We start from the raw sequence: 104,159 nt of genomic DNA on the forward strand, positions 1-104,159 counted from the left end.
TTTGTTTAGTTGTGTCCAGTTCTTCATGACCCTATTTGAGGTTTTCTTGGCACATATCTTGGAGCAGTTTGCCATTTCCTTCTCCAGTTCATTTTACAGATGAAGAAACTGAGGCAAACAGGGTTAAGTGACTTGTCCAAGGTCACACAGCTTCTATCTTAAGCCAACATTTGAACTTGGGAAGAAGAATCTTCCTACCTCTAGGTTTGACATTCTATCCCCTATGCCATCTAAGCTGCCATGAATTCATTATTAACCATATTAAAACACCTCTGATTCCAGTGAAGCTCAATAGATAAGCATGGTGTTGTTGCACAAAAAGTTTTTCTGTAACTCTTGGAAGAGAGCAATGGCCCACTAATAAACCAACTGATTATAGATTGTTTTCTTTTCTACTCTTATATCACCTCTCCTTATCTTCCCCCCAGTCATACAGAGGCCCATGATTTTTGGCTTGCTTCTTCTCAAACCATTTCTACTGAAGTATAAAGTATCTCTCTCTTTACCAGGGAGAGAGTTCCACAGTGACAGATGATATATTTTCTGCAAATTCAATTTGAGGAAACTACATAGAACACCCTAAAATAAGAGGATTAATTTGAATACTTGATGACAAAGTCATTGTAGACCAGTAATACAATCATTTGTATTTTATCCAGGACAGTGAAGGGAACTGGTGATGTAGATAAACCACAAAACAACATGTTTAATACGAAAAATTAATTTTCATTTGGAATTAGGTACTATAAAAATAGAACTACTACTAATACAGACTACTACTAATACATTAATATAGTATAATATATAAAATATATAATAATAATATTAATGAAATATATGAAGAAACATGAAAAAATTAAATATATTTATAAATATACTTATAATTTATCAATTTATTTCCATATTATATTTGTTCATAATTATATATTGTATATTTCTAGTATATAAATATCTATTTTAATATAAAATATATAAATACATAAAATAGCTAATTAAAATTTTAAAATGAGTTCAAGGTTTAAGGTTTGCAAAGCATTTTTTATGTGTATCTCCTTTGGTTCTTGCACAGCCTGGGAAGGTTGGTGCTATTAATATTCTAATTTTAAAGATGGAAAAATTTACACTGGGAGCAGTGAAGATAGCTGCCTGGGCCCACACAGCTAATAAAGGTCACCTCAGATCTTCCTGAATCCAGTTCATCCCTTTGTCCACAGGATCTAGCTGAATAATAACAAGGCAGATCCTACTATCTTCCATTCTAATAGGGAAAGGAAAAGTATAGGAGAACCGAAAAGGGGGGTGGAAGTGAAAAAAGATACCCGAGCTGGAGGAGAAGAAATATTTGTTGGGATACTTCTTAAAATGGTGGTTGCTGGAAAAGAAGTCACCAGTCAGAAGAAGAGGGTTTCATGATAGAAGTTTCTCAAGGATGATTGGGGGGGGGGGAGATGGAGGAGGAAGAGTTTGAAGAGTGATGCAGAGACTCATTGCCTCACTCCGACATTATTGAAAGAACCTGCTGGTCAAATTTCCCTGCCACATATCTATGCCCATCCACCATCCTCGCCACCCAGGTCCGACCCTGGCAACCCCTACTCAGTAAACTCCAGTGGCTCCTTGTCACCTCCAAGATCAAATATAAAATCTTATGTTTGGCATTCAAAGTGCCTCTCTTCCCTCCTTTTCTGTTATTCTCAGAGGCCCTTGTTCCTCACAAGTACTTAGTCTTTGATCCCATGGCAGTGCCCTCCTTCCCGTTCCTCAAACAAGATATTCTGACTTGTGGTCATTTTGAGTAGTTGTTCCCCATGCCTTGAATGCTGTCTCTTCCCCTCTCTACCTCCTGGCTTCCTTATTTTTCTTCAAGTGCTAGTTAAACTCCCGACTTCTATAGGAAGCCTTTCCTTATCCCTGCTAATTCTCATGCCTTCCCTCTTGCTGATTTCCATTTGGACATCGTGTGTTCGCCTGCTGTCATTGTCCTTAGATTAGGGTTCCTTGAGTAGTAACTTTGCAGATTTGGATCTTCTAGCACAGTGATGGTAGATGGGGTCACTTAATAAATATTTATTGTCCAACTGAGTCCAAACGGGTGGTTGGTGAATTTCCAGTGGTTATTTTGGGGGGGGGGGGGCTATAATTAGAGCAATTGTGTCTTTAGAATCTTTTAGTTATATAGAAGGTAGCTGTTACACATTCTCATGGAATGTTTTAGAAGAAAATTTAATTAGTGCCTACATAGCACACATGGAGAAGGAATTTGTTGTTCCAATATTTTGGAGAACATTACTTTAGGCACTTCCAGTGAGGAGGTAACAGGAACCACTTCCCACTCCCAACACACACACACACACAGACACACACACACACACACACACACACACACACACACACACACACACACTTTTCATGCCTGTGTTTAGTTAAGGAGTTATGTAATTACGATTTTATTCTTCCAGGAGAATTTCTCCACGGCCTATAATATATATCCTACTTAACAGATATGGTACCTGAACTTTCACTTATAAAAGAGTATTCTTCTGAATTAAACACTGCCCATTATGGTTGTTGCTTTGAAACATACTACCCATGGATGCAGAACATGTTAAATCACTAATGTCTTTGATAGCTAAAATGGGTTCTGAGCTTCAGGTCCACTTGTTTTTTAAGTAGCTTGATTGCACAAAATGAGAATTGCCCAGGAAATTCAGCATAAAAGAAGTCATCAGAGAGATATATGATCTGAAAAGCAATCAAATAATGCCTTTATATGCAAGGACCCAAATTATCCTTCTAAGTTTCCTGAAGTCTTATGAGAATAAACAGCATATTCTCTAACAAAATAAATGAATGTTTTTACATTATATTTTAATAATTTTTATTTTTATGAATTCAAAAATATTATTCTGAGAAGTCTATAGAATTCACCAGACTACTAGAGGGTCATGACATACAAAATGATTAAGAACCTCTGCTCTAGTGTGAAAGGATTTTTTCAGTTTCCCATAATAGTAAGAAATAAAACTATATAAAAGCACTGGTTAACTTGTAAGAAATGGGGGTGTTGAAAGAATGGAGTGAAGGGTGGAAAAAGGAAGGGAAAACCACATAATAATTTCATCCAGGGCTTGCCTTATTCAACACACAGTTAATCAAGACCTGACTATATGTGCACCAATTAAACTGTCTTTAAAAAAAACCTTCTATGAGAATGTGTAACTGTTACCTTTCATATAACGAGCACCTTCTAAATTGGCATAGAATTGCTGTAATTATAGCCTTTGCTCATACCCCAAAACATTTTCAATTACTACATAAATCACCCATCCAGATATAACACCCAGGCTCTAAAAATTTTGGTTTTTTCCCCCTTCTGTCATGTGTATCTTATAGGCACAAAATTATGATAATTAGATATTAACTAACATGAACTTCCTAGCATTTCTAGAGCCTCATAGGGGGTAAGGGAGGGGAGAGTTAGAGACCCACCCAGTGGGACATTTCATCTAAAAATCTCTTTTATCACAATGTATTGTAAATTTCTCACCATGATATTATGTAACTGGGAATTAAGGGAAATAAAATGTTAAAGAACAGGAAAAATAATTCACACATCATATTTATTCTCTGATAGGTCTCCAATAATAAGATCAAGTAGAATCAATTATTTAGCTCTGCATATATCTGTAATATGATTTTAAACAGCAGGAAAGATTCCTGGAGGCCATCCCCTATGACTTTTCTTTCTGATTGGATGGCCCTCTTCTTATTCTTTCTTTTTATTGCCATTAGTAAGGGAAACCATCAAATGAACTAGGTATAAAAAGGAATGATTCCCTTCCAGGAGAACTATAATTCTTCTTGAAATTGTTTACCCCAAGAGTTGTCTTTTCTTATTAAGTTATTTGTTAAAGTTGGAAAGTGTTTTTGCTTAACAATAAGACATATTAACAAATATGTTAAGAATGCTATTTGGTTTCTTAACTGCTATTGATAAAAAGCCCATTTGGTTGCATTCTCATTCCAGATTCACCAGGCATCAATCCAAATGAAGGAAATTTTTACCTTGAAGCTTTTTTAGGATAAATTTTGACATTCAGAGGGTAAAAATATATGCATTTTACAAGTAAAATCTGGGAAGATAATGAAAACTCTAGCACCATTATCAATCTATTTCCAATGGGTTTTTTTTCCCTAATCAGTAACCCAAATAGTCTGGCCATTATTAGTGCTGGACTTCCTGTGTGCCCATTAATATGACCTGTCTAATTAGTCAAAATGAATTTTCTATCTGTAATCTCTATTTTCATACTTAAATAGATTAATCAGTAAGGAGAAATCTGCTTGAACACAGATGCTAAGATTGGATTCCAAAATATAACCAGATGCTGAATTTCCATTTTTTAATTTACTGCAAGACCTTGATTATCCTATGGTCTTCTCTGCTGTGTACTTACTAACAATTAACTTAAGCTATAGCTTCACAAAATAGATTCATATATTTAAAACTTAAAGGATGCATTTTAAGGTAGATAATCAATATGAACAATTTAGAACAGAAAAGTTTTTCTCTCCAAGATAAGAGAATCTCGGGGTTGCAAAAGACCATAGAACATATTTACTCCAATCTGTGCTTATTCTAGTACCTTCGTATTTATCTGGCACATGGTTTCATTGGTATATAGTCATAGAGACTGCAGCTTCTCTGTGACTTAGGTAGAAAGTCTTCTGGAGCAGTTTGGGTCACTCATGTGATAGCTGTGTAGACAACAGATTGGAAATTAGAAAGACATGAGGCAGAAAGATGTATTAAAAGTCTATTATAATAGTCTCAGAAAGAAATGTTGGATATCTGGACTTGCATAGGAAGTACCTGGAGTGGAATGGAGACATGCCAAAGATGCTGTGAAAGGTAGACTTGGTATCACTTGGTGAGTGTGTATTCTACAAGTTTGATAAGTATGCCATCTGTGCTTCTATTCATTCAGGTCATGCTAAATGGCCCCCTTTCCAAACATAGAATCCTTGAGGACTCCAATAAAGACTTCCTTCCAAATTAATATTAATGATTACTCTTTGAGTCTGTTAATTCAGCCAGTTCAAGTAACCTAATCTCTCATCTTGTTGAAAATCATCAGTGGGAGAGAATTTGTTAAATCATTGACTGACCTGTCAATCCAGTAACTGTAAAAACATGAATCTTTTCCTAATTAAGCCATGCAGGCAGTTAGTTATTATTTTAAAATGTCCGCATACCATCCCTTTAATAATTTAATAATAGTAGTAATCCTTTTCAATAATTTTTCTCATATTCAGAGTCAAATCCATAAACTTAAAGACCACTGTTTATTCTCTTTTTTGATTTGTTTTGTTTTGTTTTTATAAGTCAGTGGGGTTAAGTGACTTGCCCAAGGACACACAGTGGTTGAGGTCGAATTTGAATTCAAGTCCTCCTGACTTCAGGACTTGTACTCTATCCACTATGCCACCTAATTGTCCCCTATTTATTCTTTTTTAAAAAGTGATGTAATATTTGCCAGGGCAATCAATCAGTTAATCCTTAAACATTTACGTGCTTCTTATATACTAAGCAATGGACTAGGTAGTAGGGATTAAAAAAAATAAATTCCCTCACTATTAATAAACTCATATTCTTTTGGAGGAGAAAATATGCATATCAGTCCTATCCCTTCTTTAATATTCTTCTTGCTTCAAACATAGTTTTAAAAAACAAACAAACCCCAAACAACATATTGTATTACCCTCAGCATTTGTCAACAACCTCTGTGCACTCTGAACTTCATGGCTTCTAACGTTCATCTTCCATCATCATATACGCTTCTGAACTTCCTGATATATCTTCTAAAAATCTTTTTGGTCATTGAGCTCACTATGTTTTGACATCAAAATCTTGAATAATTCTTGTTTTTATTCCTCTTTGTAATATTATGGTTTTTTAACTTCAGCATTTGATTCTTGAAGGCTTTCCATCCCTCTTGGGTCAACTTCCTCTAGTGGAATTTTAAGATGTGAAAAAACTACCTATCCTTTCTCTAAACTCTTGAAAATCTATTCTTCCAAAATCTAAAGTAGGGATCAAACTGTCCACTTTAACTGTCTCAAACTGAAAGATAGATGGTCATTTCTGACCCAAGTTTCCCATCATTTCTACTGTCATGTCTTAAATTATCATTTTATCTATTTTTTAAAATTAAATCTTTTTTTTAAATAATAAAATTGATTTTATTCCCCCCCACTTCAAAGAAAGAAGAGAAAGTTGTATTTTTGCATATTCAAATAAAACAAATTACAACATTGGCCCATTTTTTTTAACACAGCCTCATTCTGAACCCCAGGTTCATCAACTGTTAGAAAGTGGGTCTCATGATTCATCTTCAGTCCTGAAATCATGTTTCATCATTATGTTGATGAGGGTCCTTATGGCTTTCAGGACCGTCTTCCAGTGTTATTATTGTATTCTCATTCATCTTACGTCACTCACTATCAATTCATGTCAGCCTTTCCAGGTTTCTCAGAAACTGTCCACTTCATTATTTTCAATAGCACAGCAGTAGTAAATTACAGTGGTTATTAAAGCACAGTAATATTAAATGTATATACCTCAGTTTGTCCAGCTGTTCCCCAGGTGAGCACCTCTTTGGTTTTCAGTTCCTTGCTACTACAAAAAGAGTTACTGTAAATATTTTATACATATGGATCTTTGTCTTCCTTCTTGGATGTACTTGAGAAAGAGACCCAGTAGTGGTATTGCTGGGTCACAGATATGTACAATTTAGTAACTTAGGGGCCATAGTTCCAATTTTTTTTCCCACATTGACTAGACTAGTTCACAGCTTCTCCGGCAGTGCAATACTGTTTTTCCCACAGCTCCTCCAACATTTGTCACTTTCCATTTTTTGTCAACTGTGCCAATATGATGGATTAAGGGAGAACCTTCAGGGTGTCTTTAATTTGCATTTTTCTAATTATTAGTGATTTGCAGCATTTTTCATATGGATGTTGATAGCTTGAATTTTTCCCTCTGAATATGACCATTGATCAGCTGAACTAATGGCTCTTATTCTAGTACTAAGCTTTATTAGAGGAACTTATTTCAAAAATTGTCACCCTCTACTCCCATTTACTGGTTTCACTTCTAATCTTAGATGATTGGTTTCATTTGTGCGGAACCTTTTAAATTTTGTGTAATCAAATTTGACCATTTTAGTTTCTATGATCCTCTCCATCTTCTGCTGGCTCTTGAATTCTTTCCTTTACATAGATCTGAAATGTAATTTCTCCCATTATCTTCTAATTTATTTATGTCATTCTTAATATCTTAAGTTCTTTTCCAGTTTGGAGTTTATCTTCATATATATGGTGTGAGATGTTTTTCTTTATCTAATTACTGCCAGATGACTTTCCAGTTTTCCTAGCAGTTTTATTGAATTGTGAATTCTTGCCCCACTAACTGGGTTTTTTTTTTTCAATCTTAGGCTACTAAATTAATTTGCTTCTTTATGTTTATAATCTCTTCCACTGATTGACCTTTCTGTTTCTTTTTGTTAGTGTTCAGTCATATCTGACTCTTTCTGATCCCATCTGAGGCACTTTCCTGGCAGAGATACTAGAAAGGTTTGCCATTTCCTTCTCCCAGGTAATTGAGGCAAATAAGGTAGAGTGACTTTGCCAGGGTTACAGAGTTACTAAGAGTCTGAGATAAGATTTGAAATCAGGAAGATGAGGTTTCCTGACTCTAGATCTGATACTCTATCCATTGTACCACCTAGCTGCCCTTTTTTATTTCTTCATTATCAAATAGTTTTGATGATTACTGTTTAGTAGTTTGAGGTGTGATACTGTTAAGCCTTCTTTCCTACCTTTTTTCTCATTATTTCCTAATTTCTTCTTAATAGTCAGAATCAGGTAGGAAATAATGTCTTTCTGATTCATCTATGAATAAATGAATGAAATTACCATTAAAGCAAATCAAGAATTTATTTTTGGAAAAACTGAGCTCTGTCAGATATCCACATAACTGATGTCTCCCATCACACTATTTTATACATCTTTACCAGGTTTGTGATTTGTTTTTTACCTACTTATCACCTTTTAGACAAATGGATCTGTGTTTGCCCTGTGTTTTTTCTGTCATTTCCTTCTATTACTCTAGACTCAAATATTCTTTCCTATGACTTTATTCATCCTGTTCTTGGATATCCTTAAGTGAATAATGCTAATCTAATAATTACCACACATTTTTGGATAGTCCACTCTATAGAGTAAAGTATATCCTTCTATAAATATTATTTAATAACAACTCACATCTAAACAGAATTTGAACTTTGCTAAGGTCCTCCTTCACAATCTTCTTTTTTTTTAGCTAAACTGCAAATGGGAAAGAGGGAATTGGCAAGAGGCATTGCAACCAGAGGCCACCTCTTTGTCCACCTCAGCTGGGCTTCCTTCCTTTAATCCTCCCTATTTACAGGTCACTATCATCCTGAACAAAACTATGGCTTTAGCCCTGAGGGCTCTATGGAATCTGATGGAAAGGATGGATCTCTGCAACCTTTAGAAATGGGCGCCACAAGTCTTTAGGTTTCAGATTTTCATCTGAAAAGAGTAAGCTAGAGAATTAAGCCAGTAAGTATTTGAGATGAGATTCAAATGTAGGTCTCTTGGTATCAAATCCTGTATTCTAGCCACTGACATACTGCCTCCCTTGAGTTCTCTTCCACAAAGTCTCATTTATACCTGTGAGGTCATTTTTGCCTATGTATTATTATATCTAATTCACTTTATTACCCATACCTCATTCAATTATTGTCTCCCAGGAATCACTAATCCTCTTCACTGATGTTTATGGTTTCTAGTTTGAAAGCTCTCTAGCACCAGCTTTCTCCCTCCTCTTTCAATTCTATTTAACTCTGGGTTTAATTATCTGAATTATTTGCTGTATTTTTTTTAACTTCATCATTGTAAAATCATCATCTTTGAAATATGTTCAAGAAAAATTGAGAATTTCTTGGTAATGTGAATAGTAGAGACATTTTTTTCATGCATTAATTGTACTTAAAAATTTGACAGGACTGAGCAGCAGACCAATCCACAGTATTCTGAAAAATTATCTAAATAATTATTTCATAAAGACCATAATCTATTGGAATTACTGAATGAGTGTGTGAAAGAGGTATTATGTGTTCTCTTTAAAAGCATTTTTCTATTTAATGGTTCACAATTCAGTAAAATTCAATAAACTGTATAATTACATGCCTACTATGTACAAACAAACCAAAGTAAGTAGGGGGAAATATAAAGATAAATAAATTATGATACCTGTGCTTTAGTAGCTGTGTTAGAATGTAGAGAAGACCCATCTTCTTTATACCGATGAATTCAATTTTTAGTAGACCAGTCATTTCATGGGTTTAAGAGGGAAGTTCTGGTTCAGTCCCAGAGAGTTGCATAGGGGCACAAAAGAGTAAACAATTTACCTGGAGCCACACAGCCTTTAAGTGCCAGTCAGAATTGGAACCTTGACTCCGAAGCTAGCTCTAACTTCTCTACCAGGTCACAGAATTACAGCTAGCTGAACAAATTGATCACTAGTCACTCTCCCATTTCAGTTGTACAAAACAATAGGGAAGCTCACCATAGGGGAACATCTCACTTCCTGATGTTATAGGATAAATGAATATTAACTGACTTGGTCTTCAGTCTATAGGAAGTATATAAGGTTATACTTGCCTGAATAGGGCACAATTAACATTAATAGGTGAGAATAATGTTGGCAAAAAGAAATATTGTAGGCTTACAAATATATGTGCCATGTTAGTTTTTCAAAAACTGTGCAAGAATAATTTACAAAAGAGTAATCATGGGAGTCTTATGCTAAAGCTGTGGGGACTGCGTGTAAAAATCATCCTAAATTCGAACTTCTCAAAAATGTGCTGAGCAGACATCAAGTCCACCCAAATAGACAACATTGTGCTCTGTTCTGGGATACCGCCCCCCACCCACAAAGGCAGCATGGGGTGGAAATTCCAGAAAGGCTGTTCCTTTTAATGTCCAAAATGATCCTCTAAGAATAAGGTTAGGGAAAGATGGTCAGTCCTGAGAGTGCTCTGTTTAAGTGTGGAAGAGTTATAGCTTCTGAGTTCCTTAATGATTATCCAGGACTATTTTACAACTGGAGCCACTAGGTAACACAGTGGACAGAGGGCCAGGTCTGGAGTCAGGAAGACTCATCTTTCTGAGTTCAAATCTAGTCTCAGACACTTGCTTGCTTTGCGACTTTGGGCAAGTCTCTTAACCCTGTTGTTTTCCTCAGTTTCCTCATCTGTAAAATAACCTAGAGAAGGAAATGACAAACCCTCTACCATCTCTGTCAAGAAAATCTCAAATGGGGTCACAGAGAGTCAGACAAATCTGAATTTTACAATTCCATAAGTAAAGACAAGTATAGAAATATTTCTATAAAAATGAGGAGGAAGAATAAAGAATAGAACTGATATAGACAATAATAGCTAGCAATTATATGGTACTTTAAGGTTTTCAAAGCACTTTATAAATAATACCTCATTTTATCCTCATAGCAATCCTGGGAGGTAGGTGTTAGTTACTATCCCTATTTTTACAGATGAGGAAATTAAAGTAGTCAGAGATTAAGTGACTTGTCTAGGGTCATGTAGCTAGAAAGTATTCCAGAAAGGTTAGATCTGTACTCAGATCCAGGTCCTCCTAACTCAAAGTTAGTATTCTGTTCATTGTGTCATTTAGCTGTAAGATATTTCTAGACAAAATTACACATAATTTTAAGTGAAATATTTTCATTGCACTTAAGCAGTTATTGTACCATTTGTTTTCCATTATATAACACACGCTACTTTGTCGTTTAGTAAAAGGTGACCTGACCCTTTGGTTAGTTAGTAAAATTGATGAGCTTAGGGAACCACATCTTTGCATCTTTAATACACTTTCCCCTCTTTGCTTGGGACATATGACAGTCTGCTAATTTTTATAATTTGATTTTTTGTTTTCCATGGAGTCTTAAGGACATTAATTTTTATTGGTGTCTGACTAAATGAAATTGATTCTATGGATTTTTTTTTGTGATGGAGTCAGGACTTTTCCTGTTTGTCCTGTAAACAAATGAAAAAACCAAAAAGGGGGGAATATTTCCTCATGCTACTCTCAAACGACAGCCAAGAAAATGATCACCTTAAAAATAGCCACCTAAGCCTTATTTGAAACTACATATTATGATTATTGAGATTTACAGTAATAACAACTAAGGAGTCTACTTATTAGAATCATGTCCCCGATAGGTTTCTATTTTTCTTGGACTATTATAGAACCTTAGCCATGCTTTATTTACTCTCTCTCTCTCTCTCTCTCTCTCTCTCTCTCTCTCTCTCTCTCTCTGTCTCTCTCTCTCTCTCTCTCTCTCTCTCTCTCTCTCTCTCTCTCTCTCTCCTCACTTGCTGCTTCCTCTCCCATTTGACCTCTCTGTTCTGGAACTATGAACCATGATCAAATCAATATTATTTCTGGATTGAATATTTAGTTCTACTCATTGACCAACCTATGGTGGTAATTTTCCTAGCTAAAGTTTCACTCTTTAGTTGCCACTCATCTTTGGGCATTTTCTTTCCCATCAGAATGTAAGCTCCTTGAGGGCACAACTGTTTGAGTTTTGTTAAGTCTCTCTCTCTGGCTTAGCACAGTGCTTTATTAGTTGAGACCACAATAAATGTTGCCCTCTGCCACCTTCCCCTACTCCCATTTAACTAAGCACAGTAAATTTAAATAGATGACGTGAATATATTAGAAAGCTTTGGGTATTTGAGCAGAACTAGCAGTATTTTAGAGATTCAGTAAAAGTTGAATATTTGTGACCAAATAGCCATCATTCTGGTATTGTAACATTCTTTATGTGAATTGTTTTCAATGTAGATCTCTTCAAATACTTCACAGTTGGGTAGTCCTGAGCCTGTGAAACGCTGTGGGAAGTCAGCACTCTTCCAGTTGGCAGAGGTGAGTTTCCAAGTAGCTTTTAATCTTAAAGATAATGAAAAGTTTAATCATAAAAACCCCCTTAAATATACTTATTAATTCTCAATAATATCAGCAATTAGTTTTTAATATACCATAGTGTTTGGAATTAAGGTTAAACTTTAGGGAAAACATTGCTGGTAGGAAGGTTTGTTAAACATTGGAAGAGGGAAGTTGCAAAATCTCTTTCTCTTGAAAAATACAAGATAGTTTTTCATTTTCTGGGCTGGTTTATGCATATCTAGCTTGAGGGCAGAGGAATGGAATAAATAGGTCATTTGCTCAGCTTCTGGTTGCAATATTAACATAAAAATCCTTGGTCGATTCCACATTTAAAGTAGTTTTTTTGAACAAATAATGATTTATCAACATTATCTAGGAAATCTTTAAACTACTCTCAGACATTAGAGAGTGAATGCATTAGTCAAGTGCTATATCTTTCTGTATGACTTTTGTGCACTTTGTGATCAGAAGAGATGGTAGCTGGGAAGGTTGTGGGCCAAGCAAGAGTCAACTTTTCTCTTATTCATGATATGACTATTCCCTCACAGGAATTATAGTTTTTTAAAAGCAGTAAATAATATGATTTTATCAATGAGGAACTGAGTCCCAGAGACATGAAGTGACTTTGTCAGGATCACATAGTTAGTTCTTAATAGAACTCAAATTCAAATCTAGGCTGTATTATTTTTCTGGGTTTCAATCCATCTTCAGACACTTCCTAGCTATGTGACCTTGAGTAAGTCACTTAACCTCTGTTTGCCTATATTTCATCAACTGTCAAAATGGGGATAAGAATATCATCCAAATCCCAGGGTTTTTGTGAGGATCAAATCAAATGAGATAATATTTGTAAGGTGCCAGTATTAATTTCTTCTATTTTTTCCAAGAGAATTGATGATTAACACTCATATAGCCCTTTAATGTTTGTGAAGTACTTTATACAGGCAATAGTATTTGAACTTCATAACAATCTTTTTCACCTGCCTCAGAAGGTGCTATAAGTCTCTTCCATTTTACAGATAAGGAAACTGAGACCTAAAGGAGTGGATGACTTATCTCAGTTGACATACTTTGGTTCTAGACTGACAGAGGAGAATATTTTCCTTTCTTATCAGAATAAGAAGATAACCAGAGAGGTGCAAAAATAGAAGGCAGGAGGGTAGGATTTCCAAAGAGTCATCAGAAGTCATCTAGCCCAGTCCCTTCATTTTACAGAGGAAGGAAGCAAGACTTTAAATTTTTTGTCCTAAGGAAGCTTAGATAGGTTAATGAGTCTCAAACTTGGAATTTGAGCCTCAACCTTCAAACTCCAAGCCTAGCTCATGTGCTGCCACACTTCTATGATGCCTCACTTCTGAACCCCCAACTCTGTGGCTTCTGGATATGCTGTTGTGTTAAGTAAAGAGGCCCTTTGGGAAAGACTAGCCTGGAACTTAGAACATAATGTTATTGGCTTCCTTCTCCTCATTTTGAATTATTATAGTTTTAGAAAACTAGAAGGCAAAGGATAATCTGCAATTCAAATACCTGAAAGTCAAAGAGATAAGTAAATAGTATTGTTTTACCATGAGGACAAGGCCTTTTACTTACCTTTTTAAAATACAAACTCCAAAGAAAAGACAATGAATGGCCTAAAAAAGCTCCAAGAAATTCTCTGATAAAGAAGGAGTGTTGCTCAAAAACATATGGTGATTTCAAGGCAAAGCATTGCCTCAAATGTAAATAAAAAATAAAGAACTGGTCAAAGAAAATTTAATTCTCAAACAAATATAAATTTGATTGAGTAAATGTACATGATTAGATCAGTGACTTTTCATTGAGATTTGCAGATGAAGAATAATAGATGGTGGGGCTTAGTGAAGATGCAGGGGGCAATTAAGAAATATGTACATAGTTGTTTGGAGTAACATCCAGAAAAATAACTTGTTATAAGTTTATAACTCTTCTTTACTCTTAGACAAGGCAGCTAACATCAATAAATCTCATCTATGAAATGGGGATAATCATTTGCACTGCCTACTTCTCAGAATTGTTATGATGAGAAAATATGATAATATATATATATATATATATATATATATATATATATATATATATATATATATATATATAATTTCTGGTATGTGTATATACATATCTAGAAGCCAATATATATAAATATAGATCTCTGAAACACATACACTCATACACATATATATGTATGTATAAACATACAAACTCACATACCTGATTATTTGTAAAAATACCATTCCCTGTACCTGAATAGCTTTTATCACCAAATATATCACCAAAGAATCCTCACAAGTCTTATTGCAGTTTTAAGCTTAAAAAGGATAAAGTCACACTAAACCTTTTGGGGTACTTCTTATATTTATACAACACAAATATATAATTGTATATGCATATAAATATACATATATATCTATGGATACATGATATATAATATTTAAAATTAATAATAAATATCAAGTAACCCAAAAGTACAAAAATAGCATTATCTCAACCTTCAGTATCAAATACTCTTGTATATTTTTTCATATTTGTATGAACCCAGAGATTTTCCTTCCATGGTATGATAAAAAGGCCAATTTGCTTTTGTAATACTTTGCATTGGAATAGCAACTGGGCAAAAAAAGTTATTTCATATGAAATTGTAATGCATGCTAAATCAATCAATCATTCTTTAACTTTGTAGGAAATGAATCTCAAATATGAAACAGATGCTATGTCTTGGCAGATTTTTGAATTCTATCATATTGGGGGAATTCTTCTATCAAATGGAAGAGTTCAGTAATTAAAATTACTGAAACAGTCATTAAAGTAAATAGAAATAGGGACTGGATATGTGATTTCATTGGCATAAATGAAGGTGAAGAAAATCCCTTTACTAAGGCTAGTCATGGTATTAGTGAGTTTCTTGGAGTTCTGAGTTGTTAAGTGATGTGCTCAAGTTCACATAGCCATATGTGGCAGTCAGAAGCAGGACCTTGGACTATGTGGGTATGTGTATATGTATGTGTATACACACATACACATACACACACAGGTGATGCATTTATTTTGAGTCTTTATGCTCTTTGTATTTGTTATTTCTACATATGCTTATAGAGAAACTAGACATACCAGAAAATAGGAATTTCCCAAGAAATGACACTTGAAATTTTATATAGAGAATGATCAAAAAATCTTAGTACTGGTTTTGGTGGCCAACAAACTAACATTTATCATTGTTCATAGATTTCAGTCATGTTTGGCTTTTTGTGACCCCATTTGAGGTTTTTTTTTCGGCAAAGATACCAAGTGGTTTGTCATTTCCTTCTCCAACTCACTTTATTAAGAAACTGAGGCAGACAGGGTTTAATGACTTGCTCAGGAACATTTAACTAGTTTCTGAGGCCAGAGGCACTCTATCCACTGTACCACCTAGATGCCCCAGCATTTATTAAGCTAGACCTAGAGTGGTCCAGATAATATTCTAAATTCAGAGAAAAGCAAAAAAAAAAAAAAAAAGCAAACAGCTTCTGCTCTCTTAGGAGCTCACAGACTAATAGAAGAAACAACATAAATAACTACAAACCATATCCAGGATGAATTGTTAAATTCAAATATCAAAAGTTTCAAACTGCACGAAATTTTTGGATGTCCTGTATAAGTTTAACATAACAATATTACAATATCAGTGGAATATGAATTTTGGTATACCATACTGTTAAATAGTGTTTTTTATGTTAACTCAAAATGCATTCACTATTCTTTGAGACAATTCTAAATAATCATCAATAGAAAAAGACCTCATTATTTCTTACTTAGGGAATACTTGATCCTTATACTATTCTCGATCAAAATACAGCATAGCTAGGTGGTGCCATAGTGCAGAATTCTGGGTCTTGAGTTAGGAAGACTCATTTTCCAAAGTTCAAATCTGGCCTCAGACACTTACTAACCAAGTGACCTTAGATAAGTCACTTAACCCAATTTGCCTCAGTTTCTTCATTTGTAAAATAAGCTGGAGAAGAAGATGGCAATCCACTCCAGTACCTTAACCAAGAAAACCTCAAATGGGGACATGAAGAGATGGACACTGAAACAACTGAGTAACATCACAATACAAGATTGAAATTCCATGAGTTTGGAATTTCCTATTACCTCATACAATTTCTGTTTCAGTTGTATTTTTGTAACTGAATGCATGTGTATCAGACACAGTTTAATGAGTCATGATAACCTTTAACATTTTAAGTTTTTGCAATAAAATAACTTTTTACCTCCAGTGTGATATATAAAACTACCATATTAATGGAATTGGAGGCGAAAACCATTAAAATTTTCAGTAACCATATTCCTAAAATGTTTTCTTTAACATCTCTTTCTATATATTTGAGAATGTTAATAACTACATTTCATCAACAAGTAGACTGTAGAAAATGATGTAAAGAAAATTATTACCTGGCCAAAGAAAAGATTCTATTTTGTAGGGTAAAAACACAGCATCTGCAATCTAGTATTTAAAGTTCTCCAAAATCTGGCTTCCTAGTTTTATTTCATATTACTTGCCTTTCTCATTATTCTAGTCAGATTGGTGTGCTAGCTGTTCTTCATCTTGAAACCCCACCTCCTACTTCTGTTCCATTCACAAGTAATTTTCTATTTGGAATTTACTTCCTTATCATCTCCACCTAGCAGAATCTTTATTTTCCTTCAAAACATGCTATTTGGTAGAGAAAGCAGAAGCCTAATTCATGATTCCCCTTAGCTATTACCAATCTCTACCTTTTACAACTTCATTTATTCAGACACTATACACACACTTATATCTATGTTTATATGAACATATACACATACATAAGAATATATGTATATGCACACACTCACCCACCCACGCACATATATATATATATATATATATATATATATATATATGTATATATGTATGTGTGTGTGTATATATAAAATCAGCCAACCAGCATCTAATAAACACCCATTATGTGCATGCAGAGGGGGCTATACCAATCACTTCTTGAGGGAAGGGGTCAATTCATTTTGTCTTTTTTATCCCAGCAACTGGTGTAGGACCTTTCAGATAATGGATGCTTAAGAAATATATTTTGAATTTCTTGAATTTGATTGGTGTGGTGTGTTAAAGGTAGAACATTTTTTACAAGTGTCTAAGACTGACAACCATATGACATAGCTGATAGATTGGGTTTGGAAATGACAGCTCTCTTGAAATTGGATAGTATGAAAATAGTGACAGGCAAGATACTGTTAAAAATCAACTGGTGTTCACTGGCATATCTACTATGTGAAAAGTACTCAGCTCAGAAGTCCCAATCCTTGCTGTTGTGTCTGTAAGCTAGTTGGGTAGAGAAGGGCTAAAGAAGATAAATAACAATATAGTTCTGTGGGGAAGAGGAAAGGAGAGCAGAAACATTTATTATGTATCTGCTGAATGCCAAACACTTTCCAAACATCACATTTGATCCTCACAGCTCTGGGAGGTAAGGTACTATTGTTATCTTTATTTTACAGTTTAAGAAACTAAGGGAAACAGGCTAAATGACTTATCCAAGGTAAGTAAGTGTCTGAGGCTAGATCTGAATGGGAATGGATTTCTCACTCAAATCCTAGTGCTCTATGCATCTTCCCTCCTAGCCACCTCAGCTGTAGCAATATAATCTTGTCACTGGCTGTCACTCCTTCCAATCAATCAATAAAGTATTTATCAAGCACCTAGGTTAGTTAGTGCTAGAAATACAAATGAAACCATCTTTACCATCAAAAAGCTAGTTTACTAGTTGAGGCAGCCAATACATGCTGTCTCATTCATTTGGGCTGGGGGAAGACAGTGGGGTTAAGTGACTTACCCAGGGTCACGCAGCTAGGTAATTATTAAAGGCAGGATTTGAACTCAGGTTCTCCTGATTCCAGGGCCAGTGCTCTAGCCACTGCACTACCTAGCTGCCCCTCTCATTCTTTCTGATACTCATCCATGTCCTGTCTTTAATATTCCATAAGGGATCTACTCAACATGCTAGGGAATTTCCAGTAGGTCCATTTTAACATGAGATATTTTAACATTTTAACATAATATGGTGCAGGATGTGGACTGTCCAACTGTTATTCCATTCTTGTTGATGAATCCCTTCCTTTTTAAGTCAGAGATTGTGACATCCTTAATTATAATTTTCCTGCTCAGTGATAATTTTCTCCATTAAAATTTTTCAACCTATTCATATTCCATATGCTTCTCCATTGCTGTTTGACCCCTCAACATTATTCCTTTGGAAGTCATGGTGTTTTAAGAATCAGAGATATATATACACAAGACAGAGATGTTCTTAAAAATGATCTTTATCTCAGAGAAACATGGGATCATTAAAAATAAGTGCACAATTTCACAAAGACAATATGCTGGCTCACTGTCAACTCTGCTGGCTCACTGAGGCAAGCCTGTTTTTCTCTTCCTGTTTATATCAGGTCCCCAGATAATAGCAATAATAATACCAACAACAGCAGTTATCATTTATGTACTGCTTAAAAGTTTTCAAACTGCTTTGCAAATATGCTTATTTTCTTGTCAAATAATTGCCAGCCTTGAAACACAAGAAGTATCCAGATTAGGACAAAACTCATAAACAATAAGTTAGTATGAGATGACAGTGAGCAGGATAAGAGATTGGATTGGATTACTAACCTTGGAAAAGAACAGATTTGAGAGAAATTAATTTTTAAAAAGATCGAAATAATGTGATTGCTAATTGTTTGTGAGAGATTTTAGAAGAAAGCGTAAAAAATGATTCCGCATATTTGGAGCCTAAGTGATGGAGAGAACTAATGATGCTTCAGTTTAATTGGAATAGGGAAGTCAGGAAGGAGAGTAAGTTTTGGTGGAGAAAGATCATGAGTTCTCTTGTAGAAGTTTGGAATTTAAAAATACAGACTCAACATCCAAGGATTATATTAGTTATAAAGCTTAGAGAAAAGTCAGGGCTACAAATGTAGATTTATTAATCATCATAATTGAAATCAGAGTTGTAGGTATGCCAGTGGAGAATTTGTGAGCATTTAGAAAGAAAGATAGAGTTCACTGTGAGCCAGCATGTGTTCATTAAGAATATGACAGAGAGACTAGCTGCATTTCTTTTTTTATGGTCTGTGTTTATTAGACTAAATCAGATGAATGTTGTAGTCATAATAAACTTGGGATTCCAGCATAACATTTGAACAAGTCTCTCACAATGTTCATTTGGACAAGAAGGAAAGAATTATATCAGATGAAAGTGCAGTTAGATTGATTTGGAACTGAATAAATAACTAGAACCCCAAAGTTTAATAGATCATGGTAAAACATAAAATATCCCTAAGTGAGTTTGATTATTGTAGATAACTGAAAATAGAATGATCAAAGCAACAAGATCCCAGAAGAGGTAGTAAACTAATGAATTTAGAACACCTGTGTAAGTATTGGCCTTGAAAAGAAAAAAAAATAGTTCTTCTGAAAAAAAGGAGGTTAAAAAACAAGATAGTAGTGCAATAGAATTATGATGTTCAGTGTCTAGTAACCTTTTTATTGTATTTTCATTGGTGGGAGTGCACTTTCCTCTAAGGTCTAGAGACTAAATTTTTATTGAAATGAATTAGAGGATAGCTGTGATGTTAAATTCCTCCAGAATAGCTCTTTTAAAAAAAATTACAGATTATTGATCCATTTGGTTTCATGTTAGTCAAGGAGAATACAAAAGTTATAGTTCATTTGGTATGTATAATAGGAGAACAAGAAGGAATTTTTCCCCAAAATGGCTTTTATTTTCAGAAATAGTTGAAAAACTACTTTAGTTTAAAAATCATATAAATAACTAGGTAAGAAGTAATGTATATTAATGATTCTATAAATAAAATCTTATGGAAAGCCATGACTCATTTCTGGAATAAATGTGGTTACAATGTAGTCAAAGTGCATGAAATATTTAAAAATTTCCTGAATAAATTCTACTTGATTGATCAGTCTGGTAACTTCAGCAGAACTCTACTATGTGAATATAGCAAGATCTCCCTGTCACTACCAAGATCTCAATTTATCTGTTTTCTCTTATATCAATCCATGGGTATTTTAAAATTTTTCATTGTCTTAATTTCTCCTTCAGATCATCATTTTGTTGTATAGAAATTCTCTGCCTCCAAATCTCTGCAAATCATCTATAATTCTGTTTAGATAATGCAAGAGACACAAATGTTACCATATATTATTAAAGATATATTCACACTCCCCACAGGATTACACCCCCAATTTGCACTTGTCCTTGCAATCTGAAGTTTCAACCTCAGTTTGTCTTCTCTGTTTCCCATTGTGCTTCCATTGATTATGAGCCATAATTAATTTTTAGAAAGAATACTAAGCAGCCAAAACAAGGACAGTTATAGGCACAATCCTTCCAGACCAAGACCATACTCCTAGCACACACAAGGGGATGGATCATAGAGGATGTGCTGGGTTCAGCTTGCAGAAGCTGAAAAGATTTTCAATATGGAAATTTATTTCTAGGAATTTGGCAAATGCTACAAATCAGTTCTTGGATTTATTGTTTTACTGCTTTTTTTCTAGACTTAAGAAAGTGTTAAGAAAGCATCAGTAATGTAGATTAAACTTTCAGAAGGGTGTCTGTGTCCTTTTTGCTCCTGGAGAGGCCAGTTGTTAAATATTTACTGGTGGTTTGTTGACATGGATCATAGATCAGATGATCAGAGATGGAAGTAGCCTTGGTGTCATCAAGGGCCTTCTCCCTCATTTTACTAATAAGAAAACCAATACCCATAGAGGTTCAGGTGACTTGATCAAGGTTGCAAAGGTGGGAAGTAAGCTTTTAGACACAGAATTTGAATTCAGGTCTCCTTAGTCCAGAGCATCTTACCACCATGTTCTTTTTTGGAGTAGGTGGAGGGGGGTTATGTGAATGGAGGAGATCTAGGTGACATTTACTTAAAAATGTTATCATCTAAGAAAGGTCTTATCTTTTCATGTATTTGGAATCTTTTCAACCCCCAGAAACTTTCACCAGCCTCATTCCCACATGACACAATTTAGCTCCTAAGATATCCTACATTTGACTACATACCAATTTCATGAGAATTAACATTATGACCTATTTTGAAATAAGTTATATAAACTCTAAAAAAGTGTCATTATGCAAGAAAGATGACAGCTGCTCTCTCTTAAGTCTTTTTTTTGGGGGGGGGGGGGGTTTGCAAGGCAAATGGGGTTAAGTGGCTTGCTCAAGGCCACACAGCAATGTAATTATTAAGTGTCCGAGATCAGATTTGAACCCAGGTCCTCCTGACTCCAGGGCAGTCTCTCTTAAGTCTTATGGAAATACTGTAATTATGTTTTCTTTCTTAGTTCTTATCTTTATTTCTTTCTTAGTTTTAGACTAAAAAGTAGACTACCCAATTATTTGAGCAGCCTGGATAAAAGACATTCTTATTCCTTCTGGGTGCTACATTTAAAAAAAAATACTAGAAATAATCTATTATAAGACATAAGGTTTTATAATCATTGACTACAATGTTAGCTTATGGGGTTTTTTTGGTTTTATTTGGATGTAAGAGAAATATGCATCATGAAAAATACTGCCAGGTATAACCTAAAGAGGCTAGGCTAGTTCTTAAATTGATAACTGTTTGAGTAGGAAGACAAACTCCTGAAAAAGATTGTGATCAGGGCGGCTAGGGGGCGGCTAGGTGGTTCAGTGGATAGACCACCAGCCCTGGAGTCAGGAGTACCTGAGCTCAAATCCGGCCTCAGGCACTTAACAATTACCTAGTTGCGTGGCCTTGGGCAAACCACTTAACCCCATTGCCTTGCAAAAAAAAAAAAAAGATTGTGATCAGGACCTTTGCTTCAAAACCTCATTGAATAAAATGGAGGGGGAATGTTCCAAATTACCCCCGCCCCATTCACAATCAGTCAGTTATTCTTGTTCAGAGACCAAAAAAAAAAAAAAAAGATTTGGGGCAAGTTACTTAAATCTCTGTTCACTCTCAGTTTTTAATCCTATTTTTAATCCAGTTAGCTTCATTGAAATATATAATAAAGGACTTTTCAGTCAAGACATCTTAGATTTGGGAAAATGTAGATTCAATTGGCAGAACCGGTGAAAGGATCAGAGTGCAAATGTCTCTGATATCCCAGAGAATTGGGGGAAGGGGAAAGGATATACTCCAGAAAATCATTAAAGAATTCTTTACAGAAGTTATAGAAATAAGCCATAATATATAAGAAAGAATTCATAGAACCCCAAAGAAGAATCTAAGAATTTATTCTTATACACATTAAAGTTAAACACCAACATTATAACCACCAGGAAAAAATACTTCAAATTGCCACACTTTGCTATGTGTGTAATTGTTTATGAGAGAACATGAATCAGGTTCTTGTGAGGTAGTTGGAAAAATTGGAATGCTTTATATACAAAAATATAAAAATGTGAACCCTTGACTCAGAATTACTTGCATAGCGTAACTCAGCATTATATTTTGAGACAAAAGGATGGGCTTTTTTTAGAAAAACAATTCTAGATTTAGAATCTTAATGATCCCTCCCTTAATCCTTCATTTTGAGGAAATTCCTCTTATGTAAAATGGGGAGATTGAAAGAGAAGGTCTCTAGGGTCTCTTCCATCTCCACTAAAGCCAACACCCATTTCACTGTAACATTGTCTCTTTGAAGATTTTGTAGAAAGATGTACATGTTTTCAATGAAGTTATCCAATAATAACTTGGCTTTCCAGCCAAGGAGAAAAGTGCTTAAAACAATTCACAGTTCTCAAATCAAGATAAACCAGGTGCTAATGATAATAACGACTTACACGTATTTGACACTTGAAAGTTTGCAAAGTGCTTTCTATATATCTCATTTAGTCTACTAAACAACCCTATATACATCCTGCTATTAGCTCTGTTTCACAAAGAAACTGAGAGTGAATAGAGATTTAAGTAACTTGCCCCAAATCATACAACTAGTAATTATCTGAAGCCACATCTGTATACCTCTGCAGCATTAAATGTTTCAGGTTTTTTTCAGAGAAAAGGAAGGTGGGAGGTGGAGGGAGGATCTGAATGGGGTCTCAAGATGAGGAAAGGAGGCAGTATAGAATCATGGATTTGAGGGCATCTCATGCAGTTTCTCATTTTGCAAATAAAGGAACAAAAGTCCCAGAGGTTCTGACTTCTCCAAGGTTACACAGGTAGTAATGGCAGAACTGGAATTCAAGTCCAGCCATTTTATTACCAAACTAGCTCTTTCTGTGAAAGAAATATGGTGCTCTCAGGGTAAAACTTCTTTCTTTGATAAAGGGAAAGTCAGTAAAGAAACCTCCATAATATATATAAGAGCAGAAAGTTATTGAAAGTGATTTTATATATTTAAAATTTTTTAAAATGTTTCCTTCCAATAAAATGATTGAAGAAAAAATGTGTGCGAATTAAATTCACTTATTACAAAGTTAAATGCCATTAGACTAAGTCCTTCAATGAAAAATAGAAGAAAAACCACCAAATTTGCTCCAATAATATAAAGAGTGAATAATTTATTTTTAAAAAATAAGAAAATGTGGGACAACTAGGTCGTGCAGTGGATCAAACACTTGCCCTGAAGTCAGGAGGACCTGAGTTCAAATTTGACCTCAGATACTTGATACTTACTAGCTGTTTGATCTTGGGCAAGTCAAATAAGTTGATCTCATTGCCCCACCAAAATAAAGAAACAAGAAAGACACAAGAAAGGAAGGAAGGAAGGAAGGAAGGAAGGAAGGAAGGAAGGAAGGAAGGAAGGAAGAAAGAAAGAAAGAAAGAAAGAAAGAAAGAAAGAAAGAAAGAAAGAAAGAAAGAAAGAAAGAAAGAAAGAAAGAATATAGTTGTTAGAGGAAAATCCATGTTTCAAAAACATAAGATTTAAAATGAAAATATTCATAGTAACTATATTAGATAAAGGCCTGATCCAGAATCTTACATATATATATATATATATATATATGCATATTTGCATTTGTACATTCACAAGGCAACTAAGTGGCATAATGGATAGAATGCTTGACGCAGGAGTCATGATAACCTGAGTTTAAATCGAGGCTTAGACTCTTAACTAACTGTGTGATCCTGGGCCAGTCTCTTAATCTTCTCCCTCCCCCACCCCCAGTTTTCCTATTTGTAAAATGAGCTGGAGAAGGAAATGACAAACCACTCCAGCGTCTTTGCCAAGAAAACTCTAAATTGTGTCACAAAGAATCTGACATTACTTATCAACAACCACTACCCTCAAAAATGTTTTTAATTAAAAATATATTTTTATATTTAACTGCATAAATATATATGGTTTTGCATCTAAAACAAAGACATACTCCCCCAGAGGAGTACTGGCTAAATCAAATTAATAGACAATTTTTGGAAAAAGGGGTAAAAGTACTGAATAATCAAACGAAGTGATGCTTGAATTTCCTAATGCAAATCAAGACAACCTGCAACTACCACTTTAGGAAGTAAGGGAGGTAGGAATTAATGGAAAAATCATCTGTTAGACTTATACTATGTGCCAAATTTTCCCAAGTACAGGTGATACAAATAGAGCAATTAAAACTAAAATATCAAAAAATGGAAAAAATGCAAAATTTAATATCTTGGACTTGTATAGAAATATTCTTGTGCATTACTAGTGGGAGTCTCAACTTAAACATTTTGAGAGTACCCTTGTAATATACAGGAAGATTATTGAGCCATTATCAATTCTTAATCCGAAAAATATTTTGAAAAGTTGAAAAATAACTTATTCCCATAAAAACATCAAAAGAATGGAAAGATACTCTATCCCCAAGTCTCCTACTTGCCTATAACTAATCAAAGTGCTAGAAAACAAAATCAAATGAACCAGAACTGTATGCATATTAACTATTGTTATTCATCAGATTCTTTAGGCTCAGATTGGGTTTTTCTAGGCAGAGAAATTGGAGGGGTTTGTCATTTCCTTCTCTAATTCAATTTACAAATAGGGAAACTGAGGCAAATAGCAGGCTTAAGTGACTTGCCCAAGGTCACATTGTGTATAAGACCAGATTTGAACTCATTCTTGCGGATTCTAAGCCCGGAATTCTATTCATTCTGCCATCTAGCTGCTCATATTGACTATTACAGTATATGAAAAAGAGTAAATGTACCTTCAGTGAACTTAGAATAAGACAAGGACCAAACACATCCTTTTATTTGTTGCCTTTCAATTCAGTTCTTTTCTATTAAATAATAAAGCATATGGGTAAGTTTTACTCCTTATTTGGCATGTTAATATTTGCTTATTTTTCTTGGTTGGTGGTTATTAAACTTCTAAAAAAATTTAATGTTGCTAAAGAAAGAACAAATGGGGGAATACTCTCTAAGAACAAATCACCCAGCACACACTTTGGGCATACTTGCCTGCATGTTACCACTAGCTAAACTATTTTGAATTCTTTGGTGCTGCCTCTATCTAATACACATGATTAATTATTTTCCCTTATCATTGCACTCAGTATTTTAAAGCTGCCCACATAAAAGGAATGAATTGGCCTTCTTAACATTTGTGGAAGGGAACTAAATTTGAAACTGTCTTTAATACTGAGATTAAAGGACGGTTCAGCACAAGTTTATTACAGTCACCTAAATGAGGTCCAAGTAAACATAAACTCTGAGTCTCAGGTATAGCTGTAATAACACTTGCCATGGAAATAGGAGCATAAACCATTTGTTATTTGGTACATGAACTCAAACCAAAGTACATTCTTTTCCCCCACTGATTTCATATCTCATTTGCTGAATCATTTTGGCGGGAATAGTTTCTTATACAACATATATTCTGGAATCCATATGCTGACTTTTGTTTTCCCTTTCAAAGAAGGGGGGGGTTTAGATTTCTCCCTATACATCACGTTCAGGCCCTTCCAGTTGAACAAAGCTTTTTGAAGCATCTATGTTGTTTCAGTTGGCAGAGGTAAAATTAAAATTCTGGTGATTAATTACCACTGCTGCATTTGGGAGGAGTAGCTCCACGTAGTGATTGCCAGCCTAAGAAGCAGAGTATAGCACAGTCCTAATTAGCATTGTTGTTTATAGAAGTGTTAAATTAACCCTTTCCTGGGATGGATCCATATATTAGGCACTCACCTTCCAAGCAAATTTTCCAGGTTTCTTCTAAAGTAGTGGGAGCATTTGATTCCAAATTGTAATGTTAGAATCCCTTTGGTGCAGATTGAGTACAACCCTAGGAAACTGGTCTGGCACAGGTCATGCTAATTAATTTGCATGTCAGGTTTTAAAGAAGGTTATCACTCACTTTGATAATAAAATAATCTGTAATTCACACAAGAATGCATTGCTTCAAAGCCTTAACTAACAGCCTAAGATAGTTCAACTGGAATGATGGCATATGTTCATCCATTATTTTGCACAGTATGATTTTATTCACTTGATTTTTTATCTGAAGTGGTAATTGTGTATCTTTCACATTGTATATGTACTTTATGTATTGTACATACTCATTCCCCCAATTCCCATCAAATTATTGGTGATTACATTTGAGGTACTTCATAATGAAACATATATAGGCAATGTGGTGTTGCCAAAAGAATGTTTTATTTAGCATCATTCTTAATAGTAAGAATGGACTATGGGGCAGCTAGGTGACATAGCAGATAAAGCACCGGCCCTGGAGTCAGTACCTGGGTTCAAATCCGTCTCAGACACTTAATAATTACCTAGCTGTGTGGCCTTGGGCAAGCCACTTAACTCCATTTGCCTTGCAAAAAACCTAAAAAAAAAAAAGAATGGACTAAAATTTCTGGCAGGATAGGGTAGTGAAAAGAGTGATGGATTTGGAGTCCCTTTTTTTTTTACTTTTTTTGTAAGGCAATGGGGTTAAGTGGCTTGCCCAAGGCCACCCAGCTAGGTAATTCCACCTAGCTGCCCCTGGAGTCACTCTTAATAGTATGAATGGGCAGGTCTAGGGGCAGCTAGGTGGCGCAGTGGATAGAGCACTGATGCCATAGTCACTAGTAACTGAGTTCAAATTCGGCCTCAGACACTTAGTAATTACTTAGCTGTGTGACCTTGGGCAAGTCACTGAATTCCAATGCCTTGCAAAACAAAACAAAGAATGAGCAAGTCTTTAACATCTCTTAACCTGTTTAACATCTCTGCATCAGTTGAAAAATGAGATCAATGACACTTATAGTATATACTTCACAGAATTGTTGTAAGGATCAAATTGACTGATGTATGTTAAGTACAGTGTAACTCTTAAATCATTAAATTAATTCCAACTAGCCAGGTGATTAGGGACACAAATATAATTTTTTTTTTATTTTTTTATTTTTAGGTTTTTGCAAGGCAAATGGGGTTAAGTGGCTTGCCCAAGGCCACACAGCTAGGTAATTATTAAGTGTCTGAGACCGGATTTGAACCCAGGTACTCCTGACTCCAAGGCCGGTGCTTTATCCACTGCGCCACCTAGCCGCCCCCGACACAAATATAATTAGACAGATAAATGAATAGGTGATAATGTTGAGTTGTTTCAGACATGTCTGACTCTTTGTGACTCCATCTGGGATTTTCTTAGCAAAGATACTGGAGTGATTTGCCATTTCCTTCTCCAGTTCATTTTACAGATAAGGACACTGAGGCAAACAGGGTTAAGTGACTTGCTCAGGGATACTCACCTAGTAAATATCCAAGGTTGAATTTGAATTTAGTTCTTACTAATTCAAGTTCCTACACTTTACCCACTGTGCCACAGATCATTTATTATTTACTATTTATGTTCCAGGCACTCTACTCAACTGTAAGGATACATATAAAAGCAAGACAATCCTTGCCCTCAGGGAAATGATACTCTAATATATATATAAAATATATATTAGTAAATTAATAAAAAAATAAATGATACTGTAAAATAAAAATCTGTATTATATATCTTAATACTTTGAAATTTGTAATAACAATAACAAAACCTGAAAAATTTGAGAGTTACAGGTAATGAATATTTTCCTTCCTTCAAGCTGAAGGTCACAAATTTGGAAGAGAGCAGAGGATATGAAGAGGAAGCAGCTGGCTGCATAGATGGTATTAAAGGATTTGGTTTTCTTGGCTGTGGCTTAGCCAAATGCCAGAATGATGGACTCTTGGCGAGGAATAGAGTGCATCTCCAAAAAACCCCAGGAGGAACATTTTGTCAAATGGGCTGAAAGCTGAAATGTGAGAGGGAGGAAGGTCTAGACTCTAAATAGAAATGTAAAACAAGGATCAGGCATAAACAGCATGCCAAAAGAAAAACCACCAGCAGAAAACCACAGGAGTTAGTATCAAGAATAATACTCGTGACCTCAGATATGAATGAATCAATTCATAGAGTATGGGTAATCAATAAAGTAAATTTAAAATCTAAGCAAGAGACGTATATTGTTTTCATAAGTACTTGTATTGAGACTTGGAAAGATGCTGCTACTGACTTTTAATTCTTGGTTTAATGAATAAAAACGTAGGTAGTTTGAGGCACTTAAGATGTCCCACGCACTTAGCTGAGAGCCATAGAAAAAGAAGACAGTCCCAGCTCTCTGTTCTTCTGACCAGCAGGTTGGAGAATATAGAAGGGATCAGCTCATCCATTGGAAGAGGGGGATAATGAGTCTAAGAATCCTAATGGAGTAGAAATTTTGATTTCCCTCTCATCAGGTGGGGATTGAGACATTGGTACATTCATTGGGTAAACTATGAAGTCTCTGATTGGTACCAATTTCAGTTGGACCCCTCCAGTCATGGCCAGATAGACTGTAGCATGTCTGTGGAAAAATAAATGCAAGCATAATTTGGAGATAGTAAAGGTTCAATTCCAGACCACTGCAATAAAACGGATATTGCAATAAAGTGAGTTACACAGTTTTTTTGATTTCTCAGTGCTTATAAAAATTGTTTACATTATGCTCTAGTCTATTAAATGTGCAATAGTATGTTTTTAAAAGAGTATATATATATATATATATATATATATACCTTAATTATATATATATACACATATATATGTATGTGTTTATATATATATATATATTTATATATATATATATATTCATATATATAACCTTAATTAAAACTACTTTATTGCCCGAAAAAAAGGCTATCATTAGAATCTTTACTGAGTTGGAATATTTCTGCTGGTGCAGAGTCTTGCCTCATTGTTTGATGACTGCTCATCAGGGTAGTAGTTACTGAAGATTTTTTTGGCAGTTTCTTAAAATAAGACAACAATGACATTTGCCACATTAATTGACTCCTCCTTTCACAAAAGATTTCACTGTTGTACATGATGCTATTTGATAGCATTTTAACCATGGTAGGACTTCTTTTAGAATTGGAGTCAATTCTCTCAAACTTTGCTGCTACTTTATCAACTATGTTTATGTGAAATTATTCAATATTGTTGTGTCTCAGTGAAGAGGGAGGATCAAGGAGAGGGAGAGACTGTAGCAGTCAGAACACATACAACATTTATTGATTAAATTCACCATCACATATGGGTACAGCTCAATTACAATAGTAACATCAAAAATCACTGAGCATACATCACCATAATAGATAAAATAATAATAATAATAATATAACAAAAAAGTTTGATATATTGTGAGCATGTGCTCTTCTATAAATGGTACTTGCTCAATGCAGAGTTGCTATAAATCTTCAGTTTGTTTGAACATGCATGCACACATACACCAATACAATATCTGCAAAACAAAATAAAGAGAAGTGAAATGAAACAAGGTATGTCTGTAGTTGTATTATAGGAGTAGGATAGAATATATCTTCAATATTCAATATATGTGTGTGTATATATATATATATATTATAATATATATGAATATTAACTCACTGGGGAAACTTAGTAAAACAGTTTTTGGTTAAGGCTAAAAAGAGAGATGGATAGAACTGATGATATTAAGAATATACTATAGACTACTTAGCCAAATAAAGAATATGGATGATTCTCTCCTGCTACAGAAATAATGTCATTGGTGACAGGGATTGCAGGAGAGGTTGGGGGTGGGCACTTCAGTTTTTTAAACTTCTGTTGAAAGCATAATTTTTCTAAAATCAGAGCATTTGATAAGTTCTCGATAATTTTTTTTTTTAGAAAAGAGAGGGCACCATGTGGAAGACTATTTGTCTTACTATAATTCTAGTCAACAAGAGGATCAGTTTGGGATGTGCTAGGAAAAGACAGTAACTTTGGAATAAAATGTGATAGTGAAGTTCATAATAGAAAAACAAGGCAGTATTGGGAATGTTTGTAACCTAGACTTTAGGAAAAAGGGATATGATAGACTTTAAAATTTATGATGTTGACTAAAACAATCATAAATAATTTCAATAAAAAATGAAAGGAATATGCGCCCAAAAAGAGTCAGGATTTCAAATAATCCCAACTTTGCCACCTATTATGTAACCTTGAGTTAAGTCACAACCTTTCTGATTCTGAAAGTGAAGGCATTGGATTAGTAGTTCTTTGTTCATATTTGGGTCTAAATCTGTACTCTTATGAATTCATAACTGGTTGTATAACCATACCCAAAGCTTGATAATTAATCAATGTCATTTTGTAGAGAATTCTACAGTTGCATACTACTGGACTCTGTCTTTATCCTGTGTCACTCAACATTAAAAAATAAATGGCATGGATAAAGACATTCAAATCATATATATATATCAAATGTACTGATACTATAAAGCTGTTAAAAGAAGATAATTCATTGAAAAATAGAGTCAGAAAGTATTCAAAACCCATCAAATTAACCTTACATTGTGACAGTAAACCAAATTGAATATTGAATAGCAAGAATAAATGGAAATTTTTACTGTATAAAGTACATTTAGGTTAGAAAACCATTTACATCAGTTAAGGATAGAAGAGACCAGGCTTACAGAGTAGGATTTTTATTATTATTGTTATTATTATTATTAATAGTGCTTATCATAATAAAGATAATTAAGTAATATTTATTATAATTGGCTATTTTATAGAACTTTCTAAGTGCTTTAAGAGTATTATTTCATTTTATCCTAAAAGCAACTCTTGAGTATAGGTGCAAAAGCTAAGAAAAAAGAGGTAGACACCTTAAGTAGCTTATCTGGGTTCATTCATACAGCTAATATGCATCTGAGGCTGGATTTGAACTCAGGTTTCCTATTTCTGGATCTAAAACTTTATCCCATTGCATCAATCATCTGTCTTAACTGACCACAAGAGAATTTTAATCAACTCAAAAGTATGACTTGGTTATTATAAAAGCCTGTGCAATTGCAGGCAGCCTTAATAGAAATATTGCTGTTTGTCCTTAATTCTCAAAGATGATCAATTACAGCAAGAGGGTGATGTCTTGAATTGCAGTAGAAATATAATATCCAGGTTATGATGGATATCCAAGAGTTGATTATACCCTATCTGGATGCTACCCTTTAAGAAGAGTACTAGCAAACTAGAAAACATTCATGAATGGGCCATCAGGTGGGGAGGAAAGAGATCTAGAAATCATAGCATAGGAAAAATTGCAGAGAGAACTGGGAATATTAGCTTGGGGAAAAGAAGACTTAGGGACAGCATGAGGTTGAGGTTTTGCTTTTTCCCCCCAAGTATTTGAAGTTCTTTATGGAAGTAATATATTGGGGTTTTTTTTGTTGCTCCAGTGAATAGAACCTAAAGACTAATGGTACATGAGGTAGATTTCAGTTTGATAAAAGAAAGTATTTTCTGCCAAATAGAACTATTCAGCAGTAGACTAATTATCTCAAAGAATATCAAGGTCCCTTTCAAGTAGAGTCAGGGAAACTGTCAGGGGCATTGTAGAAGATATTTCCACAGTAGGAGAGACAGGGCTGACTGATCTCTGAGACTTCTTAAAACTCTTAGCATTCCATGGTTCTTTGGACTTTATTAATAGTGATTTTTTTTTAACTTTTGATTCTTAGTTAATTTTTTTATTTGCTCCAAATATTTCATCAGATTTTTGAGTTTTGCTTACAGAAGCATCATTCTGTCATTCAATATTAAATGTTATCCAGTGGTGAGCTTTTAGAGCCCAAAATGATTATATTAAACCACATCTGGTATTTTGTCCAATTATCCACACTGGAAACATGATACCATTTCCCAGAATAAATCCCCAATGTGACTGTCTGCATTTATTTCACTTTATTCATAGTCTAGGCTACAATTCAGTAGTGATGAAAATAATCATTTTGAATTATTTCAACAGTCTAAAGTTTACAAAGTGCTATTGGACTTGCTTAGATGCACCTGAATGGATACAAGCTGTCATTGCTTTACTGTTAAAATCAACATTTCATAAATACTTCTTCTGAAGTGAATAGCTTTGTGAAACTGCACATTGAAAATCTGGAAATGATAGTTGAGAACCTGAAAATTTCCCTTAGGTTCTTTGTATATATATATATATATATATATATATATATATATATATATATACATATATAAATATACAAATATGTATATGTTTGAATGTGTTTATACACATAGGTATGCATATATATATGGATAGGTTTTATATATATGCATTCCTTTATTTATATAAAATATAAATTTAAAATTCTGAGGTTATAATAAGCATTTATCAAAATATTATATACAAGGCACTGTACTTAGTGTTAGGGAATATAAATTTGAAATATAAAATTGACCCTAGCCTCAAGGAGTTTCCTATCTAATGGGGGTAAAGAATATATATGAAATAACTGACATAAGTGTGAATTTATCATTAATTCTCTGCTTATTATAAGTTGCATGATAAACAAGGTCAGGTAGAAGGATTCCTAAAGAATGTGTAACTTTGTCCTTTCATATTATTTTTTAAAATTAGATTTTACTATTTTTATTTAACAAAGTTGTCTTTTTCTCTTTCACTTTTCTCCTTTTGGAAAACAAACAAATAAAACCTTCGTAACAATTATGCCTAGTCAAGCAAAAGAAATTACCATATTGGCCATATCAAAAAATTATCTCTTATTCAACATTCTCTATCAGGAGATGTGGCTAGCTGAATCATCAGTCCTTGGAATTATAGTTGGCCATTGCATTGATCAGAATTCTTAAGGTTTCTTTTTAAACCAACTCCTTTAATTCAAAAAATAAGAAATTAAGACCTTGAAAGTTTCAGTAGCTTAACAAAGTTCTTATGGCCATTAAGTAGGTAATAGTTTGATATCATATCCTCTTATTCCAAATCCAGTGCTATTTAAACTATACTACATTGCTAGCCATTGCCACTGGTATCACCCTAGAGCAGGACCTAGTTACCACTCATATGGTTTTCTTACAGCAGCCTAAGAACAAGTCTTCTTACCTGTTTGCCAAACCATCATGCATATCACTTCTGGATTCATCGTCCTAATTCATAGATTTAGTCATCATATAATTATTCAAATATCCTTTAATGGTTACCTATTGCTTGTTGAATAAAGTTCAAACTCCTTTGCCTGGTATTTAAGATTCATAACAATAGAACATTATTATGTTTCTCTGACCTTAATAACAATAATGGCTAGCAGTTATTTAATACTTTTAGGCTTTGCCATGTTATTTGATTTGATCCTCACAACCATCTTCAGAAGTGATTTTTAAACAACAGAGAAAACTGAGGTAGCAAGAGGCGAAGAGGCTTGTTGAGGGCTATATACCTAGAATATATCTGAGGAGTTGGATCTTTCTGACTCAAGTTCAACATTTTTTTCCCATCTATGCACGTATCACTCAACTACCAGCTCTTATATGTCTTTCCTTCTATTTTCTATGTTCAGTCAAACTGGACCACTTGCCATTGCCCATATAGCTTATAGGCTTTCCAGACTTTGCCTTTGATCATGCTAGTTCTTATGACTGGAAAGTCCTTGTCATTGTTTCTACTTGTTGAAATCCTGCATATTCTTTAAAACCCAACTTAATCCCACCTAATCCAGGAAATTCTTCCCTCTCCCTAAGAATCTCAGGGTAATGGAAGATGATAGGATATAAACATACGCAAACAGAAGAGGAAAAGATGGCAGTATGGCACAGTCTTAATTGGGACATCAAAGATATGAAAGGGAATGCCATGAGAGACACCTGGAGAGGGAGGGCAGAAGTTAAAGCAGGGGCTTTTGTTGCCAAGATGAAGGGTTTTTGTTTTCCTTGCTATGCAGTGGGAAACGGGTGAAAGTTTTACATTAAGAAGACTTCTTAACCATTGTAGAGTCATAGACTTTAGAAGGAAGGAAAGAAATAAGCATTTGTGAAGGGCCTCCTTTGTGTCAGCCTCAAAGCTGAGTTCTTTATTTTCTTATTTAATTCTCGTAGCAGTCTTAGGAAATGGGTGCTATTCATAGCCTCAGTTTCCAATTGAAAAAAAATAAGACAGATAAGAGGCTGATTGACTTGCCCAGCGTCTTACAGCTAGTAAGTGTCTGAATTTGGATTAGAATTCAGATCTTCCTGGTTTCAAGCCCTGTCACTAAGACAGTAGTTGCCTCTAAAAAACAGAATGACTGCTACAATTATTGCCTTATTGATCTCCCTGCCTCCATTCTTTTCTCAATCAGTCCTTCATATAATTTGTAAAATTGAGAAGAGAGTAAATAAATAGGATATAAAAACCAAAGAAAAAAATACCAAATTTGTATCCCTAGCATACAGTTCTGACACATAATAAAAATCTTCCTTCAAAACCTTCAATGACTAATTAATTTTTGTAGGAAAAAATAGAGGTCCCCTTAGTCTTCAGGCCTTATAAAATCTGGTCCCCAATTTGCTTTTTAGAGCATATTTTACACCACTCCACCTTTATTACACTACCATATACTGTTAAACTATTAACTGTACTTTAAAGTCAACATGCCATGCTCATTTCCATCTCTAGACTTTTTTGTATAGACTCTAGACTTTTTTGTATAGACATCTCTATATTTTAGACTGTTCCATATGTCTAGAATGTATAGTTTTTAATAATTACCTTTTGGAATACTCATCTTCCTTAAAAAATTTAGGACCATTAATGAATCCTGGTTTTTCTCCTTCCTATCTCTCTCTCTATTTTGCAATTTATTTTGAAATCAATAGGAAAGATAGTATTAGAACCTAATTTTTCCATTTTTTCCATACTACCTCTAAGTTTGAGAATAAATTGCAGAGGAAAGAAAAAGGAATCAGGAAAGTAAGTTAAGAAGTTATTGTTTTTGTTGTTCAGTCATTTTATATCATTTTATAGTTGTATCCAAGTCTTTGTGACCCCATTTGGGATTTTCTTGACATAGAAACTGGAGTGGTTTGCCATTTCATTCTCCAGCTCATTTTCCTGATGAGGAATTGTCCAACATCACAGAGCAAGTAACTGTCTGAGGCCAAATTTGAACTGAGGAAGATGAATCTTCCTGACTCCAAATCTGGCATTCTATCTACTGTACCACCAAGCTACCAAGAAGTTATTAAAATAATACAAAAAAGGGGCGAAAAGGTCTTGAAATGGGTTGTTTCAGAGTGAGAATAGAAGGGAGAATTGATGAGAGATGTCCAGTTACAAAATGGAGTTGGTTTGAAGTGGGAATCAAGAGAACCAATTAGAATCTCTGTCTCATGAACACTGACTCTGTCTCCTCCGTCTTTATGTTTTTCTGTAAATGATCCATGGGGAAACTAGATGGTGTAAACCATCTCTTAGTTAATGCAAGTAGATCAGCAATCTTCAATTCTGGGAAAAGAAAGGCCTCAAAACCAATTTGTCTTCCTCCCAATTGGGAAAGTACATTCATTTCTTCCAGTTAGGAATCAGATTATCTAATTTTGTATCCTAGTTTGTACCTTATTGTTTTCTTATAATTAATTGATTTTATTTGGTTGTTTTTAATGCATACTCTTCTGTCACATTCTGAATTCAAAATCTTTAGATTGAGTGAGGAGTCCTCTGACCCATTTGTTATACCTGATTTGCCAATAAATCATATTGCTTGGATTGTTTCTTTGATTATTTTTAATTAGCATCACAATTTTGGCAAGCCAGCCAGGATTAAGTATCCCTGCCAAGGGATTAAGCTAAAAGAAGATTCAAAAAATCTTCACAGTTTTCAGCTTATGTGATGGGGATGATGGCGATCCCATCAAAAGTATTTAGAGAAGCTGAGAGAAATGACTCTTATAGGGAGAAAATAATGAGTTCAGTTTTGGACCTGTGAATTTGAAATGGCAATAGGTATAGAAATCCCACATGTAATTGTAAATACATGACTGAAGTAATACTGTGGAATATGGGGAGAAGCTAAGGGTGAATACTAGATGTGGGAATCATCTACATGGAGATGACAATTAAAAGCATGAAAGTAGATAAGATGATAGAAAATATAAAGAGACAATTAAAGGGGCCCATGTTTGAGGAAGAGGAAAAAGATGAGGAAATATCAAATAAAGTTATTGAAATGCAGACTCTTAATAATGTGCTCTGTAGAGAACAAGGGAGACAAGAATTAGGGGGTAGGAGTGAGAAGCAATTGGATTTGACAATAAGCAGGACATTTGATGAGTAATGAGTTGACAGTGAGAAAAGGGAGGCAATAAATTTAGTTCAGAGTTAGTGAAAAAAATGAGAGTTGAGAACACAGAGGAATGAGATAATAGGGTCAAAATACAGGGTTTGTTTTTTAAATTTGGAGGGGGTGTTTGTTGGTAGGATAAGGAAGAACTGAGCATGTTTCTAGACAGAGGCTTTGAAGGCAATGAAAGGTGAGGAAACAGAGACAGAAAGATATGAAAAATCCTATAGGCATAGGGGAGAGAGATTTAGCCAAATAGTTCATTCTTAATCTATAGAGTGCCATTTTTTTAAAAGTGTGTTTTATACATTTTAAAAAATTTGAGAGGTGACCATGAGAGGATATTTCAAATGTATTGTAAATATTTACTGACATTTTATACCCTCATTGTGACTAGTCCACTTAGTGAGTTCCAGAGCCTAATTCCTCTATATTGCCACTATACAAACCAGACAATGTCAATAATGCCAAAAGTTTCCATAATAGAATTGTCCTTTGATTAGTATTTTCATCTTGCTAGTGAGAATGTATATAAAACACAAGTTACTCTCTCTTTTCTTCTGGAGATAATATCTAAAAGTTGGAATTCTAAGGTATTTGAATTCTGGAAAGAATAGAACATTTGTCCGTAAATTGCATTCATACACTGTGTCCCAGTAGAGATCACAGGGCAGCAGCTTCCCTAAGAACATTTAGTACATCTTTTGAACTACTTACATCAATAATAATAACTATTATAATGACTTTCTTCCTTGAACCAAAAATATTTTATAGATAATACTCCAGAGATCACAGGGTGATGGTAGATATTATCATTAGTTCCATTCTAAAAATAAAGAAGCAAAGGATAGCATGCAAATGAAATAACTGGTTGAAACCGGCTACTAAAACTTAAAGCACCTGGTGAATGTATACCTAATGGTGCCCATTATTATTGATGAAAATCACTAAAATATTTTGGGGAAAGGTAGGCTAACTTATCTAATCATGTTATCATTTTTATAAAGGGCTTATTATTATAACATACACAATTACTTTTAAGAAATTGATAATAAAAATTGTTAGTAATTTTTCCTGTGGGTTTATTTTTTTAGATGTGCCTAGCATCAGAAGGAGTAAAAGTAGAAGACTCAAAAGTGATGAAAACAGAAGAATCAGAGGGGAGAGGCATGGAAGAATCTGAGAAGGGAAAAGTAGAAAGGGAAATAAAAGTAGAGAAATCAGAGGAAGACAAGTTGCAGAAGAAGACAGAATTGGAAAAGCCAAGTGAAGAAATAGTCAAAGACTGCCCAAGTGTCAAAAACTTTGAGGAGATTAAAGCAGATCAAGTGAAAGAGGGAGAAAAGGAAGATGGTAAAGAGATAAAAAAAGAAGAGTTGAGGGAAGATACAAAGTGTAGCCACTTTATTGATCCTTCTTCTTCCATCAATAGTAAGCCAATCACAGGTGATGGTCCCAGCAGAAAAGATCCAACATGCCATTCCCATGACACTGTGATCATTGAGGACACCTTAGGATTAAGCAAACCAGAGAAGCTAAAAAAGAAAAAGAAAAAGAACAAAATGGACCGACATGGGAATGAAAAGTCCACTCCCAAGAAAACCTGCAAAAAGAGGCAGTCCTCAGAGTCTGATATTGAGAGTGTTATATATACTATTGAAGCAGTTGCAAAGGGAGATTGGGGCATTGAGAAACTTGGTGAAACCCCTCGCAAAAAAGTTCGCACATCCTCAAGTGTGAAGGGAAGCATTCTGGATGCTAAGTCACCAAAGAAAAAAATGAAGTCAAAAGATAAGAAGATGACAAAGGAAAAACTGTCAAACACCACCAAAGAGTCCAAACCTCTGGATTTCATTAGTATTACTGCCAATAAAGAGATTACCGGAGAGGTTCCAGAGTGTATAAGAACAGAACCATTGACTCCGACGGAGGAGGTTCTACCACAGAGCTTGCCAGGACAAGTCAAAACAGAGGAGAGTGACTGTAATAGAAAGATAGAAATCTGTGGCTCAAGGAAATCTGAGAGGTCTTGCAAAGGTGCTCTTTATAAAACTCTGGTGTCAGAAGGCATGCTCACATCCCTGAGAGCTAATGTGGACAGAGGTAGGTTTATGCTGCTGTGCTAAAATGGGGAGTGAACAAAAGAGCATCAGTCTTTTCTTTAGACCTAATGGAAGAAACAGCAGCCAGTTTTCACTTGGCCAGCAGTCGTACGGTCATTTTGATTACACATTTTCCCTGATTGGTGTCATTTTTTCCATTCATTTACTAGGCTGCCATAAGTTCTCAGAGTACAAATGCCCTTAGTAGCTTTAAATTATTAAACACTGGTAATTTAGAAAGATTGAGGCTCAGTTTAGTACTCTTTGGGGTCTAGGTGAAGGAAGAGATAATTGAGTTTAAAAAATGGCTCCCTCTCTGCCCTCAAGAAGCTTAGAAGGTAATGAGAAGAGAAAGGCAGGCAGTTAAGCTAGGTAGTAAATAACTGTAATAAAAGGTAGAACATATGAAAAGGAAGGAAGAATCCAGGTAAGTCTTGCTTTTTTTTTTTTTGAAATGAGTAGGAATTATTGAAACTGATCTAAAGAGTTTATTTTATTATGTTTAACTGTTTGACAGGATCAAAACCCATAACTACTAACTCTTTAAGGAAAAATATATGCCCTAAACCATTTTGTGGCATTATCAAAGCTACATACACAAAACTACATTTAATAGAATGTTCTTTTTTTGAGGAATGAATCTAGAGTCCATGAAATACTGTAAAAGCTAGATTCATATAATACTGCATCTTTATTTTTAGTCTGTGTTCTATCTTTTCTCTTGTATATTGTTATTCTAATTTCATTTTAATACTTCTATTTACATGGATAAAAAGGATATATGTCAGAAGACTTAAATGGAAAGAGAGAAACATGACTTCATTAGTAGGAAGGACCTTGAAATAGGGTGCCAAGGATGAGTATATGATCTCCTGGAACTATTAACAGAGAATTGTAAAAAACTTGAAACAGTAATGCTAAAAGTACAGTAGTTCCTACATGTTCAAAAATCCTGAATAAGAAAAATGCTATTGATCAAACCATTCTTTGGATTGTATAGTCCTTCCACTCTTTTACCACTCAATATACATGACAAAGAAACTCAGAAAACACTAGATAAGTTTAGTACTTATTCTTTAGCTATAGAATAGTATGAATCATTTACAAAAGAATCTGAAATGTTTATATCCAGGATAGTTTAAGTTAAACTGAAGTAACACATGAGCTATTTGTGAGGTTGGTTCAATGCTTTTCTGCTCCCAGGACAGCAACATGAAATCTATTCTATTTTATTTTCCTAGGGAAAAGAAGCTCAGGAAAAGGCAACTCCTCTGATCATGAAGGTTGTTGGCATGAAGAAAATTGGTCATTTACCCAGTGTGGGACAAGTGGGAGTAAGAAACTAAAAAGACCAAAGCCAAAGGAAGAATATGTCCTTGGGTAAGTGATTATGCATATAAAGTCAATTATAAATTATACTTAATCATACATACCCCATGTATAATAGAGTGGGAAGATTCATGATAAATTTCTATATATTCAAAAATACTCTTCTGGTTTTTTTAAATAATAGTATTTTATCATTTCCAATTACATGTAAAAATAGTTTTCAACATTCATTTTTGTGAGATTTTGAGTTCCACATTTTTCTCCTCCTTTCCTCCCTTTCTTCCCCACCCCAAGACAGCAAGTAATCTAATACAGGTTATATATGTATGGATTCAGTTAAACTTATTTCCTTATTAGTCATGTTTTGAAAGAAAAATCAGAACAAAAGGGGAAAAAACACAAAAAAAAGTTGTAAAAAATGAAAATAGAATGCATTGATCTACATTCAGATTGTATTGTTCTTTCTCTGGATGTGGATGGTAATTTCTATCATAAGTCTTAGAATTATCTTTGATCACTGCATTGCTGAGAAGAGTTAAGTCTTTCATAGTTGATCATCACACAGTGTTGCTGTTACTGTGTACAACGTACTCATTCTGTTCATTTCACTCAGCATCAGTTCATGTAAGTCTTTTCAGGCAAAATCCCTCTTTTTTACATTTCCTAATCCAAACTAAAATTTGTCAGATTTACATACCACCATCTTTTCTGTAGAGAAACTCATCCAAGTCACAACCATGAAATGATTAACTCCCTGAGTTCAAGCTTTTGGATCACCCTAGTCATTTGATTCTAGTTGCTAGAATTATTGAGCTCTTTCTGTGTTTCTTGTATTCTAGCACAAAAAAGGTAACACAAAAGAAGCATATGATATTCTCCATGACCTCAAGAAAGTAGTGGTTCAGCAGGAGATACTGAGTGAATATTGTTGAGGTGAACTGAATAGGAAACAATGAAAGGACAATGTTAAAAAGATAGCAAAAAGTGCTTTATAAGAAGACAACTGAGGAAGATGAATGGAGGAAGAGACAATGTGAGCCCAATTTGTTGGTCGAGTTGTTCAAGGAGTATGGTGCTTAGATTTAGAATTGAAATGGACATTTGAAGTCAGCTAGTTCAATGCCCTCATTTTACATTTGAGGAAACTGAGGTCCAAAAAAGTTAAATGACACTCAAAGTCACATAGTAAGATTTGATCTCAGGTTCTCTAGCTACTAATCCATCACTCTTTCTACTGCACTACCAATAATTATATAATATTATGTATAGGTATATAATTATCTTAAGCATACAAATATAATATATAGACATAAATATAGCTAATGTTTAGATATAAAAATGTATTTTATATATTGTATTCAGATATATAATCTCATAATATCATTAAAATATTTATATGGTCTAGTCCAGTTCTTCAAAATAGGAGCATTTTAAAGTTAATTCAGATCTTACCTGCTCTCCTGCCAAGGGACAGGCAAAAAAAATGACTATAAGTTGTGGGAATAATGATCATTTTGTGTGCTGAGAGCTATAATTTCTCTTGGTCAAGTGTAGAGGTTTTCCATCAATTCCTTTTTGACTACATTATATTCTAGTAATTTAATTCATTAATCAATTTTTTTTGGCTTGGACTTATTTATTTATTTATTTTGAGAATTCAATCATGAGATGACAGTAAGAAAAATAATAGACACTTCTAGAGTGTTTTAAAGTTTTTAATATATCTTCATTCCATTTTCTCATTTGAGCTTCAGGACAATTCCTTGAGCTTAATCATACCCTTTTTACAGTTGAGGAAACAGTCGAGAAGTTAAGTGATTTGTGATTAAATTCAGAATTGTCTTGTGCTTTCTTGAAATGTAATTGTTGATAAATCAGGTCACTTTAGATTTAGAGCTATAAGGGACCCTGGAGATCACCTCATCCAGCACCTTTCTTTTCTCCTACTCCCATATTACAGGTGAGAAAACTAGGGCCCTGAAAGGTAAATTAAATTGTCCAAAGACTATAGGTAGGAAGTAACAGGAAGATGATTTGGAACCCAGGTTCTCTGACTCCAAATATATCTTGGGTAGTCCCAATAAGAGATTTGAGAATTATTACTTTAGTCAGAGAAGGCACATGGTATGAATGATACTCAGTATCATTCGCTTTTTATGTCTTATTGATGATCTTTTTTTAATCACTGTTATTTCCCACCAGTAGAGTTTTCCCTTGTAATATAGTCAGACAAAACAAATCATTGTCCATGCCTCATTTCATACCTCCAGACAACCATATCTGTGCTGAAAGGAGGAGTGCTTTATCATTAGTCTTCTAAAATCATGCTGAATCACCATATTGATCAGAGTCCTGCAGTCTGCAATCTTTCAACAAAACATCATTATCATTAAATATTTAAAAGTATTATTTATTTTGGTGGTTGGAGACGGGACCAGTGTTTCAAGAACCCAAAAGCAACAGGCTAGTTTGACCAACAGGAGACAGAAAGATTCTAGTACTGATTTTCTCCTGTATGACCTTGAAGACTTTGTCATCTGTGAAGTCAGAGGATAGTCAATCAACAAACATTTTTTAAAATTCTCTGTACCAGACCCTGTACTAAGCTCTGTGGATACAAAACAAGGCAAAAACATGATATGAAGTTTCCTCATGCATAAACTGAATAATTTTGAACCAGGTTCTCTCTTATATTCACTTGGAGCTTTAAAATTCTAGGCTACTATGAAATATAGTGGAGGAAAAAAGCCATAGGAACTTTATCTAATAGATAAATCCATGCCATTCTGCTGTATGAGTAAACAACTACTGGAAAAAAGAAAAAGAAAATTAAAATAATTCCATCTGTCTTTATTTGATTTTAAGCATTTCTTTGCTCTAAAATGAACAAAGGAACAAAAGTTGGTTGATCTTTCTTCAGGGTTAAAGGGGAGCTTCCTATTACAAAATGCAATATGAGATAGTAATATTAAATCAAGGTAAAAATAATTAAGAATTGTTCAAATTATAATTCTAGAGCCATAGAGAAGCAATTCCTGGGGCCATGAGAAGAAATTGAGTTATTAAATTAGCAGTGTCACGGTACTTTGTCCACGGTGGTAAGAAAAGAAATCTGCCTATTCAGTTGTACTGCTGCCAAAAATCCTTAGGGATTTCTCAGAATTCCAATTGGAAAAGAACAAATTGAATAAAAACGGTGGGCCTTTTTTGAGTGTGTATGTGTACCACAAAGTAGTAGAATCCTTTATCAATGTTTGCATGCATGCTCATTTTATGCAGTCATTGCAATATATTGAGCATATTTAAAAGTAAGTACACATGTTGATGAAAGAACAGGAACAGAATGAGATACATTTAGTGCTTTAAAATTGCATAGTCTTAGGTTAGATTTAATCATAGAATCTCAGAGGCTTTGTACTCCATAACTGCACCAAAAAAAAAATCCCCTCTATAGGATACCTGACCAAGTCATCATCCCAGACTCTGCTTGAAGACATCCTCTGAGGGAGAATCCATTACCCTTTGTGGCTGTCCTTTCCACATTTGGATGGTTAGACAAGTTATTAGGAAGTTTTTTTTTTTCCTTACAACAAACCTGAAATTTCCTTTTGCATCTTCTATCCACTGTCCTGCCTTGTGGGATCTAGAATAAGTCTAATCCCACTCCCATATGACAACCTTTCAAATATTTCTCCAGGCTAAACAATTCAGTCTTTTCAGCTGATCCTTTGCTAGAATGTTTCTGAAACCCTTCACCAAAGGCTATATTTTATCATAAAGTGAAACAGAAAGATATTGTTTTTTAAATAATGGGTCCACATAATTTATTTCATTCCTCTTGGGTTTTTTTTTAATCCAAACTAAGTCTAATTAGATTTACCATCATGTATAAAGCAGTACCATTGACATTTTCACATTACTTCTAACTTAAAGGCATTGTTAAATGTAATGTTATGAAGAAAAGAGAAAAGGCTCTTAGTCAAAACCATGGGCCTTTTTAGATATCTACCATTTCTCTATGGCACTTTGTGCTAAAGAAAGACGTATAAAATTTTAGAAATTATTTAGGAATAGATTACTAGAATAGAGGAGTAGAAATTATGACTTCCTACCAGAAAGCTCCATTGTCCTCATTTCAGTACACGACATGCATTAAGCATTTTAGAGGTTCAGGAAAATTTAAATTTTCTCTTGCAAATTTGGTTTGTGGGTTCTCTGTAAGGAGTGCATACCCACATGTATATTATTGACAGATTTTTTCATCTCCATTCCTAAATCAAGAATAGGTTTCATCTGTTGTTGTTTTTTTCCCCTTTAAGGTAGAATTTGACAGACTGGATGGATTGTTTTGCACTTCCTGGTATAGAATTTGTCCACTTTGAGTAGTGAGAAATGGTAGCAGATGTGTTACCATACCCTGAGAATTATAGAATTAAGCTCAGGAAATTATTCATCCAAATACTTTTTCACCTCAATTCTAGTTTGACAAACTTATGCAAAGAAAACAGAAGCCCCTCTTTAACTTCCTCTCTCTTTTACACACACACACACACACACACACACATTACACTCACAAACACACACACACACACACACACACACTACACTCACTACTCGATTGTCTTCCTAATTACATTTCTTTTTTATACATTTAACTTCTGCAAACATTTTTTAATCCTTATTACCTGTAGCTTGCTTTTGTCTTAAGATACATCACTTAGTTGAAAAGCTGATTTCCATTAAGCTAAAATTCATTCTTGACCTAGGGAAAAAAATGACAGCCACACTATATAATGCCCTTTTCCTATACTGCTTCCCTTGAACTTTGTTAATAGTATCTCACTCTGAATTATGCTACCTTCTATTGTCAATGGATAGTGACTTCTTCTATGGTTCCATTCCTCCAAAATGGAGCTCATTTTTAAAATGAAAGAATTTATCATAATATACTGAAACAAGAAGAGGGCTTAGAGAGATAATCAATCCATGAATTCTTTTTTTGTAGTTTTTTGGGTTTTTTTTTGTTGTTTTTGGCAAGGCAGTGGGGTTAAGTGACTTGCACAAGGTCACACAGCTGAGACTGGATTTTTACTCAAGTCCTCCTGACTCCAAGACAAGTCTATCTACTGAGCCACCTAGCTGCCCCTCAATCCATGAATTCCTAACCGTTTTTATGTGTTATGGATCCCTTTTCATAATATTTCTTTAAATGCAAAAAAAAAATGCATAGAGGTTACAAAAGAAATAGTTAAGATTATCTCAAGTTCTCGTTTCATTTTAATATCTTATGATAAATTGTTTCAGTTATCAAAATACTTTTAAAAACACATGTTCGTAGAAATAAAGTTAAAAAAAAAACCTTATGCAGTCCACTTCTCTCATTCTTTAGATGAGCAAACTGAGAAAAATGAGAGGGGAAATGAATTGTCCAAGATCATACAATAGGTTAGTAAGAGAGATAACTCTTGATCCCTCACCTCATTTCACTTACCCAGGTTAATGGGAGGCTGAGAAGAGGATATTTTAGGCATAAGGTTGTAGCTCTCCTTTTTGATGATTAGGCCACCAATGAAGTAATAGAGTTGGGGATGGATCCCTGGCTAGAAGGAATTTCTCTTTAGCTTAGTCAGTCTCTGATACCATTATGATAGCCGCAGGCCCCTCCTACTCCAGGCTCTTTATATAAGGATTTTCCATTATAATTATTTTTCTATTAAATGAATACTACCAACAAAGTATCAAGGAGATCCTTGACTCAGTAACTCCAAAGGATACTCATATCCTCGCCATAGCCTTAACTCATATAGAGTCTTTCCTTCTAGTGAGGGAAAAAATAAAAGGAGGTATTGCAGTAGAATTTTATTTTCCCTTTATCAAGCAGTTTCTTGGGTTATTACAACATCAGAGTATCAAACAATGATTCTCCAGTAGCCTCTCTATCTCCCAGGCTGCTTTTCAGTTAAATTTTACCAGATTTAAAGCCAATAGCAAGCAATGAGAATGTGGGCACAGTAGAATTACCACCATTGAATGTGTCAGAATCAATAACTAGACCTCCCAACCACTGATGAAATATTTCTATGTATCGTCTTGGGTAAAGTTGCCTTGCTTCTCTTACTGTGCTTTTAAAACAAATTGGCCTTTTGAAACTCTAGTTCCTTTTTTGCCAGCTCTTTAGGGTTTTTTGTTCTTATCTCCAAAATTATTTTTGCCTTTTTTTCCTCACAAAATGAAAAGCTTCTGCTGTAAAATTATTTGCATGTATGTAACACAGAGCTATACACATATAAACACACTCTCACACATATACAACACACATAAACATGCACAAACACATACAGAAGCTTGCCAATAGCAAATGATTTGGGGCAACAAGGTGACAGTGGAAAGAGTGCCATGCCTGGAGTCAAGAAGATCTGAGTTTAAATGTGGCCTCAGACACTAAGTAGCTTTGTGACCCTATTTGCCTCAGTTTCCTCATCTGTAAAATGTGCTAGAGAAGGAAATGGCAAACCACTGTAGTGTCTTTGCCAAGAAAGTCCCAGATAGAGACACAAAGAGTTGGACACAACTGAGAAACAACTAAACAATCACATTGAATTAGTTAGAAAAGACAAGTACCTATAGAGAGCATGCCTTTTTGGTACTATAGGTCTACAGAGACAATGAACTCAAACCTTAGTTTTTGAAAAATATCCCTTCACGTTAAAGACAAAAGACATTAACAAAATATTTAAAAATGAAAATTTTCAACATCCCTATATATTTTCTAAGAAATTTAGTTAATCAATAAGTATCTGTCAAGTACTGATGATGATGAACTAAGGAATTAGGGAAACAAAGTCAAATGCAATAGTTATTCTTGAGGAGCTCATAGCCTAACATAAAGCCAATATGTAAATAACTATGAACAAACTAGATACATACATACATACATATATACATATATATATGTATGTATCTTAAATTAGAGTTAAGCAAGAGAAGGAAGGCAGAGCTTTTTTTTAATTTTCATCTCCAGATTCTCTCCCTCCCCAATCCTTTCAGAAGGCAAAAAATATAGTAACTCCTTAGTTATATCATAGAATGATGTCTTAGACTTCAAAGTGTTTCAGTACATATCTAAAGTATGTAATATAATCTGTCATGAATATTTCCCCCAAAAGTGTTATTGGTAAACATCCTGAGCAAAATCTGTTCTCTAGTTTTATTTTGGTTTTTTTCCTATCTAAAAATCCACTGATAATATTTTTATTCCCAGGGTCACAAAAAGGTTCTTTATTTCTTTCAGATGATATATTTGTTAACATATTTTCCCTCTATTTGTTTGAAACCATGTGCTTTACATGCTGTTTGATTTTTTTCTTCCCCTTCCATTAGCTTAGCAAAGCTGGAAGAAGAATTTGAAAAAAAATTCAATAGCCTCCCTCAATACAGTCCTGTCACATTTGACCGGAAAAGTGTATCTGTTCCAAGAAAAAAGAAGAAGACTGGAAATGTTTCATCAGAACAGACTAAAACCAGCAAAGGTTAGATGTGCTATAGTTTTCTACAGCACTGTCAGACTCTGTAATAAATTGTCTTCTGAAATTCTGCCTCCTTGACTCACATAATACTGGAGTTAGAAGTGAGGCAGAGAGATTGTTCATATTGTTGATTGTTTTCCAAGTTGTTTTCCATTTTATTGTTTTCTAAAATTTTCTTTTTCTCTCTCTGTTGATTTTTGCTTTTTTTTTCCCTTTTTTTGCTTTCCAATCTTTGCTTTAATCAAAGATGCATTCGAGTCTTTTTTTCAAACCATAGTTTATATAAATCTCAAGCAACCTGCTCCTTGGGATTAGTCTTACTTTGTAGTGCTGAGACTTTCTTGAGCCAAAACTGCTGCTTAAATAGAAATTTTTCTGCTGCATATAAGTCATTGCTATACGAATTAACACCTACATAAGACTAACTGAAACTATAAAGCAAGAGATTTATTACCCTGGTGATTATATCTGTCAAATGAATAGAAGCAATCTCATACTGGCAAGTGAATATTACATTGATGTTCCAAGTATGTTGACTCAGCTATGGTGTTAGCTTTTTAATTTGAGAAAATCTTTTTATTTTACCCTTCTGTATTTAATAAATTGCTTCTTTATCTTTATCAGAAAAAACTAAATTTAAAAAACTTATCAATTTTATATATAGTGAATCCTAATGCTTGTACCAGATTACTTTTGTGTATTAAGATCAGGAATGTATTTTAAGTTTTTTAAATTAAACAACTCTTATATTGGAGAATAATTTCCTTCCAATAACAATGTGAAGTAGAGTGAGTCTTATCACTCTCATTTTATGAATGCAGGAACTAAGGCTTAGGGAAATCTCACAACTTGTTCACTGAATCATACCTAATAAATGTCAGAGTTAAGAATTTGAATTCAGTTCCTCTCTCTGCTGAATCATTACTCTTTTCGCTACATCCCAGTGCACTTTACCAGGCCTGGGTGTGTTAGAACAATACATCTAGTTTTCTGCCAGAAACATTAGTTCAAAATTTGATAAACTCAAATTGAAAGAGGAAGGATACTAACTTCTGAAGATCAAAATATAAATAAATCAATAAAATATCATAAAACATAGCATGCCTTCCTTAGATAATTCATTAGATGGCTCTATATACCAATGTGCATACCATTTGTAGGAAAATTAACTATGGTATACTGCTTATTATTTTTCTAGAGTACCTCTGTTTAAATCATAGAAGATCAGTCTTTACTTTTTACATGATGTCATTTTCATCTTACTTAGATGTATTATTTTCTTTCTTTTTCCTGGAATATTACAAATATGGATTTGGAGAGTCTTGAGAGAGCAGATCGTGTTAAGTATTATGTGGAAACAGTTAAGATGTATGGAGTAGAGAAAAACTAGTTTCTTCCCCTAGAGGATAAAAGTTATCATATTAATCCCCCACCCCAGAGACCAGAAAAATCTTTTGGGGATGAGAACTGGACTAATTATTAAAAAAAAAAAAGTTCAAATGAGGGCCCAGGTTCAAACTTAAAAGCAAATTTAAAAAAGGCCTGGATGGTTTTAAATAACTGGATTGTGGACAGGACTGGGGAGGAGGAAGTGATAATTACTATTTGAGTACTGAAAGGTAAGAGATCATTAAGATTTCTCAACTAATTAAGAAAGATAAGTTTTCTTAATAAACAGCAGAAAGAATTGCTGATGGATATTCTACAACATTTGATTTGGGAAAATGAAGCAGAAATGGAACTTGGTAAACCAAGAAGTCTGTTAGTTATGAAAAGAATCTTTTGACAGCTAGTGATGTATGATAATGGGATTACCAATTGTGTTTCTTCTCCATAAATGTTGTAGAATAAGAGAGGATGGTCCAACAGACAAAGTTAGATGATTTTACAGGGGTTTTAGGTGCCCCAATTATTTTTAGACTTAGAATTACTATCTTTAACATAAATTAAAAAGTAGGTATTAAAATATTGTTATTTGGATTGTATTATCCTCATTTGAGACAATATAGTACTTTAAAGTTGGGGAATGGAGTGTGGCATGAGAGTTTTTTTGTTATTTATAGAGCATATGCCAACAAGCCCACCTGGGAGCTAGGATTTGTTTTCTAATGTTTTGTATAAAATTCTCTGTAGGGACTTGGTTGTCTATGTTCTACTGTTTTCATATGCCAGCTGAAGTTGTGATATGTTACCTTTTTCCTCTTATTAATAGATGCTATTTCGTAGTACACTATTATCTTATTCCTCCTTTGCCCCAAAACAGTATACTCCCAAACCACAAATCATCAGATGTTCTTATGTATAACACAGAAGTTTAGCTTTCTTTAAAATTTTCTTGACTGTTTGTCTCCTTTCTGTTTACTCTGACTTACTCAGATTGAGGGGAGTATAGTTTTTTTTTTAAGCAGGAATTAAATAATATAGGCTGTATTTAGCAAACTAATTATAGAAATATGCTTGTGACTGATTATAATTTGATATTAGGATGCCAACATAGCACTAGCATACTAGTCTACAAGTTATTAATGGAATTACTGTACCAGCTGCTACATAATCAACTGCTCTTTATTGGGGAAAAAAAGAGAGGGATGTGTTTTTCATGAAATCTGAACCCTTTGCTTTTTTTGTAAAATGGCATTCATAGAATTTTCTTTTTGTTCAGTGCTTTTCGTCATGTCCAACTCTTTGTGACCCCATTTGGGGTTTTTTTGGGCTAAGATACTGGAGTGGTTTGCTATTTCCCGCTCTAGCTCCTTTTATATATATAAGGAAATTGAGGCTAACAGGATTAAGTGACCAGGGTCACACAGCTAATGAGTAGGGGAGGTCATATTTGAATTCAGATCTTCCTGATTTCATCCCCAGTGCTCAAACCACTGTGCTACCAAGGATATTAGGTATCATAGCATTCTGTTATTTGCCCCCTTGCATTGCATAAATATGCATAAATTATACCAATATTGTAGATTATAGAGAATTTCTCAATAGGGATAAGGAATAGGAACTGCACTTGTGATTCATTGGTAAAGGGAGCACTACCAAGTTACAAACTCTTTTTATCAATTCATGTTGGCATCATCTCTACAATTTATGGTCTTTGAACCTTGAAGCAACAAATTTTGGAGGTTTGTTACTTGCCCAAGGTCACATAACTTGTATATATCAAAAACAGAACTTGAACTCAAGTGGTCCTAGGTCCTAGTCTAGCTAACGATATACTGTACCATGCTGCCTAGAGAAATTGTTCTATATTTTTTTATTTTTGATACACATTTTTGGAATTTTTATTGTTTAAACTTGGCAAATTTACTAGAATCTGCTGCTGAGTTCCCCCAGTGATCTCATTGGCATGAGACCCTCCATGTAATCCATCTCTCCCTCTGTAGATCATTTCTTGTAGCAGGATAAACTCTGTCAGAAACCCTTCTAAAATACTAAATTCTTTTAGCAAGTGATTAGAAATCCACAGCCTTCTCACTGAACTGTGTGGCAGCTGAAAGTGGAAGAGATAGACCACTTGAAAGATTGGGAGGATGTCTTAGCTCCTTCAAAACATTATCTCCTTTATAGGTGTCTGCTAGTCTCTTTAATGCTTTCTTATGATTAGGTCCAGTGTTCTTGGTCTGAACAAGTGAGTGAAAAGCCAAGTGATATGTTCCAACTCTCAAGAGGAATGTAGACACAAAATCAGAAATAAATTGTTTCCTTTTTCTCATTTCTTTTAAAACTTAAAAAATTTGTATAAATACAAAATATTCAGAATAAAATAATTATGATAAAATGCATAATAAAACATTCATTTTTATATTGTATTCCACTATTTTAATATAATAAAATTATAGTCAAACATAAAACTTAAAATTCTTTTTTCCCAATTTTATGTTGTATTTGGAGGAAAAAATGATTCTATATACAGATTTTTAAAAGAATGATTTCAAACAACTTGCAACAATTTAACTATTGCCTATATTCTCATACTTAGCACATAGTTCTATAGGAGGCAGTTAATTGATGTGTGTTGACTTATTGAATTGACTTGAAGGAACCTAGCCAACAAATATGCAACACAATAACTTTTCCCCTTAGTCTTTAAGTTTGTTTTCTAAGTGCTCCATGATCATGTATTTACCTTTCAAACATGGAGACCTTGCTTTTTACTCAATCTGCATTTAATTGTGACTATAAATTATGATGTATTAACAGTTGGTTTTCAAAAATATCAGAGTCAAGGTTCTTTACCAATTGTTTAGTAGTTTTCATTTAAAGTGGTTAGATAGGCCCTTCAGTGGATAGGCCTCCAGGGCCTATCAACATTGTTGATATTTTGGTTCTGTTATCTTCACCTCCACTTTGTCATTTCTTCTACCTCTTTTTGGTTTTTGCAAGGCAAAGGAGGTTAAGTGGCTTGCCCAAGGCCACACAGCTAGGTAATTATTAAGTGTCTGAGACCAGATTTGAACTCAGGTACTCCTAACTCCAGGGCCAGTGCTCTATCCACTGCGCCACCTAGCTGCCCCTTCTTCTACCTCTTCACATTGTTTTGACTTTAGTCCAACATACTTTTTAGGGTTTTGATTTATTTTTTTCCCTCTTTCTCTTTCTCACCATGTTAATTTAGACCCAGATTGAAACTGATTGAAAAAATCCAGGAGGAAAAAAAAAGAGAGGAATTGGAAAATGAAATGAGAGAAAAATAGAGGTAGTTGGGCTAACAGATTAGGCAGTAAGCATATCATTTCTTTTTTAGAATTATGATAAATTTAGATCATGCCATACTATAACTCAGGGAAACCCTGTCTTTCTCTAAAGAATTTCTTCTAATACTTGCAAAACCAACCTGGTTACTTATTAACCAGTTATGACCTCCTCTCTTGCCAAATACAACCCATTCCATGTACATACATACATACATACATACATACCCTCGGGGCATACAAATCCACCTTCATGTTGTTCCAATGTTAGAAGCATACTTCTGTGATTTGTTAACAACCCCAATCCAGAGTGGAATCCCTTGCAATTTATAGGAAAGATATTTTCAGACTCCTTCGGAAGCCAGAGAACTAAGTAAGAATGGAACCACCTCCTCACTCTGCCTTAATTGGACTCAGCGCAGTCTCATCTGTCAGGGGTCTGATACTGGAGCAGGATATCCACCATTACAGAAATCAAAAGCAACTGACAGTATACCTATCCCAGAGGTATTCATTATTTTACTGGACCCATATCATTATTTCCCTCTATATCTATCAAAAAAGTGGGAGAGTGAGCAAAGAACAAGACCTCTAATCTTTTTGTCACTTAAAATCATGGAATTATAATATTTCTGTGTTCAAAATCATTCTGTCATTACAACTTTGCCTTACATATTTATTTCCAACTAGAATAATGAAAATGCAAGACCCAATTAGTTCATCTACCTGGGAGTCTTCCAAATCACAATAGTATGCTAATTTGCCGATATTGTTCCTAATTTTTGCTACTGTCTCCAAATACCAAAAATGTCTGGTTTTAGCAATTCCTTAAAAAAGTTAATGCTTCTGAAAGGCCTTCTCAATTCATGGTGCCATCTTTTCTTTCCTCTCAGTTTATAGCATGTCTTTGGTTCCCTTCCCCTCCTTCAGTTTGCAGTCCCAGGGTGCAGCTATTGTATATAACTCCAATGTATTTATCTATATTCACCACATTCCCTGGAGAGCCACTTTTTTAAAACTGCCTTTGTAACATCCTCAGGAGAGGACCTATGTTTGTTATAATTTAAATGTGGTCCTTGGTGACATTTTATAACTATCAGAGCTATATGTAAATGTTAATTGGCCACTGAGTATTTAACTATACACTATATATAGGCAAGAATTTAAGATCAAAAGTTCATATTTAGTAAAGCTTTTTTTAAAACTTTCATTTATTTTATAGCATCAAATAACAGAAAACCTGAATTTATACATGATAATTTGGGTTAATATAATTTTTAATTCATAATAACCCACCTATTATTACCTTGCATCCCCAAAGGTCTACTCCCTTTTAGTACTTGGAAGCCCACCTGGCACCTTCTTCTGGCTCCATTAATTCTTCTCTGGTTGCCATTTCCCATCCCTATAGGAATAGGTTTGAGAATCAAATTAGTGAAATCACTTGTGATACTAATGTCTGGTGGGGGAAAGATGGAGAAGGAAGGATGTACCTGTATATAGAATTTTAGACCCAAGTTCTAGAAGTAAGTACTGTATCATTAATTGTTGTAAATGCTGTAATTGTCTTGCTTAAAAATGCTTTTCTGTGTGCTTCTAAGTAATGTACATACTTAAGGCTCATGTTTACAGCTTCTACGAAATCTTCATGGAAAAAAATAATGGTAAAAATTGCCCTTCAATGAATAGAATTCACTTAAATATGGCACTGCTTTTGCAAGAATAATTCAGGGTGGGGGCAGGGGAAGAGAGCCTATTTGCTTTTCCTACCTACTCTTCTTTTTGCATCTTATTAATGATTCAGAGGGTTTAGGACTCATGTACCTGCAGAGGGTAACTGGGAGGTGACTCCTATGGGGACCACTAAAGTATCAGTGCTCTGGCTCTTTTGTATTTTTTTTTTTTTTTTTTTTAGTTTTTGCAAGGCAATGGGGTTGACTTGCCCAAGGCCACACAGCTAGGTAATTATTAAGTGTCTGAGGTCAGATTTGAATTCAGGTACTCCTGACTCCAGGGCCAGTGCTCTATCCACTGCGCCACCTAGCCACCCTGCTCTTGTGTATTTTTGAGGGAATGACCCTTATAAACTATAAAATAGATCCTTTTACTATGATGTATTGGGTGGGGGGGAAGGAAAAGTAAACAGGTAGGTAAGTGTTCATATTTTTATCTTTTGGAGTAATGTAGCCAACTTTGCCATCATTCCACTAACTGCCAAGTGTCATTACTTTTTATTTGCTAATGATCTGTCTTTTCCCTAAAAGTGTAGAATATTCATGAAGCATTTGTTATACCTTAGAAAGATTATGTTCACTCTATTTTTTGAAGCCATTAACTGCTGCATTCTTGGCAGGAATTTTATGACTGTGTCCTTTTAGTAAATAGGGAAATTGGGATGTTGTGTTTCTATCTGACCTTTCCTGCCCTTACCTCATTTACTCTGAATGTATGATGGTTGGCAAGAGAGTTCAAGAGAATAGCAGGCATCTTCATAGATTGCAGAGGGCAGAACAGATACTTTTGCCAGAAAACTGACAAATGATGCATTCAGTGAACATTAGGAACTTACGGTGCGGAAGGACAGGGGAAAAGGAATCCAAGGATGAAAAAGACACTGTCTAAACCAAGTTTATAATTTAGATAATGATAATGGCTAATTTTCATATAGTACTTATCACATGCCAGACATTATGCAAGCACTTTACAATTTTTATCTCATTGGATCCTCACAACATTGCTGGGAGATGCTGTTGTTGTCATTATTGTCTTTGTTGTTGAGTCCTTTCAGTCCTTTGTAACTCTCTGTGACCCCCCCCCCCCCCCATTGGGGTTTTATTGGCAAAGATACCAGAGTGATTTAGCATTTCCTTTCTGTCTTATTTTACAGATGAGGAAACTGAGGCCGACAGGGTTAAGTGACTTGCCCAGGGTCATACCACTAGTGAGGGTCTGAGGCCAGATTTAAACTCAGTAAGATGAGTCTTTTTGACTGTCTGAGGTCCCAGAACTCTGGGCACCATGGCTCCACCTAGCTGCCCAGTGTATGATTACCCCAAATATCTGACAGGGAAGGCAGGAGTGGACAAGCATTACATGGATGTGGAACTGTTCATCACTTCATTTGAAGCAGCTTGGATCTAGGACCCAGTTCTGTTTGAGTAACAGAGTGAATATTGATAATAGAATTGATTCTAGGTAAATTGAGGCAACAGGGGATAAGAAACGTCCTTACAAAAAAACTTTGTTCCCATATTACCCCACTGTTCTCCTCTCCCTACACGCTTCTCCAGGTCAAGGCACATTTAGGATAGAGCATCAGGACTGTAATCAAGACAGATATAAGTTCAAATCTAACCTCAGATACTAACTGTGTGACCCTGAGCAGGTCACTTAACCCTGTTTGCCTCGGTTTCCCCTTCTATACATGAACTGGAGAAGAAAATGGCAAACCATTCTAGTATTTTTGTCATATTGGGTCATGAAGAGTAAGTCAACTGAAATGACTGAATAACTGTTTAAAAAAAACACAACATGGGGCAGCTAGGTGGCACAGTGGATAGAGCACTAGCCCTGGAGTCAGGAGTACCTGGGTTCAAATCTAACCTCAGACACTTAATAATTACCTAGCTGTGTGGCCTTGGGCAAGCCACTTAACCCCATTGCCTTGCAAAAACTAAATTAAAAAAAACAACACAAAATTAAAAAAGAGGGGAATGAAAGCTTTGATAAATTTCTTGATATGTAATGCTCATACCTGATTTCACATTCTTTGAGCTATGTATCTAATGGTGGTGCACAGGAACATAATCATTTCTTCTTTCTTTATCAAGAAAACCTCAATGGGGTCATGAAAGGTCGGACATGACTGAAACAAGCAAACAACAACAAAAATTCACTTCTTGGCTCTGAAGTTGTCTCATTACAGTTTGCATTCAACTGTGTATCTCATTTCAATTTTCATCGACAGGTTTTTGTCTATTTATTTTTCCAGGGTGGGGATTGGGCAGAAATGGAGTGGGTTTCAAAGGTAGTCACTTAGTGGAGAATATTGTAAAAGTCCTCTTCCACTTATAAAATCCCAAAGAGTGACTTTTTTTTTAATGTTAAAACTAACAAGATCCACTTTTTAGCATTGTCCTTGGTTGAACTATAACTGTTTAAGATTCTCACAACTTTTCTTAGGTCTTATACTTTCCATCTTTTCTTCTCCACTATCTAATCTATCATTCCACACATAACATCATTCTTGTGCCTATTTTTATATGCTGTAGTATCTATATAGATCAGGGATTCTTAACCTGAGATCCATGATATAGATCCAGGAAGAGATTTTATAATGTCACTAATCTTTGGTTATCTCTATAATCTAATACACTTTACATCTAGGTACCATTTATATAAAGTGAGAACCACAAGTAAGTGAGCCTTTCTTTCCATAGACCTCTAAGTAAGATGATTTTTACATAATGAAGATTTGCATACATAGGTGGGGAAGGGAGGTTGGAAGGAGAGGTTAGAGGAGGAACATGTGGGCCAGGAACTGGCATGAGGTACCTGAGAAGACAGGTAACCAGTTGGGGGTGGAGGAATCCAGATATGTGGGTTAGTGGACAGAGCAAGACAAAAGGTTTCCTCTGTCTGCTGGAAGTCTCAAACCCAGCCTCCAATCCAGAGTGGGTACCAGAGACCTTTTCATTGATTCTCATGTTTCACTTGGAGGATTTTTTTGGAGGATGGGGAGGGTTTAGGTTAATTTTAGGTGATGGTAAAAGGCCGTGAAGCACCCAAGGAGAGTCAGAATGCAAATTCCTTTCAGAATTCTTTACATAAAGTCAAATTTGTATAACACAGATTTACATAAAACTAGAACCATTTGTAGTACTGTAAAGTGGTTGTACATATTTGAACTTCAAACTTTCAAAGGTATAATTATTTAAAATACAGCTATTTGTTCCAGCCCAATAGAGATATGCAATGAATTCAAACAATGCAATCACTTCACAGGATTCATTAGTAACACTAATCTCAACCTCACTATAGTTTATAGAAGTTAAAAACGTTATATCGAGAAAGAGTCCATTGGTCACACCAGTTTGCTAAAGGAAATCCTTGACAAAGAAAAGGTCCCTATTCCAAATTATAATAAATATAAAGGTTCTTTTCTAATGGAGAACTTAGGTAGCACAGTGGATGAAGCATTGGACCTGGAGTCAGGAAGACCTGAACTCCAATCTAGCCTCAGATACTAGTTGTGTGACCCTGGGCAAGTCACTTAATTTTTGTCTGCCTCAGTTTTCTCAATTGGGAAATGGGGATGATAGTGTTTGTGAGGATCAAATGAGATAATAGCTATAAAGTACATAACAGTGACTAACACAGAGTTGACATTTAATGTTTGTAGTCTTTCATTCTCTCTGAACTATTACTATAGAATATTTTTAAAATAATTTTTATGGTTAAGTAATTAATATCCAAAAGATCTTTGGGAGATCTCAGATCTCTTTCTTGCCTGCCTTCTGCCTTCATTGACATAGAATCTGATTTTACATCAGTATCATATTAAACTGATTATCAGGCTAATTTCTTGTTCTAGAAAGTGTAAAATCTACTTGAGTGAATTCTTCCATGAGCAGTATAGTGACTGAGTCTGCGCGAATATGGCTATAATATATAGATTTGACATATATATTCCTCTTATAAATCTGTCAGACATACTACCTTTTTCTCTTGCTCACTTTTGTTTAAAGTAAGCATGGACACAATTTCTAATCTGTTAAACCCTAATCAGTTTATATCATCAGAAATGGAGAAAAATAGTCTCTTTGATGGTAAGTCAGGAATGTCAACTTCATCTGTAACATAAAGAAATACCCTGGAGTACTCCATAAGCTAGAAAAATGTGATTGATTTTGAGAAGCTAATACTATAGATTTTTTCTGATTCATATCTGAAATGCTGGCTTCTCTACTATCTGATGAAACAATGACTTCCTAAACATATTTTCACTGGAACTTCTTTCTTTTCCTCCTACCTCCCCCCTCCCAATAGAATAATCTGGCAAACATTTTGATTTTTAGAAAATCGTTCTTTTCTGTAATAGCCTTCCCTCTTCCCCCTTCCCCCAATATAATTTAAAAGGCAAGAAAAGTTGTCAGTTATTATGAGGTCAGTAGATGTCTTGAAAAGATAACTTGCTCTCTGTGAAAAGCCAAAAGTCATTTTAGTATAATTCCTCAGTAAGCTAGGAAAGATTATGCTCACACTGTTCTTTCCTTTGTGGTGTTTTATTTGTTCTTACAAGCAGAATCTTTGTTCAGACTACAGGATAAAGCTCGTGTGTTGCTAACAGCATTTCTTAAAAGCTATGGGATGTAATTCTACTTCTTACATCCTGTGTGGTTTCTGCTTGGGGAAGCCCAGTCTGTTTTAGCCCTAAAGTCTTTTTCCAATAAATTCCTACCAAAATCATTCACTCTTTCTGTGACCAAAGAGGGAAAGGTTTGTTATCTGTTCTTCCATTAGAGGGTGTTTCATTTGGGCTCATTGGGGTGGAGGGTTGGGGTAATCATTTGAGATCGCAAGATACTTCTGTTTTAACAAAGATTGCTCATTAAAAATGTATTTATATTAATATTGTCTGTAGGTTCATTCCAGTCTCAGAAAAAGAACCTATTCCACAAAATTGTCAGCAAATATAAGCACAAAAAGGAGAAGCCTAATGTTCCGGAAAAAGGTACTGGTGAATTCCACCCTCCATTAAGGTTTCTTGGACACCTTCTAACTGAATACATTCTTCTGTGCAGACAACCCTTCCCTTTTCTTTTTTTGCTTGCTTCATCTTCATCAGCTCCCAGCTCAGCCATAGTAAAAATATTCTCCAAGATAGGTTGACTGGTGAGAAGGAATTCTTTCATGAAAATCCCAGCCAGTCAAGGCTTGAATCCTACCTTGTCTTCTTTTGTTTTTGTTTTTGATATTTGGTGGGGGGGAGGTCTGTGGATTTTGAAATAGGTTTTCACTCCCAGGTTTTCACTTCATCTATTATCACATTGTCATTGTTTGTTTGTTTTTTTAATTAAAAAAGCTTCTCAAACTTTCATCCAATGTCTTTATCATTTCTTTTCCTTGACCTCCTTTTTCAAACTTTTGTCAACTGTCACAAGTGATATTCATGTAAAAGTTTCTTACAGAGTCCTTGTCAGGGTGGGGTGCAATTTTCTCACCATTTCTATTTTTTACTTCAGTTCTTTTCTTTCCTTATCTCCCTTGTTTGTCATTGATCAAATTTCCTTTTCCAGTTCCTCCTAATTTTGTTAAGACTCCTAGAATACCACTAGGCTGTTTCCTCTTCTTAATGCACTGGCCCCATTTCTATCAGCCTAGTGAGTTCCTGAATTGACTCTGGGCCCATCATAAGACTAATTTCTCTTTCTGGTTAGATTATGTTTCTCTTAATAGCAATAATTCTTTCTTTGAGAAAGAACCCAGTGAGGAAGGTTTATCCTTTATCCTAAATTAAAGCTGAAGAAACGGCTCAGAGATTTGATATAATTTGCCTGTTTTTACAAGACTAGCAAAATGGTGGTGGGAAGGATTCAAAACCAGGTTTTGTTTTGTTTTATAAACTCTTAAGCCAGTGCTCAACTTATTATATTTTGATGCTTTTCATAAATTCTAATTTGAATTTCTCGTCTGACCTATGTGTTGTCCCATATACTGAAAGTTGGACATTGTGTATCTTCCTTCACCTCATGCTTTGCTGTCTCCCTCCACATACTTTTGCCATGATTTATTATGAACATGCTCAACTCTACATTTGTTTTATACTTAAGTGACTTAATGTTCTGTGTTGGTTTACTCTGAAAGACCTTGATGTACATATATCTATATATAATTTATGCACATAGATATTTATATATACCTATAGTTAATATTGCTTCATTTTTATTTTGTCTACTGATGAGCTATTTTCTTCAAAGAGAAATGTGTGGTGTGCAAGTATTTCAGTAGATGTGGTTCCCCTCTGAACTGATCTTTCTGTTTCTTTGACCAAATTGTTAATGTGACCTTGACCTAACCACATAGTTTATAATTAAGGAAATTGATTTGGCATTAATCTGAATCCTTTTCCAATATTACTTTGTTAACTTAGTTGGTGTATGCTATTTTAATAATTCAGTCATTGAAATAAACCTACTATTTTATGAGCTTTCAATTACTGAACATATATATATGTATATATATATATATATATGTATGTATGTATTGCACTCACACATGTGCACTAAGGATAAAGCTTCATTTTATCTTCCTCTTTTTTTCATATTTTTAGAAAAGATCAATAAATGGCCAAATAACTTACTTTCCAACATCATTCAGTCCACTGTTTAAAAAAAGGAAATACATATTTCCACAGTCCTTACTCCAGTGATTATAAATATGTTTAGACTATGCTTAGACTATGTTTAGACTATAATTGATCTGTGTTGCATGTTCTTGTAGCCAGCATTTGTCCTGAGTTCATTTTCTAAAACTGTTTTTCATATACAATTTTGAAAGGAAAAACTTAAGTTCCCATGGGAAAAAAGGCTAGTTATGTTTGGCTTAATTATTTTAACAGGAATGTACTGTAATAATTTCTACCTTGGTGAGAAATGAGATGTTTTCAATGTTGCAGTAGTGTAGAGGTGAAATGTTTATATTGCATTTTGTGTGTGTGTGTGTGTGTGTGTGTGTGTGTGTGTGTGTGTAGATGATTAGCGATCAGAGTTGATAAACTTGGAGTATTCCCTAGTCCAACTCCCGGTCACTTCTTATATCATAAAGCTTATACTGTACTTTATGATATAAAGGAAATGGACCATATTTTTCACTTTGAATTTTCTTAAAGTTAATCACATTTGAATTCGCTCTAATGTCCAAGTCCCAAACCTTCTGACCAATATCATTTTGTAAAGTTGTTCAAGATCTTTCCTATAGCTGCTACATATAATTTTGAGTAAAATCAAACTGAAAGGAAATTTAAGAGTTCCTTTAGTCCCCCATTCTACAGATGAAGAAAATAAGGCTCAGAAACTCCCTTGCTGTTGTCAGACTGGTAGAGCCTGCGCAAAAATATGATTTTTTCAATCTACTTCTTTCTCACCATTTCATGCCATCCTGCTCTTTTATTACCAAGGCAAATAGTAATGTGTAAATTGTTCTAAAGTTTATCTCAAAAAGTATGTTTCAGTTAGCATTAAAAATATATGCCATTGGGGCAGCTAGGTGGCATAGTGGATAGAGCACTGACCCAGGAGTCAGGAAGACCTGAGTTCAAATCCAAGCTCAGTCACTTAATAATTACCTAGCTGTGTGACCTTGGGCAAGTCACTTAACTCCCTTGCCTTAAATAAATAAAAAATATTCTAAAAATAAAATATATGCCATTTGCTTTTGTCATATAAGAAAGAAGACTCATGCCTATTATAAATCTCATTTTTCATTATTTTTACCTGTAAAATAGCAATCTCATATAAATAAAATGTATATATGATATATTTTACATATTTTTATATATGTATATAAAAATCATTATAAGTATAGAAGGAGCACTAAACAGAGAGTGAGGAGATCTAGTTTCTGGACTTTTTCCTCTAATGCTGTGACCTTGGGCAGGTGTATCTCCATTGGCATCAATTACATGATCTGTCAAAGGAAGAAATTGAACCTGGTGCTCTGTTAAATCATGTTAGACTCTAGCATTCTTTAATTTGTTGACCCCTATGTCTCTCCTAATTAGGTTAAAAATCCAGTAGATATTCACCAACCAGAGAGAGCTTTTCTTCATCCCCCCCCAAAAAAATTGATTTTGTGAAAGTCTCATAATTGGTTAAAAAGCTTTCACTGAGGCTATTCTTATTGCTAAGTTTCAATTTTTACTTAATAATTTGTGTAGGACAAGGTAAAGGAAATATATGTTTTTGATTCATTTCTGATTTAGCAAAAAAAATTATAAGCAACTTTAAATTGAACTGTAACTTTTCAGACTATATCCACCATTAATTTATTTAGGGTGTGAGGACACAATTTGTGAATTACTTTGACCATTTTCTTGTCTCTTTGGCCATTTTACTCCTTAGAAAAACTCCTGAAGACATAGGAATTTAGAAAGTGGAATACGAAATCTGTCTCAATACAATATTTATTAGGCAACCTAGTCTTAGCTGTCTGATAGAAGAAATTTAAAACTGTTGCTTAAAATAATGTTGGTTTACTGAGGCTTTCAATCATCCCTGAACAATACATTAAAATGGAAAGAGAGTTGGATTTGGAAGTCTGAGATTTTCAGTTCAAATTCCAGCTTTTCCACTAATTACCATTGTGACTTCGGGCAAGTCCACTCAGTTTCTTTACACACACACACACACACACACACACACACACACACACACACACGTGCGCGTGCAAAATGAATTTTGTCAAGATGGCATTTAAAATTCATTTTCAGCTCAAAATCTGTGATTCTGTGATCCTATGATAGTAATTGAAATTACATTTCTTTTATACCTCTCCTGTGATTCAGTAAGATTGCCATCCAAATTTCCTCCTCCTTCAAAGTAAACTTTAACACTTAGCAAAACATTTGAAATTTTAAAAGTTAAGCTTAAAAATTTTAGATGTTCCTCTGTTCCTGCCTGTGATGATCTCATAAATCTAAATTAGATTAATTCATTTGCAGAATGTGTACATCTATAATTAAAATGTCTTATAGTCAACTGTCTTTAAGGAGAAACTTAAAGGAGTAGAAATATGAATTATGAAGAACCTAGCCATACTATTATTTATGTTCAAGAAGGCTGTTGTGTTACTCTCTTTAGCTGAAAAGCCATTGATTTCTATAGCTTCCATATCTTGAGCTCAGCCATACTGTAGTCCTTAACTCTTATTTGTTTGATTTGTTTGTTTTTGGCCAGACTATGATTTCCCTCTTGAGGAAAGTAGTTCCTATTTACTAGTACAAGGGGTTCACACTCAAAGTTCTTTCATGGTGCTTTTTAACAGTAAATTATTACAGAATGTTATGAGAACATAACAAATTACTCAAGAGGTTCAAAACCATTTTTGTTGTTGGAAGGCAATTGAGGAGAAAAAAATGTTGGGAGCCATAGGTCTTGGAACTTTCTGGGAGGAGGACATTGCTTCTATTGTTTTGCATTTAGCTCTTAAAGAATTTCCTGAACCATTGGAAAGTTGTGGTCTACCAAGGGTCAACACAGTTAAGCATGTCTAGAAGTCAAGAAGCAAGGGCTGGCTCTCAGCACTGTGAAATGCTGCCCTCCTTGTTTGTAGCTATAATTAAATTTCTTTACTAGAACAAAAAAAATGAAACACAACCTTGCTTCTGGATGTAGCATCTCAATTTAACTAATCTTTTTTTGTTTCCTAGATTTCTTAATTTAATTCAATAAAAATTAAAAAGTGCCAGGGGTTTTCATTTTGACTCCCAAAAAGAATCAGTAGCACACAGACTATTTTGAATGGTCTTGCTTTGTAATTTTTTTAATGCCTCCCAGGAAGAGTTAGATTAGTTTCATTGATTTATTTTTCATGTTTCATCAAATACCTGACTGCTGTTTCAACTCTTATGAGACTAAACCTAAGGCAGTAAGATTTGATCATAATTTCAGTGTGAGTTTGAATCCCGATTTACAACTCTGGAGCTCTCTAGAAACTAAAGTGTTCTTAAAAAGTCCTTAGTCTCCCCTCTGGGAAACAAAGTTTGAGAAGCAATATGTTTTCTTTGCTATATTTTTAATGCTGATTAAAGGGCTAGGTTTTTGTTTTATTTTGATTTTTATCTTTTTGTACTCTTAAAATAAAAACATGGATGATTGTGAACTCAATTTATTAAAGCCCAGTATCTCTGGACTTGTCCCTCAGGACTAGATAACTTTCTGTAATCTCTTAAATATCAAAAGGAAAACAATATTTGACAGGCAGTCTATTGATGCCGGGCCTGGAGTCAAGAAAACCTAAGTTCAAATTGGAACTTACTGTTTGACTCTGAACACACTGGTTGCCTGAGATTCCTCATCCATAAAAATGGGGATAATAGTAACCTCTACCTCCCAGGGTTGCTGTAAGAATCATATGAGATAATTGTAAAGTAATAATTGTAAAGTGACTAGTACAACACAGTGACTGGCACACAGTAAGCAACATATATATTATATATAAGCTATATTTATAGGTGAGTGCCATCCCCTCTGCCATACAGTTATTTATTTACCTCAAAAGGAAAAATAAGATCAAGCATTTCCCTCCATCTATCTCTTCTCATTATGAAATAATGAGAATTTATTGTTGAAATTTTGGTATCTTTCTGGTATCTTTTTCAGTTTTGAAATGTATTTGCCTCTTAAAATAGTTCTTTATTTTAAGGTCCTCACCATTTTCTGTTTATTTGCCAGGCAAAGTTTTTGCTTTCTGTGGTACATCTTACTTCAGATCTGCCTGTGCTTCCTAAACTATGAGGTATATGAAAATTGAGAAGGAACCTGGGTCTGAATCTTTGCTGTTCCACTTATGACTTGTATGACCTTGGAACAGTCCCTTCCCTTTACCGTCCCTTCTCTTGTTACCTATAAAACTAAGTAGTTGATGAACATGACTCTGAGGACCCATGCATTTCTAAGTCCTAAAATCTTGTAAACATTCTCTTCTCTCTTGTCATTGTTTGATTCACCTCTTCACTGAATAAGGCCAACCCAAAGACCATTTTCCTTCAGGAGTTTTGGGTTTAGGGTGAGGCTAGATCAATTGGGAAGTCAAAAATTATAAAAGACAAGGAATTAGTGCTCATTTTTAATCTACTTTTATCCCATGTTCTCCACTTCTGCCAAGTTAACCTACTCAAGTCCTAAACAGGATCCAACAAAAAGCCTTCAGCCCTTTAATGAAGTGGTTTAAAATGTAACTGGAAATCAATCCTTAGAGGGCCACATAATCACATAAGAAGATCACAGTTTCCGTTATTTATATTGTATGTCATTTTTATTTATTTTGTTAAACATTTACCAATTTATTTTAATCTGGTTGGTTCTGCAGTGGAGAGTTTTGTCCATGATCTTAAATTTGATATCTGTTTTGTTATTATTCAGTCATTTCAGTCTTGACTGACTCTTCATGACCTCATTTGGGGAATTTCTTGGCAAAGACACAGGAGTGATTTGCCATTTCCTTCTCCAGCTCATTTTATAGCTGAGGAAACTGAGGCAAACAAAATGAAGTGAAGATACCTAGGAAATGGCTGAAATTTGAACTCAGGAAGATAACTCTTTCTGACTCCAGGCTCAGTCTTCTGTTCACTACCTTCCTTCTACTGAGTTGTGCCCAACTCTTCCTGCCCCATTTTGGGATTTTCTTGACAAAGATATTGGAATGCTTTGTCATTTTTTTCTCCAGCTGATTTTTATAGATGAGGAAACTGAGGGTTAAGTGACTTGCCCAGGGTCACACAACTCCTAAGTGTTCAATATGTAATCTCCCTGATGTTGTTATTCACTCCAACAAAAGTTTCCAGCCATCTATACTTTTTCATTTTTTATAATTTTTGACTCTGTCTATCTATGAATTTTCTAGAGAATCTATTCAATGCACTGTGAGTCTTCTCATAGGTTGTTATTACTTTTTTAAACTATGCTCCCTTTTAAAACATATTTCCATTGGGACCCTCAATGATGAAGCTCCCTCCCCCAACACAGAATGACATTTGTTCTGCAACCTCATAGCCTTAGAATTTCCTTATAAACTTAGAAGTTGACCCTTCTACAGCTAATCTGAGTCCGTTGGAACTCAAGTCCAAGGACTTTTCTGACTTGGAGTCTGACCTGTTAGATAGTCCCAATCCTAAATTTAGTTAGATTTTACATCAATAGGAATTGTCTAGAAAGTTTCTCATCTAGATCAGCATGGCCTCAGATCCAGGGTGATGATCTATTGTCTTAACTATATTTCATGTTTCTCCTTTGTCCTCCTTCGATCTCTGGTTCCTCTATATCCTGTGTCCTAATTGTTTGTCTGGTTCTTGGTCCATTGACATTTTGACTTAATCATCTCCATATTTCCGGAGGTGTGGCTGCTCACTTGGTCTGGTGGCCTTGGGACAGTCTTGAGGACTAGCTTCTGGATATATATTATGTGTACTGGGGCTAGTCTTCATTCCCAGCCTTTCTTGGTTTTTCCCAGTTCCTGTAAGATTTATACACTGCCCAGTATCAAAACAGTTTTAAAAAAAAAGCCTTAACAAGGAAGGAAATAAATATTTATTAAAAGCTTATACTGTGAAGCAGTTAGGTGGCACAGTGGATAGAATACTGGCCCTGGAGTCAGGAGGACCTGAGTTCAAATCCAACCTTAGACACTTAATAATTGCCTAGCTGTGTGACCTTGGGCAAATCACTTAACCCCTTTGTCTTGCAAAAAAAAACCCCAAACAAACAAATAAAAGACTTATCCTGTGCTAGAAGTTTTACAAATATTATCTCATTGAATCCTCACAACAACCCTATGAAGAAGGTACTATCATTATTATTCTATTTTTACAGTCAAGAGAAAGAGTGACTTCTCCAAGATCACTCAGCTAATGAGCATCTGAGACTGAATTTGAATCTGGTTCTTCCTGACTGGTAGGGCCCGCAGTCCATTTAAAATACCACCCAGCTGCCCAACATCAGTTAGTGAAAGAGTTATACTCTCTTCTTGAGTTTAAGACTATAGAGCAAACAGGAAATCTGACTTTTCTCTACAAGTTATCACACGTCTTGATTTTAGATTGGAAGACTATCAGTGGTCTTTATAAAAAATGCTGGGAGAAAAAAAAATTCTGATACTTTCTTCCATCTATATGTCTTTTTCCAGAATACTTACCTCTTCCTTTTGCCACCTAAGAAGTTTTTCTTTAACTTGCCTGGAGTTTTGCCACCTATTTCTCAATGAATCCTAGTGTTCTGGTGAGGGTAGAAAAAATTGAATTCTGAAGATGCTTCTATCTAGAATATATTGAAGCATAAATTGCATCACTCTCCCTCTCCCCTTCCCCACCTTGTTTAAACCTTGATGTCATTAGCAGAACCAGTCAATAACTGAACTGGTAGCCCAGGAATTCTGGGGACAAAAGAATGTATAATGGAGGGAACTAAATGTTTCTGGTAAATATTGGTTAAAGTCCCTTCAGATTTATGTAAAGCCTTGGCTTTCTAACATTAGCTAGTGATTGTTTTTTTCTGAATGTGTTCCCTCCCTCCCCCCCTCCTTTTTTAACAGCTCCTTATTATATTGCTGCTTCTTCCAAATTTTTTTTGAAATTCTGAAGTTTAACAGAGATATTGCTCTAAGATAGCCAAACATGAAACTATAAGTTTTATAAGCTCAAATAATTGGCTCACTTAGGAAACAAACATCTCATATTGGTAAGGGAGCTTTGTTTGGCTCGGGTCCAACCCTATAACTTGAAAGGAGCCCTTTTTCCCCCCTTCCAGTTTCTGGTGACTTGTTTGACAAGAGTGTTTCAAAGCGTTGCCAAAGTATTTGTTTAGGAGCAGGACTTTTACTGTATTTCCTCATTACTCTACATCTAGGCAAGAGGCCAAGCCTCAAATCATGGAGTGAGTTCTGCTGAGAATCTTTTCTGTTAGAGTAGATGCAAATTATTTTAGCTTTCAAAGTTTTTCAGAGATGAGATGCTGTAACTTTCAGATTAAAGACCTTGTGAATTCATAATCCCCCTCCCCTAGGGAAAGACTTATAAAATAAAACTTTGGAGAGTTAGAATAAAAAATAGAAAAAAAGATCTGACACATGTGAATTCTTACATACACACAGTTACTTCTACTGTTATCCTTTCTTTTAACACAGTCTTTTCCTAATTTGTATTTCTTTTCTTCTAATCTGTCTTTGTACTCCTCATCTGTCCACCCTGACAAATCCCTTCCAATAGTACCTTCAGTTATCTTCAGGTTTTATTTCCATGAAATATCAAAACACATCTTTTAAAATCATCATTTTTGGTTACCTGATCCACCCCCTGCTCTCTCTCCACAAAGAATTATCTCCATGTCTAGCTTTCAATTTTTGACACTGAAAATGAAGTTGCCTTCGGGAAAACTAAGCTATATTGCCCCTCTTATTAGCCAAAATATATTTATTTGCCCCTTGTTTTTTCCAACTGCCCTTCTCCTTCTTCCAAAAAAAAGTGCTAAGCCAATTGTAAAAGTGTTGCTTTTTTTTTAAATCAGGGGATAGTGTATGGGTTATTTTTCTATGATTTAATTGTTACGGGCAAACCTCAATGTAAAAATCACATACAGATCCAAATAAGAAAATAGCCTTTTTGGTTTTTTTCCATAGTTTTAGAAGTTTCCTGGGCCACTGAGAGATAAGTGACTTGTTTACATAGTTACTCTTTGTCTCTGTGTTTGTGTGTGTGTATGTGTGTGTGAGTGTGTGTGTGTGTGTGTGTGCGTGTGTGTCTGTGTGTGTCTTCCTGATACCATTTTTAATAGATAATTAACTCAGATCTGCATACTGTCATCTAATGTATGTTTGAAAAAGAAAATTAAATGACTTTGTTAGAAAAAGTAAATTCATACTCTGCTTTTGAATTTGGAGAGAAAGTCATTGCCCCACAAACCATTATCTTACTACAATGGCATCATGGATACACTCTTAAGTGATTCCCTTTTGGTTGAAAATGGAAATCTTTGAACTAGCTTCTTCTCACACCTTTCACTAAAATCACTTTTTCTCATTGGGTTCAGCTGAAAGTGAGAGCCTATAAGACTCCTGCCTTGGGTTCATGAATTCCTATCTTTTTTTTCCTAAGTGGAAAACATTAATAAAATAGGAGGGATAATCATTGCTTGAAATTACAAAAAACATTTGTCAGTTTGTAAATAATTTTCTTTACAACAGCCCAATTTGTGAGATCTTAGACAAGTTCTCCCTAGGCCTCAATTTCCTCATTTGAAAAATGAAAGCCCTTTCTAGCTCTGAATACATATACATACACACACATACACACACACACACACACACACACACACACACACACACATACACATATACACACACACATATATATATATGAACCTGTACATAGTTATATAAGTATAATGAGGTAATGATGTACATAAAGACAAGAAAAGAAAAGAAACTCGAGGCCCATCACATTCAGGTTCTTCTAGGTCCATTCTAAGGTAATGGCATCACACATGGTAACGGTAACAGCAGGCTTCTTTAGTTTAAGTAATACTGCCTCAATCTCTGTGTGTTCAGGAGAAAGAGAAATATTTACCCAATCTATCCCTTTTCGGTAACGAGAAAATCCCAGACATTCTGCAAACAATGTTCCAAGTCCTCCTTGCCCTTTCTATACCTGCAATGGAAAAGTGTGGAAGACACTTGCAAATTGTCTAGGCCCTGGCCTCCACTCTAATGATGTTCTGTAAACCTGTATATATGAACTTTGGCCAAATAGGCCAGAATAGGAATAGGTTTCTGTAGACTGCCATGTTTGTACCCCCCATTTTAATTTGTAACTCCTGATCATTGATTTATTTCAGCCATACTTTCAGAAGACAAAAACACCACTGAGCCTCTCCGCAAGACTAAAGATGCCCCATCGGTTCCAAACACTCCAGAGCCAACAACAACGCAAGAGCCTTTGGTTGGCAGCCAAAAAAGGAAAGCAAGGAAAACGAAGATCACACATCTTGTCAGGACAGCAGATGGCCGGGTGTCACCAGCAGGAGGCACTTTGGGTAAGGAGAATGAGATTTATAAGGCTAAAGGGGATTATGGGGTTGCCCTTCATCAGAGAATGGAAGCTAACAGGAGACATCAAATGAACCAGATTTAATAGGGTCCTTGAGGGAGGTACCCTTAAATAAGTTCTAGATTGAAGTTTTAAAAACGAATCTGCATTGTGTATTTGGAAATAGGATTTATTCTATATCAATCTGCTTAAACAGATTGCATAAGACTACTATAAATCTAAGAGCTAATTTTGTTTTTATAGAGTTCTTTGGGAACTGATTATAGTCAAAATCTCTAAATGTATTTGTTATTCTATGGATTACAGGAGCAACTCTTTCTCAAGAAAATCTACCTGGGTTCTCTGAGAGTTATGGGATTATTTAGTGCTATACTCTCATACCCAGGTTCCACAAAGTCAAGCTGGTTCATTTGATTTCTTCATATGTTAAAATTAAAAAGCACTTAAACATTTGGTCTATCCCTTGGCCCACCATGTATTCCAGATTTTCCAGTTTTTAGAGCCAGGTTGGGTCCAGGCATGATTTTTCCTTCTTACTTTCATCCAAAGTCTATCCCTTTCCAGGAATCCTCCAGGTGAGTTGATCCCACCCTGGCCCAGATGCTCTTTATTTATCCACATTCTAGACCTTTAGCTATAGCAGTTTCAGAAATGGTAGACTCCTTGAGTATAAAAAAAGACACCTGAAACTCAGTGATCATTGTATTATGTATTCTGGGTCATCATGATTCCCATCTGCCTAACATTAACCATTGCAACTGTAGTTTTGTGATTTTTCAGCACCTAACAGAATGATCAAATAGGGTTTTTTTTTAGGAGTCAAGATGTTTAAATTAGCTTCTTATGAATTAAGTAGGATAAATGTACCTCCATTTGAATAAAATTAAAGATTAAGAGAAGCAAAGAGTTTATTAAATTAGTTTTAAATCAGTACTATCACCTGAAGGACAGCAAAATGAGGAATTTCAGTGACTTTTTCTTACATATTATACATGTATTGTACTAGGTTTTCTTTCATTTAAAATTTTTCATATTGCAGGTTATGGTAAAGATTTACTTTAAAAAAAAACTGAAAGTCTTTAAATGATGCTTCCATTTTTAATGCAGCAAGGCAGCATAGAATTTTTATGTTCTAATACTAGATACTTTAAAGCCATTACTATTTTCTCTTTTATTTAAAATTACCTTTAAGATTGTATTAAAATTACTTCTTTTACAAAGAAAATATAGAATGAAGAAATTACTCATTTTCCATTTGAGTTGCATTCCAACCAGAACTTTTTCATCTTGTTTCTATTGATTTTTTGACATTACATCACTCTTACTTTGAAATTTGTGTCTCCTCCTTCCCCATCAAATTATTTCTTTTACCAAAACTTTAAAATGCAACAAAGCAGTTCATGAAACTAGCACATCAGCCATGCCTAATAATGTGGGTGATAATCCCTTCTTCAAGTGCCCCCACAGCTCTGCAAAGAGGGGAACAGCTCTTAGTAGGTATGTTATATCTGGTCTTCTAGGCTCTGCCTAACCTGAAACCCTTCACCTTTACTCAGAAATGATGCCAATAGGCAAAAGAAGCATAAGTTTCATAAGAAGGAGAAAGAACTTAGAGTATTGGAATTAATAAATACAATGATCAATTTAATTCATTAGAAGCAGTTCCGGAAGGATATGATGATTTGTAACCACTGCAGACTTAATATATGGATTTCATCATATTCATTTGTATTCTCTGGGTATCTTAAGTACCCCTCTATAGAAGTTTCCTTAAGCTGTATTTTAACTCAGACTTCCCCTCCTCTAATCCAGTCGTGACCCATTCTGTGTCCTTGGATCAATCTCTTAAACGCTTTTCAACTTGGCTTCTGATTAAAATCTTTTCAACTTGGCTTCTGAGAATAATGCTGCCCATGGGAATAATGGGGTTTAATAAAGGAGCCTTGTTGCTTGGAAGAAGAGAATCTGTATAAGCCATTATATTCCCAGTATATATCAAGGGGAAATGGGAAGGAATGTTACCTTTTTAAACAATAAGGACCATGGAATCTTCTCTGCCTTTTGTCTACAAGCTTATAGGAAAAAAATCCTCTTTTGATAAAATTTTCTTTTATTATAGATGACAAACCCAAGGAACAACTGCAGGGTAGTCTCCCTAAAGCATCAGCTACAGATACAGATTGCAATGAGGAATGCTCACAAAACATCGAAGCAGAGGAGATTCGTAGTATCACACCAGACATGCCAGCTGTGTCTGCCTTCTTCAGTCTGGCTGCCCTGGCTGAGGTAGCAGCAATGGAGAATGTGCACAGGTGAGCCAGGTGGGAAGCCTCCTTCACCAAAAGTCTCATATACCCACACCCTTTTTTTTTTTTGGCAGAATGGATTCAAAGAAAGCAGCCTTCAAGTCTAGACAAGTTCTCTTCTGTGGTCTGAGGTTCATTTTTTTTTTAAATTTATGCTGTATGTAGTATATTATGCCCATACAAGCTAATTAGTTACATGGAAAAACATATGGAAGAGGGAGTTAGCCAAACAAGTATCCTATTATTAGTATGTTATATATAAAAACATTATATATGATTATATTATAATAGATTATATTTTATATATTATAGCAGTACATATTATATTAATGTCTATTATATATCATGAAAATATATAGATCTATTTTAATGTAACAAAATATTATGCATAATATACTATGTATGTTACATGTCATTCTATATTAAATAAAATACAAGTATAATTTAGGCTTCTGCCATCTGATATATTCAGTATTCAAGTCAAATTGAAATTAAAACCAGAACAGAGGCTTTTTTTTCCCTTCTTCTCAACTGGTTGTCCATTATATACAGTTAATATATTAGTATGTGCTGTTTTATTATATTTAATACATAATTATTATGTGTCATATCATATTATAAACAAGTTATATCCAAACAATTATCCAATATCCAATGTTATATATTATAGAAATATTTAATATATAATATGATATGTTAGATGTATGCCACCTTATGTTTCTTATAACGTGTTAACATAATATGGTGACATATATTGTTTCCATGTTATTTTATACCTATATATTATATGTAATTTATTATACATAATAAATTAGTATTAGTATGCTTGTTTTTCCACATTCCTAGTTAGCTTGCATATGAATACATTATTTTATGTATTACATATATTATTATAAAAACACATGACACATAAATATATTATTAATAGTGTTACTATTATTTTTTTGTTCTTCAAATGAGCCTCAAACTGCAAAATAAATTATAAGGAGAGAGAGAAAGTAGTCTGGGGGAAAAAAAAGCACAGACCCAAGAATCAGGGAACTCCTATTTTATTTCATGTTGTGCCACTAATTTTACCACATGCAGTAATTTAGTTATTCATCACTTCAGTTTCTTCATTTTTGTTATTGTGAATATTAAATGAAGTGAAGGATTCATTCAGCAACAAACAACATTTACAAAAAACCTTCTAGAGGGGTGAGGAACCTTTTTTTTTCTGCCAAGGACTATTTAGATATTTATAACATCTTAAGAAATCCAAGGGTGAAATCTTATTTATTTATTTTTAAAGATTTTTGCTAAGTATTTGCTAAGGCTAAGTAAGTTTTAAGTGTCTGAGGTCAGATTTGAATTCAGGTCCTCCTGACTCCTGTTACTCTATCCACTATACCACCCAGCTACCCCTGGTGAATTCTTTTGTAAAGTGAATAGACATTTTTACTTTCTTTTCTAAATTACTTTTTTCTCATTTTTTCCCCTTAAAAGCAGGTTAAGGTTCCTTCCATCTGATATCTTCAGCATTTAGGACAAACTAAAATTAAAACCAGAAAATAGGCTTTCTTTCCCTTTTTCTCAATGAGCATATTGTTGTATCTATGCTTATGTCATAAATGGCTCATAGAATTTAAAGTTGGAATAGATCCTCAGGATTATGTAGCCTCTAACTGGCCTTTTTTATAAATACAGAAATTGGGTTCCAGAAAAGTAAGATGACTTGTCTGAGGTCATAACGAAAGTTGTAGGCAGAACAGGGACTTGAATCCAGGTCTTCAAATTGCAAAATCAGATTATTTTGAATTTCTTCAAATTATACAGTACCATGTAGGGAAAGCGAGGTGGTGCAGTGGATAGAACACCAGGGCTTGGAGTCAAGAAGATTCATCTTCACGAGTTCAAATCTGGCCTCAGATACTTACTAACTGTGTGACCCTGGGCAAGTTACTTCACCCTGTTTTCTTCAGTTTCCTCTTCTGTAAAATGATCTAGAGAAGGAAAAGACAAAGTTTTTTTAGCTATTGTTCAATCACCAGTATACTTAGCACTCAAGAGCCTAAAAAAGAACTTTTTAGAAAATGGGACATATGAAATAAGTTCTACTTGGAGGTATCATTGGGACATGGAAGAGGAGGGCTCTTAGTATGGTCCCATGAGCAGAATGGATCTGGGTTCTGAAAAGCAACCTTACCTCTTTAAGTACAGAGATGCTGGTCATTAGACTAGAAACATGGTGATAAATTCTTTGGCTATGATAACCCACTAAAAAAAATGCCTTTGCAGTCCCCTTCTGCAATGAAAGTGACAGAATCCCCCCTCCCACATTTGCCATTAAAGAATCACATGGTTTTTAGACTATCTATAAACATTAACTTAGCTATTAAGTACTATGTGAGATATTTAACCAGTGATGAATTAGTGGATAGTCTACTGAAATACTGAATTACATATATCTTAAATTCTTACCATAAATGAAATCAGAAGGCAAAAGTAAGTCACAGCTAAATAGAAGGATAGCTCACTGGACATGGAAATAAAGGAATTGGCAGAAATAGTTTTACTGTGAGTTCAAAGACAACAAGGAATATCATTTCATAGGTGATTTGGTCATTTCATACTGCAGGATCATGGTAGAGATTTGCAAAATAACCACCAAGGAAATCATAAGAGCTTATATGGCAACATCTGTTCCAGAAGATGAAAAGGGAGATCAGATTTACTAAATCATTTTTATCCTTAGAAACTCAATGACTTAAATGCAAAAGTGAGTATAGATGAGAACAATGAAAAATACTGTACAACAATAAGAAATTTAAAAAACATACACCTGTTTAGACTACCCGTAAGTCTCTTTCTTACATATCATGAGTGTTCTCTTTAAGAAAAAATTCCAAAGTATGATTTCTCTGTCATCACATTCAACTGAGGTCAATGTATATCATGTAACCAATGTAAAGATTAACAGAATGCCTTCTGTGGGGGGTGGGGGGAGGGAAGCAAGAATGGGGGGGGGGGATTGTAAAGCTCAAAATAAATAAAATCTTTCTTAAAAAAAAAAAAAAGAAAAGAATCCAAAGGCATTGGACACAGTGAATAAAGCACACCAAAAAAATGAGATTGATTATATTTTGCAGGGGGAATAAAATGACTTATTGTTGGTATGGGTTAGTTCATTAGTCAAATATCTGTGCACAGACACAAAGATCAAATGAATGCAAAGTTATAAGAAAGAATAAAAATTTTTAAAAAGATAGTTAAATCTATTTCAGTCTGACCTATTAAAGCAAGTTATTAATACTGAAAATTGGTAATAGGTAATTGAAGGGACAGCAACACCAAATAGAATGATTTCCTCCAGAAGAGGAAATTGTAATTTACCACTACAATTCAGTTATCCCAGTTAGTAGCCCAAAAGAACTACCTGAGTCAGTAAATATTTATTTGCCAAGTGGAGAAATGTGACATCCAAGGATAAAATTAGTTTATAATAAATACTTATTTCCAAAAGCACAGAGAAGAATGGTCGACTGGTCAGTCATTTATTGAGTGCCTGCTATGTACCAAGTCACAAATACTGGAAATAATACAAAACAAATAAAAGGTGATCCTCAGAGGAGGAAGGCACCAACTTTTCTCAAAAGAAAAGTCCTTGAATAGAGCCATAAGAAATCTAAGATACAAGTAAGGAGAAAAAGGATTCTAGCCATAGCAGATAACAACCTGTGCAAAGACAGAGATGGAAGAATATCAATGAGGTCATTTTGCTAGAAAACAAAGAATGTGAGGGGCAGTAATGTATAATCAACCTGGAAAGTTAGTGTGACACCAGATTGTGAAGGACTTTAAATGCCAGGGAAGTTTGAAATAATTTTAGCTTGTGAGTAGGGGTATCTCATAAAACAGTGAGCAGCAAATAAGGGGGGAAATTTTCTGGAAAAGTATTTGAAAGGCTCAGAGATCAAAACAATCACTCAATATTAAGTACCCATGTATAACGTTCCAGATACTATGCTAAGCTATAACTTCTAGGCAAAGTCATCCTAGGGTTGTTTAAGGATGAAATAGAAAGGAAGACACAAGGAGTTAAAGAATAAAGAAAATCTGAAAAGATTTTTACAGTGAATTCTTTAATAATCATGAAGACTCAACATTTGGACTCTTAATATTATAGTCTCTAAATGACACTGAACAAAATAAAGATAGGAAAAGCCCATCTTTATATAATGCCAGTTTTCTCCCAATGATATTTTATGATTGTGAGTCATGGAACAGTAATATTAGAGAGGAATTGAAATTAGGTATCACCCAGTAGACAAGGGAGAATGTAAAGTAATGGAATGCTGACTGCAACACATAAGCAAAGAATTATAAAAGGAAAACAGAGTAAAGGATCTATTGAAGAAATATACAAGCCAAAAATAAGATGGTTAAAAATGCATCGAGTAAAGGAGGGAGAATTGGTATTCTCATAACGTTGAGAAAACTCAAGGAAAGCCTTCAGCACATCATATAATCCCTTTATGGTAAAAGTCTCAATGAAATGATGGGTTTCACTTTGTAGTAAAGGAATGTGAATCAATGCAATTATAGATTCACTAGATTATACAAGCACAGGATTTCTGCCTGTAAAGAAATTTACAGTCCACTTGGGGAGGCAAAAACAAATATGCAAAAAAAAAGATAACTGATTAGTGGGCAAATGAATGGTAAATATTCATGTTAGTTTTATATGTATAATATATACATTTTTATAATTGACTCATTATGAGCAATAACAGAACAAGATTTTTTTTAAGTCCCTGATGAAATTAAAAATTTAAAACTCAGTAATACTATATTCAGAAGAAGGTTAGGTTTAGACTTACTAAACTAGGTACAGGGATGACTTCAAAAAAAGAAGCAGTACCTTAGATGGAATTTGAAAGATAGATAGAATTCACTCAGGAAGAGGAAAGGGAAAATAGCACTAGTAAAGATCTAATTTTTCCTAGATTATGTTCCTTAAGTTCATCATCAGCATCATAGGATTTGTGACTTACTTTAGACAATTCAAACTGTGAAATATTTAATCACCTTCATTTCTTTGAAAATAGTTCTGCCACTGATCCTTTGATTATTGGTTTAATAGTATTTTGTGGAATGAGAATTCTGAATATTACTCTCTTAATGAACTTTGATTATGATTCATTATGATTCATTAATAGTAGTATACATAACATTGGTTAATCACTATGCAAAGTTAAGGGGAAAAAAACTAATAAACCCTAGCCCTCATGATGCTTAGGATAGCTGTAGGAATCTAACATAGAAAAGTAACTCTACACATGGAAAAGATAAATAAGGATAAATTAATTTGTAAGAAGTCAAAAAGAGCCTTGGTTGTCTTTTTCCCCCCTTTGTTTTTTTGTCCTCTTTTCACTTTCCTGCTTAACCCTGAACTCAATGCAAATAAGGCACGTTCATCTCGATTTAGAAACTAACCAGCCTTTCCAGCAATAACCTCTTCCACAATTGGTCATTTTCTCCCCTTTCTTTTATTTTTCCTTCATTGAAGAAAAAAAAGGAAATTCATTCCTTTCCTTTTTACTTCATTTTCCTCTTCAATGTGTATATTCATGTTATTTTCCTCATTTCCTCTTTGTCATGTCATGGAGAATGAATTTGTTTAGAACACTAAATTAGAAATAAGTAAAAGTCATCTTGGTTTCCCTTTTCCATTAGAATTATTTTTTTTCATAACAGGTAGTTGAACAGATGTAGCAGGTTGCCCTTAAAACACATGTACACTTTATTAAACAGTCTAAGCCAGAATTTTTGTTCTTACACCTTTTTTATAGACTGTGTGTTTAAATCTTAAACTGGTTCAGTGAACTTCACCCGAGTTCAGGAGACCTTAAACTTTGTTATATGTAGCATGTATCCATTTTATACAGTACATCAAAAGGAACTAGTAAAAACATAATAATAAAACATGTGTATTGTTATATGCCTTAGCTTGCTTCATCCTTTGGACAGCAGCTACAGTCCATTTGATGTAAACATGATGGATATGAAAGGTTAAGCCAATTAAAGACATGAGTACTATCTCATTTAACCTGATTCAGACCAAGATTCGTATGTTATTCAGCACAGAGAGGCAGGCAAAGTCCTTTCTCTATGTGCTTTTTATAAATATCCTGGAAGTACCAAATTTCATTTGTGAATGAAAAACTCAATAGGAATTGTCATTTTGATGATTTCTTTAGTCAGCCTTTCAGTGAGAGGATTTTCTTTTCCCCCTCTTTGTTGATTATTCAAATGATAAATGGAAAATGAGCTATACACGATGTCAATTTCCATCTAAATGAATAAAAATTCCAAGAAATTTTTAACCATTCTTGACCAGGGCTCTCATAGATCCTGTGGACTGGTTGCTAATTGTAGCTCAAATAGAATAATTGGCAATGATTACTCATAATAGAAAATAACGTCAATATTCACCTCCTTTTTTTCTCTTTCAAGTTTATATAACTTTTTAATGGACTTTTAAAATTGTCTTTGATTTAAGATTTAGAGTAGAAGGACCCTTAGAGTAGAAGGAATTTTCTAATCTATTTCATTTTATAAACAAGGAAACTGAGGCCCAGAGGGTTAAAATCACCACCCAAGTACATAGCTAATAAACCTCAGTTGTGATTCAAACCTAATTTTTCTAACACTAATTTAAAACATCCTCCACTTTGAAAATCATCATTGCATAATAATTTTTTTCTGTATGCCATTTCTTTGATAGATCCTAAGTCAAGACACTACCTTTTATCTGTAACCTTATATAAATACATATATGTATAGGCATTTTACATCATTCATGGACACACTCAAGTGGGTTTGGATTGCTCTGTACAACCAAAATTGGTACTGAAGAATAGAAAGTTTTAGACCTGAAGATTTAGGACTCAAGAGAATTCATATAGACCAGTACCTACATCTCTTGATTAGAAGCCAAGAGGCCAAGTTTATTTGGCCAATTCTTACTTTAGGTGACACTTTGACGTCTAAGATTCTCCATCGTTGAAATGGGGAAAATAAGTTGGGGTCAAATTCCATCTCATGAAAAATCAGGGTAAGGACAGATGAGGTGAGAAAATAAAGAGTTTTTAAATCCTTGGAAAGTGAGAGACAATTTAAAATGACAACAGTTTTAACTAAGCAACATAATTGACACCAAAATAGTATCAGCTGTTCAGCAAGATACTGAAAAGCCTTTGTTATTTGTGCTAGTCTCTAAGAACTGTCCCTGAATCATAGGGTCTTGGAGAATGAAGGGTTCTAAGAGATGATTCACTTCTTTTTCTTGTTGTTTTTTTTTTTACAGAAGTCAACGAACAGCTCCCCTTGCCCACGAAGGACAGCCAAAAGAAATGCCACAGGCTCCTGTACTTATTTCCTGCGCTGACCAGTGAAGCTCCCCTTTATTGTAAAACATTGTGCTTTACCTAATATCCTAGCCTTGTCTTTACCAAGGGAAGCTAGTCAGTCCATAGGATGGAAAATATAGATTGCAAACATGTGATTGGTGCCCTGCATGGCCCAGAATTCACTTGAAGCCAGAAGTTAGCAACTTGGGCCAGGTCGTCCTATTGGAACCCAGAATCTTTGAGGGGGATGTTATTTGTTGGATAATGAACAGAATGAGAATGATCCTGGAGCTTTGCTTTCTATTGAAGGCTTTTAATGGTAAATTGGTGGTTACTTGGAAGTGGCTGCCTTTACTGTAGCTCATTCAGCGTCTCTTTTACCAACCAGAGAGTGTGAAACTAGTTTCGTATAATATCTAGTTATTCTTTAAAAAAAAAAAACAAAAAACAAAAAACAAACTGACGCACTGCACTAGTTATTATTAGATATTCTTAGTCATTTTTGTACATGAAGATTTAAGTTCTAAGATGGTTTATATAATAGGTTATGCCTACATTTATATTGTAGAATAAATTAAAAAACCTGTTCCAGAGATCCCCAAACAGCATGGGCAGACGTACCATTGTTAGCGGTGTATGCTCAGCCATGTGGTCCATATATTCTGCACTTTTATATTTGCCACCAGAGTGGTAGTTTGTTGGCAAAAGAAAAAAAATGTCTGACTATTTAAAAGGCTAAGTCTTTTCTTAGGCTTGAATGGTCAAGGAGAGTTTGTATAGGGTAAGTAGTGGTATATATTTACCCAGATAGAGGAAGAGTCCTGCAGATTACTGATGGTATCATGCCTTGAGGATTCTTTTATTTTTTACACAGGGGTCTATGTAACCAGTGGAACATTGATACAAACAAAATGAAACAAACAAAAAAAAAAAAGGACAGAAAAATTGTTCAGAAGTGACCTTAGAATTACTTCACTATTCTGAAAACATTGAAGACATTGAATTCATGTGGACTCTGAGACACATACCTTTTATATCTCTCACAGACACACTGGACTGGGTTGCGATTGCTATGCAACAGCCTAAATTGGCACTGCAGGTTTTTTTAGAGCCATTTAGAGTTTGTGTTGGTTAAGAGGTATGTGGGTAAATGATGATGATGAGAAGTATGCTTGACCTGAGTGAGGCTATCAAATCTAGATCCACCTGCCAGTTCCCATTTCTTCTTGTGTTTTGTTGCTTTTCAACATTAAACCATAGATAGGCCAGTGCCAAGTGGATCAGCTGGCTTAGAACATTCAACATATTGACTTAACCACCTGACTTTCACAGTGACTTGTTTCCTAGCAACAGATGCAAAGTGATAAATCAAAATTAGTCTGAGGCTACAAATTCTACAGGGTATTTGTTCCAGAGCACAAAGTATTTCCCTACCTTTACATCACAGCACACACAAAAAGAAAGAAAGAAAAATACCAAATTTTAATTATTGGACTCCAGCAATAATTTTTATTGGTCTTCATACTGGCTGAATTTTGATAGTATAAGGTCGAGTTTGAAGTCTTGAATTAGGTCTCTAAATGATGAGAGTTTACATGGTTTTATCAGGCCTTCTTATTTATACTTGACTGAATTGATAATGATCATTTTTTTTGTAATTGTAATTTGATGTAATAGCCATACTACAAAAAAAAAAGTAACTCTTAATACAGACTAGGTTTAGCTTTTCATGGTTGTATATATGACTTCAGTTTCGGTGCTGGAAAATATGTATAACCTACCACACAGGAATGAAAAAAATGGAGATCTTTTAAAAAAAATAATTGGTAAAGAACAATGAAAATGAAAGACATTTGGAACAATATCCTCAAAAATACACACTTTGTAGATTTGAAGGAAAAAGGAATAGAATAAAGGTTAATCCAAGATGAAAGCTTAACCCCAATCAGGTAGCACTAAACCTAGTAAAGAGTCCCCACAATTGTACCTTTTTACTACGAACCTGTTTTATTAATGTTTTCTAATTTTTAAAAAGTGAATGTTTGAAAATTGCTGGGTCCCAGTATGGTGGCTGTTGGAGTTTTTGGACCACTTGCTAGCAGTAATTTAGAAATTAGCTAAAAACCCAAAAAATTGTATGGTGCGGACCATGCACCTTGACAATGGTACTAACTTGTTATTCTATAGAACATGTTAGAATAGATCTATTTTTGCCAGAGCCTCTTCCAATCTTCCTCCAATTACATTTCACTAGTGTTCCTTAAGAGATTGCTGTATATTATTGGGACCTTTTTTAAAAAAACAAAAACAAAAAGAAACAAAACAAAAGGATTACTTTTTTCTATGTGAATTAATATCTTACTTGATCTGCTTTTTCCTAAACCTCAGTGGCTTTTCCCTTAGGTGGGGCAGGGTGGGTGGGGAGAACTTACTGGATATGACTGTTTTCAGAGACTTATAAAAACCTTTTTTTGTAGAAATGCTTAATTTTTAAGCAGTTAGACACTGAGAGCAGCAGAAATCCTATAAAGCTTTAGAGTTCTCTAGGCCCTTGCCTTGTTGTTTCTCTGAGTGAAGTCTTGATTGCGATAGCTAGAACTGCTCATGCCCTGAATCTGCTACAGAGGGGTGTTGATATTTTTCAGGTAACACAGTTTGTTAGCACAAATATTTCAGACCAACATTTAATGTTTTCTTTTCTTCCAGTTTCTTTAATAGCATTCTTTCTTTTTTTTTGTAAAGTCATATTGCTATGGTGTGTACTTTAGTCTGCCAGCAAACACTGTCCCACAAGTCTCTTTGAGAAAAAAAATGTTGCACCTTATGTATATCTCAAGCAAACCAAAATATGATGCTCTCTGCTTTGTTTTTATTCTAAATATGTTGTATCATATCTTTCTGAAACCATTCTGAATTAAGTTGAAATTATCAATATTTATGCATTTAACCTTAATTTCTGGATTCAAACCTGTATATAAATCTTTTGAAAAAAATTGTCCTAGCCCTTCTCTGTGATGCTGGATATGGGGGATTTCGTCTCAAAGGGAGACGCAGTACTGTTCCAGTTTTCTTTGGCTTTTATTTATTTAGTTATTCTGGGTATTTCCAATGTAATTTTGAGGTATGTAAAGTGTATTATAGTAGCTGAGGCTACATCTATAAGAAGCTGCGTGAAAAATTACTGTAAGGCATCTTTTAAGTTTTAATTTTTTGAGTACTGTATATGAAGTTGAGAAAAAGAAAAAAAAATGTTGCATAGAAACATTCTGAGATACAGGTTCCTATCCCTAAATTAGGTTATTTTCCAGATTTGAGACCAAAACTGTTAATTCATTAAAAACCTTCTTAAGGTTAAATCATGCTGTTGTAATCCTGTGACAGTCTTTATTCTCATGAATGTGCTATAACTTCAGAAATGGAGTATCTTTATTTAATAAGACTGCATAAATTTGTCAACCAATACCATGTCCCAAAGCTGTGCTAAAGTAATTCAATTAGTTACAAAGTTCCGGGTCATCAATTCATACTTCCAATTTATACTCTTAAAATTGACAAGAAATGCCATATTTCTAACAAAAAGAAGTATATGAAAAAAGTGTATGTCTGATGTGATCAGAAAGCAAACTTTTTTGATCACCTCTTTTTTCCCCCTTATTCAGGAAAACAGTACCCACCTTGAGTAGTGTAAACTTATTTTGCACTTTGCAATCTTTGGCCCGCTAAATAGAAAATTTGTACTCATGAAAAATCTCGAAAGAGTTATAAACTGCACCAGAAACAAGTGCAAGCAGGAAACTAAATGAAGAATACCATGTTTGTTTATGGGGAAAGGTTAGAACAGAAGTGCATCTGTTACAAGTTTAGTCTTAATGTGAAGCATTTGCTTGCCAATTCAACTACTGTATGCATCTTAAATATGTAAAATGATGAAATATGTGGGCTTGAGGCAGGTCTATGTGCTAAGAAAGAGGACTACCATTTTATTTTGGGGAAAATGAGGGAAAAGATGTGAGGTTCATTCTCTGCCTTGCACAGGGAAGGCAGGGTTTATATGACACCAGTGTGGGTTAATATTGGATTGCACTCTCTCTATATGAAGTGGTCATTCTAAGGCCAATTTTGATAGGCTACCTCTGCTTTAAAGGATAGTTTCATTACTTCTTATTTGTTCCCAAAACCACAGACAGCATCGATGATTTTTCCCTTAGTGCCACATTCACACCTGCAGTGTTTAAAATTCCAGTAACCATCTCCTACAGAGAGGACGGTGTATTGCTAAAATGGGCAGTGGTAGCATTGTAGTTATTGCTGCTTCATTTGACCTACGAAGTATTCTTGGTGGTTGCTTGAAGAAATCTAAAAATTGAGCTGTTAATTTGCTCTGAGAGAGATTGCCGGGCACCCTTTGAAAGCCAGTGTTCCTAAGGAGTTGCTTTTTCTTGATACAAACATTCCCAAAGAATCATTTTATTTGTTTTGGTTTGGGCTTTAGATATTTTTAATATCCTGAGTTAGACTGACTAACACTCTACTTCATTGAAAAGAAGCAGTTAGCCAGTTCATCTGTTTTCAGATGTGTGCAGTAGATTATTGAATGGACTGCTATGCTTTAGTCTTAAAGTCACTGTTAATGTTGTTACACTGTATATCAAGTCAACCTGCTTGCCCTTTGCATGGGAGACGTTATCTTCTACATATTTCAAGACATTTCAGGACAAAGAAGCTGCAAGCGAATGAATCAAATTTGGTTGCGAGAGAAGTAATTTTTTTTTTGTTCTTCTCTCTCTTTCATCATCTCTTCCATCATTTCCTCCTATTTTTTTTCCTTTACAAATCTAAATGAGGATTCCTCTTTTGGTCTAATAATATTTGTTTTTCTAGAAACTAATGATTTCAGAAAGATAAATCCATATTGTAAATTTTTTGACTCATGTTTTCCTTTTTTTTCCCCCCTAGTCAGTGGTCAGAATTTATCTTAATCCCAAATTGCATTATATAATGGGCATATGAACCTTGTTAAATTCTTCCAAAGACTTCTTGGTCCAAAGTATGTTTCTTGTACCAAGTACCTAAATCATCACCTTTGCCCCTTGAAATGCAAATCTTACCTCATAACCTCCAAACTAAATTATTTAACTTGATGTATTTTACAAAATAACACACTAATCCTACCTTATGGCCCACAGAAGGGTGACACACTTTCCCATCCCACACCCCCACTGACAAACTCATGTTAGTGCTGGACACTGGCTCTTGAAGTTACTTAACTGTGGGTATACTGTTACGTGTTGGCCAGAGAGCTCAGTGAGATTTATATTTCAATAGCATTTAACAAGTCTCTTAGTCTCAAAACTTTAAATGTAGGAAACAACAACAACAATAATAGCCTGAGATTCTACACACCTGATTCTGAGCTTGATTATAGGTTTGAATCAATTAGACATCACAAACTAGGCACAGCTTCATCTGACCATCAGGTCTTAAGTCTGTTGACAGTTTCAGCATGACAGAATCGCTTTTTTTTTATTGCTTTCAGAAATTGGCTTGGTTTTCTTTAGATTTGATGTAAACATACCATGTAATAAATGATTTCCATTAATGGTACAACAGAATTATTGCTTTCTTAGATGTGTGTGTAGTAAACGTCAATATACCCATTTATATAATTTTTTCAAAATCTTATACTTAATTTGATATTTCTAAAAGGTGCACATGTTAAGTCATGTGTATAACATGCTAAACTACTTTAACTGTGATCTTGAAACTGAATAAAATATTTAATAAAAATTTTAAATATTTTAAAGAAAACAATTCAAATAGATTTCTTTATGCTTATCAGATGAAGAGTATTGCTTTGAAAAATGTTTCCTTTTAAAATAGGCAAAAAAACCCTTAATGACATAAAATATCCACATTCTATTTCTAAAAAAAATTAAATGGCATTTTCATGGTATAAATGAATTTCCCCATTTTAATTATTGTATTAATGGTTTTAAGTATTTGTCACAATTTTAATATAATTAATTTATTTTTCCAACTACATATGAAAATAGATTTCAACTTTTTTTGGTAAGATTTTGAGTTCCACATTTTTCTCTTTCTCTTTCCTCTCCCCCTCTCCCCAAGTAATCTGATACAGGTTTCCTTCTTAATTTTTTCAAAAGAAATACCTGTTCTTTGACTTACTGGAAAGAGTTCAACAAAAGGTTTTATTTCCTGAAAATACTTTACTCAGCAGTCAGAGAGCCTTGGTTCAAATCCTGCTTCTGACCTCTATTACTTACATGAGCTTGGACAAAGAAGTTGGTTTATATAATGTTTGTGAAACTTTCAAGCTCAAGATCTAGATCCTTCTGAGGAAGATGAATTGGAGAATTGCAATTATTGAGGAAGACGCAATTACAATATATTCTTAGCAAAAAATTAGGTTCTATGCCTTCTTTCTCTGAAATAAGGAATATTACCAACATTTGCAAATATTTTTTAAATGACCATTCTGAAGCCCAGATGTGGACCCCAAATTCTTGAACAAAATTTTCTTGTTAAAGTTTAGATATATTTGCTTTCTGAAGAGATGTATAGTTTACCACTTCCTGCCCTCTTCACACTTGACTTTTCTATAAAAATCTTGCTGTTTCTCCATTTTTTTAACTTCCTAACTAATTCACTGGGAATACCATGGCATACCATAGAATAAACTGGTCCAGTAGGTTTGACATATAGAAAACAAAGAATGGATTAAATTCATACCCATTAATATCATCTCTCATACTGATTACATGGACAGTAAGTTTTTAATAAAGTTATGCAAAATAATACTATATATTGAGAGGCAGTTTTAAGAAAAATTTCCTATACCAGTGAAATCACAGGTTCAGACCAATTCTTTAAAATACTAGCTATCAGGAATACCAAGATAAAATATTTCCTCGAAGAGCTTGCATTCTCCTGAATGATTTAAAAATAAGTTCTATACAATTTCTCAGCTAAAGGGAATGGTACTGATACCATCATTTCCATTTACCAAAACATTGTTTTGTTTAAATCTAGGGAAATGGCATTTCATGTAACTTATCTTCCTATATTTTAATATCATTAAGCATTTACAGAAAACAAAATTTAGTATCTTCCTGCTCATAGTCTACAGTTCCCATATAATTCACAAATGAAGCAATAAAGAAGCTAATATGTTTGAGTGCTTGAGTGAAGGTCATGAGTTTTTGTACAGTGTCTTCAAACTGATCTTTGTAAATTTCTTTCTCTCTTGCGCTACCTTTGCTTATTGGATACTCTTTCATTTAGACTTTCTATTGCCTTTTTTCTCCTCAGGTATTTTTGCTAAAGGTTACAAAGTCTAAAAAAAAATGACTTTTTTAGTTTTTAAAAAATGATTGTGGCACCAATAAATCCTTTACTCCTTCAACCCCAGTTTTCTCTAAATTTTCACCATCTTTTTCAGATTCCTGCAAAAGTAAAGTACTTTGGGGAAAGTGGGGTATTTAGAATGAGTTCTAGGAAACATTTTCCCTGGCATTAGCAATCTGAAATCTCAGGTCAATAGGCTGAAAATGATCACATAAAATGAAATCTTATCTTCCCTAAAGAGGAAGATTAAATGACTCTTCTGATTTTATGACCATCCCTCTTAGATCCTGAGCTCTCTGTAATTTTAGGAAAGGTCGGTCATATTATGAGGTATTTGTCAAGAGGTTCAGAAGAAGCAACTCTGGGAACAGAAGTTTCTAAAGGATTCCTAGGGATTGGAAAGAAGATTGGGAAGATTTCAAGCAAGAGTTGATTGATTTTAAGTGCTTTATATTTTCTTTAAAGCTTCACATGGTCATGAAACTGGCTTAGAAATGCTCTTTTTCCAATGGGAAAAAATGAAATATTTTACTTTACACTGTTTATTTTTGCCCTGATCTTTTCCACCATTCCTATCAAATAGTCCTGGGGACTATGGTCCTGGGGATCATGAGAGATGGCCTTAGCCATCTAGAAGTCAATCATCTTAAAAAACACTACACAAAACTAATCCAGTTAAAGGAATATGTGCACTATTCCATAGGTTTTGGGGACAAAGGATTTGAGTTCTGTGATTTCTTGGTTTAAGGAATCCCTGGTATGAATGCTCCATCAACCCAGAGGGACAATTCATGTAACTTCTAATTTTGATTACTGGTGCACTGAGAAATTAAATGACTCTTGAAAGATAGTTTCAAGAACATGTTTTAGAACCAGCCTCTATCCACTATACCATGCCATCCCCTCATTAATAGCTGATCACCTTTCCTTGATTGCCACACATCCCAAAGAGTTATGAGAGGATTCATCAATAAAAATACTTTTAAAAAATCATTTAATTTTTTTTACATTGCCTCTTTTTAAGGAATTACACTTAACTGAATTCTGAAAAAAAAAAATACTTAGCAGCTCTCTATTTTTCCCCAGACTGTAGAGTTTCCCTGTAGATGTTTAGCCACTTAATTTTCATTTAGAACTTAGTTGAACAATATTTAGCATGCATGTGGGACTCAGGGTAGGTAAGAAATTTTTATGAACCACCCAAATCATACAGCTAGTGTCAAATTCCTAATTTAGGCCTGTTAAACCAAAATTGCATCATTATAGTAAAATCCCTCTTACCTCTAAGGCTTCTTTGTTGCAAAACTGATGACCATCATCCTTCATCTTCAACTAATTCGCTTTTACCTGGTTCTAAAAGGACTTTCTGGGAAACACAAATATTTCCATTAAGCTTCTACTGTGTCACCATGTCAGTGTCATGGCCACTCTGTTTTTTGATGATTTGCAGAAAATATTTCCATGTTATTTCCATGTCTCTTGTCAACAAATAGGCATTTCATATTTTTTTCCCCAAAGACTCTCATCATCTAGGAATCCATAGTACAGGAAAAGCTATGACTGCTTTCCTCCTTTCTCAAATATTTTTGGGTTCATATAAAATTTATTATTTAAACTCTACTATGTAACCTTGCATAAAGACAAAAATTGAAAGCTACCTTTCATACCCTGGAGAATTATAATTAGGACTCAGGTATCTGGAGGGGTGGTCTGATTTGCAGTATGTTTTTACCTACTGTTATTGGTATTGGTTTGGGCTCCTGAAAGGATTGAAGCAGAGGTTTTCAGTCATACTTTGAGTTTCAAACATATTCTATTGTGGAAGTTGTGTCCAACAAATATAGGCATTTAATATTTGCCTACTTGTTGGACTGGGATTAGAAGTGGGTTGATAACAATAGCTACTGAAAAACTCTGACCCCATGGAAATTTTTCCTTAAAAAGGTGTCATCTTTTCAAGATAATACAATGATCTCACATATTGTCCCCAGGCAGTGAACTTTAGTTTGTATTTTCATTCTCAAAAATCTTAAAAGTCTTTTTGAGGTATTTGAAAATCAAATTATTTTTATTATTTTTACTGTTGTGCATTTTTCTGGTAAAGGGCACCACTTTGGTGAACTCCAAAGAATGGAATCCCTGTTGTGGATAGGGTAAAATATATGCTGTCACATACTCAGTTTGGGTTTTGAAATTGGGCATATTCCAAGAGCAACATGATTCTAATCCTGCCCATTCATTTCAGGGACTTTGTTGGGATTACTTACCCTTTGGAAGCACTGAAGGATTTATCTACTTTGTTTAAGCTATTTATTCAGTTTGGTATTGTCATGGCCAAATCCCCTGTTCGGGAGAAAGCAGGTAAAGTCAATTTCTTCTTTTAACTGGAGAAACTCCTATTTTAAGAGCCAAGGTTATTTCCACTTAGTTATGCTAACTGCACTGTAATTTATGTATGAATTCAGATGGAATTGCAGAAGTTAAAAAAGCTTCATTGGAAGTTCATCAGGAGCTTGATCTGTGTCCCCTAAAGACTTAGTCACTTAAAAGTTCTATGTTGCCAGGCACCAGAGCTCCCTTCTTGGTATCACAGATGCCTGCTTTTAAAGAATCCTGCCAGATATTGCTTGCCACAGTATTTATTCAGAGCCCACTGTGTACAGGGAGAAAGCACATAGTTCTAGGGACATTACAAAAGAGGTAAAAGACAGGTCCCCAAGCCTTCAAATGCAAAGAGCCAGTCATCAGAAATGGCACCTTAAAATTTCTCTGACTGTTCAGCTTAGAGATAAAATGGTTAAGTGTTGTTAAGCATTCCTTTCGGGATTGTCCTGGAAAGAATTTTGCATAGGCTTCTTTTTCCCTTGCATAAATTATTTTCTTTTTAAAAATTATTCCTTTTTTCATTTCTACCCACGCATCCAATATTCCATATGCCTCCTTTTAAAAAAAACAAATGTTTTTCTGCTCTTGGGTATGCACTTTTCACTTCCTTTTCAGAGATTTGTGTGTGTGTGTGTGTGTGACATTCTAGCCTGCCACCACTACCCGCCTCTTCCTTTACCAAATATCTATTTAGAGGGAAATCTGTCCCTCCTTTGGAGTATACTTCAGGGAGAAATATCCATAATTGTAGTGGCAAGATGTACTGAGTCATAGATTAGCTGATGAATAATATTCACTAGGAAAGAGAGAGACCTTGTCTTCATGGGAAGATGCAGCAGAATAGAACCTGAGAAAACATCCTCCGCAGCCTGGTGATCTATTAGGCAATGAGCTCCGAAATCCCCCTTACAGGATGTTTGCTCCCTTCCTGGCTATGGAATACAGCCAGGAGAGCCTTCAGAGCCTTGGAATATAACTGATTTCCAAGATTAAACTTCTGTGATGATTCTTATTCCTTTTTACTCTAAGCTCCCAACTGTGGTTAGAATTTTCCCAGACTTCTCCCACTTCTTTTCTAAATTATTAAAATGTGCATGAAGTGTCTAAGCTGGTAAATAAAACAATAAGGAGCATTTACATAGTGCTTTAGGAAAGAAGAAAGAAACAGTGGCTCAAGACCATCGGACTTGTAGACACTTAAGACGGAGTTCAAATTCGGCCTCAGACTTTTGCTAGTTGTGACACCCTGGACAAGTCACTTAATTTCTGTCTTCCTCTGTTTTCTCATCTGTAAAATAAGGATTACTAAGAGCACATAACTTGTAGGGTTGTTGTCCTGATCAGATGAGATAATCTCTATATAAATATTTATAGGGCAGTTAAGTGGCACAATGGAGGGAACTTTGGACTTGAAATTTGAAACATCTTCCCGAGTTCAAATGTGGCCTCAGGCACTTATTAGATATGTGACCCTGGGTAAGTTACTTAACCCTGTTCACCTCAGTTTCCTCATTTGTAAAAAAGAACTGGAGAAGGAAATGGAAACCCACTCCTGTAACTTCCAAAGAGAGGCATGAAGAGTCAGAAATAACTGAACAGCCCATACATGTGTGCTTGTTCATGACCGCTAACTTCCAGGATCTTTGTGGGACTAAAATGAGATATTTGTGCAGTGCTACATAAATGTAGCTATCTACTACAGTAGATCATAATAGTTAATATTTATATACCATTTACTATGTAACAGACACTGTGCTAAATGTTTCACAATTATCTCAACAGTCCTACAAGAATGCTGCTATAAACCCCCTTTTTATAGATGAGAAAAATAAAGCACACAACTTTAAGTGACTAGTCTAGGATCACACAGCTAGTGAGTGACTGAAGCCTCATTTGAATTCAGCTCTTCCTGGCTCCAGGCCAAGTACTCCATCTACTGGGTCACTCACTTAGCTGCCCCAACTATATTCTACTTTCATATATACATTATCTCACTATCTCATCCCAACATCCCGGAAGAGGCAAATGGCCCTAATATAAGGGCAAGAACTAGGATCCCTATTTGACTGGTGAGGAAACTGAAGCCTAGAGAAGTGAAGTGATTTGATCAAAGCCACCCAAGTAGGAAAGTCTCCTTATTTCAATCCCAGGGATCTCACAGTATAGAAACTGATTATCCCTTCTACTTTTTTCTACCTCTGTTTTCTTTTGTTTTAGGTTTTTGCAAGGCAATGGGGTTAAGTGGCTTGTCCAAAGCCACACAGCTACGTAATTATTAAGTGTCTGAGGCTGGATTTGAACTCAGGTACTCCTGATTCCAGGGCCAGTGCTCTATCCACTGTGCCACCTAGCCACCCCTCTACCTCTGTTTTTATATGGGATAAGCCAGCTATTTCATGCATTACAAATATTAACAAGATTTTAAGACAGGTGGTTTTGGACCAGTGAAGGAACCAGTTCCATTTATCATTGGTCTTAGAATCCAGAGGACTTGAGGTCAGATTCAGTCTTATACTATCCTTGCTTGTACTAGCTGTATTTATTAAGCTATGTGTATATTCAGAGTTGGGCACTAAAAAAACAAAATGAAATAATATATAAGGTCATTGAGTTTACATTCTATTAGATGATATATAATATATATATATGTATGTATGTATGTATGTATGAGAGAGAGAATTTGCTGTTCACTCTGTTTTTGAAGAGATTCAATGGCATCACATGTGATGTCTTAATTTGCTCCTTGATTGAATTTTACCAAGGTAGAGTATTGCAAAGTCCTCAGCCTCACTCCCCCTGAGTCATCAAAGTCCAGGGGCAGGATGAAAGTCAGGAAACACAAGAAGTGAAGGAAGAGAGAAAGACAAAAAAGAAAAAAAAGTAAGGAAAGGAAATAAAGGAAGAAAGAAATACTAGTGAGGAAGGGCACTAGCAGCTGGATAAGCAAAGGCTTCTCAGAGAAAGTGGTGTTAGAGCTGTGTCTTGAAGGGATTCTATAAGTCAAAGAGGAGTGAGGGCATTCCAGGCATCAGCTATGGACAAGGCAAAGACCTGGAGAAGGGGAAAAGGTCATGTATGGTAAGTTTATTTACCGAGGGTCACACATCTAGTAAGTGCCTGAGGCCACATTTGAACTCAGGAAGATGTTTCAGATTCCAATTTCTTTTTTTCAGCTGTTAAATGAGAAGATGGATTGGATGGTCTCTAACATCCATTCTAGTTCTAAATCTGTAATTTTATGAAAATGATGCTTTTCTTTTCCATTGGCAGATATGCTTCCATAGCACATTTCCAAGAGCTCCCTGCTACAAGATTATATGCAGAATATTTACATTCATTATTATAGAATTTATTTTGTTCTCCTGAGAGATAGAGTTACATGCTATCTCATGTAGATAAGCATAAATAAATCCATAAATCATCCAAGGAAAGGTTCTTTGTATCCCAGAGTTGAGGCATCCATGTCATTTGCTTCTGTGTACTTGCATGATGTTGAGTTTGTTTGTTTTTTCTAAGAAGCCACCTCCCTTCCAAATCACTTAAGGAGCCAAAATTTCACCATCCAGGAGAGACCAATGGTTGGACCAATTATAAGCTGGTCATTGGATAATCTGAGAAATCTGAGCCAGCTACATTTCAAATTGTTTCAGGAAGGCAGTCTCCCCCCTCACTTACTTGAGAAAATTACTGGTCCATCCAGAAAAAGAAAGATTATTTTAAAACAGGATAGTGAAAAGCAATTGAATAACTAGTCTAAAAGCATTAAATCAAAAAATATACAGTCTTTCTGAATTTCAGCATAGATCACAGAAACAAGCATCCTTCCTTACTGTGAAATGAGGAATTTTTTTCCCTTTTGTTGGAAGATTGAATGGTACTGAAATTTTTGCATCAGAACAGTGTTATCTTTGCCTAAGATCCTCCACTTGTAGAAGCAACTTTTTTGTAAATTCAGAAAATGTTGTAGAAAGCTAACTTCTCTTTCAGGACACCTAGTGACCATAATAACTGCTATGGCTAGAATAAGCACTTTAAACTTTTAGGAAGAAGGAAATAGTCAATTCAATTATTTACAACCTGGATCATCCCCAGCAAATTTCTGCTTCCAAGTTCTTATTGACATCATCACCTCAATTAAATGCTTTGCTGGTGTAAACAGCATCTTTGTTTAATCTAATTGAGCAAGAGCTGAAAGGGCCTTTTAAATCAAAACAATGATCTCTTAAGCTCCATGGAGTATCAGCACAGAGAAACTATCACTACCATAGACTGGTCCTTTGCATCAATCAGAAAAGACACAGAAGATCCCTAGAATGGCACAGAGAAGGACCTTGGTGAGACAAGTAAATGAGGCAGGCAGAATTTTACAATGTGGTTTAATGTCTCTGCTTAAAGAATTATGAATTCCTAGGCTATTAATTCTATATTAAATATAAGGTTTGGTCTTTAGGGGTTTTTAAAGAATCTTCAAGGATCAAGTAGATAGTTTTTCGAATCATCCATACCACTGGTCTGCATTATTATGGAAAATTGAGTGCTGAATGGACAATATAAATCCATGGTATTGTTACTGCTTCCATGGTTTGACTATTCTAGGGCACTAAATGGTACTCTTGTGTCCTGAGAGACAAAGCAGCTTCTGGAAGGGGACTGATTTATTCCCAGGGAATGGTTTTCCCAGAGAATTATGAGTTTTTATGGCAAACCATAAAGAAAAAATCGACTGTCTTGTGATCAGAGGGTAGTTACTACCCTTTGCCTGAGATTGGTGACAGTGGATCAAATAATACATTTGTTCTATTCTTCATCTAGCCATCTGAGTGAGGTCATGCTTCTTGGCAAGTTGACTGACACCTTGTGATGTTTGAATGGAACACTTTATGTATTTTTAAATTAATAATATACAAATGGTCACCACCATTCTTAGGCCTGATTCTTCATCAGGCATAAATATATGGCATCCCTAGTGTCTGGGAAGTTGCAGAAATGGAGGTCTGCCATGGTGAGGAGGAGGTGAGAAGATATGGCAATTATTTCAAAGCAGTTTAATTGCACTACTAAAATTTATGGTATCTTAACTAGTGAAACTATGGAAGACCAAATGAGAAATATTATACTTTAATAGGAAGAGTACTAGATGTAGAGTCAGAGACTATGGGTTCATATCTTGTCTCTATCACTTATTTCCTTTGTGACTTAAGCAAGTTCTATGGACCACAGTTTGTTCATGAGTAAAATGATGAAGTGGGACTAGATGATTCAAAAGTCCCTTCTGGCTCTAAATCTATAACTTAACAATCCCTATTCCTCTAAGTGAGATGGATTAGGTGCTCTTACTGAATTTGCCTATTTTATCATACATTTCCCTAGATGCTCAAGACCTAATGAGAAGAATAGGACATGGCACTGTCTCTAAGAGTACATTGGTTGCATAATATGGTAACTGAATTTTTCTTGCTTTATAATATTTTGAGATCTTGGAGGCATGTTCACAAAAATGGTCACTGCTTACAGATTAAAAATTATTTGAAATTAATTTTTGAAAATAAAGGCAATAGTCTCAGATATAAAATGATACATGAGAAAAATTACAAAACCTCTTCAGCATTGTTTTCTTTTTTAAAAAAAATCTATTTTATAAATATATTCAAATGCCAACAGTTTGATAGCTCTGAATTATGAGTAAGAGAATATGTATCTTGATTATTTATTAACAAATAGGATTATACTTTTAGTTGAAACTTCAGATAGCAACATCATTCATTTGTATTTTTGTCCAAAAGTTAGCTTTGTTTCTCTGTCTTGCAAGATGGTGCCTCTCTGGCTAAGACTGATTCTATAAGAAAAGCACATATTAGCAAAGACCCCAGCCAAGGGACCATATGCCACCCTTTATCTCCAAATATATCTCACACTCATAGTAAGTGCTTGGCCATACAGCTCAAGGGCAGAGATTACAGAATCCTAGGACCATTGGTTCAGAACCATAAGGGTCTTTTAAGGTATAATCCAATCTTCTTGTATTATAGACTGAGGAAAGCAATGCCGAAGAGGTCATTTACCCAAGTTATAAAAGTAATGGCATCTAGGTCAGTCAATCAGTCAATCAATCAAATATTGGGCTAATGGCTAAACACTGAGGCAAGAAACAGTCCCTGATCTCAAGAGTTCACAGTCTAATGGAGGAGATAACATGCAAACCACTATCCACAATTAAGCTATTATATAGGAGAAATTGGAGATAACCAACAGAAGGGAATGCATTAGAATTAAGGGAGAAAGGATTCCTGTGAAAGGTGAGGTTGTAGTTTAGACATGAAGGAAGCCATGAGACAGAAGTGGGAAGAGAGAGTATTCTAGACATGGGGGGCAGAAGGGGAAAAATTGTGAGTCAGGAGATAGACATTTTGTTTGAAGAATATAGCTAGAAGGCCGGTGTATTTAGATCACAGTGAGGGGGGGGGAGGAGTGAAAAGAGAGAGTTTCACATATAGGTCCTCTGATGACAAACTAGAAATGACTTCACTCTATTCACTCCACTCACCAGGAATAATGTGCTGATTAATCCATTTTTCTTGTAGTCAGAAACTTTTTTTGCTACCATGGCCTTACTTAAACAGTGTCTTCACTATCCACATCAAAGGGGTCTTGCCCCAATCAGTAGGGAGACAAACCAACCATATTTAGTAAGAAAGATTCTATTGAGGGAAAATGTTTGATGTTATTTCATAAAAATCAATTTCTCCCAGTAGCTATGGGCTGCTAAAAGCACAAAGGGTGTCTTCAGATGTACTCTGCAGCAAAACACAATTTGCATTTAAATATTTGAGTTAAACATATCTTCTGTTTGTGGAACACTAATACTGTTGACATTGTCCTAGAGCAGTACTCTTCAGGGAGTTGTAATCTGCCCGTACTATCAGTAGTCAACAAACTGTAAGTGGCATTGTAATATAATAAAATAGAAACTTCACTGTTGTTTATTAGGGCCACACTATGGTATTCCAATTGATATAGTCAAGGGAGATAGTGACATTAATATTAGTATTGAAGTCACAGGATCACAGGATTTAGGAGTTGGAAGGGACCTTGGCAACCATCTAATTTAACCTATCCATGAAAGAATCTACATTATAATGACAAGTGGTCAGCTAATGTCTCTACTTAAAGACTGCCAAGAAGGGGGAATTCACCACCAAGCAAGGCAAATGATTACACTTTTGGATAACTGTTAGGAAATTTTTCCTAACTTCTATCCTTGATTTTTTCCCACATTATTTTGAAGGAAGATGGAGAATCTCTCTCTGGAGGATACAGCCCTATCATTCAAACTGAATTTTCTAAAGTTCATCAGTGGGAAAGTGTGATCCTGTGATTTCAACACTAATATTGATGTCACTACCTCCCTTGACTGTGTCAATTGGAATATCGTAGTATGACCCTAATAAACGACAGTGAAGTTTCTATTTTCCTATATTACAATGCCATCAGTTCATCAGTGGGAATTTTCTAAAGTTCATCAGTGAAAAATTCATCCTAGGGGTGGCTAGGTGGCACAGTGGATAGAACACCAGCCCTAGAGTCAGGAGTACCTGAGTTCAAATCCGGCCTCAGACACTTAATAATTGCCTAGCTGTGTGGCCTTGGAAAAGCCACTTAACCCCATTGCCTTACAAAAACTTAAAAAAGAAAAATTCATCCTTAGCCCATATACAAAGATCTTAAATTTTTTGAAAATTTGGACAATCCCCTTACTCCATGTCTTAAGAGACAAGATAGCGCATCAGTTGCATATTTAAAGTGTAGATTTTTTGAACAAATGTCTTTCTAGCCACATTATCTTACCTCAAAATATGTCAATATGTATCTCTTGATTTAAAGAATTTCTCTGTTTTTACCCATTTTTGTTTCCTTCTTTTCTTTCACCCAGAAAGGGAGATATTCCTCCTTCTTTCAATACGAATCCCTCCAATGTAAGACCTTGAGTTTCGAAACCTATGAACTTTTGCCTGAATGTCTGTAAGACCCTGAATGTCGAAACCTATGAACTTTTGCCTAAATTCTGCTCCTAAGTCTCTGCCTGGTCAGCTCTCTAAGTTTCTGCCTGGTCAGCTCTCGGACCATGCAGCAGGGGAGCTTCCCCACGGACTTGCATCCAATAAGAACACACCGCACCATCTCAAGACAACCAGCAGGCAGATGCTTGGAAATCCCCTACTGAACCATATATAAGGTCTCTCCTCACTTTACTTGGGGTTCCAGGATCCTAGCCCTGTCCTAGGATGGAACCCTAGCTCGAGCTAGTTTAATAAACCCTTGCTATTGCATCTCCATTGTGTCGAGTGCCTCTGTTCCGTAATTGGGGACTTTTCTCAGACCTTAACAAACCTGTACTCTTAATTCCCCTGCTACTTCTGAAATCTTGCTCTCTCACTTTTTCCAGTATCTCAATCTTTCTCCCTTGACCAAATAATAAAACTATAAATACTTGCAGGTCTCTCTTGTATTTGAAAAGATTTTTTTTAATTTCCATTGTCCCTATTCCTCCCTCCAACTTATATTACTGCTACTTTCATTGACTGCCAAATTTATCATGAAAAATTTATTGTTTGCCTAAATTTCCTCACTATCTACTCAGTTCTCAACTCCTTGACTTGACTATTGCCCCTCTCCACTTGACTGAAACTGTATTTGGCAAAGTCACCAGACATGGTTTTTTTCTTTATTCTCCTTAATCTCTTAGCAATATTCTATACTGTTGATCACCCTCTCAAAGAAGTTCTTTCCTCCATTGTCTTCCATGACATTATACTCTCTTACTTTGGTCTCAGTTTCCTACTTGTACTTCTCTGTCTCCTTCACAAAGCCCATATTCTCAAAGTTCAGTATTTGGCCCTCTTCTTTTCTTTCTTTTCTATTTCTCCCATAGATATCTGATCTCATCTCATGGCTATAGTGATCCTCTTGAGGTTAATGGTCTCCATAAATACATCATCAACCTTGATCTGCATCCCTAGCTTTAGTCATGTATCTACAGCTGTCCAGTGTATGTATATATATATATATATATATATATATATATATATATATATATATATATTATTATATATATTATTATATATATATATTATTATATATATTATTATATATATATATATATATATGTATATAGCTACCTGAATGTCAATCAAGTAGCCATTCAACAAGCATTTATTAAATACCATCCATGTCCAAAAAAAGTAGTCCCTTTCCCTGAAGATGCTTACATACTAATAGGAGACATAGAATAGTGTTCCAAGGTTAATTCTTCATGACCCCATTTAGGGTTTTCTTGGTAGTGATACTGGAGTGGTTTGGCATTTCCTTCTCCAGCTCATTTTGCAGATGAGAAAACTGAGGCAAACAGAATTAAATAACTCATCCAAGGTCACACAGTTATTAAGTAAGTGTCTGAATCCACTTCAGACTTCATATATAAACCCAGGCCTGGCATTTCCTGACTTCAGACCCAGCACTCAATACAATGTGCCCTTGATACACAGGGTAATTTTGAGATGAAACTACTAATAGCTGGGTGGGTCCTGAAGCAGTATTTAAGGTGAAGCTTAAGGAGGTAACTAAGTGGTGAAGAGCATTCTTGGACTTGGAGTCAGGAAGATGAGTTCAAAACTGGTCATACTCTTACTGTGGCCCTGGGACAACTATTGAACCTTTCTCAGTCTCTGTTTCCTCACCAGTAACCTGAGGACTATAACTGTATCCACCACTCAGGATTGTTGTGAAGATCCAATGAGATTAGAATTATGAAGCATTTTGCAAACTTTAAAGATGGCATTAGCTATAATTATTGCTGAAGGAATCCAGGGATTCTAAGAAACAAAAGTTAAGAGGGAGAACATTCCTAGCATTTCCAAGGAACACAAATAAAAGATAGACTATTTTGAGTGAGGAACAAGTAGACCACAAGGACTAGGCCATAAAGAGTACAGAGCAGAACCTTGTGTAAAAAAAATGGGAAAGTGAAAGAGCAGTTTGGAAAGGGCTTTAAATACCAGACAGAGAAATATTTGACCTAAGAATTAGCAGTCTGAAGACTATTGAGTAGGGAGTGACATGACCCTAATTGTGCTTTATTCCTTTAGCAGCTGTGTGGATGATAGATTAGAATGGAGAAATAACCTCTAAGTCAGCATGTCTAAAACTAAAGGCATCACCTTTTCCCCAAAAACTGTCAGGACTCTCTGATTTCTTTCCGAAGTATTACTTTTTTCCCAATTTAGCTAGATTTGGGAGTCAGTCTATTATTTGTCCCTCTCCTCTGTCTCCTCCATCATCCACAAGCCCTGTTGCTTCTTCTTCCATAATATCTCACATCCATCTCTTAGGTTATTTTTTTTCCCCATTACTCCTACCTTAGTTCATGTCCTTTTCAGTTTCTGCCTGGACTATTATAGTTATATATTAAAACTATTATAGCTGTCTCATAACTAGCATCTCAGGGTGGCTAGGTGGTGCAGTGGATAGAGCACCGGGCCTGGAGTCAGGAGTACCTGAGTTCAAATCCGGCCTCAGGCACTTAATGATTTACCTAGCTGTGTGGTCTTGGGCAAGCTACTTAATATTTGCCTTGCAAAAACCTTAAAAAAAAAAAAAACAAACAAATAACTAGTATCTCTTCTTCTAGTCTTCCCTGCTTTAATTGTCCTGTAAATGGCCATTTAAGTGATCTTTCCAATATGCTGCTTTGTAATTGTCTACAGGATCATTCCCAAATTCCTTAGAGACTTCTTAATTATGTCAGCTTGGAAGAGCAGAAACAGGTCCAAACTGTGAGACTCAAGGGAGATCTGAGGTCATTACCTTCCCCTGATACTTATGGGTTTGGGTGATGAGGAACTGATCATTTAAGGTCTCATTTTAAGCCCTAAGTAATATCTTTGAACACTGACGTCAAAGAGTAGTTGTGAGGCTCAAAGGAGATGTTGTTTGTCGAGAGTTTTACATATATCTTAAAAGTACTAAGAGTATGGAATACTATTATGCAATAAGAACTCAAGGAAAAAAGAAAGGCTAGTATGAACTGATGCAAAGTGAAATGAGCAGAACTAGGAAAACTATGCACAGAATCAGTGACATTGTGGGATGATCAGCTATGAATGACACAACTCTTCTAAGCAACACAATGATTCAAGACAAGTACAAATGCTATTCAAATCTAGATAAAGAACTGATGGACTATGAATACAAAGCATATTTTCTTTATTCTTTCTCATGATTATTTTTTCCTTTTTGATCTGTTTCTTCTACAACCAAGAGTAATATGAAAATATTTTGATACACGTTACTACATGTATAAACTATATCAAACTGCCTACCATTTTCAGAAGAGGGGAGGGAAAGGAGGGAGAAAAATTTGGAACTCAGTATCTTACAAAATTGAATGCAAAAATTTTTACAATGTGTAATTGGGTAAAAAAAAATAAAATACTAGTTAGATTTTAAAAAAGGATTAATTCTACTGTTATGTTCTAATCAACCCATCAATATTCCTTGAGCATCTACTGGATCCAGAATCTTATTTTCTCATTCTTCTTTACTTGAATACTCCAGTTTGGCAAAGAATCCATTCATTGTTATATATACAAACTTAATCATCCAAATTCCTGGAAATTCCTTCCAATTTAATATTTGTTGACATATGTCCTACTGTAGGACATTGTGCTAGCAATAAGAATTCAAAGACTACTACTACATGTATACACATGTTCCATTCTACTGGGATAATATAAAATCTACAGAAGTAAATACAAAATAGGAAACAGGTACTAAATCTGAGATTTCACTGTTAAGAGGAAATGCTCAAGTACAAAAACTACCTCTCCCATTGTAATGGCATCAGTATGGCAACTTCTGTTCTCAGAGACACTGAAAGTTTTTTTACATGATTTACTCATCTCACAGAGCTATTATGTGACAGGAGCAGGACTTGAGCCGAGGTCTCTATGGCTCTAAAACCAGCTCTCTATTCACTATATTATGCTATCTTCATGCAAGAAAATATTGGAAGTAGTTCAAGAAGTATCAAAAAAGACCACAGGTAGGAGGTAGCATCAGAGCTATATTTTGAAGAGATCCCATTAAATTAAAGCAAAGAATCGAGTACATGGTAGAAATGAGGAACTATTTTTACAAAGGTAAAGAGGTGATATGTCATAGAAAGAGAATGGCTAGCAGACTGGTTTGACTGAAAAGGCAAGGGTGTTGAAAAAGAATAAAATGGACTAAGATTAGAAAGGTAGGTGAGATCCATATTCCAGAGGACTTTCAATTCTAGACAAAAGGCTTTGAAGTTTATCATAGAGGCAATAGGGAGGTTTTAAAAATTTTGAAGTAGTAAGTGATTTGGTCAGATTTATATTTTAGGAATTAGCAATTTGACAGCTATGTAGAGGATGGATTGTAGCAGGGGGGAAGGAAAGATCTGGAGGCATGGAAACTCACTAAAAGGCTATTGCAATATATCAGACAGAAGTTGATATGAACTTGAACTGGGGTAGTAGTGAAGAGTACAGATTAGATAAGGCAATATAAAAGTAGGGGCAGCTGTAAATCTTATTTTTCTTCCAAAAACTCAACTCAAGCTCTGTGAAGTCTTCCCTAACTGCCTAAATCACAGACTTATTATCTATACTATGTAGCTAGAATGCAGGATAGATTGCTTTCTATTATTCTTATTTTTTTTTCTATATCCTATCTTCTCGAGTAGAATGAAACTCCTTAAGTTTTGCCTTTAACTTAGTACAGCTTCTTGAAAACATTAGGGATTCATAAATTTAGATGATTCTCTGTACACAGTAGGAACTTATAAGTATTTGATGATAATTCAATTAAATTCAACACTTTTTTAAAAGTACCTACTATGTACAGAGTCTTGTATTTGGTATTGGGAGAGACTGAAAGTTTAGATGCGATATGGTTCCATTTGTGAAGGAATTTTACTGTCTAGTAAGATACCTCCTACACAAACACAAAGAAGTAAAAACACAAAAACATATACTAAGTACAAAAAAGATATTTGAGCAACATATGTGAAACCCAGTGGGTAAAGGCCATTACCAACTTTGGAAAGGGATGAAAGAAGGTTTCTAAGATGAGTTAGTATTAGAGATGAACTTTAAAAGATTTTCAGGTACTAATATCTATAGTTTCATATATAAGCCCCTTTTTCTTGTCTGATATATATTTATGAAAATATCCATTTGATTTAATTTTTAAGTTCATAATTTTAAAAAAAGAAAAAGGAAAGAGTAGAAGAAAATCATTAGGCAGAGTAAGGGTGGCAGGTCCAATGGGGGACATATGAAATTTTAAATAATACAAGTAAGACATGAAATCATGGGATGTATGAGGTGGGTTGGGAAGGCTGGAAACTGGACTTGTGGTTTCATTGGTATGCAAATCTCATATTATAAGACATTTCAGTCAAATCTGACTCTTCATTATCCCATTTGCGGTTTTCTTGGCAAAGATACTTGGGAGTATTTTGTCATTTCCTTCTCCAGCTTATTTTACCGATAAGGAAACTGGGACAAATAAGGTTAAATGACTTATCCAGAGTCACACAGCTAGTAAGGGTCTGAGGCCAAATTTGAATTCATGAAGATGAATCTTTCTAACTATTTAGCAGCCTATCCACTGCTCCATCTAGCTGCCCTACTGGAGGAAATTCCCTCTTCAGAAGCAGGTCATCACTTTCTTTGCAATTTGTATTCTTAGGCAGAGTTGTTTTTTAATTATTAATTAATTAATTAATTTTTTTAATGTTACAATTTTTCCCTTAACCTCACCCCCTCCCCACAGAAGGCAGTCTGTTAGTCTTTACATTGTTTCCATGGTATACATTGATCTAAGTTGAATGTGTTGAGAGAGATATCAGATCCTTAAGGAAAAAAAAAATATAAGAGCAAAATTATATAAGATAATGGGGTTTTTTTAAACTAAAGGTTTTTAAACACTATTGCCTTTGGTCTTTGTTCAAACTCCACAATTCTTTCTCTGGATACAGATGGTATTCTCCATTTCTCCATCACATATACCCCAAAACTGTCCCTGATTGTTGCACTGATGGAATGAGAAAGTCCATTAAGATTGATCATCAAGGGGGCGGCTAGGTGGCGCAGTGGATAGAGCACTGGCCCTGGAGTCAGGAGTACCTGAGTCCAAATCTGGCCTCAGACACTTAATAATTACCTAACTGCATAGCCTTGGGCAAGCTGCTTAACCCCATTGCCTTGACAAAAAAAAAAAAAAAAAAAAGATTGATCATCAACCCCATGTTGCTGTTATGGTGTACAATGTTCTGGTTCTGCTCATCTCTCTCAGCATCAGTTCATGCAGATCTTTCCAGGCTTCTCTGAATTCCCATCCTTTCTGTTTTCTAATAGAACAATAGTGTTCCATAATGTACATATACCACAATTTGTTCGACCATTCCCCAATTAATGGATATTCACTCAATTTCCAAATCTTTGCCACCACAAACAGAGCTACTATGAATCT

General features: G+C 34.8%; 1 protein-coding gene across 1 annotated transcript; it reads left to right on the forward strand.

Moving 5' to 3' along the window:
* Positions 1–9,281: 9,281 nt before the first annotated feature.
* LOC141505365 (HMG box transcription factor BBX-like) lies at positions 9,282–85,640 on the forward strand. Its single transcript, XM_074211156.1, has 8 exons — positions 9,282–9,299; positions 11,959–12,039; positions 37,782–38,790; positions 40,031–40,169; positions 47,499–47,647; positions 69,942–70,139; positions 72,273–72,465; positions 79,808–85,640. The coding sequence occupies exons 1-8, from the start codon at positions 9,282–9,284 to the stop codon at positions 79,893–79,895; spliced, it is 1,875 nt and encodes a 624-aa protein (XP_074067257.1). The 3' UTR covers positions 79,896–85,640.
* The last annotated feature ends 18,519 nt before the right edge of the window (positions 85,641–104,159 follow it).

This window comes from Macrotis lagotis, chromosome 1 (genome assembly GCF_037893015.1).
Source record: "Macrotis lagotis isolate mMagLag1 chromosome 1, bilby.v1.9.chrom.fasta, whole genome shotgun sequence".
NCBI lineage: Eukaryota > Metazoa > Chordata > Mammalia > Peramelemorphia > Peramelidae > Macrotis > Macrotis lagotis.

What these genes read in the sequence shown, in the direction of transcription:
- LOC141505365 (XM_074211156.1), top strand. An exon ending in GAGAGCTAATGTGGACAGAG is followed by an intron (nt 38,791 to 40,030) that starts GTAGGTTTATGC and finishes TTATTTTCCTAG; the next exon opens with GGAAAAGAAGCTCAGGAAAA. An exon ending in AAGGAAGAATATGTCCTTGG is followed by an intron (nt 40,170 to 47,498) that starts GTAAGTGATTAT and finishes CCCTTCCATTAG; the next exon opens with CTTAGCAAAGCTGGAAGAAG.